The sequence below is a fragment of the Anomaloglossus baeobatrachus genome, chromosome 2 (genome assembly GCF_048569485.1).
Source record: "Anomaloglossus baeobatrachus isolate aAnoBae1 chromosome 2, aAnoBae1.hap1, whole genome shotgun sequence".
Lineage (NCBI taxonomy): Eukaryota > Metazoa > Chordata > Amphibia > Anura > Aromobatidae > Anomaloglossus > Anomaloglossus baeobatrachus.
Window position 1 is genome coordinate 476,595,686 of NC_134354.1, and position 127,861 is coordinate 476,723,546.

General features: G+C 47.2%; 4 protein-coding genes across 5 annotated transcripts in view; 3 read left to right on the top strand and 1 right to left on the bottom strand.

The window, feature by feature from the left end:
- Positions 1 to 17,548: 17,548 nt before the first annotated feature.
- On the bottom strand, positions 17,549 to 31,651 carry MIS12 (MIS12 kinetochore complex component). Its single transcript, XM_075336383.1, has 2 exons — positions 31,377 to 31,651; positions 17,549 to 19,098 (listed from the first exon to the last, which is right to left on the bottom strand). The coding sequence occupies exon 2, from the start codon at positions 19,080 to 19,082 to the stop codon at positions 18,444 to 18,446; it is 639 nt and encodes a 212-aa protein (XP_075192498.1). The 5' UTR covers positions 19,083 to 19,098; positions 31,377 to 31,651; the 3' UTR covers positions 17,549 to 18,443.
- Positions 31,652 to 31,820: 169 nt separating this feature from the next.
- Positions 31,821 to 48,323, top strand: DERL2 (derlin 2). Of its 2 annotated transcripts, XM_075336381.1 has the most exons (7): positions 31,832 to 31,996; positions 36,978 to 37,043; positions 39,823 to 39,896; positions 40,719 to 40,812; positions 44,941 to 45,136; positions 46,313 to 46,403; positions 47,544 to 48,323. In XM_075336381.1, the coding sequence occupies exons 1-7, from the start codon at positions 31,904 to 31,906 to the stop codon at positions 47,647 to 47,649; spliced, it is 720 nt and encodes a 239-aa protein (XP_075192496.1). In that variant the 5' UTR covers positions 31,832 to 31,903; the 3' UTR covers positions 47,650 to 48,323. The 2 variants fall into 2 exon arrangements, with proteins under 2 accessions (XP_075192497.1, XP_075192496.1); XM_075336382.1 differs by lacking the exons at positions 39,823 to 39,896; positions 40,719 to 40,812; positions 44,941 to 45,136; positions 47,544 to 48,323 and having other exon boundaries at positions 31,821 to 31,996; positions 46,313 to 46,402.
- A 21,171-nt stretch (positions 48,324 to 69,494) lies between these two features.
- Positions 69,495 to 113,437, top strand: DHX33 (DEAH-box helicase 33). The gene is made up of 12 exons (XM_075336384.1): positions 69,495 to 69,828; positions 83,135 to 83,295; positions 83,438 to 83,665; positions 84,565 to 84,735; positions 99,848 to 100,033; positions 100,177 to 100,288; positions 101,425 to 101,584; positions 107,875 to 107,963; positions 108,894 to 109,021; positions 110,135 to 110,338; positions 111,810 to 111,896; positions 112,998 to 113,437. The coding sequence occupies exons 1-12, from the start codon at positions 69,624 to 69,626 to the stop codon at positions 113,304 to 113,306; spliced, it is 2,040 nt and encodes a 679-aa protein (XP_075192499.1). The 5' UTR covers positions 69,495 to 69,623; the 3' UTR covers positions 113,307 to 113,437.
- A 13,751-nt stretch (positions 113,438 to 127,188) lies between these two features.
- Positions 127,189 to 127,861, top strand: part of C1QBP (complement C1q binding protein) — a 15,441-nt gene continuing 14,768 nt past the window's right edge. The window contains exon 1 of the mRNA XM_075333789.1: positions 127,189 to 127,485. Coding sequence (XP_075189904.1) covers positions 127,189 to 127,485 — 297 coding nt within the window. The remainder of the gene's footprint in view (positions 127,486 to 127,861) is intronic.

The window sequence follows — 127,861 nt, forward strand, 5'->3', positions numbered from 1 at the left end:
TATACTAGCAAACAGTCAGTGTACCTAGTGGCATCCTAAACGTGGCTATTGGACTTTAGTCTAGTCACACTAGTGGAAAGATATTTGCAGCACGTCTGCCTGCATTGCACACTCAAACTCTTTTTAACTAAGCCATTATACTAGCAAACAGTCAGTGTACCTAGTGGCATCCTAAACGTGGCTATTGGACTTTTGTGTAGTCACACTAGTGGAAAGATATTTGCAGCACGTCTGCCTGCATTGCACACTCAAACTTTTTTTAACTAAGCCATTATACTAGCAAACAGTCAGTGTACCTAGTGGCATCCTAAACGTGGCTATTGGACTTTTGTGTAGTCACACTAGTGGAAAGATATTTGCAGCACGTCTGCCTGCATTGCACACTCAAACTTTTTTTAACTAAGCCATTATACTAGCAAACAGTCAGTGTACCTAGTGGCATCCTAAATGTGGCTATTGGACGTTTGTCTAGTCACACTAGTGGAAAGATATTTGCAGCACGTCTGCCTGCATTGCACACTCAAACTCTTTTTAACTAAGCCATTATACTAGCAAACAGTCAGTGTACCTAGTGGCATCCTAAACGTGGCTATTGGACTTTAGTCTAGTCACACTAGTGGAAAGATATTTGCAGCACGTCTGCCTGCATTGCACACTCAAACTCTTTTTAACTAAGCCATTATACTAGCAAACAGTCAGTGTACCTAGTGGCATCCTAAACGTGGCTATTGTACTTTTGTGTAGTCACACTAGTGGAAAGATATTTGCAGCACGTCTGCCTGAATTGCACACTCAAACTCTTTTTAACTAAGCCATTATACTAGCAAACAGTCAGTGTACCTAGTGGCATCCTAAACGTGGCTATTGTACTTTTGTGTAGTCACACTAGTGGAAAGATATTTGCAGCACGTCTGCCTGCATTGCACACTCAAACTCTTTTTAACTAAGCCATTATACTAGCAAACAGTCAGTGTACCTAGTGGCATCCTAAATGTGGCTATTGGACGTTTGTCTAGTCACACTAGTGCAAAGATATTTGCAGCACGTCTGCCTGCATTGCACACTCAAACTCTTTTTAACTAAGCCATTATACTAGCAAACAGTCAGTGTACCTAGTGGCATCCTAAACTTGGCTATTGTACTTTTGTCTAGTCACACTAGTGGAAAGATATTTGCAGCACGTCTGCCTGCATTGCACACTCAAACTCTTTTTAACTAAGCCATTATACTAGCAAACAGTCAGTGTACCTAGTGGCATCCTAAACGTGGCTATTGTACTTTTGTGTAGTCACACTAGTGGAAAGATATTTGCAGCACGTCTGCCTGCATTGCACACTCAAACTCTTTTTAACTAAGCCATTATACTAGCAAACAGTCAGTGTACCTAGTGGCATCCTAAACGTGGCTATTGTACTTTTGTGTAGTCACACTAGTGGAAAGATATTTGCAGCATGTCTGCCTGCATTGCACACTCAAACTCTTTTTAACTAAGCCATTATACTAGCAAACAGTCAGTGTACCTAGTGGCATCCTAAACGTGGCTATTGGACTTTTGTCTAGTCACACTAGTGCAAAGATATTTGCAGCACCTCTGCCTGCATTGCACACTCAAACTCTTTTTAACTAAGCCATTATACTAGCAAACAGTCAGTGTACCTAGTGGCATCCTAAACGTGGCTATTGTACTTTTGTGTAGTCACACTAGTGGAAAGATATTTGCAGCACGTCTGCCTGCATTGCACACTCAAACTCTTTTTAACTAAGCCATTATACTAGCAAACAGTCAGTGTACCTAGTGGCATCCTAAACGTGGCTATTGTACTTTTGTGTAGTCACACTAGTGGAAAGACATTTGCAGCACGTCTGCCTGCATTGCACACTCAAACTCTTTTTAACTAAGCCATTATACTAGCAAACAGTCAGTGTACCTAGTGGCATCCTAAACGTGGCTATTGGACTTCTGTATAGTCCCACTAGTGCAAAGATATTTGCAGCACCTCTGCCTGCATTGCACACTCAAACTCATTGTTACTAAGCCATTATACTAGCAAACACTGAGTGAACTTAGTGTCATCCTAAACGTGGCTATTGGACTTCTGTATAGTCCCACTAGTGCACAGATATTTGCAGCACCTCTGCCTGCATTGCACACTCAAACTCATTGTTACTAAGCCATTATACTAGCAAACACTCAGTGTACCTAGTGGCATACAAGAAGTGGCTGTTGTACTCCATTAGTGCCCCACTGGTGCAAATCTATGTGCAGCACCTCTGCATGACACCCTCCTGCTCTGCTTTTAATGAGCTATAATGATAGCAAAAAATACTGCCATTTAGTGGCATCATAGAACTGGCTGTTGTATTCCATTAGTGCCCCACTGGTGCCAAGCTATTTCTAGCACCTCTGCATGACACCCTCCTGCTCTGTTTTTAATAAGCTATAATGATAGCAAAAAATACTGCCATTTAGTGGCATCATAGAACTGGCTGTTGTATTCCATTAGTGCCCCACTGGTGCCAAGCTATTTCTAGCACCTGTGCATGACACCCTCCTGCTCTGTTTTTAATAAGCTATAATGATAGCAAAAAATACAGCCATTTAGTGGCATCATAGAACTGGCTGTTGTATTCCATTAGTGCCCCACTGGTGCCAAGCTATTTCTAGCACCTGTGCATGACACCCTCCTGCTCTGTTTTTAATAAGCTATAATGATAGCAAAAAATACTGCCATTTAGTGGCATCATAGAACTGGCTGTTGTATTTCATTAGTGCCCCACTGGTGCCAAGCTATTTCTAGCACCTGTGCATGACACCCTCCTGCTCTGTTTTTAATAAGCTATAATGATAGCAAAAAATACTGCCATTTAGTGGCATCATAGAACTGGCTGTTGTATTTCATTAGTGCCCCACTGGTGCCAAGCTATTTCTAGCACCTGTGCATGACACCCTCCTGCTCTGTTTTTAATAAGCTATAATGATAGCAAAAAATACTGCCATTTAGTGGCATCATAGAACTGGCTGTTGTATTCCATTAGTGCCCCACTGGTGCCAAGCTATTTCTAGCACCTGTGCATGACACCCTCCTGCTCTGTTTTTAATAAGCTATAATGATAGCAAAAAATACTGCCATTTAGTGGCATCAAAGACATGGCTGTTGTATTCCATTAGTGCCCCACTGGTGCCAAGCTATTTCTAGCACCTGTGCATGACACCCTCCTGCTCTGTTTTTAATAAGCTATAATGATAGCAAAAAATACTGCCATTTAGTGGCATCATAGAACTGGCTGTTGTATTCCATTAGTGCCCCACTGGTGCCAAGCTATTTCTAGCACCTGTGCATGACACCCTCCTGCTCTGTTTTTAATAAGCTATAATGATAGCAAAAAATACTGCCATTTAGTGGCATCATAGAACTGGCTGTTGTATTCCATTAGTGCCCCACTGGTGCCAAGCTATTTCTAGCACCTGTGCATGACACCCTCCTGCTCTGTTTTTAATAAGCTATAATGATAGCAAAAAATACTGCCATTTAGTGGCATCATAGAACTGGCTGTTGTATTCCATTAGTGCCCCACTGGTGCCAAGCTATTTCTAGCACCTGTGCATGACACCCTCCTGCTCTGTTTTTAATAAGCTATAATGATAGCAAAAAATACTGCCATTTAGTGGCATCAAAGAACTGGCTGTTGTATTCCATTAGTGCCCCACTGGTGCCAAGCTATTTCTAGCACCTCTACATGACACCCTCCTGCTCTGTTTTTAATAAGCTATAATGATAGCAAAAAATACTGCCATTTAGTGGCATCATAGAACTGGCTGTTGTATTCCATTAGTGCCCCACTGGTGCCAAGCTATTTCTAGCACCTGTGCATGACACCCTCCTGCTCTGTTTTTAATAAGCTATAATGATAGCAAAAAATACTGCCATTTAGTGGCATCATAGAACTGGCTGTTGTATTCCATTAGTGCCCCACTGGTGCCAAGCTATTTCTAGCACCTGTGCATGACACCCTCCTGCTCTGTTTTTAATAAGCTATAATGATAGCAAAAAATACTGCCATTTAGTGGCATCATAGAACTGGCTGTTGTATTCCAGTAGTGCCCCACTGGTGCCAAGCTATTTCTAGCACCTGTGCATGACACCCTCCTGCTCTGTTTTTAATAAGCTATAATGATAGCAAAAAATACTGCCATTTAGTGGCATCAAAGAACTGGCTGTTGTATTCCATTAGTGCCCCACTGGTGCCAAGCTATTTCTAGCACCTCTACATGACACCCTCCTGCTCTGTTTTTAATAAGCTATAATGATAGCAAAAAATACTGCCATTTAGTGGCATCATAGAACTGGCTGTTGTATTCCATTAGTGCCCCACTGGTGCCAAGCTATTTCTAGCACCTGTGCATGACACCCTCCTGCTCTGTTTTTAATAAGCTATAATGATAGCAAAAAATACTGCCATTTAGTGGCATCATAGAACTGGCTGTTGTATTCCATTAGTGCCCCACTGGTGCCAAGCTATTTCTAGCACCTGTGCATGACACCCTCCTGCTCTGTTTTTAATAAGCTATAATGATAGCAAAAAATACTGCCATTTAGTGGCATCAAAGAACTGGCTGTTGTATTCCATTAGTGCCCCACTGGTGCCAAGCTATTTCTAGCACCTCTACATGACACCCTCCTGCTCTGTTTTTAATAATCTATAATGATAGCAAAAAATACTGCCATTTAGTGGCATCATAGAACTGGCTGTTGTATTCCATTAGTGCCCCACTGGTGCCAAGCTATTTCTAGCACCTGTGCATGACACCCTCCTGCTCTGTTTTTAATAAGCTATAATGATAGCAAAAAATACTGCCATTTAGTGGCATCATAGAACTGGCTGTTGTATTCCATTAGTGCCCCACTGGTGCCAAGCTATTTCTAGCACCTCTACATGACACCCTCATGCACATTTTGCTACGCTAATGTTATAGCAAACTCAGGGAATTCATTGCTGCATTTGATAATTCGGAGGGATAGAAAGTGAGGCTTCCTTTACCTTTTCCTTCTGTTCATAGACAGCATCTCCAAGTTCACACCCGAAGAGCAATTTCTCCTCCACGTCTAAGTGTGGAGAGGCAGCTAGTGCGCATGCGTGTGCCGATTTACCCTAGCTGCAGCCTAACTACAGTGTTTCGCCTAGTGAGTATGCGCAGCCTGACTGTGCCATTCCTGACGCTAAGTCTTCATTTCGGGATACAGCGCATGCTCCCACACTAAGTGTGAAAAGCCTCTTTGCACAGGTACTTGCATTCCGTGCCGGGTCTAAGTCCTGTTTTGTGCCTAGACACCATGCTAAAGCTGATAGTCTTTTTTCAGAGACTGTATTTCATGCTACTGAGCATGCTCAGGCACTTACTGCATCAGAGACTAGGTCCGGTAATGAACTCTTTGGCCCTGCCCCTGATGTGGGGGTCCCATATAGACCACAGGGCATCAGGTGTCCTCCCAAATGGCTTGCAGAGGCCCACCCCTATGACTTGTCACCGCATTATTGATGGTCAGACGATGACTGGTGAGGTGTTTGGGTCATGGCAGCCATGAGGTCATCATTGAAGTTGCGGTTCCAAATAGGACGCTAGTTATGCCACTCATGATGTGTCACTCTACTTTTGTCTCCAGGAGGTGCATTGTGGTTCACCCTGGTTTGGGGCGGACCCAGGTTATAAAAGGGGCTGGAGCCAACAAGGAGGTGCGCAGTCTTCTATTATGCTCCGAAAGAGCACACCTCCATGTGTTGAACCCATTGCGGCTTTAGGCCAGAGGTAGGCAGGGATAGGGTGTCGATGCAGGCCACCACCACAGTTGGTAACGCAGAACGGTTAAGACCAGCTCCTGTCCTACCAGTCCTGCTTGTGCAGCCCAGTGGCATTAAGTGGCATTAGGCCTGCTGCTGCTGATGCGCCTGCTGTCCACAGGTGTGGCCCCTACGCACACGGTCAGCGTACTCAATGGCCCCTGTGTTGTTAACAGGGAGTTCTTGGGCTGGGTGGGCATGTGGACCCTGTGACGCTAACAGGGCTCCCAGTTTCCAGATCCGAATGGCGTCTAACTCGGTTCAGGCTACTATTAGTTTCATAGCCACACAGCTCTGTATCCTCCACCAAACCTTCCAGTTGCCAACCTCTCCTTTTCCAACTGGGAGCACGGTGGACACTGACTGCTGATGGGGATATATACCTTTCTCTTTCTTTTCTTATTAATTTTCGTTATATAGCGGTAACATAGTATATACCACCTTATCCAAATCTGCCAGTCCCACTGTAACAGATGGTGTTTCTTCAGCAAATGTTACTGTTGCTTAACCATCATGTAGATGACCAGAATTGTCACGCTGAGAATGACATTGCCAGTGCTAAACATCTTCGTCGACATTTGTAAACTGTGTAGCAGGGTGCATAGGTCCTTGATCTGACACCACTCCAGCAGCGTGATCTGCACCACCTCTGGATCAAGTTATCCCAGGCTATATGTCATAACGTATTGCAGCAGGGTTCGGCGGTGCTGCCACAAACGCTGCAACATGTGCAGATTCAAATTCCTGCGTGTCGGCACATCGCATTTCAGGCGTTTAACCACCAGACCTAAAGACTTCTGTAGCGACGAAAGTTGTTGAGCTGCTGTGTGCGCACGATGGAAGTGAGCACATAGCGAGCGTGCCCGCTGCACAAGGCCATGTAGGCCGGGATGGTGTTTTAAAAATTGATGGAGAATTAGGTTCAAAACGTGAGCCATACAAGGCACGTGTGTCACATTGCCCTGACGATGGCCCGCAGCCAGGTTTGCATCATTGCCGCACATGGCTGTTAAGTCACCAACAGAGTACGCTCCGTCAATTTGTACTCCGGTCGCCAGGTGACAACGTGTTCCTTTCATGCATAGTGCTGATGATGGGAGAGGAGTCGATGCCAGCGGCGCAGGTGGACGCAGGTTATGCTCACCCACTGGGCTGCATTACCTTGACAGATGCAGAATCTCTGGCTGAATGTAGCTGGTGGGTATCTCACAGATGAAATACCATCATTCAGCTACAACCAATGGGAAGACACCACACCCTTTTTTATGCCCATCCTGTCTGCAGACCACTGCCAGACATAGCTATGAACCTCTGGTTAATTTTACCCCCAGTTCAGTTTTATGATTTTGTGTGCTTGTTACCTGACTACTTTTCCTGCTTGCTGTTTATGTACCTTGTTGGCCGATCCGCATTTCACCTCTGCTTGTTTTCTGATTAAGTCCTGGCCGTCCCATTCTGTTCCTGTTCCTCAATTAATGTTTTGACCCTGCCTGACTACTATTCTCTGGAACTGCAGCCTTTCACAGGTATTAATCACCTTGGGCCCTGTGTAATTCCTAATCCCTGTATAGGGGTTAAAGGGTTTCAGGGTTCTAGGGGTCCTGCTTGGTGAGTGGCTTCCCTCTAGCCTATCATTTACAGCCCATCTGAGTGTGGATCAAGGAAGGCGTTACACCGTGCTCTCTGCAGAAGGCCATGTGGGCCAGGATAGTGCTTTAAAAATTGCTGGACAACCAGGTTCAACACGTGAACCACACAAGGCACGTGTGTCACATTGTCACAGCGAAGGGCCGCACCCATGTTTGCATCATTGTCGCACCCGGCCTTCCCTGGCTGCTGGTTGAGTGGAGACAACCATTGATGAAACTCGGTCTCCAGAGCTAACCGTCCACAACTTCCCAGCGGTGTGACTCACATTTCCCATACATTTCAAAGTAAACCTTTGACCGCCTGATGGCATTGAGCTCTGCTGCCAGCATAGTAAGGAGGTGTGTGGTATTCCTTGTGCGCAGTTACAAGGAAGGGTGGCCGGACCACACAGGGTTTGCGCCAAGGTGGAGGACCCACACGAGGTTGAAGAGGCAGAAGCAGTGTATTAACTTCTACATACAGAAGAAGGATTGAAACAACTCGTGTGTATATGTGTATATATATTTTCATTTTTTTATCAGTTCATTAAGACAGAAAATGAGAGAGTGCAAAAGAAAGAGATCTGTGACTACACCATCCTCCTGGCTTCCTGCTTGCCTTATTATTATTATTATCTGATATTCCTGAAGATTGGCGGTTGCACAGTAGATCCAAACTATGCACTTCCCCTTTCCAGAATTGGAGAAGCACTGAAGCTAGTTAGCTCCAGCCATCTTCAAAGCAGCCCTTACAAGCTGAGCTAAACTAAAGAGCTTGCAAACACGCACTCCTTGCCCAGACTGGACACCACTAAAGAACTGCAGCGGTGGTCAGTAACCTAGGCAACGAGCAGTAAACTATAGCATTAAAAAGTCCTCTTTTTGAAAATGGAGAGTATTTATAATTAAAGGTAAATTGCAAAGATGCTTGTATTTACAAGCCCAACTCTTAAGCCCTTTTTAAAAGTTAATAATAAGGCACATTAACCAATTTTCATGTCCAAGTTTGTGTGATGTAAATCAAAATATCAAATATAAGGGATAAAACCCATCGCTATATATTGAGATATAGACAAGTCATTCCGTACCAAAAACGCATCTCTTGGCAGGAAAAACAATAAATAAAATATGAACATTTTTTGTGTGTGTTTTTTTTCCACTCCTCTCTGTGTAGGTGAATAACACTAAAAAACTGACATGCTGTGGATGTAAAACAGCTTGAAATCTGCAAGGAAAGAATAAGCAATGTGCGCAGGAGTCTTCAGAAATCTCTGTCTTTGGGGGACACGGCTTGAATTTGCTGCTCTTCCCTTATCTCCTGCTTGAGGTAGACTAAAAAGCCTTTTATAACCTAAGAGCCCAAACTGATTCCAAACCGTACCCATCATCTTGGATCACGCCAGAACCCAAAATGCCCAGACCAACAAGCAAGGAGATGGATTCTGCTCCTAAATTCCCTCTTCCTCAGAGAACTTCAGTAAGAGCCACCATCTTGGATCTATCTTCAAAGAAAACATCGCTGCCTATATCTCTTAAGGACCAGGCGATTTTTCTTTTTTTGCTACTTGTTTTTTTCCTCCACTTATTTCTAGAGCCATAACGTTTCTATTGTTCTATCGATATAGCCGTGTGAGGGCTAGTTTTTATTTTGCGGGATGAGTTGTACTTTTGAATGACACCATTCAATTCATCAAATGATGTAATGGGTGAGAAGAAAAAAAATTCCAAGTGTGGCAAGATAGCAAAAAAAAAAGTGAAATTTTGTAGAATTTTTTTTATTTACAACATTAATTTTATAATACAACTGACCTGGCATGATTCGATACCAAACATGTATAATTTTTGTTTTATTAAAGTGCGGCAAGATTGGGAAAAAAAAAATACATTTTTGCTCGTGTTACAACTTTCTGAGAGCTGCAACGTTTTCAATTTTTGGGATATGGAGCCTTTTGAGGGTTTGTTTTTTGCGCCCCTGACTGATGTTTTTATTGATATTATTTCGGGGAGCATACAATGTTTTGATCACTTGTTATTACATTTTTTTGTTGTTGCGGCGGCCGAAAAACTACAATTCTGGAGTTTTGCAGTTTTCTTGTTATGCTATTTTATTTTTTAATAAATCAGACTTGTATAAACGCAGCAATACCAAATATGTGTATTTATTATTTCTTAATTTTTAATGTGTTGTAAGGAAATATTTTAACCCAGTCACAAAAATCTTATGTGACAAAGGCAAAACGTACAGGTGGGGGTTTCCCACCAAGCTCCTTATTAAAGGGAACCAACCAGCAGGATTTTCCTATATAAAGTAAAGGCAGTGCTGTACCGGCGCTAGGATGCTGAATCTAATCATATTTTCAGTTTAGAGATTGGATATCAAAGGTCCAGAAATTAGTGCATTGGTTGAGTGGCATGTGCAGTGGGCAGGGCTATGTGGGTTGGGTCTCGTGTTACTAGTCCTCCCATTTGTGCGTTATTGGCCTCTATGTAAAATTTTTTCCCCCCCACGTTGCCAGCATTATACTTATGGCCGGTGCATGCGTAGTAGAGTCTAGAAGTATTTAATGAACTCTTCAATAAAATGGTGTCAAATCCAGCGCCTGTGCATACCATGATCTCCGGCGCCATCTTATTAAATACGCTCTCCTCCTCCTTCTGACTTGTCGGATGCTCGCGCCGAGGGCTTTTAATAACTTTTTTTTCTGCCTTCAAACATCCAATTTCTAACCTGAAGGTACGATTTAATTTATCATCCAAGCACCAGTATAGCATTGCTTTTACTTTATATGCGAAATTCTGCTGGTTGGTTCCGTTTAACTACAAAGAGAAAATCCACACCATGCCTACACCGGAAGGATTGAAGATACTCAGAGGCTGGAACCTTGACAATGCTCTCACCTTGGAACTAAGAAGACATCCCATTTAGAATGGAACAGTTTACACTTGGGTTATCCTATTGACTTGAAACACAAACTGATGATGGAATTACAAACAAAAGTTGACTTTAACCCCTTCAGCCCCCGGGCACTTTCCGTTTTTGCGTTTTTGTTTTTTGCTCCTTTTCTTCCGAGAGCCGTAACTTTTTTATTATTCCGTCAATCTTGCCATATGAGGGCTTGTTTTTTGCGGGACGAGTTGTACTTTTAAATGAAACCATAGGTTTTACCATATATTGTACTGGAAAACAGCAAACAAATTCCAAGTGTGGAAAAACTGCAAAAAAAAGTGTGATCGCACAATAGTTTTTGGGATGTTTTATTCACCGTGTTCACTATATGCTAAAACTGATGTATCTATGTGATGCCTCAGGTCGGTGCGAGTTTGTAGACACCAAACATGTATAGGTTTACATGTATCTAAGGGGTTAAAAAAATTCACAAGTTTGTCCAATAAAAGTGGCGCACGTTTTGCGCCATTTTCCGAAACACGTAGCGTTCTTATTTTTTGGGATCTATGGCTCAGTGATGGCTTATTTTTTGCGGCTCGAGCTGACGTTTATAATGGTACCATTTTTGCGCAGATGCTACGTTTTGATCGCCTGTTATTGCATTTTGCGTAAAACTTGCGGCGACCAAAAAACGTAATTTTGGCGTTTGGAATTTTTTTGCCACTACGCCATTTACCAACCAGATTAATTGATTTTATATTTTGATAGATCGGGCATTTCTGAACGCGGCGATACCAAATGTGTATATTTATTTTTTAACCCTTTAATTTTCAATGGGGGGAAAAGGGGGTGATTTCAACTTTTAGGTTTTTTTTTTTTATTTTTTAAAACTTTTTATTTTTTTATTTTACTAGTCGCCCTAGGGGGCTATAGCGATCAGCAATCCGATCGCTATTATCTATCTGCTGATCACAGCAATACAGCTGTAAACAGCAGATTCAGTCACTTTGTTTTTTCCTCTGCTCTCGGCCGAAGGAAAACGAAAGTGAAACTTCGCAGCTGCAGGCGTCATCACATGACCCTGTGCTACGATGGCAACCACCGATAGTCACGTGATAACACACGTGACTTCCGGTGGGGGTGGCGGTAAGTAAAAAAAACATGGCCGCGCGCATTTAGATCTTGCTGCCAGACTTTGGCAGCAAGATTTAAGGGGTTAATGGCCGCGGGTGGAAGCGATTCCACCCACGGCTAGCAGGCACACATGTCAGCTGTTGAAAATAGCTGATATGTGTGTTGATACACGCCGCCTGCCCGCGGCAGGGGGCGGGGCTTAACGGGACACGATCCTGGACGGATAGATCCGTCCAAGGTCGTGAAGGGGTTAAACTTTGTTTTCCTTTACAGAAGCATTCTCTTACAGCTGTGAAATTTTCCTGCACTAAGAGGACCAGCCACAAAGACTCTTGGATCCCTTTGAGAGACCTTTAACCCCTACATCCCTGGGCAATTTTCTATTTTTTCCTCCCCTTCTTCCAAGAGCCATAGCTTTTTTTTATTTTTCTGTTAATATAGCCATCATTCATTCTGCCACATATTATACTGGAAATGGAGTAAAAAATTCAAGAGTGGTGAAATTGCAAAAAAAAAAAATAAAAAAAATACAATTGCACATTTTTTTTTTTATATATACTGTGCTCACTATATGGTAAATTTGACCTGGCAGTATGAATCCCCAGGTCAGTATGAGTTTGTAGATACCAAACATGTATAGCTTTACTTTAATAAGTGGTGAGAAATAATTCTGAAGCAAAAAAGAATTACGCTTTTGTTGCCATTTTCCAAGACTGAGTGAGAGCTTATTTTTTTGTGGCTTGAGCTGACATTTGGAATTATACCATTTTTTTTATTGGTATTGCATTTTCATGTAATATGGCAACAACAAAAAAAACAAATCTTTCATTTTGATGTTTTTTTTTCTTGCAACACCCTATACCCATCAGCTAAATTCATTTTATATTTTGATAGATCAGGCATTTCTGAATGCGGCGATACTAAATATGTGCTTTTTTTTTTTTTTTAATCTTACTAGCTGTAGTACTCGGCGTTGCCCGGGATAGTTTCTCACCCTCTGTCTAAGATACACACAGACACAGTGTGTGCGTGTGTCTGTCTCTGCACTTGTCTGTCTCTATGCGTGTGTGCCTGTCTCTGTGTTGGTCTGTCTCTACCAATAACATATTACCTCACACATAAGCTTCTTAGCTAAGAATGTCATTTGTTGCCTATAGCAACTAATCAGAGCTCATATTAATGACTTGTAGCTCCCAGCTCCATTCACTTTAATGGAGGCAGGTTATTGGCAAATAACTGTAAAGCGTAGGGTTAAAAATTCCCCTCTAAACATAGTCTATGACGTTCCCGGAGTCAAATGAGGCAGCTGTGTACAATTTTGTGATTGTAAATGTGATGGTGCAGATTCCTTTAGCGGACACACGTACATACACTTAGCTTCATATATTAATTTTCAATGGGGCAAAATGGGGGTGATCTGAACTCTTATGTTCTTTATGACTGTACTGCTTATCACTTCTGCTGATCAGAGCAGTGCTTCAGCATTGCTATGATCAGCAAAAATGCTGTCCTCCTGTGAATGCCAGCATAGAAAGTGAGTCCTGACAGCGACAGGGGAAATCAGCTGACCAAGAGCTGTAATAACAACCCATTGGTGCTCCAGGATTGCATCACGGGGCCGCTAATGGTGGCGGGGAACAGTTCGATCCCCACTCGAGCGAATTAGAGTTTGACACCGCAATCTAAGTTATTAACAAGTGCGGGTGAATCTCCAATCCACCCCGCACCTGTTAGCTGCATGTCTGGTGATCAGATTAGCAGACACTTGTGGAGAATACGAGCCCCCATTAAAGGGCCATACATGACCAATGATGTATATTGTTAGTCAAGGGTTTAAAGCGTAACAATCGTTTAATTTTTATTTAATAAATCAATCGTGCTCATGAAAATAAGCAACTTTGTACTATATCATATCAGACAAATTTACATTCTCTGCGTGAATTGATCAGTCATTATAAAACTTCTCACTTCTGACTTTCCCATTACTGAGAGATGGCAGTTGTTATTAAAAACAGTTTCTGCTTTAATCTAATCTCTGACTCAGAGGGAAGATACCACATACTGATATGCCACATTGATAACATACAGTATATCATAGCCATCATTTATGTACCCAATAAAAGACAAATCTCTTTACTAAATAAATTAATCAAGAAAATCAATGAAATACATTAGGGTAATCTAATACTAGTGGAAAATTTCCATATTGTTCCAGATGGGACATTGGACTACACTGCTCCCTCCAGGCAATTAACCATTTATTCAATGTTTGGGTATTTGAACAAGATCTATACGATCTGTTTAAGGGACCACATCACATTTGAGGTGATTTTGAGAGGTCTACGTGACAGAAAATACCCAAACGTGACACCATTCTAAAAACTGCACCCCTCAAAGTGCTCAAAACCACATCCAAGAGGTTTATTAACCCTTAAGGTGCTTCACAGGAACGAAAGCAGAATGTGAAAGGGAAAATATGAAAAATTACTTTTTCACACAAAAATATTGCTGTAGCCTTAAATTTTGTATTTTCATAATGGCAACAAGAGAAATTGGACCATACAATTTGTTGAATAAAATTCTCCTGAGTACGCTGATAACCCATATGTGGTGGAAACCTATTTTTTGGAAGCACAGAAGGGCTCAGAAGCACCATTTGAATCCTGGAGCGCCATTTTAGCTGGAATAGATACATACCAAAACAGCAGAAACCCCCACAAGTTACCCCATTTTGGAGACTACACCTCTCAAGGAATTTATCTAGGGGTGTATTGAGCATTTTTCACCATTAGACGATTCACAAAATTGTATAACGTTGAGATAAGTAAATTAAAATTTTCCTTTTTTCCCAATACAATGCTGCTTTGGGCTCAAGTTTTTAATTTTCAAAAGGTAATAGGAGAAAATGAAAAGGTACAATTTGTTGTGCAATATTTCCAGACTTCACCAATACCCCATATGAGGTCAAAAATTACTTTTGAGGCACAGTGCAAAGTACAGAAGGGAAGGAGCGTCATATTGGAGTTCAGATTTAGCTGGAATAGTTTGCGGGTGCCATGTTACATTGGCAGAGTGCCTGACATGCCAGAGCAGCAGAAACCCCCCATAAGTAACCTCATTTTACAAACTGCACTGCTGAATAAATTCATGTAGAGGTGCAGTGAGCATATTGACAAAACATGTGCCTCTCAAAATTTGGTTAATAATAATAATAAAAAAAAAAAAAAAAAAAAGACAAAACAAAAAAAACTAGAACAGACCACACAGTTTCTTGTGCCATTTCTTGTGAGAGCACCAATACCCCCCCCCATGTAATCAGGAACCACTTTTCAGGCACTATGGAAAGCTCAGAAGGGAAGGAGCACCATAGTATACAGCAGATTTTGCTGTTATGGTTTGCGAGTGCCATGTCACATTGCAGAAATCCCCCATAAGTGACCCCATTTTACAAAATACACCTCCCAATGAATGCATATAGGGATCGAGTGATCATATTGACACCATACGGGTCACAGAATGGTATCCTATTGGACGGTGGAAAAAAAATTACATTTTTACCACATAAATTTTGTTTTTGCTACAGATTTTACATCTGCACATGGGAAAATGGGTAATGACACCAAAATGTGTCACACAATTTCTGCTGAGTATAGCAATACCCCATATGTGGCTGTATAGTGCTGCCTTACCACACAGCGAGACTTGCCAGAGAGGGCAGGAGTGTTATTTGACCCTTTCAGAATAGGATTTTCCTAGACTAGTTTGCAGGCCCCATATACAGCCCCTAAGTGCAAAAAGAGCAGAATGCCACCGCAAGTGTTTTGTAAATTTATTCACAGGTGTAGTGACAATCTGACTCCATGAGTATTTTCCAGAAACATGCAACAATGGAGGTTGCGGAGTGAAAATTGCAAATCCGCCATTGTAGTGCCCATAGATATGTGTCTAGAAGCACGAGCTAGGCACAAACTGATAAATTAAGCAGGCACTCCATTACAGTACTGCAAAACATGTGGCCACTAGCTGTGGTTTAGGCACATTGTGGGGCTCAGAAGGGAGGCCTACAAGGCTTATAGTGCTTTTCCAGTGTATTTATTACTAGTAACATGTAATCCCAATATAAATTCAGATGATAGACCTGAGTGGAGGCTTTTTTGCGTGGTTCGAGTTGAATCTTTTATTGGGAACATTTTAGATCACATATATCATGTACTCTATGCTGAGCACTTACTTTGAGATTTACATCTAAATCTCCAAAAGATGTGATTCAGATGACACCCCCGAGGGATCCATGCACATACTGAGGTAGCTGAGTTCAGTCTTTTTAGAAGTGCAAAAACTGTGGCCTACCACGCTTTTATGAATGCTTAAAAAGCCAGGACAGCGCTGGATTATATGCCAGCATAGAGCACAGGATAAATGTAATCCTTACTGTGATCTTTGGGAGGCAGAACAAACAAAAACAGCAGGTTAAGATATTTTTTTTTTTTCTTATGGCATTCCTCATGCAGTATAAGTGTTAAGACGGTTTTATTCTTCGGGTCAGTATGATTATAGCGATACCAGGTTTATATTGGGTTTCTCTATATTTTGCTACAATCACATACTAAAACAAGACTTTAGTTTAAAAGTTTTTACATTACCATATTTTGAACCCTATAATTTTTTTTTATTTCTCACATGCCTGCCATGTGAGGGCTTCTTTTTTGCGGAACGAGTTCACGTTTTTATTGGTATCATTGTCAGGCACATAACATTTTCCATATCATTATTGCATACAGAGTAAATTACATGCTAAACTAATACACCTCAGAGTTCTAAAATTTCTACCTCACTTAATCCATTCAGAACAAGTAGACATTATCACATTGTTACAATTATCTGATGGCACCAGAAATGTTCGCAACCTAATTTCACATACAGAAAAACTAAAAACTCCACCTATTTTTGTGGCATTAAATGCCAAAAAAACCCCTTTGACAGGGTCCACTGAGGTTATATACAATCCACTTTGGAAAAATGTGGTTTTAAAGACCAGATCATAAAAATGATTATGACCTTATATACTTCCCATATAAATAATTTTGTTTCCTAATTGACCTAAAGTGGGAAAAGTTTATTCTGATTTAATGTCCGATAGTGAGAAAAACATATTTGTTATAGAGAGCAGAGGGAAACTTCTGGTTAACTGTATTCTACAAGTTTGTGACAATTGTGAATCTTGTAACCAGTTTATGCATTTTATATCACAAACCTTTCCATACCCAATACTGCACATTTTTTTTTCTCCCTCCCTTTCCTCCTCCACACTTGACTTAGTTTTCTTAACATAAAAATTAACGTTTATTTGAAAGAAATCTCATTCATTTTGCTGATACTGAATACTGCAGAATTTTGGTGCCATGAGGGTATAGTCACACAGAGTTTTCCATGGACTTGCAAGAAAATAAGCATCAGGAATCAGAGGCTGACTCTCACACAGTAGCAGTCTTCTATCTCGCCAATACGCATGTGGCCACCCTCTATGGAATCTGTGTCAATTAGTGACCTGTAAATTCATTTTTATTCATGATGTGGATTTAAAATTTGCAACAGAAACATCCTTGCTGGATGTACTCCTTCAAAAGATTCCCACTAAAACTAATGGGGGACAGAATAAGCATCGAAATACACCGACAGTCCATAAGAGCTCCAGTATTGGGGCAGTAGTATGCATCTTCTACTTGGAGACAGCAGTCCTGATATTTGTATTGCACAGAGCCGTGGTCCTAAAAACTATCTAAATCTTAAAGAAACCCATCACCAGATTTGGTGACTATAAGCTGTGGCTACCAGCCGTAGGCTCTTTTATATACAGCATGTTAGAATGCTGTATACAAGAGCCCAGGCCGCTGTGTAGAACGTAAAAATCACTTTATAAATACTTACCTAACAGGCAGTGCGGTGCAGATCGGTCGGATGCGCGTCTCAGTGCTCCGGGTCCGATGCCTTCTCTTTCGACCATCTTTGTCCTCCTTTTCATGAAGCCTAGGTGCATGACGCATCCTACGTCATCCACACTATCTGGCATTGGAGGTCCTGCACAGGGCTACTCAGGGCAAATCAAAGTGCGCCTGCGCAGGACCTCAATGAAGGATAGTGTGCATGACGTAGGATGCATCATGCACACAGGTTTCAGAAGAAGGAGGACAAAGATGGCCAAAAGAGGAGGCGCCGGACACAGAACAGAGACACTCATCCAACCGGTCTGCACCGCCCGTTAAGTAATTATTATAAAGTTGTTTTTCTTTTACATTCTACACAGGGCCTAGGCTCTTATATACAGTATGTTATATACAGCATTCTAAGAACCCACTGGTGTTGGCCGCAGCTTATAGTCACCAAATCTGGTGACAGGTTACCTTTAAGAGCCACAGTCTGCTCTGCAAGCCAGAGCCCTCTTAGTAACATCCTGGCCCAGTCTCCCACAGTAGTGGCACCCATTTCCCACCCCCCATTACTAGTATAATGAGTAAAAGCTTCCCTGCAGAAATCAGACAGGCCATGCACCCTCCTGATTTAAAGGCGTTAGTCTTACATCTAGGGGGTCCCACCTTGCCCTCACGGAGTGTGCGGCAGGAGTGCTTTATGCAAGAATACTATGACATACAGCTTTACGCCACTTTCACTGGCATCCTTTCTCCAGCTTAAACTATTACCCCATTACCACCACACTCTTCATAGCTGTTTCCTAGACCTAATAAGCAATGCATCAAGCTGGCAGATGGCCACCAGCCACTGGTTAGGAATCCTTGGCACTTTGTGCAAACCGACTTATGCACCGGTTAAACAGTATAACTGCAGTACCACCACTTTGGGTTTTACTTTTAGCATTTTAGAGAAGACAGTAAAGGATTTAAGAAAATATTAAAAAGGTGAAGGAACCCAAAAGCATGTAATTTACACTAAACAAATGATCAAACAGCTTTCTTGCAAGTTACATCAAACTTCAGCTTCTGATATTTTTCATCTATTTCCCTCATTGTGCCCTGCAGGTTCTTTGACGTTTGGACCATAAATACAAAGCTTTCTGACAGGTCAGTGTTTCCATGCTCTCTGCAGATTTTGTCCATCCCATCGAACCAAGTGAGTATCTTTCCTAGCTCGGCTTGTACAACTTTCTGTTCCTCCAGTTCAGCTAAAAGAGCCTGGGTAGCACACACTTCAGCTTTGTATTGACCCTGTAGTGCATTGACTTCACTTTGCAGAGTATCAAACTTCTCTTTGCTGTACGAGTATTCGGCATGGATCTTGTCTTCCTTCAGCAGAACATTTCTGGGTACATTCAATATCACTTTCAAAAAGCAGGTCTCCATCTTCCGAAACAGATGTTCGAAGCGTTCTCTTATAAAAGTCCAGTATTTCTTAGTGCTTTCCCGAACATCCAATCTGCTTATTCTAGAGGAAGGACATTTCTCTAATTTCTTCAGGATCACGTTTTCCACAACCAGTAACAGATCAAATAAGTAGTCTTGAAATGAAACGTACAGACGGAAAATGCAAGTTTGGGGCGTAAACCCAAAAAATTGGGTTTCATAGCACATTGGAATAGACATGCTTGTCAGCGGAGACCTGTGAATGAAGAACAAAGCAGGAGCTTGTCAGGCTTACATGTAGAAAATGTAGGACATTAGCAGAAAATACATTTGGTCATTTTGTTTTCACCATGTTAAAAATAAACCAATTATGTTAGGCTATATTCACATCAGCGTTCTGGTTTATATTTTTGTGTACTGCCATAGAAGCAGATAATGGAATTCATAGCTGCACTAGATGTCATATGATGGACAACAATGTTGCCCAATTGACCCCATTAACTAAAACAGGATCTGTTGAGTTTCTACCTTACCAACTGTTATTTTATATGTTTCCAAGTTTTTTGGTTTTTTTTTTCTCTTTACAGTTCTTAGTGAAAACTGCAATACAATGAGAATAAAGCCCAAAAAAAAAAGAAGGATCAAACACAAAGCTGTCATACCAAGCAAGGCTGTCTATGGACCTGTACCGCCACCTAGTGTAACACCATGGAATAAAATATTTATTTAGTGTCCACACTTGTTTCATGGCTTCTGACTTTTTTTTCCTTCATTTCAAAGAACAAAAATAATCACTACGACGCTCTGAATACCATGTTGAACACAGCCATAGGCCCTCTTCCGGATAGCACACGGACAGTAAGAACATGCACACTTACCTGTCCCTGGCGCTGCTGTCGCACTTGCTTCCAGCTCCACAGTCAGTGCAGTGAATACTCATGAGCATAATGAGCGGGCCTGGAAGCAAGTGACAGCAGCACCAGAGACAGGCAGGTATAAAAATAAATAATTTCTGTGATCTGTGTTTCCTCTGATACGTGTCACACTGATGACAGAAGGATCACAATATCCATACGTGCTGCCGGCAGAAAACGGACATGTCGCCATGTGGAGCGCATGGATACACGGTCCATGTCAAAACATGGATGTGTGCGCAAGCCCATTAATTTTAATGGGTCTTAGCCTAACTGGAGGCACGGACACACTATGTGCCCACGGGAGATTAAACCTGCGGATTTATCTGCAGAAAATCTGCAGGTTTCAGCATGTACAGACACTCCCCATGTTATCCTATGGGACATGGGGAGTGTGTGTCCATGCTGCGGATACATGCAGCTGCGGAATATGCTGCGGATGTCCCGCAGCCGCACGTAATTGCATGTAAATTATTTCTGTGGAATTACCTGCGGAAACCCCGGCCCTCCACTATGGAGATAGAGGCCGGGACTTCAACAGGTAATCCGCAGGAATGCCCGCAGGTTTACCGCAGCTATTTCGCTGTACTACCGCAGCTAAAAATAGCTGCGGATTCCGGGGATCAGCTGCAGGAAACCTGCGGACGTACCTGCGGATATATCCGCAGGTACAAACTCCCGTGGGCACATAGCCTTAGTGTGAAACCGGTCATCACACATACTGGAGACACTGATGTGTGAAGGAGGTGTTATACAGTCTAATGGACAGGTTCCCTTGGTTTTGGAATTCTTTCACATTAACCCTTTGATGTTTTGGTGACTTTGCTTTCACCTCCACTTCAAAAGAAATTCTGGGTATGGTGATAAGATTAAAAAAAAAAGCGCATTTTCCACCATTTCTTTCTAATTTTTAATTATTTTTTTTAGTGGTGATTTTTTTTTTTTTAAACTTGTAAGCGGGCAACACATGCATTAACTTTTACAATACCTGTAAATTTTTATTTTTCCTTTGGTGGACCTGTGTGAAGACTTGTTTTTTGTGTACTGACCTGAAGGTTTAACGATACCATTTTAGTATCACGGTCTATTGCATTTACAGTACTTAGGAAAATGCAGCCAAAAACGGCAAGTGGTGTTTTGATGACCTTTATATAATACCTGTACTTGGCCTGGAAGAAGTTAACAAACTTGAATTTAAAGCAATAAACTGAGCCTGCTAGATAAAAGTAGTACAAACAGAATACATGCCTTTAGTAACTGTACAAACTACAGGGGGTTGGCCACTACTTGCTATTTTCCCCTTGTATAAAATTACAACCCATACTCCTCTCCGCTGCCGTTCCAGCAATGTTGACGTCTGGTTTCCTGTGATGTCACATGAGCCCTGCATCTAATCAGTGCATGCTTCACTTCGTTTCTTCATAACAAAAAAAAAAAACAAAAAAAAAAAAAAAACACCTGACACCCAGAAGAAATTGGAGCTGCTGCAGATCGCTAACTTCCACAAGATGACAGTTGCACAACAATTGTGCATCTTTCACACCACTTTGAATCAGTTCGGCCAAAGGGGATACGGTTCTTAATGAATTCAGCGACATGTACTCCAGCAAGACTGTTATAGCACGAGTGTGCACCAGCCATGATCAATCAGGCTTAGGCTAGGTTCACATTTCCGTCAATTTCTTATCAGTCACAATCCGCGCCTCTGGTAAACAACGGAATCCGTTTGGCGGATTCAGTTGTTCCCATAGACTTGTATGAGCGGAGAATTGTCACTGATGATGCTGCGTTGCATCCTCCGCCTGACTGATCAGTCGTGGAATGACTGACCGCTGGGCAGAAGGAACGCAGCCTGTAACGTTTTTTTGAGCAGCGCAATCCATTGGATTTTGCTGCGCATGCTCTCTCTGGCTCCCTGCACACGTAACCAACGTAAATATCGGGTAACCAAGCAAAGTGCTTTGCTTAGTTACCCGATATTTACCCTTCCCCGCTCGGCCACACTCACACACTTACACACACACGTCCTCAGCGCCATGGCCCCACTCTGCTCCACCCACCCCGCACTCCGCCCCCTGCACACATACTCGGCGGCCGAATGACCAGCTGATCACCCGGCGGCTGGCTCCTGTGAGCGATCACAGCTGATCACCCGGTGGCCGGCACCTGTGAGCCATCAGCTGATCACCCAGCACCTGTGAGCTATGAGCTGATCGCTCTCATTAGCCAGCCGCCTGGAGATCATCTGTTCGCTCTCAAAAGCCGGCCGGCTATTGTGAACGATCAGCTGATCGTTCTCTCTTTTACAACGGAGCCCGACAATGAATTCTAATTCTTGTCATCCGTTGTACAACGCATCAGTCACAAGCGTCAAGCAACACATGACTGATGCAAAACAACGAAAATGTGAACCTACCCTAAGAGTCATCCTTCAGTCGCATTCTTATAAAGCTTCACTCTAATGGTTTGCTTTTTTGCCACCTGTTCGCTATCAGTTATACATGCTCAGTGTGTGCATTAAAATACCAGCCGTTGTCTTCTGCCATTTCCATTGGTGCTGTGGTCTTCTGGATCACGTGAGCAGTCAGCTCACTACAGGGGGCACAGGTTGACACACATCACAACGGTTAGTAACCATCAGTACAAGGAATTTCCTTTTTGTGTTATAGATATAGCATATGTTATGGAAAGGTTTTTAGGGAGCCCTACCTATACGGGACACCTCTGGGTAGATGCACGCCGGGGAAGTTGTGAGATACCCTTAGGGTATATGCACACACTGCAGTTTTGGTGTCACAAAAACTACAACCAAAACTGCACCTTGTCCCAGAGTGCCTGGAAATGTTAAAAAAAAAAACAAAACACAACCCACTTATGATTGTGCTTATTTGTGTGTTTGTTAATTCAGATTTCATGTGTTTTTCAGTAGAAAGTGTGACAAAAAGGCAAGGGGATAGAGCATGTTGCATTTTTTTGTCAAAAGTTTGTAACAAACTGCAGACAAAAAAAAAAAAAAAAACTGCAACGTGCGCACAACATATCTGATTTCTCATAGACTTTGCTGGAAAGCCAAAAGCGAGAACTTTCTGACAACAAAACTGCACCAAAAACCGCAACAAGAACTGCAGCGTGCGCATATAGCCTTAGGGGCTCTGTATGTTGCACGATACCCACCCTTAATTTTGATACTCGCCCGACAATTGAGAGGTATATATTTTTCACCAAGTCTATATATAAATGTAAAAATAATTGTTTACTTTGAAGACTGATTCATAGCAATATTTTTTATACAGTTGGAGGTGGCCACCTAGTGGCGACTTGCTATACAATAGTATAATACATCCATTAAACAATAGGTACTTCTTTCTCTTCAGTATAAAAGATGAATGTACCAAATCAGCACAGGCACTTTATTACTGGCAGATAAGCATTCTCTCCTGGTTTACATTATTTATATTAGTAATCTAAACTAATGACCAAGCGGCTATCCACTCTCATTTGTTGGGGTTTTATTAGAAAGCAAAGAGTGTTGATTAAATCTTTACTTTGGGTATATCATGTAATTTTGGGGACTATTGAATAATTATATGAAATTGAACTTTGATGCTTGGCCTATTAGAGTAGGCTATATACCGTATTTTTCGGACTATAAGACGCACCGGACTATAAGACGCACCCTGGTTTTAGAGGAGGAAAATAGGAAAATAAAATTTTAAGCAAAAAATGTGGTCATGACACACTGTCATGGGGCGAGGATCTGCTGCTGACACTGTTATGGGGTAATGTCCCCAAATTCTCTACTAAGGTGCCGCATCCTGGTAATGATCCTCCCTGCCTGGTATATACAGTATGTCTCTCATCCGCTATACACCGTAATCCTGCCATATGGCCGCATCCTGCTAGATACTGGCATGTGGCCGCATCCTGCTATATAACCCATCATGGCATATGGCCCCATCCGGCTCATAATATGCCCCCATCCTGCTCATCATATGCCCCCATCCGGCTCATCATATGCCCCCATCCTGGTGTATGGCCGCATCCTGTGGCACATAAAAAAAAAATAAACTTTCATACTCACCTCACTTTACCTCACTCCCTGCAGCATCGCTCGTCCTTCCGTCTGTGTCAGCGGCAGCGCCGCTGATTGGAGCCGTCCCCATTACCCTGCTGGATCGCGATCATCTCCTGTGTCTGTGCCAGTGTCCCGGCCGCTGCGTGTGGACACGTGCGCACAGCGATGACGTCATCGCTGTGTGGCCGCTAGTCTCCACTCAGCTGCCGGCACAAACACAGGAGATGATCGCGATCCAGCAGGGTAATGGGGATGGCTCCAATCAGTGGCGCTGCCGCTGACAGACGGAAGGACGAGCGATGCTGCAGGGAACAGTGAGTACTGTACACTCACTGATTCACTGCTCCCCGCTCTGATGATGACGCGCGGGGAGCAGTGAATACAGCCGCACATGATCACCCCAGGCCGTAGTTGCCAGGGGTGATCATGCGAGCCGGCTGTTTATCCCCCGCCCATCATCCCGCCCACCTGTCAGCGCCGGCTTCAGCGCTGAGGGATGATGGGCGGAGGATGGGCGTGCATATTAAATGAGCGGGTCCACGTGGTCACGGCAGGCTGCTACAGCCTGCTCGTGCCCCCGATGACCCGCTCCACCGCAGCACCCACATTCCCCGCAGCCACATTCAGACCATAAGACGCACCCCCCACTTTCCCCCAACATTTGGGGGGAAAAAAAGTGCGTCTTATGGTCCGAAAAATACGGTAGTCTTCATAACAATACAAAGCACAAGGCACTTTATTTCAGCAGGAATCTCCCTCTCAGCACTGGCATTTGGAGAATTCTATTAATTGCCACTCAATGTTATGTTATATGTTCAGCTTATTAGTGTCATTTTTACAATACTTCTATAAAATACAGACCTGTAGCAACAGCAAAAATGACTATGTACATTTGTGTCAACAAGGTATTTTTCAATAAATTTTCAATAAAGGTACAGGATTATTCAATTTCTATAAGAGTCTGGTTTCTCTGATTGAGTTGTTTGTATAGGACTCGAATACAGTAACGGGCACTATTGGTTAGTGTACGCTGGAGTTCACTTTCTCAATGCAAGTCAGGCTCAGGACGAGGTTTTCATTGTCTTACATTGAAGGGGACATTTTTTTTGTACTATAGACTAAAGGCCACGTCTCGCTAGTAATATCGCTGCTGAGGCACGACTTTTGTGACGTAGCAGCGATGTTGCTAGTGATGTTGCTGTGTGTGACATCCAGCAACAACCTGGCCCCTGCTGTGAGGTCGCTGGTTGTTGCTGAATGTCCTGGACCACTTTTTAGTTGTTGCTCTCCCGCTGTGAAGCACAGATCGCTGTGTGTGACAGCGACAGAGCAACAACTGAATGTGCAGTGAGCAGGGAGCAGACTTCTGCGGACGCTGGTAACCAATGTAAATATCGGGTAATCAAGGAGCCCTTTCCTTAGATACCTGATATTTACCTTCGTTACCAGCGTCCGCCGCTCTCACGCTGTCAGTGCCGGCTGCCTGCTCTCTGCACACGTAGCTGGAGTACACATCGGGTAATTAACCCGACGTGTACTGTGGCTAGGAGTGCAGGGAGCCAGCGCTAAGCGGTGTGCGCTGGTAACCAAGGTAAATATCGGGTTGGTTACCCGATATTTATCTTAGTTACCAAGCGCAGTATCGCTTCCACACGTCGCTGCTGGCTGGGGGCTGGTCACTGGTGAGATCTGCCTGTTTGACAGCTCACCAGCAACCAGTGTAGCAACGCTCCAGCGATACCTGGCAAGTCAGGTTGCTGGTGGGATCGCTGAAGCGTCACTTAGTGTGTGACAGTACCTTAAGGGGTACTTCTCACATAACGAGATAGCTAGCGAGATCGCTGCTGAGTCACAGGTTTTGTGACGCCATAGGGGTCTCACCAGCGATCTCATTATGTGTGACACTAAGCAGCGGCCTGGCCCCTGCTGTGAAATCGCTGATCGTTATACACTGCTCTGGTTTATTTTCTTCAAAGGCGATGTCCTGCTGGGCAGGACGCATCGCTGTGTTTGACACCTACCAACGACCTCCTAACATAGTCCCAACGTCCGCCGAGATCGTTATACAGGTTGCGGTTCGTTACTGTGTCGTTGTTAAGATCTGACTGACATCTCACCAGCAACTTACCAGCTATCCTTATCAGGTCAGTTTTCGAGATCACTGGCAAGTCGTTAAATGTGACGGGGGCTTTAAAACCTAACAGGCAGATAGTGAGTAAAGGCCAACACACACACAAGAGATCGCTAACGACATCGTTGCTACATCACAGTTTCTGTGACGAAACGACTTCACCAGCGATCTCGTTATGTTTGACACGTACCAACGATCCGCCCCCTGCTGTGAGATCATTGGTCATTGCTGAATGTCCTGGGCCATTTTTTCCTCGTTGGAGTCCTGCTGGGCAGGATGGATCTGTATGTTTGACACCTACCAACGATCTCGTTAATGACCTAGATGAGAACTTAAAGTGTGACACGTAGGCGTGTAGTTGAGTCACTTTTTCTGCACCCCCTCTGCACCGATTGGTTGGCGCTGAGAACAGTAAGCAAACACTCGGGAACAAAGGAGGGATGAATCCGGGTGCAGATGTAGCTTCGATCCGAAAAGCAAGCAAGCAACCGGAAACAAAGTACGGATGAATCCAGGTGGAGTCGCAGGTTCTATCCTCAAAGCAAGGCTCAAAAAGGGACCAAGGATGAAGCGATACAAAGTTGCCTTCTAGGCCGGCCGCCTAATCAGAACGCAGTATTGGCCACCAATCGGACCAGAGGGGTGTGGAAAAGGCGACGTATATGTACGCCTACGTGGCTTACAGCGTCAAACACTACTCCCCTATTCATGGTCGGAATCGTTACATAGCTGCTGTGTGACAGGGTCCCAACGACCAACGAGATCGTTATACAGGTCGCTGCATCGTTACTAAAGTCGTTGGGAAAATGACTGACATCTTACCAACGATCTCACCAATGATTTAACAACGATCCGGAAGCTGTGACATAGTAACGATCTCGTTATGTGTGACTGGGCCTTAAGCCTGTTCTACATAATTTGTGTTAGAATGGGCACTGGCCGCTTTTGGCAGCAATTCACCTGCTCCATGTAAACAGAGCAACTCTTCCTCTTCCAGTCTGCCCTATCGACAGAGCATAACTGACATCATGCTGCTGATTGACAGCCGGCTGCAGGAGCATGATGTTGGCAGTCACATTACGGAAGGGAAGTGAATGTTCTAATGCACTCACTGAGCATACATTAATGAAAACTAGCAAATAGACAAAACAAACAAAAACAATGGCATGGTACTTTCATACCTTATCTTCCCCTATCATTCCAAAGTTACTTCATTAGACGATTTGGCTTCTTATTGTTCAAAGATACGATGAAAGTGGTGGCCTCCAAACCCTTAGCTTTTTATTATGCTTTACTTGTACAATGCCATTAATCCCGGTGGGTTAGGTCCACAATAACACCTACATATCAATCCGCATGTAGAGACCCTCCAGAACGGATTAGGGTTCACTCAACTAGAGCTCTGTCCACTTCATGGGCGGAAAAAGCAGGGGCTTCACTAGAACAAATTTGCAGAACAGCAACATGGTCAGGTCCTCAAACTTTCTGTAAACATTACAAACTGGACATCATAACCAATCAGCAAACTTCATTTGGTAGGAAGGATCTACAAGCTGTCACCCCCCCCCCAGTATGGATTACTTTGGCATTCTCCTACCATGCTGTCATGTGGCGTCCTTGAAAATAGGAATTACAACCTACCGGTAATGATATTTCCAGGAGCCATCATGACAGCACTCTTATTTCCTCCCTAAGGCCCTGGGCGCACTGGAAAACGGAATTCCGCATGGTCTGAAAGATTACCGCACCCGCGGTAAAAAAAAAAAAAAAACACGGCAAACCGCACCCGAAAACCGCATGCGGGTTGGTACATGTGCTTTAATGCATTGAAGAAAAAAAAAAAAAAAAAAAAAAAAAAAAAAAAAAGTAATTTCCTTCTGAGATAGGCCGGACAGATAGAGTCCCTGTGAGCACACGCTGCATTTCTCCCGAGCGGTAGTGTGTTCACATTACCGGCCGTGGGAAATGCCCTGTGGTTACCTCTGCTGGCTCGTTGCGAGGCTGCATTCAGCTGTGTCAGTCACGGCTGGATGCAAGCATCGCAGGACGTGGATTACGCCGGAGCTGTGTGTTTCGGGGGGGTGTTAATAGAAGGGGTGAATCAGGGGCTCTTTGGTGTTTTATTTAAAATAAAGGATTTTTCTGTGTGTGTTTTTTCACTTTACTTACGGGTTGATCATGTAAGCTGTCTCAGACGCTGCCATGATCAAGCCTGGACTTAAATAGCGGCGATCCGCTGTCATTTAACTCATCACTAGGGAGCAAGAGCATGTCCTCCCGCTTGCAGATGTTATCTGCACTATTACATACTGCCCGCCACCGCCATACTGCCTGTAAACCACACAGCCCGCCACCGCCATACTGCCTGTAAACCACACAGCCCGCCACCGCCATACTGCCTGTAAACCACACAGCCCGCCACCTCCATACTGCCTGTAAACCACACAGCCCGCCACCGCCATACTGCCTGTAAACCACACAGCCCGCCACCGCCATACTGCCTGTAAACCACACAGCCCGCCACCACGACCATACTGCCTGTAAACCACACAGCCCGCCCCCACGACCACACTGCCTGTAAACCACACTGCCCGCCCCCACGACCACACTGCCTGTAAACCACACTGCCCGCCCCCACGACCACACTGCCTGTAAAGCACACTGCCCGCCCCCACGACCACACTGCCTGTAAAGCACACTGCCCGCCCCCACGACCACACTGCCTGTAAAGCACACTGCCCGCCCCCACGACCACATTGCCTGTAAAGCACACTGCCCGCCCCCACGACCACACTGCCTGTAAAGCACACTGCCCGCCCCCACGACCACACTGCCTGTAAAGCACACTGCCCGCCCCCACGACCACACTGCCTGTAAAGCACACTGCCCGCCCCCACGACCACACTGCCTGTAAAGCACACTGCCCGCCCCCACGACCACACTGCCTGTAAAGCACACTGCCCGCCCCCACGACCACACTGCCTGTAAAGCACACTGCCCGCCCCCACGACCACATTGCCTGTAAAGCACACTGCCCGCCCCCACGACCACATTGCCTGTAAAGCACACTGCCCGCCCCCACGACCACATTGCCTGTAAAGCACACTGCCCGCCCCCACGACCACATTGCCTGTAAAGCACACTGCCCGCCCCCACGACCACATTGCCTGTAAAGCACACTGCCCGCCCCCACGACCACATTGCCTGTAAAGCACACTGCCCGCCCCCACGACCACATTGCCTGTAAAGCACACTGCCCGCCCCCACGACCACATTGCCTGTAAAGCACACTGCCCGCCCCCACGACCACATTGCCTGTAAAGCACACTGCCCGCCCCCACGACCACATTGCCTGTAAAGCACACTGCCCGCCCCCACGACCACATTGCCTGTAAAGCACACTGCCCGCCCCCACGACCACATTGCCTGTAAAGCACACTGCCCGCCCCCACGACCACATTGCCTGTAAAGCACACTGCCCGCCCCCACGACCACATTGCCTGTAAAGCACACTGCCCGCCCCCACATTGCCTGTAAAGCACACTGCCCGCCCCCACATTGCCTGTAAAGCACACTGCCCGCCCCCACATTGCCTGTAAAGCACACTGCCCGCCCCCACATTGCCTGTAAAGCACACTGCCCGCCCCCACATTGCCTGTAAAGCACACTGCCCGCCCCCACATTGCCTGTAAAGCACACTGCCCGCCCCCACATTGCCTGTAAAGCACACTGCCCGCCCCCACATTGCCTGTAAAGCACACTGCCCGCCCCCACATTGCCTGTAAAGCACACTGCCCGCCCCCACATTGCCTGTAAAGCACACTGCCCGCCCCCACATTGCCTGTAAAGCACACTGCCCGCCCCCACATTGCCTGTAAAGCACACTGCCCGCCCCCACATTGCCTGTAAAGCACACTGCCCGCCCCCACATTGCCTGTAAAGCACACTGCCCGCCCCCACATTGCCTGTAAAGCACACTGCCCGCCCCCACATTGCCTGTAAAGCACACTGCCCGCCCCCACATTGCCTGTAAAGCACACTGCCCGCCCCCACATTGCCTGTAAAGCACACTGCCCGCCCCCACATTGCCTGTAAAGCACACTGCCCGCCCCCACATTGCCTGTAAAGCACACTGCCCGCCCCCACATTGCCTGTAAAGCACACTGCCCGCCCCCACATTGCCTGTAAAGCACACTGCCCGCCCCCACATTGCCTGTAAAGCACACTGCCCGCCCCCACATTGCCTGTAAAGCACACTGCCCGCCCCCACATTGCCTGTAAAGCACACTGCCCGCCCCCACATTGCCTGTAAAGCACACTGCCCGCCCCCACATTGCCTGTAAAGCACACTGCCCGCCCCCACATTGCCTGTAAAGCACACTGCCCGCCCCCACATTGCCTGTAAAGCACACTGCCCGCCCCCACATTGCCTGTAAAGCACACTGCCCGCCCCCACATTGCCTGTAAAGCACACTGCCCGCCCCCACATTGCCTGTAAAGCACACTGCCCGCCCCCACATTGCCTGTAAAGCACACTGCCCGCCCCCACATTGCCTGTAAAGCACACTGCCCGCCCCCACATTGCCTGTAAAGCACACTGCCCGCCCCCACATTGCCTGTAAAGCACACTGCCCGCCCCCACATTGCCTGTAAAGCACACTGCCCGCCCCCACATTGCCTGTAAAGCACACTGCCCGCCCCCACATTGCCTGTAAAGCACACTGCCCGCCCCCACATTGCCTGTAAAGCACACTGCCCGCCCCCACATTGCCTGTAAAGCACACTGCCCGCCCCCACATTGCCTGTAAAGCACACTGCCCGCCCCCACGACCACATTGCCTGTAAAGCACACTGCCCGCCCCCACGACCACATTGAATGTAAAGCACACTGCCCGCCCCCACGACCACATTGCCTGTAAAGCACACTGCCCGCCACCACGACCACATTGCCTGTAAAGCACACTGCCCGCCACCACACCATTGCTGTAAACCACACTGCCCGCCACCACACCATTGCTGTAAACCACACTGCCCGCCACCACCACACCATTGCTGTAAACCACACTGCCCGCCACCACCACACCATTGCTGTAAACCACACTGCCCGCCACCACCACACCATTGCTGTAAAGCACACTGCCCACCACCACCACACCATTGCTGTAAAGCACACTGCCCACCACCACACCATTGCTGTAAAGCACACTGCCCGCCACCACCACATTGCTGTAAACCACACTGCCCGCCACCACACATGATGAAGTTCCATCCAGACTCCAGGTGGCACGGTCCCACACCCTGGGCAGGCTTCTGGAGGCCTGTCCCTATGGCCCAGGCAGGCAGTAATAGGAGCAGTGCACAGGTAACACCCGGGATACACCGGAAGGCATGGCTGGAAGTCTGGCGCCGCTCACCTGTCCTCATACTCTGCAGCACCTACAGACCTCTCCGGTCTCGTCTCAAGTCTTCCCGCCGACTGGAAAACACCTTCAAAGCCACACGCGTCACTCCAGCTAACCAATCAGCACAGCTCAGTACACGTCACCCGCGGCCATATTGGATTCTGGCAAAGAGAGTTTCCCTTCCACTGGGTATTTCCACATAGAAGCGTGTACATGCCGTGAAATCCTCGCAGCATTTGTAACGGCGTCTGATGTGAGTCTCATAGAGCCAGCTGCCAAGTAACGGAGCCTCACTTTCTCCACCAATCAGCTTCTACAAACATGTACAACGCGGACCAATGGCCTGCAGACGTGACATTACTACGCGCTGTGGGCGGGAGCGACAGAACAGATAGCCAATCAGAAGGAGTAAATGATCGTAGCCGTGCGGCAATTGGTTATCAGCTGTGCAGGCATTTGAATGTGTCTGTATGATGTGCTAGGTCTGGACGAGGCGGAGATGAGAGCGGAGGAGCGGAGGAGCGGTGGGAGGCAGCAAGATGGCGTACCAGACTTTCCGGCAGGAGTATATGCAGATCCCGCCTGTGACCAGAGCGTACACCACGGCCTGTGTGCTCACCACCGCTGTAGTGGTAAGTGGCGGATATAGCGCCTGCCCCGTGCTGCTGGCATTCCCATGGTGACCACGGCCAGCAGCACAGTGATGGCTTAGCTGTATGTCCTGGGACAGAATGACAGTGAGCGCAGGGACACGTCACTGGGAGATGTATGTGGCCAGTGCTCAGCAGAGGTGTGCAGGCAATAGACACTATTCCATAAAGGGCTGGTCCCACACTAGTATTACCTATTCACAGTGCAGGGAGTACCATACAGAGTCCTGGGGTCTGAGCATCCTGAGAATGGGGGTCCTAGATGACATGGCTCTGGACTGCAGCCTGCTTGACCTGAGCCCCTCATGGGACTGACACTGGCGCGTGCTATAGTCCACTATCCCCCATTACACCCTAAGGACCTAGGTAAAGTCAGGCGCTGTTCACACATACGGTGCTCGCCGCTATGGTGGAGTTAGTCGGAAACCCTGACGGAGCCATTAGTTTTAAAGGAGATAGTGGAGACACTTTGGAGGCTTTTTGGCCCCGTCCTTGATGTATTCGTGGTCTACCATGTTTTTGAATGGCTCTGTTGGCGTTTTTTTTTGGGGGGGGGTTCGATAGAAATCCCAACATAGTGCCCAGCATAGAATGTGTGTGACCCTATAATTAAAGGAACCTGTCACTCGATTCATGATGCCCGAACACCAGAGCATGAACCAGAGCCTAAATGCACAATTGTAGACCAGTATATATTTTTCTGAAACGTTCCAGTGTGACTAGTCCAGTGTTACCCCTGGCCGGCCTTAAGGGGGCTTTACACGCTGTGACATTGCTAGCGATAGCACCCGCATCGCTGTTTCGTCATGGGGGTGATCGCTGCCGTAGCGAGCAATATCGCTACGGCAGCATCACACGCACATACCTGCTTAGCGACGTCGCTGGAGACACCGAACAATCTCTCCTTTAAGGGGGCGGGTCGTTCAGCGTCACTAAGCGGCCGCCCAATAGCAGAGGAGGGGTGGAGATGAGCGGCCGGAACATGCCGCCCACCTCCTTCCTTCCTCATTGCCGGTGGACACAGGTAAGGAGATGTTCGTCGTTCCTGCGGTGTCACACACAGCAATGTGTGATGCCGCAGGAACTATGAAAAACCAGCGGCATGCACCACCAACAATATTATGAAAAGGAGCAAGGAATCAACGATTTTTGATGTTTTTCCGAGCATTGATCGTCGCTCCTTTTAGTCACACACAACGATATCGCTAATGACGCCAGATGTGCGTCACGAACACCGTGACCCTGACGATATATCGTTAATGATATCGTTGTGTGTAAAGTACCCTTTAGTCCTTAGCGGGGTCTTTAAAGGGGTTGTTTGCTCTAAGTCCACAAGTCTGCAGTCACTCTGTCACTCTGCAGACTTGTAAATCCACACACTGTGCACTGCGAGGATTTACAGGTTTCAGAGCTGGGACCAGTGGTCACATGGCCAAGACTTGCGTAGTCCTGGCCACGTTTAGACTGGATAAGTGCGGCATTGCTAAGTACACTTGCATATCACGTACTTGCAGCCACGTGACCACTGTTCCCGGCTCTGACACCGGAGAATCCTCAGGGCACAGTGCGTGCGATGTGAGGATACACAAGTCTGCAGTCACATAAAGTGACAGTGTGCAACAAGGCTCGGAGCAGTGCAGCTTATGATTTTGATAGCGTGAATAAGGTGACAGTACCCTTTAACCTGCCCGGTAGGTACAAATGTCTGAGCTTGTAAGCACTGCACTGAGGTTGGCCAGGATCTCTGGAGCGGGCTGATAGCTCCCGGACAGCTGCAATGCTATTGCGCTCCTCTGATCATACAAAATCAAATTGGCCTGTAATAGTAGATTCAGAGAGCACACAGTTTGGGCCAGAAAAGCAATGATGCGGCTGATCCGCGCTGTCAGGTCATGCAGGAGGAGCGCCCTGGTGCCAAAAAGTCAGGTGTGGCGCACTCTTCCAAGAAGACAGAATCTGAAAACTGGAGGGAGTGAAAGAGCTGTCCGGTCTCCTTCAACATACGCAAAAAAAACCCCAAAATTCACAATTGTTAATCTTTTATCTGTGCATTTCTAGTGGCTTTCTTATATTTGCAATAATTAAAACATATAATTTATTTTCTGTCATTTTCCAAATATTTTAAAGACCTTTATAGTGAAAACATACAATAACCCAGACATGCAATTTTGTCTTGGCCCAAAAAAGTGCATTAGGCTATGGTTACACATTGCTTTTTTATTGTTTGCTTTTTTGCAGCAAAAACCTTTTTCAAGATGCCAAAGTCAGCTTTGCTTCCACCGTGCAAGCATGAACAGCACAAGGTGTTAGGCCACCAATGCTATACATGTGACACCATAAAACCTTTTTGGTAAAAAGGCAACTACATCAAATTAGAGGAAAAAGTTTGTCTTAAAAATGGTGACTATTTTGAACAAAAAAAACTGGATGTTGGATTCATGTATGAAGCATAGTCATGAACTAAGGTTACATGAGTTCATGAAAGACAACAGGGGGAGTTTAATTGATAGGGCATTGTTTACTTTCACACACTGGTAGGGCATTGTTTACTTTCACACACTGGTAGGGCATTGTTTACTTTCACACACTCGTAGGGCATTGTGTAGTTTCACACATTGGTAGGGCATTGTTTACTTTCTTACATTGGTAGGCCATTCAGTTGGTAGGACATTGTGTACTTTCACACATTGGTAGGGCATTGTGTACTTTCACACATTGGTAGGGCATTGTGTACTTTTACATGCTGGTAGGCCATTGTGAAGTTGAACACCTATCACGTATTTAACACTAGAATTACTAGACTCGTGACACCTATATAGAAATACATGGTGCAAAGTAGTCAAAATGACTACCTCAGTAGTTCTAGTGTTAAACTGTAAAGAGTCAGGAAAAACATTCATGGTCATATGAGAATATCAAGACAATATGATTTATACTTGTGGAAAATTACAGAAATAAATGGGTTGTACATCCTGCTTCCCTGCATTTATTTCACCGAACGTTGAAAAACTGATAGCTAAGTGTTTGCACTTACTCTTTGCATTCTATGGTTGCAAAAAACGCTGAAATCATTAACATGCTGCTTTAACTAATGCAGCAGTTTTCCATTTTAATCAAGAAAAAAAAGCAGTTGTGTGCCCAAGATTTCTCATATCTCATAGCTTTTGCTGGTTCTTTAAAAAGCAGCTTTTAATTTGCATAAAACCCATGAAAAATGCTGCAAAAAAGGCAACATGTGAACATGGCCTATCGGGGGTTGTTTGTGACTTTTGATTATTTCCAATATTGTTAGGACACGTCATCAGTATAGGATCAATGGATATCGTGTCAGTTCTCCCAGAGCTCATCACCTGCATTGGCACTGAGAGGAGATCCGGTCAGATAAAGGAGATCTCCTGATCATTTCAGAGAAATATATCTTAGGCTGGTTTCAGACGTCCGTGTTTTAGGTACGTGTGACATCCGTATTTTACACGGATGTCACACGTACCAATGTTGCCCTATTGTGCACTCTCACACGGCTGTGTTTTCACACGGACCGTGTGGCCCCGCTATTTCACACGGAGACGCGCCCGTTTTTTCTCCAGCAGCACGGGTGTCACACGGAGCGCACACTGATGTGATCCGTGTGATATCAGTGTGACACGTACCGGAGAAAACACGGGTTTTTAATTAAAAAGATTTTCTATGTTTACCTGTATCCAGCGATTCTGTCTCCGGCTCTGCTGCCTCCCGCTCCTGACCCCCTGCTTATTATTTTCATTGATTATTCACCACGTTGAGTAGCTGAGAGCAGGGGCATCACGGTGACTGCGCTGGAGACAGCACCGCCGTGGACAGCATGGCTGGGGACATCGCTAGTGACAGGTGAGTATCCTGCCAGCAGTGTGTGTTCAGGGAGGTCCAGGAGGACATCGGATTTCCCAATGAACTCTGATGACCACCTGATGACACCCCTGCGACAACTGCATTACAGCGAGTGTCACGATGGTGACTTCCAGGGGTTCATGAGAGTTCATTGGGAACCCTGATGAGTCCCTGGATGTCACTGCACAAATTGCTGTATACTCACCTGTCACCGGCGATGTCCCCGGCGGTGCTGTCCCCGGCGGTGCTGTCCCCGGCGGTGCTGTCCCCGGCGGTGCTGTCCCCGCGATGCTCCGGCTTCCAGATCCTCAGCCAGTGAATAATCAATGAAAATAATGAGCAGGGGTCAGGAGCGGGAGGCAGCAGAGCCGGAGACAGCATCGCTGGGTACAGGTAAATATAGAACATCTTTTCATTACAGAGACACGTGTTTTACCCGGTACGTGACACATGTATGACACACGTATGACCATAACCATGCGTGTGACTGGTACCTGATTAAACACTGATGTCTGAAACCGGCCTTACAGCCGGGCTTTGAATCACGCTGACCGCAGCTTGCACAGCATGAATGTCCTGACAGGTTCCCTTTAGGATAGGTCAGGAATGCTATAATATTAAGAAACCCCTTTATAGATTTAAATGAAGTAAAAATACTGTTCTAATTATTGACATTAGTTGCCTTTTTTTTTTTAATGCAGTGTGCTTTGGGTAGCTGTGTTTATCACCTCGGCTTCTCATAATTAGGGTGTTAAACATTAATTATATATAGAAAATAAGTCACCAAAAATGAACTTAAAATGTGCTATTCAAGACAATTGGAGCGTGTGGTGTATGTGAAGACGCTCATAAGAAAGCCAAACAATACGCAAACCGTCCATGTTTGCTTTGTTGGCCAGCTTCACTAGTAATGTCGCTGAGCTGGAACAGATCTATACACCTTGAGGATTGCAGCGTCCCCGGTTAGTACAGCGAGTACCTTCAGCTTCACTGTGTATGAAGTGTATCTATAATAACACGGCAGGAATGGCTCCGGGTTAGGGAGCTACGTGTGACTGTGTACATTAACTTTACCTCCTGTTTTCTCTTTTACCAGCAATTAGAAATTATCACACCATTTCAGCTATATTTCAACCCTGAACTGATATTCAGACATTACCAGGTAAGTTTTCTAGGTTTTGGCCATGTCTTTATATGACTGTTTTGTGATGATGTGATGTGGCAGAATGCTGTAGGAGCGCTCAGTATCTTCTCCGGGAAGTTACCGTTTATGCTGCCAGGTGTTAATTTTTGCTTCAGATCTATTGAAAGTCCTTTTTTTTTTTTTTTTTTTTTTTCCAAAAATACACAGCTGTTGGCAGATATTTAATAGGTTTCTATTTGATACAAATGCTGTGCTCTGGTTTTCGAGATGTTCTTATTGACAGAATAAAATAGAAGCAGTGCAGGATTACCAATCGGGTATAGTAGACACCGGCCTATGGGCCATGGAAACCACATAAGGTGTGAAAACTAATATTGAAAGACATTCACAATCAGCGGGCCAGCGGAGTCCGGCTGTGAGCCAGCGGAGTCCGGCTGTGAGCCAGCGGAGTCCGGCTGTGAGCCAGCGGAGTCCGGCTGTGAGCCAGCGGAGTCCGGCTGTGAGCCAGCGGAGTCCGGCTGTGAGCCAGCGGAGTCCGGCTGTGAGCCAGCGGAGTCCGGCTGTGAGCCAGCGGAGTCCGGCTGTGAGCCAGCGAAATGTGATGATGTGAAATGATGTTTCGATTGCTGTCATATACAGTGGCATGAAAAGGTTTGGGCACCCCTAGTCAAAATTACTGTTATTGTGAACAGCTAAGCAAGTTGAAGATGAAATGATCTCTGAAAGGCATGAAGTTAATGATGACACCTTTCCTTTGTATTTTAGGGGAATATATATAATATATATATATATATATATATATATATATATATATATATATAATATATATATATATATATTATACACATATATTTTCATGTTTTGCATTTTTAAATTAACAAAAATGGAAAATGGGTCGATTCAAAAGTTTGGGCACCCTACACAGTTAGTACCTAGTAGCACCCCCTTTGGCACGTATCATAGCTTATAAACGCTTTTTGTAGCCAACCAAGAGTGTTTGAATTCTTATTTGAGAGATTTTCATCCATTCTTACTTGGAGAAGTCTTCCAGTTCTGTGAGATTCCTGAGTCGTCTTGCATGCATTGCTCTTTTGAGGTTTAGCCACAGATTTTCAATGATGTTCAGATCAGGGGCCATTGTAAAACCTTCAGGTTGCACCTTTTAAGGTCGTCTATTATGGATTTTCACATGTGTTTAGGATAATATCCATTTGTGGAAGCCATCCTCTTTTCAACTTCAGCTTTTTTACATATAGCGTTATGTTTGCATCATGAATTAGTTGACATTTCATTGAATCCATTATTTTTTCTACCCGTAAAATGTTCTCCATGCCATTGGCTGCAGCAGAACCCCACCACATGATTGATCCACCCCCATGGCTAATGGCTAATGGTTGATGAGATACTCTTTTCTTGAAATTCTGTGTCCTTTTTTCTCCACATCAATCATTGTGGCCAAAGAGTTCTTTTTTTTAACGCTCATCGCTTCACAAGACTTGTTTCCAAAATACATCATCTTCTTTAGATGTTCTTTTGCATACTTCTGACGCTGAATGTTATGGTAAAAATGCAGGAGAGGTTTTCTTCTGATGACTCTTCCATGAAGGCCATATTTGTGCAGATGTCTCTGAACAGTAGAACAATGTATCACAACTCCAGAGTCTGCTAAATCTTCCTGAAGGTCTTTTGCAGTCAATCATGGGTTCTGATTTGCCTCTAGCAATCCTACGAGCAGCTCTCACAGACATTTTGCTTAGTTTTCCAGACCTTATCTTGACCTCTACTCTTCCTCGTAACTGACATTTCTTAATTACATTTCATACTGAGGAAAGGGCAACTTGAAAACACTTTGCTATCTTCTTATAGCTTTCTCCTGCTTTGTGGGCCTCCACCATTTTCATTTTCAGAGTGCTAGGCAGCTGCTTAGAAGAAGGCATGGCTGCTGTTTTTTTGGCACAAGGTTAAAGGAGGCTTGGTTTTTATAAAGCTGTGAAATTTGCATCACCTGGCATTTCCTAATGATGATAGTGAACAAGCTATGCCCTAATAGGCTAAATAAGGTCTTAAATTTTGGATAGTTATCTAAGCACACAAATTTCCAAGGGTGCCCAAACTTTTGCATCTGCCCATTTTCCTTTTTGTAATTTTTAAAATGTAAAAGATGAAAATACATTTTTTTTTTTTTTTTTTTTTTGCTTAAAATGCAAAGGAAATGTTTGATCTTTAACTTTATGCCATTTAGAGATCATTTTATCTTCAACTTGCTTAACTGTTCACAATAACACTAATTTTGACCAGGGGTGCACAAACTTTTACATGCCACTGTATATATTTGAGAATCCATAAGTAGTAGAGTAAGGGCATCTATGTGATCGGGCATGACAGCCATGTGATTGGTCAGAACACGTACTGCGATTGGTAAGTGGTCGCATGTTGTTGCCAACTCTGGTCGACGTTAGACCATATCCTTTTCTGGGTTATAATGAAATTTGATTAACTTACATTTTATTAAACAGCACAAAAATGAATTGATGTATTTAGATTGTTGTTACTAAATGTATTAGGAAATAACTTGGTAGATGGCTGATTCTCTTGTTCTCTCTCTTGGTCGCTTGCTTGTGTCATCTGCATAAACCAACATTGGCAGAGTTTTCATTCCAGACTGGACAATCCTTTTAAATGGCACTGTACAGTTTCTCTATGATGCCTCGGAAACTGTTCCCATGTTTTATGCTTATATGTTAATAAATAATGTGTTTCTATGGTATTTTGATTATTTTTTTTTCTTTTTTCCTAGGTATGGCGATTAGTTACAAACTTCTTGTTTTTTGGACCAGTCGGATTCAATTTTTTATTTAATATGATTTTTCTGTATCCTTTATAATGTGGAGTTCCAGGCATGATGTTTAGCATGACAACAATTTCAACCATTTTAAGTTTAGATTTACAGGACATTAAGGCTACATTTTCATGGCGACAGGTTCCCTTTAAATGTTTTTGAGGAGGATTATATAATATATCCTCCCACTTTGCGAAAATTTAGATCCTTTTCAGATACAAAATTACAAGGACGCTGAACTCATGTCCATTGTTTTCTCCTACATCCTATATCGTTTTTCCATTTTTTTTTTTTTTTCTACGTTTCCTTTTTTCTTGAGTGCAAACAAAGCCAATCTTTGTGGCTTAGAAAGAGAACCTTTTATAAGGCAATTGTGTTCCTTGTCCTCTCCTGTGGCCCTCTGCGGTGGTCTTGCAGGTCCTTGAACATACGGTCATGTTCAGTACGTCAGTAGCTTAGGCCGTGCTCACTGACTGTACGTTTATGGACCAATTAATCAAAGCTTTCAAAAAATAGCAACATTTTTTTTAGACTTTTTTAATTTTTTTACACCAGTTTCACCCAGTTATTCCAAAATGGGTACGCCTAATTCATGATGAAGTGTACTATCCCAATATCCAAAATCTTACTCCAGTCCCTGACTGGAGTACAATTTGTAGACAAGTGCACAGTGATTTCCCCTTAATCAATCAGAGGCGTCTGACTCCCATCACGCCACTTCATCAAGATTGGCGTGACCATCACTGTGCTTGATGAATCGGGCCTTAGTTTTATGCAGGGTCAAGTGTTAATTCAGAGACTTGGTTTCTTCAATACATTATTTGAACTGTTTCTTAACAAAACATCTACTCCAGATATAGATACTGCCGTATGCTTGAAGAAGGATCGTTTCGTGGTCGTACTGCAGATTTTGTATTTATGTTTCTCTTTGGTGGCCTTTTAATGACTGTATCCTTTATAAGTAATCAGAAATATATATATATACTAGCTGTACTACCCGGCTTCGCCCGGGTTAATAACTGTTGTTAACAAAATAGAATGTATTAACAAAAATGTATTGTGCACACAAAAACCACAAAACAAATAGATAGTTTTTGCCTTTTAATTACATTTCTAAGCTAATAGAAGCATTTCACAACATATATTTCAACACCAGATATTCCACACAGATTTAACTAAATTGGCCAAGTAATGTGTTCCGCCTGCCTCTTTTTTCCCCCCGCCTGCCTCTTTCTTTTTTTCCCTCCGCCTGCCTCTTTTTTTCCCCCCGCCTGCCTCTTTTTTTCCCCCCGCCTGCCTCTTTTTTTCCCCCCGCCTGCCTCTTTTTTTCCCCCCGCCTGCCTCTTTTTTTCCCCCCGCCTGCCTCTTTTTTTCCCCCCGCCTGCCTCTTTTTTTCCCCCCGCCTGCCTCTTTTTTTCCCCCCGCCTGCCTCTTTTTTTCCCCCCGCCTGCCTCTTTTTTTCCCCCCGCCTGCCTCTTTTTTTCCCCCCGCCTGCCTCTTTTTTTCCCCCCGCCTGCCTCTTTTTTTCCCCCCGCCTGCCTCTTTTTTTCCCCCCGCCTGCCTCTTTTTTTCCCCCCGCCTGCCTCTTTTTTTCCCCCCGCCTGCCTCTTTTTTTCCCCCCGCCTGCCTCTTTTTTTCCCCCCGCCTGCCTCTTTTTTTCCCCCCGCCTGCCTCTTTTTTTCCCCCCGCCTGCCTCTTTTTTTCCCCCCGCCTGCCTCTTTTTTTCCCCCCGCCTGCCTCTTTTTTTCCCCCCGCCTGCCTCTTTTTTTCCCCCCGCCTGCCTCTTTTTTTCCCCCCGCCTGCCTCTTTTTTTCCCCCCGCCTGCCTCTTTTTTTCCCCCCGCCTGCCTTTTTTTCCCCCCGCCTGCCTCTTTTTTTCCCCCCGCCTGCCTCTTTTTTTCCCCCCGCCTGCCTCTTTTTTTTTTTTTCCCCCCGCCTGCCTCTTTTTTTTTTTTTCCCCCCGCCTGCCTCTTTTTTTTTTTTCCCCGCCTGCCTCTTTTTTTTTTTCCCCGCCTGCCTCTTTTTTTTTTTCCCCCCGCCTGCCTTTTTTTTTTCCCCCCGCCTGCCTCTTTTTTTTTTTTTTCCCCCCGCCTGCCTCTTTTTTTTTCCCCCCGCCTGCCTCTTTTTTTCCCCCCGCCTGCCTCTTTTTTTCCCCCCGCCTGCCTCTATCAAGGTCTGTCTTTCCCCATCAATCTTTGTCTGTCTCTCTGGCTGTCTCCTCCTTCCCTGTCTGGCTGTCTCTTTCCAGGTCTGTCTCTTTCCAGGTCTGTCTCTTTCCAGGTCTGTCTCTTTCCAGGTCTGTCTCTTTCCAGGTCTGTCTCTTTCCAGGTCTGTCTCTTTCCAGGTCTGTCTCTTTCCAGGTCTGTCTCTTTCCAGGTCTGTCTCTTTCCAGGTCTGTCTCTTTCCAGGTCTGTCTCTTTCCAGGTCTGTCTCTTTCCAGGTCTGTCTCTTTCCAGGTCTGTCTCCCCACCGACGTTTTATTACCTCACATATAAGCTTCTTATACTATGAATGTCTTTTGTTCCTATAGCAACCACTCACAGCTCCTACTAATAACCTGTAGTTCCAGGCTCCATTTACTTTAATGGAGCCATGTTTTTTGGAGAGTAACCGTAAAGGGCGGGGTTACATTTTCCTGTCAAAATATAGTTTACCACGTTCCCTGGGTCACATGAGGTGTCTGTGCAAAATTTCGTGATTGTAAATGCGACGTTGCGGATACACTTTTCGTTACACTTTTCCCCATTATGTAGATAGAGGCAAAATTGATTGGTAAATTGGAACGCTCTCGGGGTCCAGACGTGTGAGTGTGCAAAATTTTGTGACTGTAGCTGCGACGGTGCAGATGCCAATCCCGGACATACACACATACATACAAAAACACACACATTCAGCTTATATATATGTATGTATGTATGTATGTATGTATGTGTAATATATATATGTATGTATGTATGTATGTATGTATGTATGTATGTATGTATCTCATATTTTAGACCTGCAGCTCAGTGGTGTGTTAATGGTTGAACATGTGAGAGCATGATATAGTCTTCTAAAGAGACGTAGTGTATTGTTAAACCTTTCAATTACGGGGACCTTTTCACCATATTTTTCATGTTGAACTGGAAAAATGCAGAGATATTGGCAATCAAAGTATTTGGCACCTAATGAGTTAATTACCGTATTTTTCGGCTTCTAAGACACACTTTTCCTCCCAAACATTTGGGAGGAAAAATGAAGGGTGTGTCTTAAAATCTGAATATAGCTTACCGGTAGATGGTGAATTGTCTCTGTGCGGGCAGCCAGGGGGCTGTCTGTGCGGGCAGCCAGGGGGCTGTCTGTGCGGGCGGCCGCACCCGCGTTTTTTGCCGCAGATTTTCCGCAAATTGGTCCCCGCGGTTTTTACCATTATCTATGCCAAAAACCGCAGGTACCTGCAGAAAAGAAGTGACATGCTCATTAATTCCGCAACGGAAAATCCACGGGTATGAAAAACGCATAGAATTTGCTGGGGAATGACTGCAGCAATGTTAGACACATTTTCTGCAGCAAATCCGCGGTAAATTCGCAGCGTGGGCACATGGCCTTAAAACAGTGATACGATGAGCTTGCATATTTTTTGCCAGCAGGATTGTAGAGATTTTTGGAAATTCTATCTAACACTTAAAGCCCATAGTTTTCTGAAAGTGGACAGCCCCTTTAAGTATTATTTGCCCACCTTGATGCCAGCTGTGCACACTTTGCTTTTTGTTTTTGGTCTGGAGCAATCACTGTGCTTGGTGTCGCTTCCCGTGCTTCCAGCCAACTCCCGACACCCCTACCGATCAGCTGTTCAAGAGACGGATGTACAGTACCCAGCCACTATAGGAAAATGGAGCAGCTCCAGAACTGGGCATTTCGGCCTCCTGCTTCCGCCTGGACAGACAACAGCTGATTGTCGTTGGTGCGGGATTTCAGATGCCGGCTGATCAGAGATTGATGAGCTATCCTAAGGATAGGCCATAAATAGTATAGTAGTGGACAACATCTTTTATACAAATGCTGGGATTTGATCCATGAAAATTCCCAGGCTTGTAAATTCAGTTTTTAGTTTAGTATTTAGCTGCGTGTGTGTGTGTGTTTGTGTGTGTGTGTGTATGTATGTATATATATATATATATATATATATATATATATATATATATATATATATATATATATATATATATATATATATATATATATATATATATATAATTTGTGTTAAGTATGAAATTTGCCTTAAAATCAATTTGCAGTGAAAATATTAGAGTAGATCTGAATAAATATAACCCTTTGCACACCTAACTAACTTTAGAGGCAGTCTGTCACCCCCAAAGCTCAGATGGGATTATTATAGGGGACACTTATTTGACTAACTGTGCTATAGTGTCTTCTGATTTCTTTGGGCATAAAGCGATTTTTATTCCTTCTGCTAGTGAGGGTCATTGGTGCACCCCTCCCCCCCCCCCTTGGTGACTGACAGCATTTACATGCATTGCTCTTTCCTGTCTGCTGTGCCAGCTCCGCGCCTTCACTTTGCACACGTCATCATGTTTTCAGTTCAACCACCGCTTGTTCTGGGCAAGTAAGTCTGCCAATCTACAGAAGGGAAGCGGACGGTAATTGAGAGGTGGAATGGTGCCCTGGGAATATGGCCAAACTAAGGGTGCATGGATTTCACTCAATTGCATAATGAATAGCGATCATTTTCAACACAAAAAAACCCTACCTTACAGGCATGACTTTTAGGGTGCATTACGACCTTAACCTCATAGATCGTATATATAAACATTAGAATGGACCGCAATGCTCAGACTGGCCGTGGCTCCCCCAACCCGAGTGTGACATTTTCATGTGTTTTTATGTAGCTGTCACGCTCGGGTCAGGAGAGCCACCGCCATGCCGAGCAGTGCAGTCCAATCTTTGTCCGATTTATGCAATCATCTGAATGCACCCTTGTCGTCCCCTATGACTATTTGATTAGTTTAAAATGAGTTTGGGTGGTGACACCCCCTTTAACATGCATAGATTTGTCTTTTCCTTAATCTTTTTTTAGATTTTTGGACTTTTTGTCAATTTAGTTTTCCTAGGCCAAGCTTTTACAATAATGCTTGTGTATGTATGGAGCAGGAGAAATCCTTATGTTCGAATGAACTTTTTTGGGCTTCTGAATTTCCAGGCTCCATTCCTTCCATGGGTCCTCATGGGCTTTTCACTGTTGCTGGGGAATTCAATTATTGTGGATCTTTTGGGTAAGATCAGTACTTCCTGGTATGAAAGTTGTTGGAGTTAATGTTTATGTTTTCCCCCCTCCAGTTGTATTGTCCATATGTTCTCCCCTCCAGGAAAGATTAAAATTCACATTGGAACCCACCTCTATCACGTTTAAAGAGGAAAAAAATCTTATAAATGTAATTAGTTTTAGGGAAAAATAAGACTGCTTACGGTGTCTTAGCACTGCCCATTACGGGCAAGATTTTGTCCAGTTTCAATTTTTTTTTTGTAGTCTATGGAATTACAGACTGATAAAATACATTGAGCTTTTGCATTGTTCAGCGATGACTCTATACTAGGGCAATGTATTGTCAACTCCCCTCCCCCCATCAGCAGAGCTGCTGCAAACAGCGCAGTGTTTACGAGTGCTATAGACATAACGTCACATATAAAGCAAAGACCAGAGGATAAGTGGAAAGTGATGATCCTGCACTACCGTGCTGGATACTGGAAATGAACAGGTCGGTCGCTCAGTTGGGCTCTTGGCGAATACGGAGTGCAATGGAAGTCAATAGAAAACGCGAGGATTGTTCCGGATGAGCAGGTCGGAGACTTGGACGGGCTCGAGTCGAGTACTGAGTATGACGGAAGTGAATGGGAAACTCAAAGCATTTTTCCCGAAAGATCTTAAGGGAAAAATGGTCTTGTCCCTCATTGTATTCCATAATACTCGGTAAACGAGTCGAGTCCATCCAAGTGTCTGACCTGCTCATTTTGATTACCAAGCATTGTGGGTTCGCTCATCACTCTGCTCCACTTATGCTCCGGTCTGTGTTGATCAGCCTCATAGGTGACATTGAGACATTGTCTATAATGCTCATAGCCACTGCTCGATCGCATGGATCAGCACCTCTGCTAATGACGGGGAGGGGGGAGAACTGACAATACTGTGCAATGTAAAGTTGCCCAAAACTGGTGCTTCGCTGTGTTTACCCAATCCTTTATACCTTTGGCATTGCTTCTAGTAATCTGTCTGGCTCATTTATTTTCTGGAGGGCATGTTTACTCAAAGCATTAGAAAACTGGCAGCTCTGGTAATGCTGATATGGATACACATAGATGTAACCTTATGGGAACGTTTTTGTGTTAGTGGCCAAGTTCTGTTCATAGTTTGCACTTTGACTTTTTTCTTTTGCTGCTTTTATTCATTTTAGGTATTGCAGTTGGACACATCTATTTCTTCTTGGAGGATGTGTTTCCTAACCAGCCTGGAGGAGGAAGAATTTTGAAGACTCCATACATTTTGTAAGTGACCTGCAGATTCAGGGACAAATCTCTCTAACCTCTGCATGCTTACATCCACGACGGCCATTCTGAACTCCTTGTCCCTGCCCTATTTGGATCGCAGACTTTACTTATTTTGAGGCCTGCCAATGTGGGAGACTGGCTGGGAATCCCCGGTTCCGTCGACTTAAGGTGGTGTTACACGCTACAATTTATCTGACGATATGTCGTCGGGGTCACGGATTCCGTGACACACATCCGGCATAGTTAGCGACGTCGTTGCGTGTGACACCTACAACTCCAAACGATCGTAAATAGGTTGAAAATCGTTGATCGTTGACACGTCGTTCACTTTCAAAATATTGTCCATCGTTTGGAACGCAGCAGACATATTGGTACAATTGACACCCTGTAAACGACGAACAACATCCACACGGCCGCCTTGGTCAAACAATATATCGCTGAATGATTTTGCGTCGCTTGTGCGATCGTTACGTGTGACCGCTAATAAACGACCTATGAGCGATCTCGGCAAATCGTAACTACGATCTGGGCGTGTCACATCGCTAATGAGATCGTCAGATAAATCGTAGCGTGTAAAGCGGCCTTTAGTTGACAGCCATGCCGAACTCATTGTCCATGCTTACATACATCTAGTAAGAAAGCAAGTGTCGCTGGTGAGCAAGGGTAAAGGATAAATCCCCATATACCTACACGAGACTCTATTCAATAAGCATTCTGTCCCCGGTGTTCAGCCAGCATTTTGGCATTGTCTTGTCACATTAAATTTTGTCATACTTAAAGGGGTTTTACCAAGATTGAACATTAGTCGGGATCCATAGCATAGGGGATGTCGGATACTTCCGACATTCCAAGTGACAATGAATGGAGTGGAGTTTCACATGCATAACCTGCATTACTCAGATGGGGGGAAACCACTATTCGCTAGATCACTGAGGTCTCGGCAGTCAGTAAGTTATCTGCTATCCTATAAATAACTTTTAGTCTTGGTAAAACCCTAACCCTATTAAGGTGTCTACAGTGAGACTCTGCCTTTCTGCCCAGTTTGGGCTAGATCATTTTTATTGTGGACTATGTTTTAGTGAGCATAGGAAGTAACAAATGTGGTTATATAATGCTTTCACATCGTTTAATTTGCAGGAAAGCAATATTTGATACACAAGATGAAGACCCAAACTACAATCCACTCCCAGAAGATCGTCCTGGAGGATTTGCTTGGGGAGAAGGACAAAGACTTGGAGGTTAAAGAGAAAGTGTCCCACAGGAGCTGAACTCGTGTAATGTCGTCTTGAATGCACATTGCCCTGTTGTAGAGATAACCTACCGTTCTCCAGAACAGGAAGCACTTTATTCCATTGACTGACACAAGGAGACCTTTTTATTTTCCCACCAGTGCCTCCCTATAGAGGACTTGTTTGCAATGGTACTTGAAGCTCTTGGACCCTAAACTGGAAATATGGAAACTGATACTATTTAATCAGATTGTGCAGACTTCTTTATTGCTTTTTAACAGTTGTGTTATTTCTTTATTTTTGATAAAAAAAAAAAGAAAATCTTTAAGGACATGGATTGTCCAGGTTTTTGCAGAACACAGACTATACTATGTGTAGAGAAGACTGTGCAAATGCCAATGAACTGCACAATATAGGGGTCATACAACAACAGCCATTCCTCTTCTGTGCGACACAACGCAAGATGCTTATTTTCTATATATTACGACCCTAGACTGCACCGTGACAAACTTTGCTGTGCTGGCTGATTTCTTGGTTTGATTATCAGATGATAACTAATTGGTTGTTTTATTACTGCGTTTCGTTAGGGGGATGGAAACACAAGGAATCCTAGAAGAAAAAGAAGTTTGTGTATTATATAATATTTTATATGCACAATAAATCCACAGAAGTTGTGCTTTTAATCAAGGTTCCAAATTCCTGGCATCTTCCATGTGTGAGATAATGGGGGGAATTAACACTTGCACACTTAGTTGGTATTAACGGGGATTTCTCATCATTTTAAACTGGTAAAATTACTAAGTTCTTGCAAAAACAAATGTAGCATTTTACTCTTACCATACCTGTATAGCCATTGAGTTTCTCCTGCAGAAAACACTTAAGGAAGACGCCGACAGAGGGTGTTTTTGTTTCTTTTTTTGTTTTTTCCCTGAAATGGTTTTTTGGACATTGTTCTTGGGGTTTCGTTTTTGTTTTTCGCATCTTTTTTTTTCACTATATATATATATATATATATATATATATATATATATATATATATATATATATATATATATATATATATATATATATATATATATATATATATATATATATATATATATATATATATATATATATATATATATATATATATATATATATATATATATATATATATATATATATATATAATATATATAATATATATATATATATACGATGCATCAGCGTAAACGGAGCAGTGATACTTGTTTGAAATCCACAACATGTCATTTTCTCTTTCAGGTACGCTGAGTTTTATGTGCAGATTTTCCTCATAGCTTGTATTAGAAGCTGAAAATCCACAGGTTACAGGGGTAGTCTGAAGGCCAAAGTAATTCTCATTCTAAACCCTTAAGTGCTGTAATCTAAACTAATTTCCAGTATGCTTGCATTAATAATTCCCTCACTACACTAAATGCTTTTCTATTTTTCCCCCCTACTTTTTGATGACGCTTGGTTTGAGAATTCTGAATGCATGCTGATATACTCAAAAGAAGCATCATCAGCGGCAGAGGATGCGATCACTACCACAGCCTCTGCCCTCTCCCTAAAATGCTGTTTGAGAGGCTGGGCTAGTGCCTGTGCACTATGCAACTTGCACACTTAGGCGGGCTTTGCACGTTGCGACATCGGTAACAATGTGTTACCGATGCTGCAGCGATAGTCCCGCCCCCGTCGCACGTGCGATATCTAGTGAAAGCTGCCGTAGCGATTATTATCGCTACGGCAGCTTCACACGCACATACCTGCCGTGCGACGTCCCTCTGGCCGGCGACCCGCCTCCTTCCTTAGGGGGGCGGGTCGTGCGGCGTCACAGCGACGTCACACGGCAGGCGGCCAATTGAAGCGGAGGGGCGGAGATGAGCAGGATGTAAACATCCCGCCCACCTCCGTCCTTCTCATTGCAGCCGGCGGCAGGTAAGGTGATGTTCCTCGCTCCTACGGCTTCACACACAGCGATGTGTGCTGCCGCTGGAGCGAGGAACAACATCGTACTAGTCGCACCATCGGCATTATGGAAATGTCGGCGGCTGCAGCGATGATATGATAACGACGCTTTTGCGCTCGTTCATCGTATCAAAAAGGTTTTACACGTTGCGATATCGACTGCGACGCCGGATGTGCGTCACTTTCGATTTGACCCCATCGACATCGCACGTGCAATGTCGCAACGTGCAAAGCCGCCCTTTAAATGCCAGCTCAGATCAACAGTAACTAGCCAGCAACAGAGCAGAGCACACTGTCAGAGCGGTGTCCGTATACCCGACATGCAGAGACTAGTGACATTAATTCTGGGGGGCGGTGCTGGGCACTGCACAGTGGTTACTCTGACAATGCGCCCTGACTTGCTGCTCTTTTACCGACTCATTACTGCTGATCTGAGCTGGCACCACAGAGCACGCTGTCACTGTGCACATCGCACAGGGACTAGCCCAGCCCCTGAAACAAGAGTCACCAGTGATGCTTCATGAAAGGAAGCAAGCTGTGGCTATGTCCCTAGCCCCTGCCCCCAATGTCGCTTTGTAGATTTTTGGGAGAAAGGAAGAGTAAAGGGAACATTCAAAAAGCACATAGTAGTGAGTGCCCAGATGACTTCTTTAATAATAAAAACACCAACATGGTCTTAGATGGGTATATTTTCAGTCATTGCTGCCAGACCACACCGGGGCAGCACCCAGGCTAATGGTAGGGTATGTCCTACACATTAGTGAAATTGCAGCATGCATTATTGTTTGTTTTATGGCTGACATTGGCATACTTCATGATTTTGAAAGATAGGAAAGAAGGACAAGTAATGACTACAAAAACAGTACATTCTGTATTCTAACCACACTGTCACGGGTGACAGACAGTCATGTGATTTCTGGCCATAGAAGGTCACAGCGTTTGGCTGCACAGAATGCTTCCCGACTTTGCATTGTTCCTGCTCTCGGTATTCATTGGTATAGATAACTTTCCTGCTGGATTTATCTCTCCCTTTTGGACCCAGCAGGAGCTCAACTTCCACCCAGCTGTTGATTGTCAGTATTCCCTTAGTGTTTAAATACCTCTTCCTTCCTTTGGACTGTGCTGGTGATATTTTCAGTTCCTTCAAGTTGAGGTTGCAAGCAGGTGGTTTGTACTCCTCTGTGATGTCATTGCTGAGAACTCTGCTGAACTTCTACCTTAGTCATCTAATGCTAATTAGTTCGTACTTTTTTCCCCTGTGTGCCGCCCTTGTGTCTTCTGTAGTAGTTTAGTGGGGTTGATGAAGAGCTCATCCCATCCGTTCCCTATTTAGGGTCCAGCACTAGGGATACCGAGGGTCAAGTATCCGTCCCGGCGCATAGTTGCGGAACCTATCTAGGATGGTGAGGGATCCCAGGAACCAGCAGTAGATTCGGTCAGTGTTCACAATCTTTCCTCTCCCTAGACACAGGGTTTCCATCCCCTTTCGCCCTGCGCTTGGTACTTCCCCCGTAGTTAGCGTGAACCCACGCAGTTCATTTTCTGCACCCACACAGAAATATTGGCCCTTTTTGTTCCTACACAGTTTGTTTTTTCCAGCACCCATGACAGCACCACGAGAGAGGGGATCCGCCCTTCAAGGACAGGAAACCTCCAGGATAAAAAGGGGCGGGACCTCTCCCCGCATCAGTTGGTTTCCTGTCCTTGAACAGGGAGCCTCCAGAGATCCAGGATGGTCCTGATGGGCCGAAGATTCAAATCCGGCGCCCGGCTGGCCGGCTCTGGCAGCGGCATGGGTCCTGCTGCGGTTGGCCGAGGAGCTGCCGCAGCGGACCCGCGGGGGTCAGGCCTGCGTGCGGCACACCATCCTCCGGTGACGCCAGGACGGATTCCAGGCGCGAGGACCAGGTAAGGGCTGGTCGGATGCAAGTGCTCTCCCGCCGCAACAAACCCACGGGGGTTCCGTCTGCGCGTGGGCTCCCTCCCTCTACCCCCCCCCCCCCCCGCCCCCTCTCCTTACCACCGGCGCCAGGGGCTGGGATGGAGGTGGCTGCTTCTGCGCTTCCCTGCGGTGGCGTCCTCGTGGCTGCAGGCCCACGGGGGATGTACCTGTTTCTTTGGCCTCACCTGGGAGTGTCGGCGCCTACCAGCAGCAAGTCTGAGGAAGCACCACAGCAGCCCACGGGGGCTATGCCTGTGAATAACAGTGTCTCCCACGCTCCAATGCTACAGGAGCAGTGACGCTGTCTTGCCTGCCCAGAGATAAGTGGTGGTGTTTCCACAGTGTGCTTCGGGGCCTCACAAGTATCTGCCCGGCCACTCCGGGCGATTGGGCAGGAGCGACAATGGGGGACGCCAGCTTGAGGATGGCCGCTGCCGCGTTGTGTGTGTGTGTGCGCGTGCGTGCGCGCAGGCGCGGGATCTTCTCTGGGTTCTCGCATGACGCTCAGCTGACGTCACCTCCCGGAAGAGACACCGGCTGTGTGCTGAGACTCGGCTGAAGTGAGACGAACTGAAGGCTTCACCCCCTCCGGTGGAATACGGCAGTCCCCGTGCTGCTGGAAACAGCTTCCAGGGTTGCATGTGGCCTGCGGGCCTGGTGTTGGAGACCCTTGGTGTGGGTCGGCCTCCGCGTTTAGCGACATGGCTCCTATAACGTTATGGGTTTGAGTCCGTACTTGCAGACTGCTATGTACACGGTAACAGCTCTGTGTTGACAGCTGGGGGTCAGAGGGAGCTGGTTGCTCGCTGTTGCTCTCATATGGCTCTTGTCGGTCGCGCTAAAATGACTGATAACCCTTTAGATGTGAGCATTCATGTCATTCAAAGAAAAAAAAAAAAACAAAACAAAAAGGGGCTCACTGAGGCAACCTCCAGTTCTGCTCCTACCACACAGCGCAGGCTGGCACGCAGTTGGGGCAGTGTGATTGCAAGCCTCAACGCGGACGGGTATACTAGCTCATGTGATACTCTGGGAGGATCGGCACCTGGTCCAATTAGTGGAGTCTAAAATCCAGCAGGACCGATGCCCAGAGCCTGCAGGGGAGATTGATCAGATGCCATCATTCCTCCTTCTGCCCCAGTTCCGCCTCTGCATCAGAGTGGTAAGTGACCTTCATGAAAGTTCACTTTGTTCAGAGCCACTCTTGCCTGTTTTTGGGGCGGACTCAATGGAGACACTTCAATAACTGGACCACGCTCCCTTTAATCGGGAGATGTCTGTTACCTGGTCTCGGAAGTGGTGCCAGAAGGGTATTAAGCATAACCTCTCAGGTGAGGTCTTGGATTAGGGCTGTCAAGCCCGGTGTTGGCTTGACAGTTTTGCGGCGTCATGGCCTTCGGAAATTCAGGCCTGCCTTCCCTGCTTATGGGGACTCTGACAGGTCCGAGGGTGAGTGGAATTCTTCAGCTTCCACATCACTGTCCGACAGTATCTCGGGTTGTTCAGACTTCTCGATGGAGAACAATGTGACACTAGTGACTGTGGTCGGGCCCGCTATGGGCATCCCTGAAGGGGCACCCAAGAAATGTCTTGATTTCGTATCTTTGTGGCCTAGAAGAGGGAACCCGCGATGCCTCCCGGTTGTTGATAATGTATAGTCCCTCATTGCTATAAAGGGACACAGGCGGATAGGCAAAGTTCAACCCAGACTGCCCTTTGAGGAAGCAGCTTGTTCCTTCTGTCGCAGGGCCCCTTAAGCTGACTGTCACTGCTATCAGGATTTCAAATAGTCATCGGCCAATCTAGGCTGCTTGTGCCTGCCCTTGTTAGCTCACAGCGGCTCTACAGTTTGAGACTGGACAAGTAACGGCTGAAGAGATTGGGGGGCATTTCCCGATTCTGTGAAAAAGAGGGAGGTAAGGACTTACAGCGTTCTGGGATGGAAATAACGCCACTTCCTCAAATACCTGGGAATTTTCAGCTGGGGCTTGCAACAGCTAATGTAGCTGCTTACACAACGGAGTCCCTGGCAGTATGAGGTGACCATATCAAGGATCGGCTATGCCAGAGAGCCCTTAGACGGATCATGTCCCCACTCCTCTTCTCACAAGGAGCGGCAGCGTTCCTTTTAGACTCATCTGCGGCCTCACCCAGACTGGCGACCAGTTCTCTCGTCGTAAACCTGTTTCGGAATAGTGTCCAGGAGGTCCAGTGTGAAACATTTATTCCAGGCGGTCACATACCAGTAGTGAATCTGACAGATGCATACTATCATGTCCAGTTTGACGTAGTTCAGAGTTCCTCAGAGTAGCCTGTTTATGGAAGGAAACGTTCGACGTTTCCGGTATGCAACCCTTTCAAGGGATGACGATGGGCTGGGAGTCTTCGCAAGATTTTCAGAAGTTACAGTGCAGAGAAGTGCTTATCATCCCTTGCCTCGGCAACTTCTTGTTTGATGGCAGGCCTGCCTGTCATCGTGCCGCCTTTCTGCGGGAGGATGTTCTTCCTGCTCACACGGGAAAGGCTCCTACACTAGGAGAATCAGGATTATGTCGAGGACAGTACTAATTTTTTTTAGGGCTCACTTCGATTCAGAAGTTCAGGTATTTCGTCTTCCGGAATCCAGGCTGGAGAATCTTCCGGTCCTCATAGATCCGGCACCAGAGGCACCAAGGTTGTCCCTCAAAGGTGCTATGTCCCTACAGAGTTCCCTTACATCCGCCATTGCGACAGTTCGGTGGGACCGGGCGCACAATGTAGTAACCTTCAGTGGGACATATTGGAGACTCAAGCAATTGTTGGGGATCATTGACCAAATGCTTGCACTCCAGCACATGCGAATCCCTACATTGCTGGTTGAACCAGTGAAGTAATGAAACATGCTTCATATGACCTGAGGTCCTAAGGTGCTTGCTTTTGCCACGCGTCTTCAAAGAGGAGCCCGCCTTCAGGGTCACCTGATCTGCGGTGTGTGGTCTGGAAGCGAATCCCATGGTTTGTTTTCTTTTCTTTTCTTAAAAATTGCCAGGATATGGCTAGTTGTAGACTGAGCGGTGGGCTGGTCCCTACCCTCCCTGTCTGGTCGTCAGTTCCTATATGGAGAAGAGTAATCGGTTTGGACTGTTTTCGGCAGCAGCCAGTTGAGACGGGGGATGGGTCCTCCGTCAGTCCATCGTCACTTCGATATACGTTGCCTGTGTTCCGATAATAGACCTCTTTGTGACCTGAAATAAGGTTCACTGGTTCTGTTCTCTAAATCCTCGGGATCAGCCTCATGTGGTGGACGCCCTGCTGTTCGAATGGAGATGTGACCTTGTTGTACCTCTCTACTCATAGCCTGTTTCCAGCCGTGTTGAAGAAAATCCTGGAGAACAGGGCAGTGATGATCCTGATAGCGCCATTTTTTGCCAGATTTACCATGATTCTAGTCCCTGGTAACTTGTCGTTCTCCAGGCCGGGGGTCCTACTGGTCCTCCTCACTTAGGTTCCAGATCTTCACCCCGTCAGGCATATTGCATCTTACCGTGTGGTCTTTTTTGAAAGGTCACCTTACGAATCAGGGTTTTCTCTTGTTCTTGTACCTACTCTTCTTCGGAGTAGTAAGCCGGTTAAAAAAAAAAAAAAAAAAAGGGGACCTGGACAATATTCTTGTCTTCCAAGGGTGAGCCCTGATGGACCGACGACTGTTGCGGTAATCTTGGAGTTTTTCCGGAAGGGGTTGACACTGGGTCTGTCGTTATGTTCACTAAGAGTTCTAATATGGGCCCTTGCAACCTGGTACCATTGTGTCCTGTCTGGAGTCCGCTGGACTCCCGGTTCGTTCGGGTATGGTCTAGCCCTCTGCGCAATGTATCTTGCCCCCTTGGCGCCGTATTCTCGTCCTATCTGCCCTGACAAAGCCCCATTGATCCCTTGGAGTTCATGTCATTAACTACTGTCTCTGAAACAGACTTCCTGACACCTTCACATCAGCTTGTAGGGTTAGTGACTTCCAGGCCCTATCTTAGTTCCACCGTTACTCCGCTTTCAAGGATAAGGTGTCCTGAAACCTGCCCTTCCTTGCCTCCTGATAGTACGTCATGTTTTCTTAATTCGAAAGGGAATTGTTCTTCCATCCTTTGGGATAGTCTGCAAGATCAGGAAGGGGAGGGGGGGCATTGCCTGGACATTAGCAGTTCCTTATGGAATATCTGTCTGCAGCAGAGGCAGGTCTGGTTTGGTTTCTTTCAGGGTGATAGCTAGACGCTCAAGGCTTCTAAATCCACTTGGTGGGTGGATCTGCGAAGCCACTTCTTCGTCTGCTCGGCTTGTGGTAGGTATGTGCCTGTAGGTCTGAAAGTTCACTGCACAAGGGCGATGACATCTCCTGGGCTGCAAGATCGTATGTCACCATTGAGCAGCTTGTCAGGGGCCACGTGATCTTCCCCTTTCACTCGCTATAGGCTCTATAAGTTGGCCTTATCCTTACTGGATTCACCTGGGGAGCTCGGTTCTGTGATTTTTTTTCCCCCCCTTGGCTTATTCCTCTATCTATGTAATTCTCTCGTGGTGCTGTCATGGGTGCTGGAAAAATACGTAATTACTTACCGGTAATGTGTTTTTTCTGAACCCATGACAGCACCCTTACATTCCCTCCCTGCATGTGGATAATTGGCTGTTTTTTAGCTGCACGTGGTTCATGTTGGTGCTGGTTATGTTATAATGTTGTTTCCTCCGGAGGTCCTTTCATGCTCTGTAAACCAACTGATGCGGGGAGAGGTCCCGCCCCTTTTTATCCTGGAGGTTTCCTGTCCTTGAAGGGCAGATCCCCTCTCTCATGGTGCTGTCATGGGTTCAGAAAAAAACACATTACCGGTAAGTAATTACGTATTTCCCATGCAGAATGACACCACCATCATGACCCTCTACCAGTATAATCACTTCTGTGTCCCTTAACAAACAAGCGACTTTAGTGCCACCTCCCCTCCCTACACGCGCGCACACACACGCACCAACAGTCCCTTACAAAACACACAATATGATGACCCACAAAGACTGCCTAAAACATACATACTCTGATGCCTCACGGTTCTCTGCCGAACACACACATTTTTTAAGGCATCCACCATTCTATTCAACTGTGTCAGTGCCTTAGCCAGCGCAGATTCAACTGGGGTTGTTGCTCTGGATCCAGGAGGGTTGGGAATCAAGGAATAGTGGAAACAATGGCAGGCAGCTGCCCAGATTGTGGGCGTGATCGACCCACTTATGTTACAGGCAGAGACCCCCATATATATATTTTTCCTTCTATAGAAGCCCTTAGTGTCCTCATTCATTGCCCCCATAAAGTGTGATTCTAAAAAAATGACCCCCAAACACTGATACCCCAACAGTGAATTTCTCCACAGTATCTATTAGGCTGGTTTCACACTACGTCTTTTTAACATCCGTTGAAAACGTTATTTTAACGGAAGTACGGATCCTGTGCAAATCCATTTTTACTTCAATGCATTTTCAATGGAATCGCGTCCACCTGCGTTCGCATGCGTTTGCGTCCGTTAGACGCAGGATCCGTCCTTTTGCGTTATTTTAACATGTTTCAAAAACGCAACATGTAGCGTTTTTGAGCTCTGTCCAAGGACTGCAAATTGCTGGATCCTGACTATAACGCACGCAAACGCAGGTTCCTCCTCCTCCTCCTTCCTCCTTCCTCCTTCCTCCTCCTTCCTCCTCCTTCCTCCTCCTTCCTCCTTCCTCCTCCTTCCTCCTCCTTCCTCCTCCTTCCTCCTCCTTCCTCCTCCTTCCTCCTCCTTCCTCCTCCTTCCTCCTCCTTCCTCCTCCTTCCTCCTCCTTCCTCCTCCTTCCTCCTCCTTCCTCCTCCTTCCTCCTCCTTCCTCCTTCTTCCTCCTCCTTCCTCCTCCTTCCTCCTCCTTCCTCCTCCTTCCTCCTCCTTCCTCCTCCTCCCCCCTCCCCCAGGTCGTTGCTGGATGTCACACACAGCGACAGCGACGGGACGTCGCTGCAACGTCACAGAAAATGGTGACGTAGCAGCGACGTCGTTGTCGCTGTGTGTGACACCAGCTTTATGCTAGAGAAATCCACGGTTTTCTTAATATGTAAGTCGTCTGTTAAGATCTATGGGCCGGACACTGATCTGCATGAGAATCTGTCTCCAGAGCTTATTATAAATGAAGTGGGAATTTATTAGGGTACGCTCATACTAGAGCATAAAAAAAAATAATCCGTCCGATTATTTTTTTTTTTTTTCATCCAGAAAGGTAGGATGATTTATTTTTTTTGTCCTCAACAGCTATTATTCATTTGTAGGACCATTTATAATGTTTTATAGTACAGAGTGGTAATGTATCTGTAAAAAACGGATACCACTAGAATGGTCCAAGTGGCATCCAATATTTATTTATTTATTTTTTTTTACACTCGCACACATACAGTTGGATTGGCGAAACTAGTCTGATTTACGTGTCCACTCGCAGCAAGCTGCAATTTTTTCCTTAGGCTGAATACAGCTGAGAAAAAAAAATCTATTCAGTATTTTGCAGATCTGCACAGAGTCCTATTATATGCTAGTGTGAGTGAACCCTTAAGGGGGCTTTACACGCTGCGACATCGCTAATGCGGAGTCGTTTGGGTCACGGATTTTGTGACGCACATCCGGCCGCATTAGCGATGCCGTTGCGTGTGACACCGATAAGCGATTTTGCATCGTTGCAAAAACGTGCAAAATCGCTAATCGGCGACATGAGGGTCCATTCTTAAAAATCGTTACTGCAGCAGTAACGAAGTTGTTCCTCGTTCCTGCGGCAGCACACATCGCTGCGTGTGACGCCGCAGGAACGAGGAAGCTCTCCTTACCTGCCTCCCGGCCACTATGAGGAAGGAAGGAGGTGGGCGGGATGTTACGTCCTGCTCATCTCCGCCCCTCCGCTGCTATTGGGCGGCGGTTCAGTGACGCTTCAGTGACGTCGCTGTAACGCCGCACGGACCGCCCCCTTAGAAAGGAGGCGGTTCGCCCGTCACAGCGACGTCGCCGGACAGGTAAGTATGTGTGACGGCTGTTGTGCGGCACGGGCAGCGATTTGCTCGTGTCGCGCAACAGATGGGGGCGGGTACCCACACTAGCGATATCGGGACCGATATCGCAGTGTGTAAAGTAGCCTTTACTCTGAGACATGTAGATCAGGAAAGCAGACTCCGTCATTAAATGTCTCATACTCAATGTCCCCTTTCATTTAAAAGGAGTTCTTGAGAGAAATCTACAGAATATCAAAGTAAGTACACCGCTCACATTTTTGTAAATATTTTATACCTTTTTATGGGACCACACTGAAGATATGACACTTTGATACAATGTTAAGTAGTCAGTCTACAGCTTGCATAGCAGTGTAAATTTAGTGTGCCATCTAAATAACTCAATATACAGCCATTAATGTCTAAACCACTGGCAACAAAAGTGAGTACACCCTAAGTGAAAATGGCCTAATTGTGCCCAAAGTGTGAATATTTCGCGTGGCCACCATTATTTTCAAGCACTGCCTTAACTCTCTTGGGCATGGAGTTCACTAGAACTTCACAGGAGCTACTGAAATTCTCTTTCATTCCTCCATGATGACATCACTGAGCTGGTGGATGTTAGAGACCTTGCACTTCTCCACCTTTTGTTTGAGGATGCCTTACAGATGCTCAATAGGATTTGGGTGTGGAGACATGCTTGGCCAATCCAGCAATGTTACCCTTAGTTTCTTTAGCAAGGCAGTGGTTGTCTTGGAGGTGTGTTTGGGGTCGTTATGCTGGAGTAGTGCCCTGTAGCCCTGTTTCTGAAGGAAGGGGATCATGCTCCACTTTAGTATGTCACAGTGCATGTTGGCATTCATGGTTGCCTCAATGAATTGTAGCTCCCCACAGCAGGCAGTACTCGAGCAGTCTCAAACCATGACAATTCCTCCACCATGTTTGACTGTAGGTAATACACACTTGTCTTTGTACTCAACAACTGATTGCCACTACATAGACTTATGTGGTTCAGATGGTGTAAAGTGTATCTTGGTCTCATCAGACCACAAAACATGGTTCCAGTAAACCATGTCCTAAAGCAGGCTTTACACAGAGCGCCATCGCTAGCGATGTCGCTGGTGAAAGCACCCGCCCCCGTCGGTTGTACGTCATGGGCCAATCACTGCCTGTGGCACACAACATCGCTTACACCCGTCACACGGACTTACCTGCCTAGCGACGTCACTGTTGCTGGCGAACCGCCTCCTTTCTAAGGGGGTGGTTCGTGCGGCGTCACTAAGCGGCCGCCCAATAGAAGCGAAGGGGCGGAGATGAGCGGCTGTAACATCCCGCCCACCTCATTCCTTCCTCATTGCCGGCGGCCGCAGGTAAGCTGTAGTTTGTTGTTCCCGAAGTGTCACACATAGCGATGTGTGCTGCCTCGGGAACGACAAACAACCTGCGCCCTCAACAATCAACGATTTTTGAAAATGAACGTGTCAACGATGGACGGTTGAGTATTTTACATTGTTAATGGCCACTCGTTTGTGTCACACGCAATGACGCCGCTAACGATGCCGGATGTGCGTCACGGAATCCGTGACCCCAGCGATAAATCGTTAGATACGTCGTGGCGTGTAACGGGGCCTTTAGTCCGCTTGTCTTCAGCAAACTGGGTTTTCTTGAGCATCATCCTTAGAAGAGGCTTTCTTCTGGGAAGACAGACATTCAGACCAATTTGATGCAATGGATGGTCTGAACACTAACTCCCACCCCTTTAACCTCTGCAGCAATGCTGGCAGCACTCATTATCTTTTGAAAAGAAAGATAATCTTTGGATATGACGCTGAGTATGGGCACTAAACTTCCTTGGGTGACCATGGTGAGGCCTGCTTCGAGTGAAACCTGTCTTTTTAAACCACTGGATAGTCTTGGCCAAAGTGTTGTAGCTCAGTTTCAGGGTGCTGGCAATCTTCTTATAGCCTATGCCATTTTTATGTAAAGCAACAATTCTTTTTTTTTCTTCCAGATCCTCAGAGAATTCTTTGCCATGAGGTGCCATGTTGAACTTGCAGTGATCAGTATGAAAGAGTGCGTGAAAGATAACAAATACAACACTCCTGCTCCCATTCACACCGAGACCTTGTAACACAAACGAGTCACATGACACCGGAGAGGAAAAATGGTTAATTGGGTACAATTGGGACATTTTCACTTACTTGTGTACTCACACTTGTTGCCAGCAGTTTTGATATTAAAGGTCCAGTCACACTAAGCAACTTACCAGCGATCCCAACAACGATAGGGATCGCTGGTAAGTTGCTAGGAGGTTGCTGGTGAGATGTCACACTGCGACGCTCCAGCGATCCCACCAGCAACCTGACCTGGCAGGGATCGCTGGAGCGTCGCTACACGAGTTGCTGGTGAGCTCACCAGCAACCAGTGACCAGCCCCCAGTGCCGCGTGGAAGATGCTGCGCTTGGTAACTAAGGTAAATATCGGGTAACCAACCCGATATTTACCTTGGTTACCAGTGCACGGAACTACACGTGCAGAGAACAGGGAGCAGCGCACACTGAGCGCTGGCTCCCTGCTCTCCTAGTTACAGCACACATCGGGTTAATTACCCGATGTGTGCTGCAGCTAAATGTGCACAGAGCAGGGAGCAGCGCACACCGCTTAGCGCTGGCTCCCTGCTCTCCTAGTTACAGCACACATCGGGTTAATTACCCGATGTGTGCTGCAGCTACATGTGCACAGAGCAGGGAGCAGCGCACACCGCTTAGCGCTGGCTCCCTGCTCTCCTAGCTACAGCACACATCGGGTTAATTAACCCGATGTGTCCTGCAGCTACATGTGCACAGAGCAGGAGCCGGCACTGACAGTGAGAGCAGCAGAGGCTGGTAACAAAGGTAAATATCGGGTAACCAAGGACAGGGCTTCTTGGTTACCCGATGTTTACATTGGTTACCAGCCTCCGCAGAAGCCGGCTCCTGCTGCCTGCACATTTAGTTGTTGCTGTCTCGCTGTCACACACAGTGATCTGTGCTTCACAGCGGGACAGCAACAACTAAAAAATGGCCCAGGACATTCAGCAACAACCAACGACCTCACAGCAGGGGCCAGGTTGTTGCTGGATGTCACACACAGCAACATCGCTAGCAACGTCACAAAAGTTGTTCGTTAGCAGCGATGTTGCTAGCGATGTTGCTTAGTGTGACGGGGCCTTAACCCCTTCACAACCAAGGCTGTACTGATAACTCCTTGGGCGTATTTGTCCAGTTACTGCGGGCTGGCCGCGCGAGTTCGTGATAATCCCCGCACATGTCTGCTGATGTGAGCAAAAGACATGTGAGGCTAACAAAGCGAATAGATCTCTGAATCCAAATGCAACTTTTAAACCCTTAGATCATGCTCTCACAGTGCAATCTAAAATGTCGAATCACCCATTTGGTCCCACTGAAAATAAAACCATAATAATAGAAAAATACACATATTTGGTATTTCCACATTCAGAAATGCCCGATTTATCAAAATATAAAATCAATTGCTCTGATCAGTACACGGCATAGTGAGAAAAAAAAATTCCAAACACCAAAATTAAGTTTTTTGGTCACCACAATATTGCAATAAAAAACAGTAACAGGTGATCAAAGCATCGTATCTACACAAATATGGAATAATTCAAAACGTCAGCTCAAGACGCAAAAAATAATCTACCATTAAGCCCCAGATCCCGAAAAATAAGAACACTATGGGTCTCAGAAAATGGCGACAAAAGCGCTATTCTTTTTTTGGACAAACTTCTGCATTTTGTTCACCACTATACATGATTTACTAAACTCAGGGTTATATCATAAACCTAACACAGACATGTTGAGTGACACTGAAGTTTATTTACCCCTTAGTTTCAATCCTACCCAACAATTTAAAGACTCTTTGAGGAATTTGTTACGGGAGAGAGTGGAAATGTGTGTCATAACACAGAAGATGTCTGCTGATTTGTTGTTTCCAGTTATTCCCATTTTCCACTCTCCCTAAAATACATAAAAATAATTTTCCACCCTTACTAAGACCCATAGTAGTGGGGATTGGGAGCTTGAGTGAAAAACTGAGTGAGTGTGTCGATCTACCCTTACAACCATTAGTGAGGTCTTTACCGGGTTTTGTCAAAGATACACAACGTGATTTTATCTCTTGATTCAGTTAAATTTCCCATGTCATGTTCTTGGTTAACCTGTGATGTGATTGGTGTGCATCCTGCCATTCTGCATGACGAGGCCACATTAGCGTTAAAGTTACATCTACAGCGTTATAGCAATTACATGTTATACAAGATTTTTTATGTATGGCGGTAGATTTTCTTCTTAAATTCAATTATTTTCCGTTTAATGGAGAATATTTTTTACAATGCAGAGGCACTGCAATGGGGGTGGGTTTTTCCCCCACCATTGCAAATATTGTTATGGCGCATTGGGAAGAAACATTTATTTTCGGATAATAATCCTTGTTTCTTCCATATAAGGTGGTATGGTCATTTTAAAGACCACCTGTTACTTACCCTATTTTTTGGATTATAAGACACACTTTTCCTCCCAAATTTTTGGCAGGAACATGAGGGGTGCGTCTTATAATCCGAACGTAGCTTTCCTGGGAGGTGGATAATGGGTGCTGTGCTGACTGTGTGGAGTAGAGTGAAGCGATGCCAGCAGGTGTCCCAGATGCTCCGTCGGCGGTGCGGGTTTCGAATAATGGCGCTCGGAGTTGGCACGTTCGTAGATGGAGCTCTCAGCTCAAGATCTTATCTTCGCACGCACTGCCTCCGGCCCATTGATCTCCCAACAGCGGACTTTAGGAAAATGGTGCCCTGGAGGTGCAAGTGCACTGATGACATCTCGGGTTGTAATTGAGCTGATAGCTAAATGTGCGCACGCAACGACTCTGGGTGCCATTTTTGTGAAGCCCGCACCGCCGACAAAGCATCTGGGACACCCGTTGCACCGCCTGCCGGATCGCCCTACTACACCAGCGCCCCTGCCTCCTGCGACCCCGCACTGCTGCTCACACTCCCCCCCCCCCCCCCCCTCCCTCCCGGTAAGACAACACTGGATTGTAAGACAGACCCCTTTTTTAACTTTTTTTTTTCTCTAAATTTGGGATGCGTCTTATAATCCGGTGCATCTTATAAAACAAAAAATATGGTAGATGGGACGGATCTATACAGGATAAAGATGCTTTTGTCTCGTATATTAATTCTAACAATATGAATCTGAAATTATTTATGTCTTAGATATTTCTCTAGCGTTTGATAATGCTGGTCAAGTACTTGTTTCTCCGTATAGGAAAGAATTAGCCATGAATACCACACTATTGGCATCATAATGTCTTGCAGATCATGTGATTAAAAATATCCCGAAGGGAGAGTTTGTCTATATTAAGAGGAACACATCTGATGAAAATTGATTACGAAAGAAGCAATTAGAGAAAATTGATTGTAGATTAAAACAGAGAGGATACCCCTCTTGGATGAGAAAAAGAGTTCTGGAGCCTCTAGACTGCAGGAAAAGCAAAACTTCCATGTCTATTTAAATACGATCTATCTTTTATTTCTACTTATAGTCCCCAGTTTTAAGAACGTAGTAAAAACTCATCTACTCATTGTATTTCAGGAAAAAAGGTTGAAACAGGTATTATCTAATCCAATTAATTTTATTTCTAAAAAGGCCCTTTCTTTGGGTGATGTGTTATCTCCCAGTTTGTTTCTATGGAATAATGGAAGCTCAGAAACGTGGTTACATACAAAAGGCTTTTTTCAGTGTGGCCATCATATTTGGCCCTCTTGTAACCACGTTGTTCCGGGTAATACTTTTTCCTCCAGTAAGACTAATAACGTTTATAACAAAAACTATATAAACTGCAATTCTACCTTTGTAGTTTATTTGATCACGTGTGTATTGTAATCTGCAGTATGTTGGCTGCACATCGGGTCCTCTGAAGAACGGAATCTGCAGACACTTATCGTTAAAATGTTCTTTGGCGTCCTGACATTTCTCTGTCACCCACAATGGAAATACCGATACATGCAGGGAAGTGGGCATAGAGAAAGTTCACATGCTTCCTAGGGGAGGAGATAGTAGGGTGGGCCGGCTTTTTCAAATAGAGTATCCTGGTGGATTTTTATTTTGCAAACTAGAATACCAACAGGGTCAAACTCAAGGCATGATCTTATTTATCACTATGAGTAAGTTGTTTATATACTGTATTGTCATTTTGATATATGATGATTGGTCATTCCCGTAAGGGGAGTGACAGGATATGGTGTTGAAATTTAAACACCATATTCCTGCACCAAATCTGCATCTCCTGGCAGAAAAATCACATCACTACTGCATCAAAACAGCATTGTGTTGGGGTTTTTTTTGGTTTTTTTTTTTGTTTTTTTTGCCAGAACATGCAGATTTGGTGCAGGAACATGGTGTATAAATTTTAGCACCAAATCTGCATATCTGGGCAAAAAAAAAGTGGTTTTCTGCTAGGAAATGTAGGTCTGTGAACTCAGTTCACCAGAAGTGAGATCACTGAGTTAATGAAGTCACCTGAGGTCAGTTTACCTGTGGTCACAGGTGGGGTACTGTGTTAAACTACAGCTAAAGATAAACTGAGTGATATCACAGCTACGGCTCAGTCAGTCTCTGCCTGAACCCCACAGCGTGCGGATATGTTCTGTGTCTGTGCATTGTGACTTCAGTATGTAGCAGAGCCTAAATCGTGGAACCTCATGTGGATTATGTCGGAATCGGGTGTTTGGGGTTAATAAAGGAGTGAAAGAGGTTGGGGTTTTTTTGTATTTTGTTTCAAATGAAAGATTTTTTGGTGTTTGTGTTTTTCTTTTCACTTAAGATTAGTTATGGGGATGTCTCCTAAACACCTCCCATTAGTACTCTAGGGCTTAGTGGCGGCTGAGAGCTGTCTTTAACTCCTCATATTACACCAATTGCCACTGAAACAGGGCAATTGGGATGAGCTGGGTAAAGTACCAGGATTGTCACATGTAATGGATGTGGCATCCTGGGAGGCTGCAGACTGCTATTTTTACGCTGGGGGTTCAATTACCATGGTCCTCCCCAGCCTGAGAATACCAACCTTCAGCTGTCAACTTTACCATGACTGGGTATAAAAATTGGGGGGAGGGGGCGACTGCACACCATTTTTTAAAATTATTTAAATATGTTTAAAAAAAGCCACATTGGGTCCCTCTTATTTTGATACACAGCAAAGATAAGCACATGGCTGGGGGCTGCAGCCTGTAGCCGTATGCTCTATCTGTGTTGGGTATCATAATATGGGGGGGACCCTACGTCAATTTATGTATTTTTACACCACTATACATACGCAGACAGCATGTGCGATTCCACGCAGTTAGACACGCTGTCACACAGGGTGGGGGTACGATCTGACTGCAATCAGAGACGCTGGGATTGCTGGTGGGTGAGGGAAGCAGTGCCTATGCACTGAGGGTTATGAGTGGCCCTGGAATTGGTGTTTTTGCCGCATCGGAGACTCAGTAAGTATAACGATCCTGCTTATCTTTATTTTTGTTCTTTAATTTTTCGCGTGGCCAGATCTGGATAGGCAGCTGGAGTTCCTCAAGAACTGGGGTCGATGCATGGATACTAGGTATCCTGCGCGGATCTGGACTTTTACAGTCTAGGTTTGCCGATCACTAATCAAGGTATCATTTTATTGAGCTTTCTATGGCCTACATGCCCATATAAACGGACATATATTCCTACTAACAAATTCCATGAACCCGGTCTGTAAAGTGTAAGTAGTGATTGACGGTGGCGTGTATAATGATGGGTTTGTAGCTACCGTATATATTAGCCTTAGGCTACATTCACACGAACATCCCGTTTTTGCGATCCGCAAAAAACGGTCCTGTTTTTTCACGGATGCATCTGTGTGGCACACGTGTGACATCCGTTCCGGTCCGTATACGGGCCGTGTATCGTCTGTTTTTTTGAGAACCGCAAAACACGGAAGCAGCTAGATAGACAAATAGATAGGGATAGCTAGATGGATAGATAGATGGATAGAGGGATGAATGAATGAATGAATGAAGGAAGGAAGAAATGGATAGAGGGATAGACAGATAGATAATAGATGAGAAAGACATATAATGTCCCACTCCCCAGCATTTTGTAATCTTGCACCCTTTAGTGCCTTTCATGTGGCACTAAAGGGTGCTTAGCCTTGTATTTAGCCAAAAAATAAATAAATTAAAAAAACGACGTGGGGTCCCCCCTATTTTTTGTAGCCAGCTCGGGTAAAGCAGACGACTTCAGCCTGCAGACCACAGCTGGCAGCTTCACCTTGGCTGGAAATCCAAAACTGAGAGCACCCCACGCTGTTATTTTAAATTTAATAAATAATTTAAAACAAAAACGTGACTTCCCTCCCAAATTGGATCACCAGCCAAGGTAAAGCGGAAAGCTGCGGTCTGGTATTCTCAGACTAGGAAGGTCCGCGGTTCTTGGACCCTCCCCAGCCTAAGAATAGCAGGCCGCAGCCACCCCAGAAGTGGCGCATCCATTAGATCTGCCAATCCTGGTGCTTTGCCCTAGCTCATCCCATTGTCCTGGTGTGATGGCAAACGGGGTAATATATGGGGTTGATATCAGATGTGTAATGTCACCTGGCATCAAGCCCTGGGCTTAGTGATGTCACGGCATCTATCAGATACCCGATATCACTAACCCAGTCAGTAATAAAAAAAAATAGACGTCAATCAAATTTTTATTTGAAAAACACTCCCCAACACATTTTCTCTTTCACCAATTTATTGAAAAGAAAAAACAAATCCGGGTCCGGCGTAATCCAATAAGGGGGTCCCACGACGCGCCATACTCACTGTCCCAGTCAATAAAGAACAGAACGTTCCCCATTGGCTGGAAGAGCAATGCAGTGACCTGAGCTAACATCATGAGGTCAGCGCAGGTCACTGCAGGGCATGACCAGTGCTGACTTCTGGAGGTTAGCAAGGTACATTACTCCTGACGTCAGCGCTGGTCACCTCTCGCGAGTGGCCTCTGACGTCACCGCTATTCACAGTCTCAGGCCGCCCGCGAGAGGTGATGTGAGAACGCGGCTGTCAGTGACAAGCGCTGACGTCAGGAGTGCAGGACTTCATCACCGCAGATAATGAACTTTACTAACCTCCTGACGGCAGCGCTCATCATCCCCGCGGCTGCCTGCACTGCTGTGTGGGCAGCTGCTGACACACTGCAGTGCGGGCATATGCACACAGACTGCAGTGCGGGCATATGGGGATACACTGCAGTGCGAGCAGCCGCAGGGCTGGCGGGGGAGCAGGACACAGACTGCAGGGGCACCTGACGGACGTCACACGGAAGTGCTTCTGTGTGGCTTCTGGGAATTTTACGGGCCCATTGACTTGTATTGAGTCACGGTCCGTTATTGCGGATCAGAATAGGACATGTTCCATAATAATGGAACGGACATACGGCATGCGATGTGCTTTTTTGTAGGGTCGGATGCACATGGAAGTGCTACCATGTGCCATCCGATCCTACACAAAAGGCATTGAAAAGATGGTTATGTCTGTGGGTCCGCAAAGAAACAGGAACTGACCAGGACAGACGGATCAGTCATGTGAATGAGTCCTTATACACAGGACTGGACGCGAGTGCATACAGGACTAATCGGGCCTCTGCCCACGGGCCATCATTCATTTCCCTTTCGGACTCTTTTTCATACAATCACATATGTATGTCTTGGTAAGGCTACTTTCACACATCCGGTTTGTGCCTGATTCAACGGATCCGTCGCAGATTGTGTAAAAACTGATGCAACGAATCCAGCAAAAAACTGATTTGTTTTTTTTTCTTTTTGAGAGAGAGGGAGAGAGACCCAGTCATCACCGCACACACACTGGCACTACGGCCCCCATCACCACACACGCGCAACAACTACCGCCCCCATCATGACAGCACACACACCAGCACTACCTGAGTGATGTCACCGCTGACAGCATGACTCACTTCAGTTGCTCCATGGAGATCACAGTGAGCGGCGGTATTCTACGGCCGCTCCTGTCAGCTTCAGATGTAGCAGAGCTGGAAGCATCGTGGGACCTCGTGTGGATTATGATGGATCTGGAGGGGTATTTGGGGATTAATAAAGTGGTGAAAGAGGGTGTTTTGTTGTCTTTTATTTCAGATAAAGGATTTTTCGGTGTCTTTATTTACTTTCACTACAATTTAGTGAAGGGGGTGTCTCATAGACACCTGCCATCACTAAGCTAGGACTTAGTGGCAGCTATGGGTTGCCATTAACTCCTTATTACCCCCAATTGCCACCGCACCAGGGCAGTTCGGGATGAGCCGGGTAGAGTCCTGGGACTGTCTCATCTAATGGATGTGGCAATTCCGGGCAGCTGCAAAAAAAAAACCCGGATCCATCGTTGGTTTCCGGCTTGTGCCGGATGATGCCGGATCCGGTGCCCATAGGCTTCCATTATACAACATGCTGGATCTGGCGTGGTCCGTTTTTTTTGCCGGTCAAAAAACGTTCCATGCTGCGTCCTTAAGGCCACATTCACATGTTCAGTATTTGACATCAGTATTTAGAAGCCAACACAAGGAGGGGAACAATCAGAGTAGTATAATAGCTACACGTCACCACTCCTGTATTTATCTTGGTATTGTCTTACAAATGCTGATGTGAACTGCTGACCATGTGACCGTGGCCTAACAGTGAAAACATGCACAAGTGGTTCACATAGGCTCCTAGCACAGTCCTGCACACCTGCCATACTCCGGGTGCAATGTTCTTACAGTGGTCCCTGTTTAGCCCCTGGACTCGCGGCTTCCCTGGCGAGTACGATCCAGTCTGACGAGCTGCGCCCTCTGGCGGCCTCACCTGGTAGTGCATGGCTTGTCAGCGGAAGCACGTGTGCTGGTGAGCGGAGGCTCGGTATGGTCTCCCCGGGCTGCCGCTGCATCTTCCGGCGGGCACTCCTGGTGTCGCACCGACTAAGCAGCGGCTATACCCGTATATGATACTATGTCTCAGGACTTTTATCACCCGCCGGCCAAGAGGTTCAAGCCGGGCTTCATTCACACCAATCACAACTGGAAAGGAGCCATGCAGCCCGGGCCCAGGAAGCAGCCGGTGCCAATAGAGCAGCAGCGACGTAATCTGCCCATATACCAGGCCCGGGCACAGCTCATAGGGCAGCTCCGGCAGCTGGAGAGCGCGGTCATCATCGGTGAGTGGCTGCAGCCGCGGGCTGGGCCTTGTGCTCCTGCTGTGTGTATGTGCCGCCTTCAATATGTATTTGCTGCCTGCAGTGTGTGTGTGTGTGTGTATATATATGTATGTATGAGTGAGCGCTGCCTGCACATGGTGTATGTGCTGCCTTCAATATGTATTTGCTGCCTGCAGTGTGTGTGTGTGTGTGTGTATATGATATATATATATGTATGCATGCATGCATGCGCGCTGCCTGCAAAGGGTATGTATGTATGTATGTATATATGTGCTGCTTGCTTGCAGTATGTATGTATGTGTATTTGTGTGTGCACGCGCACTGCCTGCCTGCATTGGGTATGTATGTGTTGCCTGCAGTATGTATGTGTGTGCATGCGCCCTGCCTGTATTGGGTATGTATGTATGTGTTGCCTGCAGTATGTATGTATGTGTGTGCACGCGCCCTGCCTGCATTGTGTATGTATGTATGTATGAATGTGTGTGTGCGCCCTGCTTGCAATGTGTATGTATGAGAGAGCTGCCTGCCTGCAGTGTGTGTATGTGTGCGCGTGCGCATAGCCTGCCTGTAGTGTGCATGTGCTGCCTGTAATGTATACTGTATTTTAGGCTAGTTTCACACTTGCGTTCAGCGCATTCCGTCACTATGGAGAATAGCGCAGTCCGTTAACGGACCGCGCTATTCTCCATAGAGTTGTATGGACGACGCACTGTAACGCAAGTGTCTGCGTTGCATCCGCTGGACGACGCAGCGGCGTTATTTTGACGCTGCGTCTAGCGGATTGAACGCAGCATGTAACGTTTTTCTGCGCTTGGCGGAGTGTCAAAAAAACGCAATCTGCAGGAATCCGTTAGGCGTCCGTTGTTTTTATAATGGACGCCTATGGTGGCGGATTCCGTTAGAATGCGTCATTTGACGGATTCCGTTAACGCAGCTGACTTTACACAACTGCGCATGCTCAGATGTGTAAAGTCAAGGAAAAAAAACTACAACGGACTGCGTTATTTTGTACGATCTGTAGCATGCGTTGTGCCACTATATGCAACGCATCCGTTACATGCATCACACAACGCAATGCTACGGATCCTGTCCAACGCAAGTGTGAAACTAGCCTTACTGATATGTAATATGTGTACTGACATCTTGTAATCAGGGTTACGGAGTCGGAGTTCATTTTGGTGGAGTCGGTATAAAATGCTCCGACTCCTAAAATATATATAATAAATTGGGGACAGCAGTGCAATGCAGAATGTGCTCAATATTTTTTCATATGAATTTGAGAAAGTTATGAATGTCCTATAAATGGTTGTTCTATTACTGATCTAAGGCTACATTCACACACGGAGTTTTTGCTGCGTTCTTTGAGGATACGTTTTTCAGCTGCAAAATCAGATCAGCTTTTTAAAAAACCGCATCACCTGAAAGGTTTTTGAGCTCATAAATAATGTTTTCGATAGCAAAAGCAGATTAGAAAACACCACAAACTGACATGCTCATTCTCTGTGAGGCACCTCACAAAACGTCTGAATGTCCTATCTTTTCACCCATTGCCTTTGCTGGATGCCAGAGTCACTGCATTTCACTGAACTATTTTGCCATCAATGTTCGATATGTTTGTGCTAATCCTAAAGTATCATTTTGCTGTTCTTCTGTTGTAATATCTGTTTGTTCCTCAGTTACATGAACAGCACTGTGGCTCCATCTCACACATATTCTTTTCTTCTAGGTGTTGTTCATTACTCTCATTCATCAGTTTAATTGTACTTATGTTTGAAGCAGTGTCCGTTACAATGGCAAGAACCTGTTCTTTTTTGAGTTTGTAATCTTGCAGAAGGTTATCCACTAAAGGCCACGTCTCACTAAGCAACATCGCTGCTGAGGCACAACTTTTGTGACGTTGCTAGCGATGTTGCTGTGTGTGACATCCAGCAACAACCTGGCCCCTGCTGTGAGGTCGCTGGTTGTTGCTGAATGTCCTGGGCCATTTTTTAGTTGTTGCTCTCCCGCTGTGAAGCACAGATCGCTGTGTGTGACAGCGAGACAGCAACAACTAAATGTGCAGTGAGCAGGAGCCGGCTTCTGCGGATGCTGGTAACCAATGTAAATATCGGGTAACCAAGAAGCCCTTTTTTTGGTTACCCGATATTTACCTTCATTACCAGCATCCGCCGTTCTCACGCTGTCAGTGCCGGCTCCCTGCACACGTAGCTGGAGAACACATCGAGTAATTAACCCGATGTGTACTCTGACTAGGAGTGCAGGGAGCCAGCGCTAAGCGGTGTGCGCTGGTAACCAAGGTAAATATCGGGTTGGTTACCTGATATTTACCTTAGTTACCAAGCACAGCATCGCTTCCACGCGTCGCTGGAAGCTGGTCGCTGGTGAGATCTGCCTGTGTGACAGCTCACCAGCAACTCGTGTAGCAACGCTCCAGCGATCCCTGCCAGGTCAGGTTGCTGGTGGGATCGCTGGAGCGTCGCTTAGTGTGACGGTACCTAAAGCGACGCTCCAGCAATCCCACCAGCAACCTGACTTAGCAGGGATCGCTTTAGCATCGCTACACGGGTTGCTGGTGAGCTGTCAAACAGGCAGATCTCACCAGCAACCAGTGACCAGCCCCCAGCCAGCAGCGACGCGTGGAAGCGATGCTGCGCTTGGTAACTAAGGTAAATATCGGGTAACCAACCCGATATTTACCTTGGTTACCAGCGCACACTGCTTAGCGCTGGCTCCCTGCACTCCTAGCCAGAGTACACATCGGGTTAATTACCCGATGTGTAGTCTGGCTATGTGTGCAGGGAGCAGGGACTGATAGCGTGAGAGCGGCGGACGCTGGTAACGAAGGTAAATATCAGGTAACCAAGGAAAGGGCTTCTTGGTTACCCAATGTTTACCGTGGTTACCAGCGTCCGCAGAAGCCGGCTCCCTGCTCACTGCACATTTAGTTGTTGCTCTGTCGCTGTCACACACAGTGATGTGCGCTTCACAGCGGGACAGCAACAACTAAAAAATGGCCCAGGACATTCAGCAACAACCAACGACCTCACAGCAGGGGCCAGGTTGTTGCTGGATGTCACACACAGCAACATCACTAGCAACATCGCTGCTACGTCACAAAAGTCGTGCCTCAGCAGCGATGTTGCTTAGTGAGACGTGGCCTTAAGGCCTGGAGAAACTGGCTGGTGTGATGAGCTTTAGTATCTTTTACTGCTAGTGTCTTGCTAACAATTTCTTTGTCACAAACCTATCAAACATTGATGCAGAATAGTTCACTCTGTGACGTGTGCAGGCATCCATTTTAAGAAACATCTTTTGAGAGTCTTTTTAAGTCTTTTGTTTAAAGGCCCCTTTACACACTGAGACTTTCTAGCGATCCCACCAGCAATCCCAACCTGGCCGGGATCGCTACAAAGTCTCTGGTGAGTCTCTGGTGAGCTGTCAAACAGGCAGACCTGGCCAACGACGCAACAGCGATCCGGACCTGCAGAACGACCTAGCTAGTCATTGGGGACGTTGTAAAGCAGCTTTTTGAAAGGGAAGTCGCTAACGAAGTCGCTGTAAAGGCCCCTTTACACACTGAGACTTTCTAGCGATCATGCTGCACAGCGGGAAACAAAGGACCAAAGAATGGTCCTGAGAGATGTGTAGTGATCAGCAACCTCCCAGCAGGGGCCAGGTCGCTGATGTGTTTCACACACTGCAATGTCGCTGGGGAGGTCGCTATAACGTCACAAAATCGGTGTCGTTACAGCGATGTCGTTTGCAATGTTGCAGTGTGTAAAGGGGCCTTAAGGGCTTCTTCAATCACTAATTTTCTAATGCTTTCTCTTTCCGGAGAAACACCAAATTTGCGGGCCATTTTTCCACTAAGAGCTGTAAAAGCTGGTTGTGCAAATAATGATAATGGTACACCGTCCTTCACAACAAGCTGTATGAGATGGCTTTTAAACATATCTGCTGTCATTGTTACAGTAACTTTCTTTATCGTTCCTATGGGAGACCCAGACATTGGGGTGTATAGCTTCTGCCTCCGGAGGACACACAAAGTACTACACTAAAAAGTGTAGCTCCTCCCTCTGAGCTTATACACCCCCTGGATAACCAAATCTAGCCAGTTCATTGCTTTGTGTTCAGGAGGCATACATCCACACATGCATTCTCATCTGATTTTTCATTTTGGAAAGTTTTTGAAGAAAAGCGGGTCCAAGCCTGGACTCCCGGCATGTCCCTTCTCACCCCACTGTGTCGGCGGTGTTGTTAAGGTTGATTCCAGGGCTGGAGCCTTACATGTTGCGCTCCTTCACCATCCCTCGGGCTCTGGCTTGAAGTGGGAGCCAGCACGGTTCTCCCTGCTTTGCAGGAGGCCGGTCTCCATCCGCAGCCCTTCAGGATCCTGCTGGACGGAGCACTCATCCCCAGGGACTTGAAACCCTGCGTCTCACAAGCTAAGTATCTGAGACGTTTATATTCGGGGGGTCCCTTGTACTTTATTGTTGGGGAGAGTGTGCTGTGTAACTGTTCTGACATTTCCGGCCGGTTCTCTGGTTGTCACCTGAGAACCGCGCCGATGGGGCCTGCGCGCCGGCCGCATCGCTTAAATTTAGGCCCCGGCTTCGCCTGAGGCCTAGTTTCGATTTCACTGCCCTTGCATGTCAATCATGCAGAGGGACAGTGTGGCTCCGCCCAGCGGCCGTTCGGCACAGGGGAGGGACACTCCTCTCTGAGTAAATGTCCCCTCCCCTGTAAATCTCCTTGGCCCTCCAGATCCCGCTCTCAGAGTAGGTCCCGCCCCCTCTCCTCGCTCCGGCGTCATTTTATCAGCGTTCTCTCAGCGGTCGGCGCTGGCTGCAGCATCCCTGCTAATCTGTCTGGGGGTCCGGGCTGTGGGATCTGGAGGGCACACAAACGGTCTGGTAAGCCACAACCTCCGGTTGTGGACCTGCTTATATACTCTCTGGGGGTCATTCTGGCTCAGAGCCCCCACTTCAGCAGCATGTCTCACACGAGGAGCAAGGCTGCAAGGCTGTAGTCAATATGCACTGCATGTAAGCTCGTGCTGCCTGAACCGAGCACATATCCACATTGTGATGCCTGCTCTAACCTGACAATGCCTCAGCCTGGAATCGCACCCACAGTGGTCCCTCCGGCTGCTCCGGCTCCGGTGGCTGAACCCCCGGCTTGGGTAGAATCCTTCTCTAGGTCAATCTCCCAGTCTTTTGCCGACTCCATGGGACAGCTGTCCCGGACTTTGCTGAACATGCATCAGCCCCCTTCTCAGGGCGCCTCTGCTGCTAGGGCTCTCTCAGCGGAGCTCACAGAGGATTCTTCATCTGGTCCCAGACCCCGTCCTCCTAAGAGGAGACGCAGGGCTCCCTCTCTTTCCTCGTCCCGCGGCTCTGATTCAAGAGCTGACTCGCAGGACGAGGAGGATGCCGTTACTGGGGGCTCGGAGGCTACCTCCATGTGCCCCATTGATCTGTCCGAAAGTGACTCAGATGTTAGTGATTTGATTGCGTCCATTAATTCTGTACTGGACCTTAATCCGCCAGTATCAGAGGAGCAACCCTCTCTGGCAGAAAAGCACCAGTTTACCTTGCCTAAGAGGACAAGGAGTGTGTTCTTTAACCACTCCAGTTTTCAGGCCACTGTGACCAAGCCTAGGGCCTGTCCTGACAAACGCTTCCCAAAGCGTGATTCTGATGACAGTTTTCCCTTTCCACCTGAGGTGGTCAAGGAGTGGGCTCATTCACCAAAGGTAGACCCTCCGGTGTCTAGACTCTCAGCCCGGACAGTTGTATCAGTGGCTGATGGCACCTCTCTCAAAGATTCCACTGACCGTTAGATTGACCTTCTGGCCAAATCTGTATATGAGGCGGCAGGGGCCTCGTTCTCCCCATCTTTTGCAGCAGTGTGGGCTCTCAAAGCCATCTCTGCTTCTCTAGAGGAGATGCATTCCCTCACCAGGGAATCTATGCCCGAAATGGTTGCCTTAACTTCCCAAGCTTCAGTTTTTTCATCCTATGCCATGTCTGCCATGCTGGAGGCTTCTCACCGCACTGCGGTGGCTTCGGCTAATTCCCTCGCTATCCGCAGGATCTTGTGGCTTCGAGAATGGAAGGCAGATGCTTCTTCAAAGAAGTACCTTGCTTGGCTCCCTTTTGCTGGATGAAGGCTATTCGGCGAACAACTGGATGAAATTATTAAGGAAGCTACTGGCGGGAAGAGTACTTCCATGCCACAAACTAAAACCAGGAAACCTGCCCAGGGTAGGAACCAGTCGAGGTTTCGTTCCTTTCGTTCCTCCCAACTGGTCATCCTCTAAGCCCTCGGCCTCGTCCACTAACTCAGCCAAGGACCAAAGACCCAACTGGCGCACGAAGCCGCGTCCTCAGAAGACCGCAGGAGCTGCTGCCACTAAGGCAGCCTCCTCTTGACTATCTGGCCTCGCCACCAACGTCCTTGGTCAGTGGCAGGCTCTCCCACTTTGGCGACGTGTGGTTTCAACACGTCTCCGATCAGTGGGTGCGGGATATCATCTCCCACGGCTACAGGATAGAATTCTCTTCCAGCCCGCCAAACAGATTTTTTCTGTCAACTCCCCCCTGCTCCAAGGCCGCCGCCTTCTCTCAGGCCGTGGCATCCTTGCAGGCCAACGGAGTAATTGTACCGGTTCCCGCCCGGGAACGGTTCAGAGGTTTCTACTCAAATCTCTTCCTAGTCCCCAAAAAGGACGGTTCCTTCCGGCCCATCCTGGATCTCAAGCTTCTCAACAAGCATGTTCAGGTGCGGCATTTTCGCATGGAGTCTCTGCGGTCAGTCATTGCCTCTATGACCCAAGGAGATTTCCTGGCATCCATCGACATCAGAGATGGCTATCTGCATGTGCCAATTGCAGTTTCACACCAGCGTTGGCTACGTTTTGCAATCGGAGAGGAACATTTCCAATTCGTGGCTCTCCCCTTCGGGTTAGCCACGGCCCCTCGAGTATTCACCAAGGTCATGGCAGCAGTGGTTGCGATTCTGCACCTCCAGGGGTTGGCAGTGATTCCTTACCTGGACGACCTTCTAGTCAAGGCTTCATCCAGCGCAGACTGTCAGCGGAGTGTCTCGCTCACTCTCGCCACGCTTGTTCAATTCGGGTGGCTTGTCAATCTGCCCAAATCCACTCTGACTCCGACCCAGAAGCTCACGTACCTAGGGATGCAATTCGAGACTCTGCCGGCACTTGTGAAGCTGCCCTTAGTCAAACAGCAGTCCCTCCATCTGGCGGTGCGCTCTTTGCTGAGGCCCCGCCGTCATTCCATCAAGCACCTAATGCAGGTGCTGGGTCAGATGGTGGCGTCAATGGAGGCGGTTCCCTTTGCCCAGTTCCATCTGCGTCCTCTGCAGCTGGACATTCTCCGCTGTTGGGACAAGCGGACTTCCTCCTTGCACAGGTTAGTGGCTCTGTCGCCACAGACCAGGGGCTCCGTTCAGTGGTGGCTTCGGCCTCTCTCTCTGTCTCAGGGACGCTCCTTCCTGGCCCCGTCCTGGGTGATCCTCACCACGGATGCCAGTCTATTCGGCTGGGGAGCGGTATATCTCCACCACAGAGCGCAGGGCACTTGGACTCCGTCCGAATCAGCCCTCTCGGTCAATGTGCTGGAAACCAGAGCTGTGCTTCTAGCTCTCTTAGCCTTTCACCACCTGTTGGCGGGCAAGCACATCCGAGTCCAGTCAGACAACGCGACAGCGGTTGCCTACATCAATCACCAAGGCGGGACACGCAGCCGCCTGGCATTTTGGAGGTACAACGCATCCTTCAATGGACGGAGGACTCCAAGTCCACCATATCCGCAGTCCACATCCCAGGCGTAGAAAACTGGGAAGCAGATTATCTCAGCCGTCAAACCGTGGACAGTGGCGAGTGGTCCCTGCATCCGGCAGTGTTTCGGTCAATCTGCCGCAAGTGGGGCACTCCGGAAGTGGATCTAATGGCATCCCGGCTCAACAACAAGGTTCCGGTTCACGTGGCTCGCTCCCACGATCCTCAGGCCTTTGCAGCGGACGCTCTGGTTCAAGATTGGTCCCAGTTTCGTCTGTCCTACGTGTTTCCCCCTCTAGCTCTCTTGCCCAGAGTCCTGCGCAAGATCAGAATGGAGGGCCGTCGGGTCATCCTCATTGCTCCGGACTGGCCCAGGCGAGCTTGGTACCCAGACCTGCTCCATCTGTCCGTAGAGGTGCCGTGGCATCTCCCGGACCGTCCAGACCTTCTCTCACAAGGTCCGTTTTTCCGCCAGAATTCTGCGGCTCTCAGATTGACGGCGTGGCTCTTGAGTCCTGGATCTTGACGACTTCTGGTATTCCTCCTGAAGTCATCTCCACTATGACTCGGGCTCGGAAGTCTTCCTCGGCCAAAATCTATCACAGGACCTGGAGAATTTTTCCTGTCCTGGTGTCGCTCTTCCGGCCTTGCTCCTTGGCCTTTTTCCTTGCCGACCCTCCTGTCCTTTCTACAGTCCGGTCTGCAGCTAGGACTATCCCTCAATTCCCTCAAGGGACAAGTCTCGGCTCTGTCAGTGTTGTTCCAGCGGCGTATCGCCCGGCTGGCTCAGGTGCGCACCTTCATGCAGGGCGCGTCTCACATCATTCCGCCTTACCGGCGGCCCTTGGATCCCTGGGACCTCAATCTGGTCCTCACGGCCTTGCAGAAACCCCCCTTTGAGCCTCTTAGGGAGGTTTCTTTGTCTCGTCTTTCACAGAAAGTGGTCTTTCTAGTGGCCATAACTTCCCTCAGGAGAGTCTCTGATTTGGCTGCGCTCTCTTCGGAGTCACCTTTTTTGGTTTTTCATCAAGACAAGGTGGTTCTCCGTCCAACTCCAGACTTTCTCCCTAAGGTGGTTTCTCCTTTCCACCTTAACCAGGACATTTCCCTGCCTACCTTTTGTCCGGCTCCTGTTCATCGCTTTGAAAAAGCGTTGCATACTCTGGATCTGGTGCGGGCGCTCCGGATCTATGTGTCTCGCACCGCTGTTCTTAGGCGGTGCACCTCTCTTTTTGTGCTAACCACAGGTCAGCGTAAGGGCCTCTCTGCTTCTAAGCCGACCTTAGCTCGTTGGATTAGGTCGGCCATTTCCGATGCCTACCAGTGTACTCAGGTGCTTCCCCCGCCGGGGATCAAGGCACACTCGACCAGAGCTGTCGGTGCCTCTTGGGCTTTCAGGCACCAGGCTACGGCTCAGCAGGTCTGTCAGGCTGCCAATTGGACTAGTCTGCATACCTTTTCAAAGCACTACCAAGTGCATGCTCATGCTTCGGCAGATGCGAGCTTTGGCAGACGCATCCTTCAGGCGGCTGTCGCCCATTTGTGAAGTTAGGCTCCGCCTACTTCTCAGTTTTTCTGTTTATTCCCACCCATGGACTGCTTTGAGACATCCCAATGTCTGGGTCTCCCATAGGAACGTTAAAGAATAAGAGAATTTTGTTTACTTACCGTAAATTCTTTTTCTTATAGTTCCGTATTGGGAGACCCTGCACCCTCCCTGTTGCCTGTTGGCAGTTTCTTGTTCCGTGTGTTATCACCGGCTGTTGTTGTAGACAGAGGCTCCGGTTGTTCCGGTTCTTGCTCTATCTCTACTTGTGGGTGGCTATTCTCCTTCAGCTTTTGCACTAAACTGGCTAGATTTGGTTATCCAGGGGGTGTATATGCTCAGAGGGAGGAGCTACACTTTTTAGTGTAGTACTTTTTGTGTCCTCCGGAGGCAGAAGCTAAACACCCCAATGTCTGGGTCTCCCAATACGGAACTATAAGAAAAAGAATTTACGGTAAGTAAACAAAATTCTCTTTTTGTCACTTACAAAATATCTTGTTAATGATGTTTGAGATGCTCTTTCCTCCACCTTTGTCTGGCAGGATGTGCTAGGCACTGGTTTCTTGGTGCTGCTGTTATCTTTCTCAAAGAATGAGCAGTCAGTTTGTGGTGGTTTTCTAATCTACTTTTTCTATTGAAAACATTCTCTATGAGCTCAAACCTTTCGGGTGATGCGGTTTTTTAAAAAGCTGATCTGCTTTTTTGTAGCTGAAAAACGTATCCTCAAAAACCGCAGCAAAAACGCTGTGTGTGAATGTAGCCTTAGATCAGGAATAGAACAGCCATTTATAGGACATTTCATAACTTTCCCAAATTCCTATGAAAAAATATTCAGCACATTCTGCATTGCACTACTGTCCCCAATTTATTATACGAGGGGCGATCCAAAAGTAATGATAATCAATAATAAACACCATGAATATATTAAAAAAAATATATATTTTTCTACATAGTCTCCTAACAAGTCTATACATTTACTCCATCTCTTTTCTAAAGTTAGAATTCCCTTCGAAAAAAATTCTTGATCTTGACCCTCAAAAAAATCCCCAACAGCGGTTATCACGTCGCTATTGTCGTCAAATTTCTTGCCCCGGAGGTGTTCCTTGGTGGGAGGAAAGAGAAAGAAGTCACTGGGGGCTAGATCTGGCGAATAGGGGGGTGTTCCACCAGTTTAAAGCCCGCTTCTTGAATGGTTGCCATGGCAACTGCAGCTTTGTGAGCCGGCGCGTTATCTTGGTGAAACATCACTCCAGCCCGCAGTTTGCCACACCTTTTCTCCTTGATAGCCTCCCGCAATCTTCTTATTTGTTCTGCGTAGTAGGAGCCCGTAATAGTGGCTCCCTTCCCAAATAGTCCACCATAATAATTCCTTCAGCGTCCCAAAAAACGGACGCCATAACCTTCCCTGCTGAGCTTGACACTTTGAATTTTTTCGGCGTCGGCTCGTTTCCATGTCATCGATTGTTTAGTGTCGGGATCAAAGAGGTGGATCCAGGTCTCGTCCATGGTCAAAAAAAAAATTCTCCTTGTCTGCTTGGAACTTTTCGAGATTTGCTATTGAAATGTCAACTCGTTTCTTCTTTTGCTCGTCGGCTAACATTTTTGGCACCCAACGCGCGGAGATCTTTCTCATATGCAATTCTTTTGCAAGGATTCTTTGAATTTTGCCATATGAGATCCCTGTGACCTCAGCTACATGCCTGATAGTCACTCTTCGATCTGCCAATACAACTTCTTCAACTTTTTCACGTTTTATTCATTGAGGGACGTGGATGGGCGTCGATGTTCTTCCCAGCTTAAATTCCTTGGCCCAGCGTGCAACTGTGGGATATGGAGGAGAAGAGTCCCCCAATGTTTCCACCAAGTCACTGTGTATGTCTTTGGTAGTCATTTTTTTCAAGCACAGGTATTTGATGATAGCTCTGAGCTCGTTTTTTCCATTTTGATGTTCACTTCTCGGCAGTTCATATTCAAATGAATGTAGCTCCCGGGAATCGTGGCCTATTTAAGTGATTTTTTTTTTTTCCTGGACTTAGTGGGTACCTAAGAGAGAAGAAAACATTTTATTTTAATTTCTGTGTGCAATAGAAATAACCGATTATCATTACTTTTGGATCGCCCCTCGTATATTTTAGGAGTTGGAGTCGGTCCATTTTATACCGACTCCACCAAAATGACCTCCGACTCCACAGCCCTGCCTCCCTGCACAATGTGTTATCATGTAGAGATCAAGGAGTATGCCTGTAATAGTTTATCATTATAGTCACAGCGTTAGAGAGATTTTCTATGACTGGTGTCTCGTATGCGAGTCTTAAAATTTGTTAGCGACACATGTACCTTTTGAACTTGTCGCATCTTGAGCAGTTCTTATAGCAAAAAGCAGATGTAATTTACATTAATTTCTGTTGCAAGTTTTAATATATCTGTCAGATTGATGGTTTGAAACAGTACAAAAAATATATACCATATATACTCGAGTATAAGCCGAGGCCCCTAATTCTACCACAAAAAAACTGGGAAACCGTAATGACTCCAGTATAAGACTAGGGAGGGAAATGCAGCAGCTACTGGGAAGTTTCAAAAATAAAAATCCCAATAAAATGTACTGTGCCCATCCTTGTCCCCCCTTGTAGTAATGTGCCCCGTCCTTGTGTCCCCTCCCCTTATTGTAATGTGCCCATCCTTGTGCCTCTTTTTTTGGGCCCTACAGTAATGACCTCCTACCGGTCCTCTTCTTGTCCTCTATTATGAAATAAAAATTATTCTCACCTGTCCTCCGTTTCTGTTGTGACCTCAGCTCCTTCTTGTAGACCCCTCCGTGATCGTGTCCACTGCACAGGGCTGTAGACTGCCATCGTGGCTTTACTGCAGTTGAATGCTTTACTGCAACGCTGCTGCCGTAAAGCATTCAACTGCAGTAAAGCGCTGACAGCAGCAGCGGCGGCGGCCCCGTGTACAGGACGCGATCATGGAGGGGTCTATGTGCCTGCGGTCTGCAAAAGGCACCCCTTGATGATCACGTCCCGTGCACGGAGCCGCCGCTGCAGGATGTCATCGTGGCTTTACAGCAGTTGAATGCTTTACGGCGGCAGCAGTGTGCACGGAGCCACCACTGCTGTCAGCGCTTTATAGCAGTTGAATGCTTTGCTGCACCGCTGCCACTGTAAAGCATTCAACTGCAGTAAAGACATGACTGCATCCTGCAGCCCCGTGCATCAGCCGCTATCACAGAGGGGTCTACGTGCCTTGCGATCTACAAGAAGCAGCTGAGGTCACCGCGGGAGCGGAGGACAGGTGAGAATATGAGAATATTTTTTTTGTGGGACCCTGACTCGAGTATAAGCTGGGGGGGCATTTTCAGCTTAAAATGGGCTGAAAAACTCGGCTTATACTCGAGTATATACGGTAAGTGATACAAAACAGAGTTTATTTCCAGCATAAAAAATTAAACCTACCCATACTGGGCATTTCAGAGCCTGTTTCTGTGCATTGTTATGGTTCCAGCAGTCCAACACCCCCCCGATCATATAGTTATCACTTGTCCTGTGGATTGCCGATAACTTTCCGGGCCTGATTCGGCAAGACCTGCGTTGTTCACTCCGCTCTTGAAGAGATGTACTGGAGCCTCAAGTTGCTCCAAAATTGTGAATTTTCAAAGCTTTTTACAGAAAATCTTTAAATCAGTTTGTCAGTGATGGCGAAAAATCCTTTAGTTCTTCATGTGATGTCTGTCATATCACAGATGAGAGCAGATGCCATAAGTGGCAGACCTTTTTGGAGTGAGTGTAGGCCTTCATGCGCCAATTCGGTCATATTGGTTGCTACGTCTGTGCCGTACTTTGCTTTATTACAGCTGAACATTATTTATATATCTGTCGCTCTTCAACTTTTTAAGTTTTAATGACTGTGTCCATATGGATATTACTATGTACATGAAACTTTCTTTATATTTACAGGTGAAACTGGTTCTGGCAAGACAACGCAGATTCCACAGTACCTGTATGAAGCCAGCATAGGGCGCCAGGGCATGATTGGTGTGACCCAACCTCGCAGAGTAGCTGCTATATCTCTGGCAACAAGAGTGTCGGAAGAGCGAAAGACCGAGCTCAGTAAACTGGTAAGTAACCTCATTCACGGTACGACCAGTTGGGTATTATCAGAAGCAGACGTCTTCTTTTTCCATCAAGTGTTGAGTTTCATGCTCTTTTAAGAAGGTTTGTAGATGGACTCTTCTTAACCTTGTGTGTCTGCATTGACAGGTGGGGTACACTGTACGTTTTGAAGATGTGACCTCAGAAGAGACTAAAATAAAGTTCCTCACTGATGGTATGCTTCTCCGTGAGGCGATTGGAGATCCACTTCTGCGCAGGTACAGTGTGGTCATCCTGGATGAGGCTCATGAGAGGACCGTTCACACTGATGTCCTTTTTGGAGTTGTCAAAACAGCACAAAAAAAGAGAAAAGAGCTTGGAAAGCTACCGTTAAAGGTAATCCCACACACTCAGTTGTTTCTCTTATCTGTATATTGCTGTAAGATATTTTATTATACCTATTTTTATCACCTAGTAGTATAAAATCTGCTTCAGATACCAAGGTTCTACTGGAGGAAATAAAGGCCACGTCTCACTAAGCGACATCGCTGCTGAGTCACGGTTTTTGTGATGCAACAGCGATTTTGCTAGCGATGTCGCTGTGTGTGACATCCAGCAACAACCTGGCCCCTGCTGTGAGGTCGCCAATCGTTGCTGAATGTCCTGGACCATTTTTTGGTTGTTGCTCTCCCGCTGTGAAGCACACATTGCTGTGTTTGACAGCGAGAGAGCAACGATCTGAATGTGCAGGGAGCCGGCTTCTGTGGACGCTGGTAACCAAGGTACACATCGGGTAACCAAGCAAAGGCTTTGCTTGGTTACCCGATATTTACCTTGGTTACCGGCGTCCGCAGCTTCTAGAAGCCGGCTCCCTGCACTCGTAGCCAAGGTACACATCGGGTAACTATAAGTAAAGCGCTTTGCTTAGTAACTCGATGTGTACCATGGTTACAAAGCACAGCGTCGTTACACGGGTCGCTGGTGGCTGATCTGATTGCTGTGGAGATCTGCCTGTTTGACAGCTCACCAGCGTCGCTTAGTGTGACTGTACCTTAATGTCCAACTACGCTATAAAATTTAACAGTACAAAACTAAGGCTGGCCACACACTTATGATTACAACAAAGCAGCCATAGATGAAGATTGCTATTTGCTCTGACTCTTCCATAAATAATACGGTCCAAATGGACATCACATGCTGCAGATAAACCAGTACATATATTGAACAGGTTTATTCCAGCGTAAAGTAATAGTCCTGGATATCCTAACACTATACATTTCCCTATCTCCTGACAGGTCATTATAATGTCGGCTACAATGGACGTGGACCTCTTCTCTCAATATTTCAATGGAGCCCCAGTTCTTTACTTGGAAGGCCGACAGCATCCCATCCAGGTTTTCTATACCAAGCAGTCTCAGAGTGATTATCTTCAAGCTGCGCTGGTTACAGTTTTTCAAATCCATCAGGTAACGTAAAAGGTTCTCCAAGTGGGAAAGTGATCATCTTATCAGAATGGGAGGAATTTGGACAATATGTGACAATGCCGTATCTAAACTTGATTTGTAGAATAGCAAGATAGGCAGTAAAATGGCAATAATGCTGAATAATTAGGGTTATCAAACTAAAGAATATGCTGTATTTTAACCATTTTTCGTTTTTATACTTTCATCATCATTTTCGTTATTCTTGGGCTAAAATAGAGACATGATGTAATAAATGGACCACAGACAGGATAACCGATCCCTAATGCACAGCAGGACTATAGGATTCCTGGTACATTGACATAGTCTACCTGTGGTGTACCTGATTCTGTCCTACTGGGGTCTCTATATTGGGGAAACTGGACAGAATCTGAAAGAGAAGACGAGGTCTCATTCTCACACGATTACAGACAGACATATCTACCTGTGGCTAAACATGTCTGTGCTCCAGGACCCATCATAAACAGTATGAAAGTTGTAATTTTAGAAGACCACTACAAATCATAGAGAGAGAAGGGTCTAAGAATATAAATGTATGACTGTCTTTGACATACTCCACATAGGATTAAATCTGGAAACAAGGATTTAAAGTACAATAAGGCCATGTGCGCACTAGAAATTGACTTTTTATTAAGGAAAAACCAGACCCTCTGAAAGAATCCCGCACCTGCGGTAAAAAACCGCAACGAAATCCGCATGCGGTTTTGCCACGGTTTTTCCGCAGGTTGGTCCCTGCAGGTTTTTACCATTTATCTATGGCAAAAACCACAGGGACCTGCGGAAAACAAGTGACATGCACATTAATTCCGCAGCAAAAATTCTACGGGTAACTCCGCGGGTATAAAGTGTGCGCACAGCATTTTTTATACCCATAGGTTTTGCTGGGGAATGACTGCATTTTAGAAACATGTTCTGCAGCAAATCCGGGGTTAAATCCACAGCGTGCGCAGATAGCCTTAGACGCACTTTTTGAACAAGAAACACCACTTCTGCTAAAATGTGTGTGCGTATTATAGATCGGAGGCAGGCTCCTGTGATGGCGGAGAATGCTGACACCAAGTCCTCCATGATCACAGAGCTATCCTCTCCTCCTGCTCCACACTGATCTACGTGATTGGTGCAGAGCAAGAGAGGAAGCTGAATGGGACCCTGCAGGAGCGGAGCAGCTGAAGGACCTTTCACAAGTAATTCCAGGACCTTTGATCATGTGACTGGGAGCAGTGTATGCAAATGTGAATGTAGCATAGCTGTGTGGAATACACACACTGTAGAGAAATACTAACAGTAGATTTATTACTTTCCTATTCTCCAACATTTCATTAAATTTGTTCTATTGATCCCTCAACCTCACGCCACAGGGGAAGTTTTAAAAAAAAAAAAAGGTTAAATATTTCTCCCATTTTCTGCTGTCTAAATCTAGGCTGTATCCTATGGCAAGGAGGATCTCATAGTCTGAAAAATACGGTATCTGCTCCAGAGATGGCGAGGGAATCTGGTCTTTGGTCTTACATCAGTTTCGGGACAATGAAGGCCGCTTTACACGCAACGACATCGCTAACGAGATGTCGTTTGCCATGGAATTTGTGACGCACATCCGGCCTAGTTAGCGACGTCGTTGCGTGTGACACGTATGAGCGACTGCTAACGATCAAAAATACTCACCTAATCGTTGATTGTTGACACGTCGTTCAAATCCCAAATATCGTTGATGCTGCTGGACGCAGGTTGTTCGTCTTTCCTGAGGCAGCACACATCGCTACATGTGACACCCCAGGAACGACGAACACCGTACCTGCGTCCTCTGGCAACAAGGTGGGCGTGACTTTCATGCGGCTGCTCTCCGCCCCTCCGCTTCTATTGGACGCCTGCCGTGTGACGTCGCTGTGACGCTGCATGAACCGCCCCCTTAGAAAAGAGGCTGTTCGCTGGCCACAGCGACGTCGTTAGGCAAGTAAGTATGTGTGACTGGTACTAGCGATTTTGTCCGCCACGGGCAGCGATTTGCCCGTGACGCACAAACGACGGGGGAGGGTGCGAACGCTATCGGCATCGCTAGCGATGTCGCAGCGTGTAAAGCCCCCTTAAGGCCATGTGCACACATTGAGTATTTGTTGAGTTGTTGTTTTTTGTTTTTTTTTTATCTCACTGTTTGTAAGCCAAAACCAAGAGTGGGTGATAAACACAGTGGTGACGTGTTTCTATTATACCTTTTCTCTGATTGTTCCACTCCTGGTTTTGGCTACAGATACTGAGATAAACTACTGACCAAATACTCAGTGTGCACGTGGCCTCACACTTTCACACTGCTTATTTTAACTAATTAAAAGGTGTCATTAATCACTTTGCTTATTTCTTTGTCGCTCCTTATTGGGAGACCCAGACAATTGGGTGTATAGCTATGCCTCCGGAGGCCACACAAAGTATTACACTAAAAGTGTAAAGCCCCTCCCCTTCAGCCTATACACCCCCCGTGCTGCCACGGGCTCATCAGTTTTTATGCTTTGTGCGAAGGAGGTCAGACATGCACGCATAGCTCCACAGCTTAGTCAGCAGCAGCTGCTGACTATGTCGGATGGAAGAAAAGAGGGCCCATAACAGGGCCCCCAGCATGCTCCCTTCTCACCCCACTCTTGTCGTCGGTGTTGTTAAGGTTGAGGTATCCATTGCGGGTACGGAGGCTGGAGCCCACATGCTGTTTTCCTTCCCCATCCCCCTTAGGGCTCTGGGTGAAGTGGGATCCTATCGGTCTCCAGGCACAGGAGACCGTGCTCCATCCACAGCTCCTGAGGACCCTGCTGGATAGGAGCCGAGTATCGTTCAGGGACATGGCCCTGCTACTTTGAGGTACTCTGTGTCCCCGTGGGGACCGCGCACAGCAACACTCCAGCATTGCTGGGTGTGCTAGTGCACCGGGGACCGCAGCGCTGACTGCGTTTGTGCCATTACACACTTCAGCGTCGCTGAGTGTGTTTGTGTAGGGGGACTGCCGCGCTGACCGCCGCTGCCAGGGTTATCACTGCGGCGCGGCTGGGACTGTTAGTGCGCCGGGGACTTCCGCGCCGACCGCGCTTATACGGCGGCCGCGCTTATAACTCGAGTCCTCGGCTTTTGCGGCCTAGTCTCTTTTTCTTCCCGCCCCCAGCCCTGCCAGTCAGGGGAAGGGCGGGACGCTGTACAGCACGGCAACACTGAGGGCTGGAGCATGCTTTGCATACTCCACCCCCCTCACTCTGCACAGTGGGGCACCAGTTCCCGCACTTTTCTGGGTCACGCCCACGGCTCCCTCCTCTCCTCAGGACGCCGGCAGCCATTCCTCTCAGCTCTGCTAACGCTGGAGAGGACAGACAAGCTCAGGGACACCCAGGCAGGAATTCTGGTGCCCACACAACCGCTTTGCGCAGGCGGTAATCAGCACCTGTGGTGCTGGCCCCACTAGTGCAGAAGTGTACTTATAGATTATATGATTATAGACTATACTTTACACTGTTGATTTTTGGCTATATACCCTCCTGTATTGCTCAGAGGAGACAACAGCATGTCGTCCACAAATAGCAAGGGTGCCAAAGCACAGGCTTACTATGCTGCCTGTGCAGCATGTACGGCTATACTGCCGGCAGGTTCCACTGACCCTCATTGTGTGCAATGCCCGGCCCCTGTGGCACTTTCTCAGCCGGAGCCTCTGCTAAGGGTGGCCCAGGGAGAACCACCTGTTAACACTGTCCAGGTGACAGGGACGGAGTTTGCAGTTTTTACTGAAAGACTTTCTGAGACTATGGCTAAGATATTAGAAGCCTTGCAGTCCAGGCCGGCATCTCAAGCCATGGGCACTGTGCAATCATTGCACCCTGGTCCCCCTCAGTTGGAACAGCAATGTCCTCCCGGGGTGTCTCATGGATCCCAGGGTGAGGTCTCTGACACGGACCGCAGCCCCAGACCGACTAAGCGAGCTCGCTATGAAATCCCCTCGACATCATAACAATGTTCAGGGTCTCAGCGAGAGGACTCTCTGTATGATAAAGCGGAGGTAGCTGATCAGGATTCTGATCCTGAAGCCGCTCTCAACCTTGATACTCCTGATGGGGACGCCATAGTGAATGATCTTATTGCGTCCATCAATGAAATGTTGGATATTTCTCCCTCAGCTCCTCCAGTGGAGGAGTCAGCTTCTCAGCAGGAGAAATTCCGTTTCAGGTTTCCCAAGCGTACAAAGAGTATGTTTCTGGACCACTCTGACTTCAGAGAGGCAGTCCAGAAACACCGAGCTTGTCCAGATAAGCGTTTTTCCAAGCGCCTTAAGGATACACGTTACCTTTCCCCCCTGACGTGGTCAAGGGCTGGACTCAGTGTCCCAAGGTGGATCCTCCAATCTCCAGACTGGCGGCTAGATCCATAGTTGCAGTGGAAGATGGAGCTTCTCTCAAGGATGCCACTGACAGACAGATGGAGCTCTGGTTGAAATCCATCTATGAAGCTATCGGCGCGTCGTTTGCTCCAGCATTCGCAGCCGTATGGGCACTCCAAGCTATCTCAGCTGGTCAGGCGCAAATTGACGCACTCACACGTACGTCTGCGCCGCAGGTGGCGTCCATAACCTCTCAAACGTCGGCATTTGCGTCCTACGCTATTAATGCTGTCCTGGACTCTGCGAGCCGTACGGCGGTTGCAGCCGCCAATTCGGTGGCAATACGCAGGGCCTTGTGGCTGCGGGAATGGAAGGCAGATTCGGCTTCCAAAAAAGTGCTTAACTGGATTGCCATTTTCTGGTGACCGTTTGTTTGGTGAGAGATTGGATGAAATCATCAAACAATCCAAGGGAAGGGAAACATCCTTACCCCAGGCCAAACCAAAAACACCCCAACAGAGGAGGGGACAGTCGAGGTTTCGGTCCTTTCGGGGTGCGGGCAGGTCCCAATTCTCCTCGTCCAAAAGGCCTCAGAAGGATCAGAGGAACTCCGACGCATGGCGGTCTAAATCACGCCCTAAAAAGAACGCCGGAGGTGCCGCTACCAAGGCGGCTTCTTCATGACTTACGGCCTCCTCACACCGCATCCTCGGTCGGTGGCAGGCTCTCCCGCTTTTGCGACACCTGGCTGCCACAAGTAAAAGACCGTTGGGTGAGAGACATTTTGTCTCACGGTTACAGGATAGAGTTCAGCTCTCGTCCTCCGACTCGATTCTTCAGAACATCTCCGCCTCCCGAGCGAGCCGAGGCTCTTCTGCAGGCGGTGGGCATTCTGAAGGCAGAAGGAGTGGTGGTCCCGGTTCCTCTTCAGTAACAGGGTCACGGTTTCTACTCCAACCTGTTTGTGGTTCCAAAAAAGGACGGGTCCTTCCGTCCTGTTTTGGACCTAAAACTGCTCAACAAACACGTAAGGACCAGGCGGTTCCGGATGGAATCCCTCCGCTCCGTCATCGCCTCAATGTCCCAAGGAGATTTCCTAGCATCGATCGATATCAAGGATGCTTATCTCCACGTACCGATTGCTCCAGAGCATCAGCGCTTCTTGCGCTCCGCCATAGGAGACGAACATCTTCAGTTCGCGGCACTGCCGTTCGGCCTGGCGACAGCCCCAAGGGTTTTCACCAAGGTCATGGCTACAGTAGTTGCGGTCCTCCACTCTCAGGGTCACTCAGTGATACCGTACTTAGACGATCTGCTGGTCAAGGCACCCTCTCAAGAGGCATGCCAACACAGCCTCAACGTTACTCTGGAGATTCTCCAGAGTTTTGGGTGGATCATCAATTTTCCAAAGTCAAATCTGACACCGGTCCAATCGCTGACATATCTTGGCATGGAGTTTCATACTCTTCCAGCGATAGTGAAGCTTCCGCTGGACAAACAGCGTTCACTACAGACAGGGGTGCAATCTCTCCTTCAAGGTCGGTCACTCCCCTTGAGGCGCCTCATGCACTTCCTGGGGAAGATGGGGCAGCAATGGAAGCAGTCCCTTTCGCGCAGTTTCACCTGCGTCCTCTTCAATGGGACATCCTACGCAAGTGGGACAGGACAGGAACGTCTCCCTCTCTCAGGCAACCAAAGCTTCCCTTCGGTGGTGGCTTCTTCCCACCTCATTATCGAAGAGGAAATCCTTCCTACCCCCATCTGGGGCGGTGGTCACGAAGGACGCGAGTCTGTCAGGGTGGGGAGCAGTTTTTCTCCACCACAGGGCTCAGGGTATGTGGACTCAGCAAGAGTCCTCACTTCAGATCAATGTTCTGGAGATCAGGGCAGTGTATCTTGCCCTAAAAGCGTTCCAGCAGTGGCTGGAAGGCAAGCAGATCCGAATTCAGTCGGACAACTCCACAGCGGTGGCTTACATCAACCACCAAGGTGGGACACGCAGTCGGCAAGCCTTCCCGGAAGTCCGGCGGATTCTGCTGTGGGTGGAAGCCACAGCATCCACCATATCCGCAGTTCACATCCCGGGCGTAGAAAACTGGGAAGCAGACTTTCTCAGTCGCCAGGGCATGGACGCAGGGGAATGGTCCCTTTACCCGGATCTGTGGCATCTCACGGTCGGCCAACCGTGGGCACTGCCAGACCGACCAGATTTGCTGTCTCAAGGGCCGTTTTTTCCATCTGAATTCTGCGGCCCTCAACCTGACTGTGTGGCCATTGAGTCCTGGATCCTAGCGTCTTCAGGATTATCTCAAGAGGTCATTGCCACTATGAGACAGGCTAGGAAACCAACGTCCGCCAAGATCTACCACAGGACGTGGAAAATATTCCTGTCGTGGTGCTCTGCTCAGGGGTTTTCTCCCTGGCCATTTGCCTTGCCCACTTTTCTGTCCTTTCTTCAATCCGGATTGGAAAAGGGTTTGTCGCTAGGCTCCCTTAAGGGACAAGTCTCTGCGCTCTCTGTGTTTTTTCAGAAGCGCCTGGCCAGACTCCCACAGGTACGCACGTTCCTGCAAGGGGTTTGTCACATCGTCCCTCCTTACAAGCGTCCGTTAGAACCCTGGGATCTGAACAGGGTGCTGATGGTTCTTCAGAAACCACCGTTCGAGCCAATGAGGGATATTTCGCTCGCACGCCTTTTGCAGAAAGTGGTTTTTCTAGTAGCAGTCACCTCACTTCGGAGAGTGTCTGAGTTGGCAGCATTATCATGCAAAGCTCCTTTCCTGGTGTTTCACCAGGACAAGGTGGTTCTGCGTCCGGTTCCGGAATTCCTCCCTAAGGTGGTATCACCTTTTCATCTCAATCAGGACATCTCCTTACCCTCGTTTTGTCCTCATCCAGTTCACCAATGTGAAAAGGATTTGCACTTGTTAGATCTGGTGAGAGCACTCAGAGTCTACATTTCTCGTACGGCGCCCCTGCGCCGCTCGGATGCACTCTTTGTCCTTGTCGCTGGCCAGCGTAAAGGGACACAAGCTTCCAAATCCACCCTGGCTCGGTGGATCAAGGAACCAATTCTCGAAGCTTACCGTTCCTCGGGGCTTCCGGTTCCCTCAGGACTGAAGGCCCATTCTACCAGGGCCGTGGGAGCGTCCTGGGCCTTGTGACACCAGGCTACGGCTCAGCAGGTGTGTCAGGCAGCTACCTGGTCGAGCCTGCACACTTTCACGAAACACTATCAGGTGCATACCTATGCTTCGGCAGATGCCAGCCTAGGTAGGCAAGTCCTTCAGGCGGCGGTTGCCCACCTGTAGGACGGAGCCGTTACGGCTCTATTATGAGGTATTATTTACCCACCCAGGGACTGCTTTTGGACGTCCCAATTGTCTGGGTCTCCCAATAAGGAGCGACAAAGAAGAAGGGAATTTTGTTTACTTACCGTAAATTCCTTTTCTTCTAGCTCCAATTGGGAGACCCAGCACCCGCCCCTTTTTTTGTATACACATGTTGTTCATGTTAAATGGTTTCAGTTCTCCGATATTCCTTCGGATTGAATTTACTTTAAACCAGTTTATAATTTTTTCCTCCTTCTGGCTTTTGCACCAAAACTGATGAGCCCGTGGCAGCACGGGGGGTGTATAGGCTGAAGGGGAGGGGCTTTACACTTTTAGTGTAATACTTTGTGTGGCCTCCGGAGGCATAGCTATACACCCAATTGTCTGGGTCTCCCAATTGGAGCTAGAAGTAAAGGAATTTACGGTAAGTAAACAAAATTCCCTTCTTTTTTTTTATGTGTGGGGCTAAGAACTTACCGGCAGGTAGTTGCAAACTACCTGCCTCTTCTGTCCGGTGAGGATCTCTGCCAGCTCAGAGCGGTGATTGACCTGCTAGTAATTTTCCTGCTTGTGTTGTCACATCAACAGAGCAGCTTCTTCTCTTCCGCTGAGCTCTGTCTGTCAATGACGCTACACTGATGTCCTGGGGATAGACAGCCGGGTTACCACTGCCTAACTGTGGGGGCAGGCTGTCAATGAACATTTCAGCAGTGACGCACCATCGACAAAGGAGACTGTCAGAGCGAGCGCTGCACTGTTCACATGGAGAGCCTCCACCTGATGCTGCGGAGGTCCTTGTTGGGTAGAACAGGCACATCTAGCAACTCTCTTGGCTGGTAATTTCTGAGCCACATAGGAAAGAATAACCAAAGTCCTAGATAACCTGTTTTGTTTTTTATTTATTCTCCAAGCACATTCCTCAATTTTTTTTTCTCTAAATGTCCATTTATTTTGTTGTTTTTGTATGTGTGTGATTCCATGCCTGATGAATAGATCTAAATGCTCTTGAAAGCTTGCTCTGTAACATAATGTATTTCATTTTCTTCATCGTTCCTTATGGGAGACCCAGACCATGGGTGTATAGCTTCTGCCTCCGGAGGACACACAAAGTACTACACTAAAAAGTGTAGCTCCTCCCTCCGAGCATATACACCCCCTGGATGAACACATCTAGCCAGTTCAATGCTTTGTGTTCAGGAGGTCACACACACATGCATTCTCATCTGATTTTTGATTTCAAAGACTTGGAAGAAAAGCGGGTCCAACCTGGACTCCCGGCATGTCCCTTCTCACCCCACTGTGTCGGCGGTGCTGTTAAGGTTGATTTACAAGGCTGGAACCTTACATGCCGCGCTCCTTCACCATCCCTCGGGGTCTGGCTTAAAGTGGGAGCCATCACGGTTCTCTCTGCTTTGCAGGAGACCGGTCTCCATCCACAGCCCTTTCAGGACCCTGCCGGACGGAGCGCTCACCCCTGAGGGACCTGGCCCTGCGTCTCATAAGCTAAGTATTGAGACGTTATTGAAGGGTCCCTTGTGCATTTATTGTGGGGAGAGTGTGTTATGTCACTGTGCTGTGATTTCCGGCCGGTTCTCTGAGAACCGCGCCGAGTGTGCCTGCTCGTCGGCCGCATGAGAAAATTTAGGCCCTGGCTTCGGCTGCGGCCTAGTTTCGTTTTCACTGCCCCTGCATGTCAGTCATGCAGGGGGACAGTGCGGCGCCGCCCACCGGCCGTTCAGCTCAGGGGAGGACACTCCTCTCTGAGGAGATGTTTCCCTCCCCTGTATTTCTCCTTGGCCCTCCGGTTCCCGCTCTTGGACTAAACTCCGCCCCCCCCTCCTCACTCCGGCGCCATTTTATCAGTGTTTACACACTGATCGGCGCTGGCTGCTGCAGCTTTGTATCTGTCTGGGGGTCCAAGCTGTGGAATCCGGAGGGCACACAAAACGGTCTGGTAAGCCACAACCTCTGGTTGTGGACTTTATTATACACTCTCTGGGGGTCATTCTGAAGGAGTGTGTTCTTTACTGCAGAGCCTCCACCTCAGCAGCATGTCTCTCACTAGGAGCAAGGCTTTACTCTATATGCACTGCATGTCAGCTCATACTGCCTGAACCGAGCACATATCCACATTGTGATGCCTGCTCTAACATGGTGGTGCCTCAGCCTGGAGTCTCCCCAGGGGTCCCTCCGGCTGCTCCGGCCCCGGTGGCTGAACCCCCGGCTTGGGTAGCATCGTTTTCTAAAGCTATCTCCCAGTCCTTTGCCGACTCCATGGGACAGCTGTCCCGGACTCTGCTGACCATGCATCAGCCCCCTTCTCAGGGCGCCTCTGCTGCTCCGACTCGCTCTGCAGAGCTCACAGAGGATTTTTCATCTGTTCCCGGACCCCGTCCTCCTAAACGGAGACGCAGGGACTCTTCTCCTTCCTCGTCCCACGGCTCTGATTCACGAGCTGAATTGCAGGGCGAGGAGGATGCCTTTACTGTGGGCTCGGACGCTACCTCTATGTACCCCATTGATTTATCTGAAGGGGATGCGGATGTTAGTGACTTGATTGCATCCATTAATTCCGTACTGGACCTCAATCCACCAGTGTCAGAGGAACAAGCCTCTCTGGTAGAAAAACACCAGTTTACCTCACCTAAGAGAGCAAGGAGTATGTTTTTTAACCACTCCAGTTTTCAGGCCACTGTGACCAAGCCCAGGGCCTGTCCTGACAAACGCTTCCCAAAGCGTAGCTCTGATGAACGTTTTCCCTTTCCACCAGAGGTGGTCAAGGAGTGGGCTCATTCACCAAAGGTAGATCCTCCAGTGTCTAGAATCTCAGCCCGGACAGTTGTATCTGTGGCCGATGGCACCTCACTTAAGGATCCCACTGACCGCCAGGTTGACCTTCTGGCCAAATCTGTATATGAGGCGGCAGGGGCCTCGTTCTCCCCGTCTTTTGCAGCGGTGTGGGCTCTTAAGGCCGCCTCTGCTTCTCTGGAGGAGATGCATTCCCTCACCAGGGACTCTATGCCCGAAATGGTTGCCTTAACTTCCCAGGCTTCGGCTTTTTCATCCTATGCCATGTCTGCCATTCTGGAGGCTTCTCACCGCACGGCGGTGGCTTCCGCTAATTCCCTCGCGATCCGCAGGATCTTGTGGCTTCGAGAGTGGAAAGCAGACGCTTCTTCTAAGAAGTACCTTGCTGGGCTCCCCTTTGCTGGGTCCCGGCTGTTCGGTGAACAACTGGATGAAATTATTAAGGAAGCTACTGGTGGGAAGAGTACTTCCTTGCCACAAACTAAAACCAGGAAACCTGTCCAGGGCAGGAACCAGTCGAGGTTTCGTTCCTTTCGTTCCTCTAACTGGTCATCCTCTAAGCCCTCAGCCTCGTCCACTAACTCAGCCAAGGATCGAAAACCAAGCTGGCGCACGAAGCCGCGTCCTCAGAAGAGCGGAGGAGCCGCTGCCACTAAGGCAGCCTCCTCTTGACTATCTGGCTGCGCCAGCAACGTCCTTGGTCGGTGGCAGGCTCTCCCACTTTGGCGACGTGTGATTCCAACACGTCTCCGATCAGTGGGTGCGGGATATCATCTCCCACGGCTACAGGAAAGAATTTTCTTCCAGCCCGCCAAACAGATTTTTTCTGTCCACTCCCCCCTGCTCCAAAGCCGCTGCCTTCTCTCAGGCCGTGGCTTCCTTGCAGGCCAACGGAGTAATTGTACCGGTTCCCGCCCGGGAACGGTTCAGAGGTTTCTACTCAAACCTCTTCCTAGTGCCCAAGAAGGACGGTTCCTTCCGGCCCATCCTGGATCTCAAGCTTCTCAACAAGCATGTTCAGGTGCGGCACTTTCGCATGGAATCTCTGCGATCAGTCATTGCCTCAATGACCCAAGGAGATTTTCTAGCATCCATCGACATCAGAGATGCCTATCTGCATGTGCCAATTGCAGTTTCACACCAGCGTTGGCTACGTTTTGCAATCGGAGAGGAACATTTCCAATTCGTGGCTCTCCCCTTCGGGTTAGCCACGGCCCCTCGTGTATTCACCAAGGTCATGGCAGCAGTGGTTGCGGTTCTGCACCTCCAGGGGTTGGCAGTGATTCCTTACCTGGACGACCTTCTAGTCAAGGCTTCATCCAGTGCAGACTGTCAGCGGAGTGTCTCGCTCACTCTCGCCACGCTTGTTCAATTCGGGTGGCTTGTCAATCTGCCCATGTCCACTCTGACCCCGACCCAGGAACTTACGTACCTAGGGATGCAATTCGAGACTCTGCCGGCACTTGTGAAGCTGCCCTTAGTCAAACAGCAGTCCCTTCATCTGGCGGTACGCTCTCTGCTGAGGCCCCGCCGTCATTCCATCAGGCACCTCATGCAGGTGCTGGGTCAGATGGTGGCATCAATGGAAGCGGTTCCCTTTGCTCAGTTCCATCTGCGTCCCCTGCAGCTGGACATTCTCCGCTGCTGGGACAAGCGGACCTCTTCCTTGCACAGGCTAGTGGCTCTGTCGTCACAGACCAGGAGCTCTCTTCAGTGGTGGCTTCGGCCCCTCTCTCTGTCCCAGGGACGCTCCTTTCGGGCCCCGTCCTGGGTGATTCTCACCACGGATGCCAGTCTATCCGGCTGGGGAGCGGTGTTTCTCCACCACCGAGCACAGGGCACTTGGACTCCGTCCGAATCAGCCCTCTCGATCAATGTGCTGGAAATCAGAGCTTTGCTCCTAGCTCTCGTAGCCTTTCACCACCTGTTGGCGGGCAAGCACATTCGAGTCCAATCAGACAACGCGACAGCAGTTGCCTACATCAATCACCAGGGCGGGACTCGCAGCCGCCTAGCAATGTTGGAAGTTCAACGCATCCTTCAGTGGACGAAGGACTCCAAGTCCACCATATCCGCAGTCCACATCCCAGGCGTAGAAAACTGGGAGGCAGATTATCTCAGCCGTCAAACCGTGGACAGCGGCGAGTGGGCCCTGCATCCGGCAGTGTTCCGGTCAATCTGCCGCAAGTGGGGCACTCCGGAAGTGGATCTAATGGCATCCCGGCGAAGCCTAATCACAGGCGAAACGGCCGTCGTCCGCAGTGAGGGGCCGCATCCAGGTCTCCTCCACCCGCCTACTACTACACACCTTTTAACTTTGTGTATGGAATAAAGATTCTCCGGAAAAAGATTTCAGCATTGGTGCGGTCTTATTCTTCTTCTTTATTGGATGATTGGAACCTACTGCTTCTGTTTGGACCTGCACGCTGATCCGGTTTTTACCAAGGACGACCAGTGCTGTATTCCTTCCCCTCCAGTGAGCCCAGGTGTAACGAGCATATACGGGTAGTGCAGGACTGTGTTCTTCCTTGGATCCGTAGAAAACTGGGAGGCAGATTATCTCAGCCGTCAAACCGTGGACAGCGGCGAGTGGGCCCTGCATCCGGCAGTGTTCCGGTCAATCTGCCGCAAGTGGGGCACTCCGGAAGTGGATCTAATGGCATCCCGGCACAACAACAAGGTCCCGGTTTACGTGGCTCGCTCCCACGATCCTCAGGCCTTGGCGGCGGACGCGCTGGTTCAGGATTGGTCCCAGTTCCGTCTGGCCTACGTGTTTCCCCCTCTAGCTCTCTTGCCCAGAGTCCTGCGCAAGATCAGGATGGAGGGCCGTCGGGTCATAATCATTGCTCCAGACTGGCCCAGGCGAGCTTGGTACCCAGACCTGCTCCGTCTGTCCGTAGAGGTGCCGTGGCATCTCCCGGACCGCCCAGACCTTCTCTCACAAGGTCCGTTTTTCCGCCAGAATTCTGCGGCTCTCAGATTGACGGCGTGGCTCTTGAGTCCTGGATCCTGACGGCTTCAGGCATTCCTTCCGAGGTCATCTCCACTATGACTCAGGCTCGGAAGTCTTCCTCGGCCAGGATTTACCACAGGACTTGGAGAATTTTCCTGTCCTGGTGTCGCTCTTCCGGCCATGCTCCTTGGCCGTTTTCCTTGCCGACCATCCTGTCCTTTCTACAGTCCGGTCTGCAGCTGGGACTGTCCCTCAATTCCCTCAAGGGACAGGTCTCGGCTCTGTCAGTGTTGTTCCAGCGGCGTATCGCCCGACTGGCCCAGGTGCGCACCTTCATGCAGGGCGCATCTCACATCATTCCGCCTTACCGGCGGCCTCTGGATCCCTGGGACCTCAATCTGGTCCTCACGGCCTTACAGAAACCCCCCTTTGAGCCTCTTAGGGAGGTTTCTTTGTTTCGTCTTTCACAGAAAGTGGTCTTTCTGGTGGCCATAACTTCTCTCAGGAGAGTCTCTGATTTGGCTGCGCTCTCTTCGGAGTCACCCTTTTTGGTTTTTCACCAAGACAAGGTGGTTCTCCGTCCGACTCCGGACTTTCTCCCTAAGGTGGTGTCTCCTTTCCACTTTAACCAGGACATTTCATTGCCTTCCCTTTGTCCGGCCCCTGTGCATCGCTTTGAGAAAGCGTTGCATACTTTAGATTTGGTGCGGGCGCTCCGGATCTATGTGTCACGCACCGCTGTCCTTAGGCGGTGCACCTCTCTTTTTGTGCTGACCACAGGTCAGCGCAAGGTTCTCTCTGCTTCTAAACCGACCCTAGCTCGTTGGATTAGGTCGGCCACATCCGATGCCTACCAATGTTCTCAGGTGCCCCCTCCCGCCGGGGATTAGGGCGCACTCGACCAGAGCTGTCGGTGCCTCTTGGGCTTTCAGGCACCAGGCTACGGCTCAGCAGGTCTGTCAGGCTGCCACTTGGTCTAGTCTGCACACCTTTTCGAAGCACTACCAAGTGCATGCTCATGCTTCGGCAGATGCGAGCTTGGGCAGACGCATCCTTCTGGCGGCTGTCGCCCATTTGTGAAGTTAGGTTTTGCCTACTTCTCAGTTTCTGTTTATTTCCCACCCATGGACTGCTTTGAGACGTCCCATGGTCTGGGTCTCCCATAAGGAACGATGAAGAAAAAGAGAATTTTGTTTACTTACCGTAAATTCTTTTTCTTATAGTTCCGTATTGGGAGACCCAGCACCCTCCCTGTTGCCTGTTGGCAGTTCTTGTTCCGTGTGTTTTCACCAGCTGTTGTTGTAGACAGAGGTTCCGGTTATTCCGGGTTTTACTCTATCTTTACTTGTGGGTGGATGTCCTCCTTCAGCTTTTGCACTAAACTGGCTAGATGTGTTCATCCAGGGGGTGTATATGCTCGGAGGGAGGAGCTACACTTTTTAGTGTAGTACTTTGTGTGTCCTCCGGAGGCAGAAGCTATACACCCATGGTGTGGGTCTCCCATGTCGGAACTATAAGAAAAAGAATTTACGGTAAGTAAACAAAATTCTCTTTTTTGTTAGCCATTAAAATATATCATGTTTACAAGGTCACTTTTTTTTGTTTTTATACTAAGAGTAATCCCTCTAGGTTAGATGCTGATGCATACCCTTTTCCCTTTAGGAGGCGCCAGCATCTCATGACATACTAGTGTTTCTGACTGGTCAGGAAGAAATTGAAGCAATGACGAAAACCTGCAGAGACATAGCCAAGCACCTCCCCGATGGCTGTCCTCAGATGACTGTGATGCCTCTTTATGCCTCTCTACCACATTCCCAACAGCTCCGTGTTTTCCAAAACGCCCCAAAGGTAAGTGTCACAGAGGGGTCTTTCGTGTCTCCAAAATGTGTGGTGACCAAGGTGTTCTAGAAGACAAAGTGTGAACACATACAGGGAAACAAACTTGATCCACATCAGAAAATAGCGCCTTTTTTTTTTTTCTTTCCCCCCAGGATCATCGTAAGGTCATTCTTTCCACCAACATTGCTGAGACCTCAATTACCATAACAGGAATCAAATATGTTGTAGATACCGGCATGGTGAAAGCAAAGAAGTATAACCCCGGTAGGTGTGTGCTGATGTCTCATATACCCTTTTACCTGTTTCTGTTATCTGGACAACAAATATCTGCAGTTGTTTTAGTGAAAGGGTCATGTTCACACGGATGGTTTCTATATCTGTAGGTTCTAAAAGGTGTGTTCTTTATTATCTATATTAACTGCATAGGCATCCTCTGTGTAAAAATAAGAAATTCTCGCCAGTGACTGAGCTTAGCGGTGATGCCAACGTATATGAGAAACGACAATAGTAAGGACGGCACCACCATAGGGTTAATAGGAAACGTGCCACCACCCATAAGCACAGAAGCAAAAAACAGGATTTATAATGGGTATGTGGGGCACAGCTTCACTAAATGTACCAATTTAGAAAAACCACAGTCCAAGTAATCATATGCAAAACATGAAAAAGTTTATTTGTACACACTTTAAAACACAATTAAAAAGACTGCAGCATTGTTTATAGTTTTATGATAGTTTAAGATTAGAATCAGATAGCAAAATGTCCCAATTTGTCTTTAATATTTGACGACTCTCCGACCATTGACCATTAAAAGTGGTGATCAATCTTGGAAAGGTGGATACTGAATCTCTTTATTTAGGTTTCAAAAGGGTACTCCGATCTGTATGTGATGCTTCCTGGAGGGCCCGATTGACCACTTTGCGTGGATACTTTCTATCTCTGAAGCGCAGGGTTAGATCTTGTGCCTGTATAAGGAAATTAGAATTTTCATTACCCTCATGGTGGCGTAACGCTTGGGGCGTGTTTACACCACCTCTGATTCATGCTACTCTGGTAATTATCAGCAGGCTTTCTTTATTTTGCACCAAATATGACTATTTTTGACTATGTATAGTGCAAACCAATGGTTTTTGTTAGCCTGTTCATGCTTTATATACTAATATCTGAGGTCCCATGGTGTATACATGCTGCATTATGGAGGGACTTTATGTCTTGGGTTTATGTCTTGGAGGAGCACTATCCCTTTGCCCAAACTGTACTTTTAGTCTGCAGTGCATGATCTTAGGCCCGCTTAGAAATATTGAGAAACAGGTTCAGGGACTAACCTTTCATAATATATATATTGTATGAATGTGTTATATACATTTTCTGATGTCAACGCATTACATTTGTCACCATAGAAAGTGGCCTTGAGGTTCTAGCCGTGCAGCGGGTATCAAAGGCCCAGGCCTGGCAAAGAACTGGAAGAGCAGGTAGAGAAGATAGTGGCATATGTTATAGACTCTACACAGAGGATGAGTTTGAGAAACTTGAGAAAATGACAGTACCAGAGATACAGAGGTAAGTTGTAGAGGTTTGGAAGACTTGAGTATAAAAACTATTGATGTATTGATGTAAATTATGCTTAATACTAAAGTAAAGCTTTACTAGGTAGCTTTATAGCATATTTAAAGGAACCTGAGATTTTGGGGGGGTGGCAATAAATGTGAGTTTCTTTATCGTTCCTATGGGAGACCCAGACCATGGGTGTTTAGCTTCTACCTCTGGAGGACACACAAAGTACTACACTTAAAAGTGTAGCTCCTCCCCCTGAGCTTATACACCCCCTGGTGAGCAAACCCAGCCAGTTTATCGCTTTGTGTTCAGGAGGCATACATCCACACATGCATTCTCATATGATTTTTTCCCTTTTGGAACGAGATGAAGAAGTGCGGGTCCACGTCTGGACCCCCGGCATGTCCCTTCTCACCCCACTGTGTCGGCGGTGTTGTAAGGTTGATTCTTAGGCTGGAGCCTTACATGCCGTGCTCCTTCACCATCCCTCCTGGGCTCTGGCTTGAAGTGGGAGCCAGCACGGTCTCCATCCGCAGCCCTTCAGGACCCTGCTGGAACGGAGCGCTCATCCCCAGGGACCTGGCCCTGCGTCTCAGAAGCTAAGTACCTGAGACTTTTATATTTCGGGGTGCCTGTACTTTATTGTTGGGGGAGAGTGTGCTTATTATGTTTACTGACATTTCCGGCGGGTGCTCTAGCTGTCGCCTGAGAACCGCGCCGATGGTGCCTGCGCGTCGGCCGCGCTGCTCAAATTTAGGCCCCGGCTTCGCCGGAGGCCTAGTTTCTGTTTTCACTGCCCTCGCATGTCACTCATGCAGGGGGACAGGCTCGGCTCCTCCCGGCGGCCGTTCTGTACAGGGGAGGGACACTCCCCACTGCAGTGTGTGTCCCCTCCCCTGTAGGTCTCAATGGCCCTCCAGATCCCGCTCTCAAGCAAGTCCCGCCCCCTCTCTTCGCTCCGGCGGCCATTTTTTCAGCGTTCTCTCTGCGATCAGTCATTGCAGCGCTGGTCTGCAGCATCCCTGCTGAGGTGCTATGCTTGGGGGTCCGGGCTTCGGGATCTGGAGGGCACACAACACCGCTCCAGCGGTTTGGTAAGCCACAACCGGCCTCCGGTTGTGGACCTCTGTATATACTCTCTGGGGGTCATTCTCTGGCAGAGCCCCCACTCCAGCAGCATGTTTCACACGAGGAGCAAGGCCCCAAAACTTTATGCTGTATGCGCTGCATGTAAGCTCCTGCTGCCTGAACCGAGCACCTTCCCACATTGTGATGCCTGCTCTAACTTGGCGGTTCCACAGCCAGGAGTCTCACCCCCAGTGGTTTCTCAGGCTGCTCCTGCTCCTGTGGCTGAACCCCCGGCTTGGGTAGAATCCTTTTCTAGGTCTATCTCCTAGTCCTTTGCTGAGTCCATGGGACTTCTGTCCAGGACTCTGATGAATATGCATCAGCCCCCTTCACAGGGTGCCTCTGCTGCTAGGGGTCTCTCAGGACCGGAGCTCACAGAGGATTCATCATTAGGGCCCAGACCCCGTCCTCCTGAGAAGAGACACAGGGTTTCCTCTCCCTCCTCCTCCCGTGGCTCTGATTCCAGAGCTGACTCGCAGGATGAGGAGGATGCCTTTACAGGGGGTTCGGAGGCTAACTCCATGTACCCCATTGATCTGTCCGAAAGTGACTCAGATCTTAGTGACTTGATTGCTTCTATTAATTCTGTACTGGATCTCAATCCGCCAGTATCAGAGGAGCAACCCTCTCTGGCAGAAAAGCACCAGTTTACCTTGCCTAAGAAAGCAAAGAGTGTGTTCTTTAACCGCTCCAGTTTTCAGGCAGCTGTGACCAAACCCAGGGCCTGTCCTGACAAACGCTTCCCAAAGCGTGGTTCTGATGACCGTTTTCCCTTTCCACCTGAGGTGGTCAAGGAGTGGGCTCACTCCCCAAAGGTAGACCCTCCGGTGTCTAGGCTCGCAGCCCGGACCGTTGTGTCGGTGGCTGATGGCACCTCCCTTAAGGATTCCACTGACCGTCAGATTGACCTTCTGGCCAAATCCGTGTATGAAGTGGTGGGGGCCTCGTTTTCCCCGACTTTTGCAGCAGTGTGGGCTCTCAAAGCCATCTCTGCTTCTCTAGAGGAGATGCATTCCCTCACCAGGGAATCTATGCCCGAAATGGATGCCTTAACTTCCCAAGCTTCGGCTTTTTCATCATATGCCATGTCAGCCATGCTGGAGGCTTCTCTCCGCACTGCGGTGGCTTCGGCTAATTCCCTCGCTATCCGCAGAATCTTGTAGCTTCGAGAGTGGAAGGCGGATGCTTCTTCACAGAAGTACCTTGCTGGGCTCCCTTTTGCTGGGTCCCGGCTGTTCGGAGAACAGCTGGATGAGATTATTAAGGAAGCAACTGGCGGGAAGAGTACTTCCATGCCACAAACCAAAGCCAGGAAACCTGCCCAGGGTAGGAATCAGTCGAGGTTTCGCTCCTTTCGTTCCTCCAACTGGTCGTCCTCTAAGCCCTCGGCCTCGTCCGCCAACTCAGCCAAGGACCAGAAATCCAACTGGCGCCCAAAAGCGCGTCCACAGAAGACCGCAGGAGCTGCTGGCACTAAGGCAGCCTCCTCGTGACTATCTGCCCGCTCCAGCAACGTCCTTAGTCGGTGGCAGGCTCTCCCACTTTGGCGACGCTTGGTTTCAACACGTCTCCGATCAGTGGGTGAAGGGAGATCATCTCCCACGGCTACAGGATAGAATTCTCTTCCAGTCCGCCAAACAGATTTTTTCTCTCAACTCCTCCCTGCTCCAAGGCCGCCGCCTTCTCACAGGCCGTGGCAGCCTTGCAGGCCAATGGAGTAATTGTACCGGTTCCCGCTCGGGAACGGTTCAGAGGTTTCTACTCAAATCTCTTCCTAGTTCCCAAAAAGGACGGTACCTTCCGGCCCATCCTGGATCTCAAGCTTCTCAACAAGCATGTTCAGGTGCGGCACTTTCGCATGGAGTCTCTGAGATCAGTCATTGCCTCAATGACCCAAGGGCATTTCCTGGCGTCCATCGACATCAGAGATGCCTATCTGCATGTGCCAATTGCAGTTTCACACCAGCGTTGGCTACGTTTTGCAATCGGAGAGGAACATTTCCAATTCGTGGCTCTCCCCTTCGGGTTGGCCACAGCCCCTCGGGTATTCACCAAGGTCATGGCCGCAGTGATTGCGGTTCTGCACCTACAGGAGTTGGCAGTGATTCCTTACCTGGACGACCTTCTAATCAAGGCTTCATGCAGCGCAGACTGTCAGCGGAGTGTCTCGCTCACTCTCGCCACTCTAGCCCAATTCGGCTGGCTGGTCAATCTGCCCAAATCCACTCTGACTCCGACCCAGAGTCTCACGTACCTAGGGATGCAGTTCGAGACTTTGCCGGCACTTGTGAAGTTGCCCTTAGTCAAACAGCAGTCCCTCCAACTGGCGGTGCGCTCTCTGCTGAGGCCCCGCCGTTATACCCTCAGGCGTCTGATGCAGGTGCTGGGTCAAATGGTGGCGTCAATGGAGGCTGTTCCCTTTGCCCAGTTCCATCTGCGCTCCCTGCAGCTGGACATTCTCCGCTGTTGGGACAAGCGGCCTTCCTCCTTACACAGGTTAGTGGCTCTGTCGCAACAAACCAGGAGCTCTCTTCAGTGGTGGCTTCGGCCTCTCTCCCTGTCCCAGGGACGCTCCTTCCTGGCCCCGTCCTGGGTGATTCTCACCACGGATGCCAGTCTATCCGGCTGGGGAGCGGTATATCTCCACCACAGAGCGCAGGGCACTTGGACTCCGTCCGAGTCAGCCCTTCCAATCAATGTGCTGGAAACCAGAGCTGTGCTTCTAGCTCTCCTAGCTTTTCACCACCTGTTGGCGGGCAGGCACATTCGAGTCCAGTCAGACAACGCGACAGCGGTTGCCTACATCAATCACCAAGGAGGGACATGCAGCCGCCTAGCAATGTTGGAGGTACAACGCATCCTTCAATGGGCGGAGGACTCCAAGTCCACCATATCCGCAGTCCACATCCCAGGCGTGGAAAACTGGGAGGCAGATTATCTCAGCCGTCAAACCGTGGACGGTGGCGAGTGGTCCCTGCACCCGGCAGTGTTTCAGTCAATCTGCCGCAAGTGGGGCACCCCGGACGTGGACCTAATGGCATCCCGTCACAACAACAAGGTTCCCGTTTACGTGGCTCGCTCCCACGATCCTCAGGCATTCGCCGCGGACGCACTGCTTCAAGACTGGTCCCAGTTTCGTCTGTCCTACGTGTTTCCCCCTCTAGCTCTCTTGCCCAGAGTTCTGCGCAAGATCAGAATGGAGGGCTGTCGAGTCATCCTCATTGCACCGGACTGGCCCAGGCGAGCTTGGTATCCAGACCTGCTCTATCTGTCCGTAGAGATGCCGTGGCATCTCCCGGACCGTCCAGACCTTCTCTCACAAGGTCCGTTTTTCCGCCTGAATTCTGTGGCTCTCGAATTGACGGCGTGGCTCTTGAGTCCTGGCTCTTGACGGCTTCTGGTATTCCTCCTGAAGTCATGTCCACTATGACTCGGGCCCGTAAGTCTTCCTCCGCTAGGATCTATCACAGGACTTGGAAAATTTTCCTGTCATGGTGTCGCTCTACCGACCATCCTCCTTGGCCATTCTCCTTGCCGACCCTTCTGTCTTTTCTACAGTCCGGTCTGCAGCTAGGACTGTTCCTCAACTCTCTCAAGGGACAAGTCTCAGCTCTGTCAGTTCTGTTCCAGCGGCGTCTCGCTCGGCTGGCTCAGGTCCGCACCTTCATGCAAGTCGCGTCTCACATCATTCCGCCTTACCGGCGGCCCTTGGATCCCTGGGACCTTAATTTGGTTCTCACGGTTTTGCAGAAACCCCCCTTTGAGCCTCTTAGGGAGGTCTCTTTGCATCGTCTTTCTCAGAAAGTGGCTTTTCTGGTGGCCATAACTTCCCTCAGGAGAGTCTCTGATTTGGCCGCGCTCTCTTCGGAGTCACCTTTTTTAGTGTTTCATCAAGACAAGGTGGTTCTCCGTCCGACTCCGGACTTTCTTCCTAAAGTGGTCTCCCCTTTCCACCTTAACCAGGACATTACCCTACCTTCCTTTTGTCCGGCTCCTGTTCATCGCTTTGAAAAAGCGCTACATACTCTGGATCTGGTGCGGGCGCTCCGGATCTATGTGTCTCGCACCGCTTCTATTAGGCGGTGCACTTCTCTTTTTGTGCTAACCGCAGGTCGGCGTAAGGGTCTCTCTGCTTCTAAGCCGACCTTAGCCCGTTGGATCAGATCGACCATTTCGGACGCCTACCAGAGTTCTCAGGTGCCTCCCCCGCCGGGGATCAAGGCACATTCGACCAGAGCTGTTGGTGCCTCTTGGGCTTTCAGGCACCAGGCTACGGCTCAACAAGTCTGTCAGGCTGCCACTTGGACTAGCCTGCATACCTTTTCGAAGCACTACCAAGTGCATGCTCATGCTTCAGCAGATGCGAGCTTGGGCAGACGCATCCTTCAGGCGGCTGTCGCCCATTTGTGTAGTTAGGTTTTGCCTACTTCTTACTTTGTTCGGTTTATTTCCCACCCAGGGACTGCTTTGGAACGTCCCATGGTCTGGGTCTCCCATAGGAACGATAAAGAAAAAGAGAATTTTGTTTACTTACCGTAAATTCTTTTTCTTATAGTTCCGTAATGGGAGACCCAGCACCCTCCCTGTTGCCTGTTGGCACTTTCTTGTTCCGCGTGTTATCACCGGCTGTTGTCGTGGACAGAGTTTCCGGTTGTTCCGGCTATTGCTCTGTTCTATTTGTGGGTGGCTATTCTCCTTCAGCTTTTGCACTAAACTGGCTGGGTCTGCTCACCAGGGGGTGTATAAGCTCAGGGGGAGGAGCTACACTTTTAAGTGTAGTACTTTGTGTGTCCTCCACAGGTAGAAGCTAAACACCCATGGTCTGGGTCTCCCATTACGGAACTATAAGAAAAAGAATTTACGGTAAGTAAACAAAATTCTCTTTGTTATCCGTTGGATCTCCATTCTAACTTTATAGTAATAAAGAGCACGTACTCCTTATTCACAAGTAATGCACCAATCTTGTTTGAAGAAATCCTCGCCTCAAAGGCGTTGGTGGCTTTGTTAAAATAACCCCATCGAGCAATAATTGTATGGTCAGGTTGTCTGATAATAAATCATTCTACTGTATTCATGTAAGCAATTGAACTTTATATGCAAATATCTGTTTTTAAAAGATTTTAGAGGGATAGAAAAATTGAAAAACGCTTTTTAATGTTTTTATGCAGATGTAATCTGGCCAGTGTGGTGCTGCAGCTTCTTGTCTTGAGAGTCCCCAACATCCTTACCTTTGATTTTGTGTCAAAACCCTCACCAGGTATGGGCTGATACTAAGAAGTTTTATTCCAAGACATAATCTAACCAGAGTATGCTTTGGTTCTTAAGGAACTCGTACACATTAGACGATATTGAAGGTGTGTGGCTGATGGTCGGGGAGATGTCATTTACACACTTCGAATTGCCAATCTCATTGTTCTCTCAGAGATAAGTCATCGGCTTTCTCATACAGAACACAGGAGCGCTGCTGTGTATGGCAAGGTTGACTAAGATGGCTGTCGGCTGGACGATCTGCAGAAGCATTGTTTGGTTCACATCCATCTGATATGTGTGGCCAGGCTGATAGTTGACTGAAAAGATTTTCAGAACCCTAGTCCAATGGACACTTGGTTAGTCTTTGGCCATCGGACCAGAGCCATGAAAACCTTCTTCTACTTTCCGGCATCCTCAGAGTTCTTGCTGATTAGTAGACTTGGCATAATTTCATTAATACAATGCGATGTCAAAATGATGTTGTACTTGGCCTATTAATCAGAAGGGGCCTCGAGGGTTCTGGCACATGGGAGGAGGGTGCACAGAACGTTTCTCGGGTGGTCACTGTATCGGGATCCTGTGAATCCTTTTGCTCATTTCTATTGGTTCTTAGTTTGTGACTATGTAATGCTTGACAGAAGCTCTTTTAAAGGGGTTCAAGGCCTTTTAGTATTAATGGTATATTCTTGAGATTTCCAGTACACCCGCAAATCATCAGACTCTGTGCTTCTATAGTTGTGCAGGGCGCCTTATTGTTTTTTTTAAAGAGGTATTTTCTACAAATCGAGCCATGAAAATCATTGCTCCATCATACAGTATGCCTTATTATGGAAGATATACTCCTATGGGAAAATATTTCTTTGCGGTAACTATGTATACATTTTATGAGCTGGTTATGTATTAAAATATTAGTTACGATGAAACCTTATTTCTTCAGATTCTATTCGGTCGGCCATTGAGCAGTTAGATCTGCTTGGTGCAGTGGACAGAAAGGAGGATCAAATAATTCTTACACCATTAGGAAAGAAAATGGCTTCTTTTCCTTTGGAGCCTAAGTTTTCAAAGGTAACTATTTGCATATTGATAATAGATGTGTAAGGCTACTTTCACACATCCGGCTGTAGCAGTGCGGCACAATCCGGCGCTCTGCTGAAAAAACGAAACAGTTGTTTTTTTTGCCGCCGGTTTCGTTTTTTCAGCATTGACTTGCATTGGCGCTGCATTGTGCCGCATGGGCTTGCGTTCCGTCCGTTTTTGCCGCATGCGGCAGATTTAGCCGATGCGGCGGCCGGATGGAACGTTCCTTGGCACGTTTTTTCCTCCGGCAAAAAAAACGCATCGCGCCGCATCCGGCCGCTGCGGTGCATTTTTTCAATGCATGCCTATGGACGCCGGCGGCGCGATGCGGCAAAATATGCATCTGGCCGCCGCATGCGGTTTCTTCCACTGCGCATGCTCAGTAGAGTGCCGCAACCGGAAAAAACGGACGGGCCGCATGTAAAAACTTATGCAAAGGATGCGGTGTTTTTGCCGCATCCGTTGCATAGGTTTCACAGCCGGATTGAGCCGCAGTGCTCAAACCGGATGTGTGAAAGTAGCCTAAGGGCTCGCACTCAATATAAGGAGTTTTCTGTGCTCAGAAGGAATATAGTAAAGTTCAGTAGATTTGTGATCCTTCAGCGCTGAAGAGATGACACTTCACGAAGATGCAATCGGTGTATTTTAATGATTCACGACAAGGTAAGTGACAGACCATATCCTAATGTTTCGACTGACTGCCTTTTTCAAGGAAAAAGCCACATTTTTAGATAATGTCTAGTCTGCCACTTACCCTGTCGGTGAATCAGTAAAATACACTTTGAATCTACTTCAAGTGTCATCTCTTCAGTGCCGAAGGTTCACATGCTTATTTGCATACTGATTTTATGAAATATGTCAGGTCATCTGCAAAATAGCTGAAATTGATGTCTTTATATACCCAAAATAGTAGCTTGGGCTAGCCATGGTTTCTGCTGTGAGCTGCCTATATACTGGTATATATGCACTAGGAGATAGTAAGGAAGCCAGCACTGTAGAATCGCACCACAGACTAGATCACTGGATCTTTTACTAGTTACTAAGAACAGGTCAGAAATTTCACCAGGCATTAGCTGTATATTTTTCTTTTTTTCCTTGCAGACTATTCTCATTTCCCCAAAATTTCACTGCACAGAGGAGATCCTGACCATTGTGGCATTGCTGTCCGTGGACAGTGTCCTTCATAATCCTCCTGCCAAGCGGGATGAAGTGCAAGCTGTACGCAGGAAGTTCATTTCTAGTGAAGGCGATCAGATCACTTTACTCAACATCTACCGAGCATTCAAAAACCTGGGCAAAAATAAGGCAAGTTTTACGATTTGCTTTTATACATTTGTTTGGAAAATATTGTCATATCCTTAATCTAAAAGAGAGGTAAAGGCTTTTAAGTCTGCTTTATGTAATTACAGTGTTATTCCCAGCTTTATCATTTATCGTTTAATCACTGCATATCTCTAAATAATTACCTCCTGGACATTCGCCTAATAAGTAGTGATGAGCGAGCGTTACCATGCTCAGTACTCATAATGACTAGTGATGAGCGAGCACTACCATGTTCAGGTGCTCAGTACTCGTAATGACTGGTGATGAGTGAGCACTACTATGCTCAGGTGGTCGGTACTCATAAGTCGTAACGAAGAGTGATGAGCGAGCACTACCATGCTCAGGTCCTCAGTAGTCGAATGCTCAGGGCGCAACTTACACCTGAGTATAATAGAAGTCAGTGGGGGACTCATGCATTTTTCTGGGAGATCTTCCAGAAAAATTTTAATTTTCCACTGATTTCCTTTTATACTCAATACTCGAGTGTAGCCAGTCCGAGAGTCTGACCGACTCATTTCAAGTAACAAGCACATGAGCATGGTGGTGCTCGCTCATTACTAATAGCAAGGAGTTCCATGAACTGTGCATGCTGATTCTACCAGACGCTTTCCCACAGAAATGAATAGAGAGGACTCCTAGCGGGGCTTCTTAAAGGGTTGCCAAAGTGCAGTGCTTAGTCTGTCGACCGTTTTTACTCTTAGGCCATGTGCCCACGGGAGAAAATACCTGCGGATTTTGCAGCGGAAAACATGCAGATTTTCGGGATTTTCCAGACAAATCCGCAGGTTTACGCAAATGCAGACACTCCCCATGTTATCCTATGGGATTTGGGGAGTGCTGTATCAATGCTGCGGTATGTGCGGCTGCGGAAAATGCTGCGTATTTCCCACAGCCGCACGTAACTGCATGTCAGTTATTCGTGAGGATTGTTCCACGCGGATCTCTAGACTTACCTGCCTTGATTGAAGACACCGGAGACTCTCTTCCTTCGGTGTAGAAGAGCGGGACGGAGCCAGGAGTGGGCTGCAAGAGGTGGGCGGGGTCTGCACAAGCTGCAATCATGTGACGGCCCGAGCTCCGGTCATCTGACAGCCGGAGCTCGTCCTGGCCCCGCCATCTTCTCCAGGAGCCGGCTGGAAACCAGGTTGCTGTGCGATACAGGTAAGTATGAACTCACCGATCACTCCAGCACTTGTTCTGCATTGAGGATGCAGTGCCCAAGCCATGGTACTATATCCTCAATGCAGAATGCCCGCACCATAGCCGCAGGACCTCCGCACCCAGCTTATGTGGGATTAGAATATAATAGCACATAGTAATAGATTTGTAATGACTCTTTTTAGATAGTGACTGCCCTTTGATATTAATAAGTTTGCCGCGATATGTACCCTATTCTACGACCTACCGTAATGGATATTAACACAATCTCTAATATTGCTTTGTTCTCTTGCAGGAGTGGTGCAGAGAGAATTTCGTTAACGGCAGAAATATGATGCTGGTTTCAGAGGTTCGTGCTCAACTCAGAGACATTTGTATAAAGGTATCAATCCACTTTCTAATATATTTGACAACTTCTTTTAAATCACCTGTTATGAGACAAAAGCACTGTAAACATGTGCAACTCCCAAATAATTAAACTAGCGTTCGTTTGCCCAGATAAAATATATAGATAGATGATGCCACACAGTATGGAGAATACCTTACCTTGACAGTTTTCACCTATTTATTGGTTGCTTATATCTTAGTTATCTCTGAAAGAGATTTTCCACTACTAACGTGACCACCCTTTAATTTGTCCTAATTCTTCCTAACACTTTCCTAATATACTCCTGCTACCTACCCTGTTCCTATACGCTGATCTCTCTGCAGCGCATATATTCCTTTGTTGATGTTTTAGCTCTGATCCTTCTGGTTTGGAGACCAGAATCGGACCAACGGAGCAGAGCACGTCACTAGTGAGGTATGGCCCCTCTCTGTGAGTGACAGCAGTCTGGGCACAGATGCCCAGATCACACTTCCCTTTCCTCAGCCTGTTTTACAGTGCTGTGCTTTCATGTGACAAGCGCTCTGATGTACCGATCACCAGGTGATATACTATCTAATGATCGGCACATCGCAGAACAAACGTCTTTACAGTGCTTCTTTACAGACTTCTTCTTGCAGACTGCTTTACAGTTAAGTGCTTTGATGTGACAAGCACTGCGTTGTGCAGATCATTAGATAGTATATTACATCGCACGATCTGCAATGCTTGTCACATCAAAGCACCGAACTGTTGAACGGGCTGAGAGGAGTGTTAAGTTAAGGGCATATGTGCGCAGACTATCACTCACAGAGAGGCAGCCCCACCAGTGACGTGTGCTGCTCAGTTGATCCGATTCTAGTCTCCTGACCGGAAGCATCAAAGCTAAAACATCAACATAGCAATATAGGAGCCGCAGAGAGATCAGCTTACAGGAGCAGGGTACGTAGTAGAAGTATATTAGGAAAGTGTTAGTTAGGAAGAGTTAGGACAAATGAAAGAGGGTCACATTAGTTGTGGAAAACCTCTTTAAGCCCTTCTTAAAGGGGCTCCAATGATGATGTGAACAATTTGCATTGTTGCTGTTTTAATCTAACTTGAAATCTATTTCTATAACAGATGTCAATGCCAATAGAGTCATCAAGAACAGATACGCGCAATATCCGACAGTGCTTAGCCCATGGCCTATTTATGAATGCTGCAGAGCTGCAACCAGATGGGACGTACACCACTGTTGAGACACACCAACCTGTGTCTATACACCCCTCGTCCGTCCTTTTCCACTGCAAGCCAGCCTGTGTAATTTACAATGAACTTCTCCATACTTCTAAGTGCTACATGAGAGACTTGTGTGTTGTGGATGCTGACTGGCTGTTCGAGGCCGCACCAGAATATTTTAGAAGGAAATTAAAATCGGGCAAGAACTGAGATGCAACTTGGAAATATTTTATAGTGTTCTACATAGGATTTTACTACAGTGGTCGATCACTGCTCTAAGTGGTACCTATTCCTATAGGAACTGAACTCCTTTATGTGTAAAAATATATTTTATATTCAAATTCTAAAGAGTTAACATTGAATTATTATGTTAGTGTTCTGAACATACTTGCTGGACAGACCTTCCTTACATAGAAATGCTACTATGTCTGTTTCCATATACTCAAGCCTTTGAACAGGTTATAGCTGCTGGACATAAAGTGGAAGCCAAGAAGTCAGCCGGATAGTGAGTGGGTCTGGATGAGAAATCGGCATGGAACATGATGGAACCAGCGGTCCACATGTAAAGCAGAGTGACATGAACACTGTAAAGTAATTTATCAGTGGAGCTGTACTTAAAGGTTGTCTCAATAAAAGCATGGGTGGCATATCGCTGGCGTAAGCCCACAATGCCCTGTCAGATGTGACTAACTATCGGCAGCAGTAGAAATGTTCTGTGCCACTTCTTCTGGCCAGATGTATTTTAAGATTACCTCAAGGAAGTTACATGTACCCTTTCTTCATCTTTACCATGAAATGGGCTCTATGGTGGCAATAACACACTAGTAGAGATTACACTTTCAAAGGATTAACATTGCCGTAGTTATTATTCATCTTTTAATATTTTTCATGTTTTTTATATTGTCCTTCTTAGACCAAAAGGATCAGCCTTGTGGTAATCATCCCTTTTATTTCTATGAAGATGTATTTATTAAAGCGGATCTGTCACCAGATTGCACTGCACAAACTGCATACATTATTAAATATCTCTTAAGGGGGCTTTACACGCAACGACATCGCTAACAAGATGTCGTTGGGGTCACGGAATTTGTGACGCACATCCGGCCTCGTTAGCGACGTCATTGCGTATGACACATACGAGCGACCGCTAACAATAAAAAAAATACTCACTTGATCGTTGAGACGTCGTTCAAATCCCAAATATCGTTGGTGGTGCAGGACACAGGTTGTTCGTGTGACGGGTCCTAGCGATGTTGTGCGCCACGGGCAGCGATTTGCCCGTAACGCACAAACGACGGGGCGGGTGCTTTCATGAGCAGCCTTTAGACCTAATGAGGCTGATGGACTCGCTGTGAAAATCCCCGTCAGTATGATTGTATAATCCTTTGTGACCGTTTTCCTGCCTAACAAGAACACATGAACATTAATATAATACAATCCTTCTCTCTGGATTATTTAGCCATTCTGAAATGGATAATTCAAAGTAAATACACCTGTCACATCAGGTTTAAGAACTCTACTAATGTAATCATTATGTATTGTGAATTCTGGTGATTGATCCACTGTAATATGTGCGGCATACATTCATAGGAAGCAGTTTTGCCAGTCTTATCCCAAAAATGTGATCTAATCCCACTCTTTACATCCATCTCACACCGAACCACAGTCCAAAGGTAGGCTAAACAACGTACATTATTGTCTGTAGATATTTTAATGTTACCATTTTTCAGTATAGGACACGTCCCCATGCTTTTGGGTGTACCACTCAGTTTGAGGAAGAAATTGGCTATCCTTGTGCTATCCTTGTAAAACAGCATTTGTACAAGAAAAACTGAGCCTGAATCTAAAGGGGAACTCTAGGAAAAGCTCAGAAGGGACTGACCACTTTAGTGGTCTCTTCATCTTAATGTCATGCACTTAAAGGTATTTTCCAAAGAAGGCAGAATGAGATGGAGGACTGCATGAAACGGTCCCCTATAACTAGTCTCTACTATAGGCTTTGATCATGGCCGTGCTATTTATCCATGAAGCTGCTAGATAAGCAGGCATTACTGTTGATGCCAATAGCCTATACCTGCTGCAAATTCTTGTATAGTCCGTGCTGCATGGCATGCTGCGGTAGAAGACATAGTGAAGATATCTTTAGGCAATACTCCACAGCATGTATTTAAAATCATATATATAGAGATAATTTCCTTTCCACATTTGTGAGTATACACCAGGACTAAAGAGCTGCCTGCAAGTGTCTAAAGCCCACACTGTGGAGCAGGTATACTGCCACCCTTTTCAGTCTGCTCATACTTTTACTATGGGGGGTGGGGGGGATCGTAGACTATTTTTAAGAAGTTTGTAAAGTGAGAATGTGTGCCTTTTTAATGACTAAGGATGCTCAGGGATGTGTACCACAAACCTCTCGGGGGTCTTAAACTGAACCTGTCACCAGATTTGGTGACTATAAGCTACGGCCACCACCAGTGAGCTCTTATATATAGCATGTTAGAATACTGTATATAAGAGTCCAGGCCGCTGTGTAGAACATGAAAATGATTTTATAATACTTACCTAAACGGTTGGTACAGTGCAGACTGGTCGGATGGGTGGCTCCGTTCTCTAGCACTGGTGCTTCCCCTTTCGGCCAGCTTTGTCCTCCTTCTTCTGAAGCTGACTTGAATTACGCGTTCTACGTCATGCACACGTGCTGGCATTGGATTCCTGCACAGGCGCACTACAATACTTTGATCTGCCCTACTCAGGGCAGATCATAGTGTGCCTGTGCAGGACCTCAATATCAGCGTGTGTGGATGACGTAGGACGCGTAATTCACGCCAGCTTCAGACGGAGGACAAAGCTGGCCGAAAGGGGAGGCGCCGCAACCGGAGAATGAAGACACCCATCCGACCAGTCTGCACTGTACCAACCGTTTAGGTGAGTATTATAAAATCATTTTCACGTTCTACACAGCGGCCTGGACTCTTATATACAGTATTCTAACATGCTTTATATAAGAGCCCACTGGTGGTGGCCGCAGCTTATAGTCACCAAACCTGGTGACAAGTTCCCTTTAATGAACATGGGGTTCTCGTGTAGGTTTCCATTAATGTCAGATCTCAACATTAGCTGCTGGACCCTCACTGACATGACTTGGGCTGAATCCCCTTTAATACTATGTGGTATGTTAATGGTTAGAGTTTGGGTTAACCCTTGTTTCTAAGTTGGGCACTGATGTTTTTGTAGCATTATGTATGGCTGTATTTTTTGTAGACTGACGCTGCAAGGGGAGGGGGGATTGTTTCTGTTGTTTTCACTAGGTTCTATCTAAAACCTATCTAAGAATAACAACTGCAGTATAAAGATTATGTCCAATTATTTAAAACTAAATGCTGGAGAAATATATAATATATATTAAATTTCTCAAGTGTCACAGAAAGGTTGACACTTGTTATGTAACCCTGTAATATATTAGATGCTATGTACTATATCTACCAAACATATCAGCTCTGTACCTTGTGTTCAAGACTATAAAAGCACAATATTTTGGATTTACTTTGTTGTAATATGTTTGGGGGGAAAAAAACCATTCGTATCTGTGAAAATGTGTTTTTTATGGGAAATACTTCCTAATTTAAACACCACTAAATAGTTCTTCACATAGTCAATTGTTTTCCACCACTACCCTAACAGAACACTAAGGCGGGCTTTACACGTTGCGACATCACTACCGATATATCGTCGGGGTCACGTCGTTAGTGATGCACATCCGGCGTCGGTAGCGACGTTGCAACGTGTGAATCCTAGGTGCGACGATGAACGAGCGCAGAAGCGTACAATATCGCTGATCTGCGTAAAGTCGTTCATTTCCATAATGTCGGTTCGGCCGCAGGTACGATGTTGTTTGTCGTTCCTGCAGCTCCACACATCACTGTGTGTAAACCCGCAGGAACGACAAACATCTTACCTACGTCCACCGGCAATGCGGAAGGGAGAAGGTGGGCGGGATGTTATGTCCCGCTCATCTCCGCCCCTCTGCTTCTATTGGTCGGGCGCATAGTGATGTCGCGGTGACGCCGAATGCACCTCCCCTTTGAAGGAGGGATTGTTCGGCGGTCACCGCGACGTCGCCAACAAGGTATGTGCATGTGACGCTGCCGTAGCGATAATGTTGGCTACGGCAGCGATCACCAGATATCGCATGTTTGACAGGGGCGGTTACTATCGCGCTTGACATCGCTAGCCGATGCTAGCGATGTCGCAACGTGTTGAGTGAGTACCCCTTAGAGCCACTATTCATCAATAGTGGCATTTTGCCAGTATTGAGGAAGAGAATGCTGGTGTAAGACGTGCAAAACATAAGAGGTATGTGCATCTTAATGGGAGGAATCTGTCAGTAGGTTTTTGCTATATGAACTCGGAGCAGCATGATGTAGGGGCAGAGACCCTGATTCCAGCGATGTATCACTTTCTGGGCTAATTAGTGAGGTTTTGATAGGATCTGTTTTGTCTGCTGGATATGTAGCAGTGGTCAGATTGATGAGCTCTGTATAACCTGCCCACACCACTGATTGACAGGTTGCTGACAATGCAATCAGTGGTGGGTGGTGTCTCACACATTAACCTGACTGACTAGTCCTAAGTATAACAACCTGCTGTTAAAACATTGATTCTGTTGAAACTACAGCACACAGTCCAATTAGTGACACATCCCTGCAATCAGTCTCTGCCCATGCTGCTCTCAGATTGAATAGCAAAAATCTGTTGACAGATTCCCTTTAAATGGAATCTGTCAGGTGATTTTGTAGTAGAATACTAATGTTCTCTTTAAATAGGGCTTACATAGTTCTAACAGGATCAGTAAGTTTTATTGCTGTACCTTCTCCTGTTATGTTGTTGCAAGCTTTGGATAATTCAGTGTAACTAGTCAAGACTATGTAAATAGAAATTGCATATTCACTGCTCCCCTCTCCCATCTCTGTGCTGGCATCAGTGATAGTATATCTGAACTGAATTTGCACTGCTGTCCCCACCTCTACTCCTTCCTACCTCTCAGCAGTGATAGTAAATGATGGGAGCATTGAATATGTAAATTGTATTTACAGACACTTGACTGCACAAGACACTGACTACTATGAGGATTTGGCTGGAGTCACACTTGTGAGTGACTCGGCAAGTCTCGCATAGGCATCACCCGGTATGGTCGCACACTCTCTGGACAGGAGCGTTTCAGCTGCATAGAAATACATGTAGCCGACCCGCTCCAGTCAGGAGAGTGTGCGGCCATGCTGGGTGATGCCATTGCGAGACCTGCGCGAGTCACTTACAAGTGTGAAGTCGGCCTTACAAGAAGATAACAGGATAAGGTAGAGGTATAAAACTAAGGGGTACTTTTCACATAGCGAGATCGCTGCTGAGTCACGGTTTTTGTGACGCACCAGTGACCTCATTAGCGATCTCGTTATGTGTGACACTGAGCAGCGATCTGGCCCCTGCTGTGAAATCGCTGCTCGTTACACACTGCTCTGGTTCATTTTTTGGACGTTGCTCTCTCGCTGTCAAACACAGCGATGTGTGCTTCACAGCGGGAAAGCAACGATCTGAATGTGCAGGGAGCCGGCGTCTGGCAGCCTGCGGTAAGCTGTAACCAAGGTAAATATCGGGTAACCAAGCGAAGTGCTTTGCTTAGTTACCTGATATTTTACCTTGGTTACTAGCGTCCACCGCTCTCACGCTGCCAGTGCTGGCTCCCTGCACACGTAGCCGGAGTACACATCTGGTAAATAAGCAAAGCGGTTTGCTTATTAACCCGATGTGTACTCTGGCTACGAGTGCAGGGAGCCAGCGCTAAGCGGTATGCGCTGGTAACCAAGATAAATATCGGGTAACCAAGCGCTTGGTTATCCGATATTTACCTTAGAAACTATTTTAGAGGGTACCACTTCCAGGATTAAATAATCCAACAATAAAAGGATAAGGGATCACCCCAACACACCAAGAAATGCATAAAGAAAAAGGCAAGGTGGTGTGCAAATTGAGGGATACACCTTTAAGTACAAATATTGGTCTTTATAATAAGCAAAGTGGACAAACACATTATCACTTAAAAAGGCATAAAAAGCCTCCAATTTCCTTGTTTGATCCCTGTAAGGGACAAACACCCCCCTAACTGTATACAGAGGTCACAATATACAGGTAAATTTAAACAGGGCTATGTTAATATGTATACAAACAGGAGTCACTCAATAATAACTGGATCATAGGCATGAGTATAAACTTTACATCAAACATGGATACATAGAGAAATAACAATTACCACATACCCATAGATTATTAGCAGCACATATAAATAACAATCATATGAAAAAGTTTGGGCACCCCTATTAATGTTAACCTTTTTTCTTTATAACAATTTGGGTTTTTGAAACAGCTATTTCAGTTTCCTATATCTAATAACTGATGGACTCAGTAATATTTCTGGATTGAAATATGGTTTATTGTACTAACAGAAAATGTGCAATCTGTATTGAAACAAAATTTGACAGGTGCAAAAGTACGGGCACCCTTACCAATTTCTTCATTTGAACACTCCTAACTACTTGTTACTGACTTACTGAAGCACTAAATTGGTTTTGTAACCTCATTGAGCTTTCAACTTCATAGGCAGGTGTATCCAATCATGAGAAAAGGTATTTAAGGTGGCCACTTGCAAGTTGTTCTCCTATTTGAATCTCCTATGAAGAGTGGCATCATGGGCTTCTCAAAACAACTCTCAAATGATCTGAAAACAAAGATTATTAAACATAGTTGTTCAGGGGAAGGATACAAAAAGTTGTCTCAAAGATTTAAACTGTCAGTATCCACTGTAAGGAAATGGAAGAACACAGGTACAGTTCTTGTTAAGTTGTTAAGCCCAGAAGTGGCAGGCCAAGAAAAATATCAGAAAGGCAGAGAAGAAGAATGGTGAGAACAGTCAAGGACAATCCACAGACCACCTCCAAAGACCTGCAACATCATCTTGCTGCAGATGGTGTCAATGTGCATCGGTCAACAATACCCCGCACTTTGCACAAGGAGAAGCTGTATGGGGAGAGTGATGCAAAAGAAGCAGTTTCTGCAAGCACGCCACAAACAGTCGCTGAGGTATGGAAAAGCACATTTGGACAAGCCAGTTACATTTTGGAAGAAGGTCCTGTGGACTGATGAAACAAAGATTGAGTTGTTTGGTCATACAAAAAGGCGTTATGCATGGAGGCAAAAAAACACGGCTTTCCAAGAAAAGCACTTGCTACTCACAGTAAAATTTGGTGGAGGTTCCATCATGCTTTGGGGCTGTGTGGCCAATGCCGGCATCGGGAATCTTGTTAAAGTTGAGGGTCGCATGGATTCAACTCAGTATCAGCAGATTCTTGACAATAATATGCAAGAATCAGTGACGAAGTTGAAGTTACGCAGGGGATGGATATTTCAGCAAGACAATGATCCAAAACACCGCTACAAATCTACTCAGGCATTCATGCAGAGGAACAATTACAATGTTCTGGAATGGCCATCCCAGTCCCCAGACCTGAATATCATTGAAAATCTGTGGGATGATTTGAAGCGTGCTGTCCATGCTCGGCGACCATCAAACTTAACTGAACTGGAATTGTTTTGTAAACAGGAATGGTCAAATATACCTTCATCCACGATCCAGGAACTCATTAAAAGCTACAGGAAGCGACTAGAGGCTGTTATTTTTGCAAAAGGAGGATCTAAAAAATATTAATGTCACTTTTATGCTGAGGTGCCCATACTTTTGCACCTGTCAAATTTTGTTTCAATGCAGATTGCACATTTTCTGTTAGTACAATAAACCTCATTTCAATGCAGAAATATTACTGAGTCCATCAGTTATTAGATATATGAAACTGAAATAGCTGTTCCAAAAACCCAAATTGTTATAAAGGAAAAAGGTTAACATTAATAGGGGTGCCCAAACTTTTTCATATGACTGTATGCAGTCCAGATAATAGAGAGATCCCTGAAAACAAAGCCCAGATACTACCAGCCTTAGCTGGATTTACCAGATAGTGGGATCCATAGCAACAAATAGCCAGGGTGGGATTACAGGTTCCCCACGTGTATCGCTGTCACATGGGAGGCTTTTTTATGCCTTTTTAAGTGATTTTAATGTGTTTGTCCACTTTGTTTATAATAAAGACCAATATTTGTACCTAAAGGAGTATCCCTCAATTTGCACACCACCTTGCCTTTTTCTTTATTCCGATATTTACCTTAGTTACCAAGCGCAGCATCGCTTCCACGCGTCGCTAGGGGCTGGGCACTAGTCGCTGGTGAGATCTGCCTGTGTGACAGCTCACCAGTGACCATGTAGCGACGCACCAGCGATCCTGACCAGGTCAGATCGCTGGAGCATCGCTAAAGTGTGACGGTACCCTTACTGATCCTGAAAGGTCTCCTTAAGCCCTATTTAAAGATAACAGTAGTATTGTACTATAAAATCACCTGACAGATTCCCTTTAAAGGGAACCTGTCAGCAGAAATTTTGCCCAAAACCTAAAAGATTCCCCCTCTGCAGCTCCTGGGCTGCATTCTAGAAAGGTCCCCGTTATTATTGTGCCCCCTTTCTGACCAAAATAAAGACTTTATAAAGTGGTCACCGCTGGTGACGTGCGCGCAGGCTTTAGATTATGGGCGGTGCTGTGATGTTTATTACCAAGCAACCGCCCATAATAGCGGGACCGCGCTTTCCCCCTCGGCTGCTGACCCCACGTCACCTCCTTCCTATCTTGCCGTGAGGCAGGAAATAGATGGGAAGGAGGTGACGTGGGGTCAGCAGCACCGCGCTTGCGCAGAACGAAGGACACCGAGGGGGAAAGCGCCGTCCCGCGATTATGGGCGGTTGCTTGGTAATAAACATCACAGCACCACCCATAATCTAAAGCCTGCGCACACGTCACCAGCGGTGACACTGGGCACAGTGCTCATCCACGAGAGATGAGCACTGGGCATGCGCGGGGACCTGTGGAGCACTGGGCGGCGTCCACAGCTATGGAAATCAGCGATGGGGGACGGCCTAAAGCGGCAGGAGGCAGACTAACGGCCATCAGGCAGCCCGCCCCCGTGTCACATTTACAGAATCTGAATACAAAAAGGTACCACTTTATAAAATCTTTATTTTGGTCAGAAAGGGGGCACAATAATAACGGGGACCTTTCTAGAATGCAGCCCAGGAGCTGCAGAGGGGGAATCTTTTAGGTTTTGGGCGAAATTTCTGCTGACAGGTTCCCTTTAATGAATTTCGGTTGCTTTGTGTCACCACAAGAAATGTAGTCAGTCGTAATTCACAATTCTATTGTGTAAATTATGAATTTTATATGCTTGATAATGCCCGTTTCTGGCTCAGATTCACCAGTTTTTCACACATTTGTGTAGTGACATTTCAAACATTTGCCTCTTGGTGACATTTAATCCACATTGTGTAGAAATGTTTTGATCAAAACTGGTAGATTTTATGAATGAACATTTATTTTAGGTCCTGCCACAGGATCTAAAGTAGGTTAACAGATTGAGATGTAGATGTTTTGATCTTTGCCTTTTTCATAATGCAAATACTCGCTAGGTTCTGGACACATGACTGGACATTCTTCCAGATCTACCAGTGAAAAGTCCAACTGTGGCCCCATTTTATTAGCATGGAGGATGTGGGCATAGTTGACAATGGGATGGAGGCATGTAATGTGGAGGTGCTCTGTATTGAGAAATTCTTCCCTAAAAGCATTCCATTAAATAGCTCTGTCTGCTGATGAAAGATGAAGAAGAGTTATAGTTTAGACCCTATTATAGCAATTTAGAGGGTTATATGGCATAATCTGAAGAAAAAAAAAGTCAAACCAATTTTCAACTCAAAAAAGTGGCACAGTCCCAATATATTCTGTAATAAAATATGTAAAGCTGCAGTTTTCTGTAGCCTAATAATAAAATACTGTTTGCCATGCTGTGGTGTGCAGTTTACTATTTTCAGCATGATGGTCTCCCCGGCTGCTCTTGGTCATGATGCCATGGTTTTTCCAGCTATTCTCGGTCATGATGCGATGGTCTTCCCGGCTGCTCTTGGTCGTTATTCCATGATTTCCCCAGCTGCTCTTGGTCATGATGCCATGGTCTCCCTGGCTGCTCTTGATCATGATGCCATGGTCTCCCTGGCTGCTCTTGGTCATGATGCCATGGTCTCCCCGGCTGCCCTTGGTCATGATGCCATGGTCTTCCTGGCTGCTCTTGGTCATGATGCCATGGTCTCCCTGGCTGCTCTTGGTCATGATGCCATGGTCTCCCTGGCTGCTCTTGGTCATGATGCCATGGTCTCCCCAGCTGCTCTTGGTCATGATGCCATGGTTTCCCCGGCTGCTCTTGGTCATGATGCCATGGTTTCCCCGGCTGCTCTTGGTCATGATGCCATGGTCTCCCCGGCTGCTCTTGGTCATGATGCCATGGTCTCCCCGGCTGCTCTTGGTCATGATGCCATGGTTTCCCCGGCTGCCCTTGGTCATGATGCCATGGTCTCCCCGGCTGCTCTTGGTCATGATGCCATGGTCTCCCCGGCTGCTCTTGGTCATGATGCCATGGTTTCCCCGGCTGCTCTTGGTTATGATGCCATGGTTTCCCCGGCTGCCCTTGGTCATGATGCCATGGTCTCCCTGGCTGCTCTTGGTCATGATGCCATGGTCTCCCTGGCTGCTCTTGGTCATGATGCCATGGTCTCCCCGGCTGCCCTTGGTCATGATGCCATGGTCTTCCTGGCTGCTCTTGGTCATGATGCCATGGTCTCCCCAGCTGCTCTTGGTCATGATGCCATGGTTTCCCCGGCTGCTCTTGGTCATGATGCCATGGTCTCCCCGGCTGCTCTTGGTCATGATGCCATGGTCTCCCCGGCTGCTCTTGGTCATGATGCCATGGTTTCCCCGGCTGCTCTTGGTTATGATGCCATGGTTTCCCCGGCTGCCCTTGGTCATGATGCCATGGTCTCCCCGGCTGCTCTTGGTCATGATGCCATGGTCTCCCCGGCTGCTCTTGGTCATGATGCCATGGTCTCCCTGGCTGCTCTTGGTCATGATGCCATGGTCTCCCCGGCTGCTCTTGGTCATGATGCCATGGTCTCCCCAGCTGCTCTTGGTCATGATGCCATGGTTTCCCCGGCTGCGATGCCATGGTTTCCCCGGCTGCCCTTGGTCATGATGCCATGGTCTCCCCGGCTGCTCTTGGTCATGATGCCATGGTCTCCCTGGCTGCTCTTGGTCATGATGCCATGGTCTCCCTGGCTGCTCTTGGTCATGATGCCATGGTCTCCCTGGCTGCTCTTGGTCATGATGCCATGGTCTTCCTGGCTGCTCTTGGTCATGATGCCATGGTTTTTCCAGCTGCTCTTCGTCATGATGCCGTGGTTTTTCCAGCTATTCTCGGTCATGATGCGATGGTCTTCCCGGCTGCTCTTGGTCGTTATTCCATGATTTCCCCAGCTGCTCTTGGTCATGATGCCATGGTCTTCCTTGCTGCTCTTGGTCATGATGCCATGGTCTCCCTGGCTGCTCTTGGTCATGATGCCATGGTCTCCCCGGCTGCCCTTGGTCATGATGCCATGGTCTCCCCGGCTGCCCTTGGTCATGATGCCATGGTCTTCCTGGCTGCTCTTGGTCATGATGCCATGGTCTCCCTGGCTGCTCTTGGTCATGATGCCATGGTCTCCCCGGCTGCTCTTGGTCATGATGCCATGGTCTCCCCAGCTGCTCTTGGTCATGATGCCATGGTTTCCCCGGCTGCTCTTGGTCATGATGCCATGGTTTCCCCGGCTGCTCTTGGTCATGATGCCATGGTCTCCCCGGCTGCTCTTGGTCATGATGCCATGGTTTCCCCGGCTGCTCTTGGTCATGATGCCATGGTTTCCCCGGCTGCCCTTGGTCATGATGCCATGGTTTCCCCGGCTGCCCTTGGTCATGATGCCATGGTCTCCCCGGCTGCTCTTGGTCATGATGCCATGGTCTCCCCGGCTGCTCTTGGTCATGATGCCATGGTTTCCCCGGCTGCTCTTGGTTATGATGCCATGGTCTCCCCGGCTGCTCTTGGTTATGATGCCATGGTCTCCCCGGCTGCCCTTGGTCATGATGCCATGGTCTCCCCGGCTGCTCTTGGTCATGATGCCATGGTCTCCCTGGCTGCTCTTGGTCATGATGCCATGGTCTCCCTGGCTGCTCTTGGTCATGATGCCATGGTCTCCCCGGCTGCTCTTGGTCATGATTTCATGGTCTCCCAGGCTGCTCTTGGTCATGATGCCATGGTCTCCCCGGCTGCCCTTGGTCATGATGCCATGGTCTCCCCGGCTGCCCTTGGTCATGATGCCATGGTCTCCCCGGCTGCTCTTGATGCCATGGTCTCCCTGGCTGCTCTTGGTCATGATGCCATGGCCTCCCTGGCTGCTCTTGGTCATGATGCCATGGTCTCCCCGGCTGCTCTTGGTCATGATTTCATGGTCTCCCTGGCTGCTCTTGGTCATGATGCCATGGTCTCCCCGGCTGCCCTTGGTCATGATGCCATGGTTTCCCCGGCTGCTCTTGGTTATGATGCCATGGTCTCCCCGGCTGCTCTTGGTCATGATGCCATGGTTTCCCCGGCTGCCCTTGGTCATGATGCCATGGTCTCCCCGGCTGCTCTTGGTCATGATGCCATGGTCTCCCTGGCTGCTCTTGGTCATGATGCCATGGTCTCCCTGGCTGCTCTTGGTCATGATGCCATGGTCTTCCTGGCTGCTCTTGGTCATGATGCCATGGTTTTTCCAGCTGCTCTTCGTCATGATGCCGTGGTTTTTCCAGCTATTCTCGGTCATGATGCGATGGTCTTCCCGGCTGCTCTTGGTCGTTATTCCATGATTTCCCCAGTTGCTCTTGGTCATGATGCCATGGTCTTCCTGGCTGCTCTTGGTCATGATGCCATGGTCTCCCTGGCTGCTCTTGGTCATGATGCCATGGTCTCCCCGGCTGCCCTTGGTCATGATGCCATGGTCTCCCCGGCTGCCCTTGGTCATGATGCCATGGTCTCCCCGGCTGCCCTTGGTCATGATGCCATGGTCTCCCTGGCTGCTCTTGGGCATGATGCCATGGTCTCCCCGGCTGCTCTTGGTCATGATGCCATGGTCTCCCCAGCTGCTCTTGGTCATGATGCCATGGTTTCCCCGGCTGCTCTTGGTCATGATGCCATGGTTTCCCCGGCTGCTCTTGGTCATGATGCCATGGTTTCCCCGGCTGCTCTTGGTCATGATGCCATGGTTTCCCCGGCTGCCCTTGGTCATGATGCCATGGTCTCCGCGGCTGCTCTTGGTCATGATGCCATGGTCTCCCTGGCTGCTCTTGGTCATGATGCCATGGTCTCCCCGGCTGCTCTTGGTCATGATTTCATGGTCTCCCTGGCTGCTCTTGGTCATGATGCCATGGTCTCCCCGGCTGCCCTTGGTCATGATGCCATGGTCTCCCCGGCTGCCCTTGGTCATGATACCATGGTCTCCCCGGCTGCTCTTGGTCATGATGCCATGGTCTCCCTGGCTGCTCTTGGTCACGATGCCATGGTCTCCCTGGCTGCTCTTGGTCATGATGCCATGGTCTCCCCGGCTGCTCTTGGTCATGATTTCATGGTCTCCCTGGCTGCTCTTGGTCATGATGCCAAGGTCTCCCGGCTGCCCTTGGTCATGATGCCATGGTTTCCCCGGCTGCTCTTGGTCATGATGCCATGGTCTCCCCGGCTGCTCTTGGTCATGATGCCATGGTTTCCCCGGCTGCCCTTGGTCATGATGCCATGGTCTCCCCGGCTGCTCTTGGTCATGATGCCATGGTCTCCCCGGCTGCCCTTGGTCATGATGCCATGGTCTTCCTGGCTGCTCTTGGTCATGATGCCATGGTTTCCCCGGCTGCTCTTTGGTCATGATGCCATGGTTTCCCCGGCTGCTCTTGGTCATGATGCCATGGTTTCCCCGGCTGCCCTTGGTCATGATGCCATGGCTCCTCCCCGGCTGCTCTTGGTCATGATGCCATGGTCTCCCCGGCTGCCCTTGGTCATGATGCCAATGGTCTTCCTGGCTGCTCTTGGTCATGATGCTATGGTTTCCCCGGCTGCTCTTGGTCATGATGCCATGGTTTCCCCGGCTGCTCTTGGTCATGATGCCATGGTTTCCCCGGCTGCTCTTGGTCATGATGCCATGGTTTCCCCGGCTGCTCTTGGTCATGATGCCATGGTTTCCCCGGCTGCTCTTGGTCATGATGCCATGGTTTCCCCGGCTGCTCTTGGTCATGATGCCATGGTCTCCCCAGCTGCTCTTGGTCTCCATTTTATCCCGGCAGCAGAGCTATCAGTGCAGGTGCCAGACAGCTTCAGAACACTATTAACCTGCATATTAACAGCAGTTTGTTTGTTTTTTTTATATGGCAGGTTCACTTTAATTTACGGAAAGAACATGCCCTCTTCAGGCTCCAGTTGCAATTTTCAATTCTTTCTGAGCTAGTGGATGGAAGATGGCTGCTATATGTACTACACACAGTATTTCTTTTTCGCTCCTAATTGGGAGACCCAGACAATTGGGTGTATAGCTATTGCCTCTGGAGGCCACACAAGTATTACACTTAAAAGTGTAAGGCCCCTCCCCTTCTGGCTATACACCCCCAGTGGGATCACTGGCTCACCAGTTTTTGTGCTTTGTGCGAAGGAGGCAACACATCCACGCATAGCTCCACTTT

What these genes read in the sequence shown, in the direction of transcription:
- DHX33 (XM_075336384.1), top strand. Translation starts at nt 69,624, where the DNA reads ATGTCTCAGGACTTTTATCACCCGCCGGCCAAGAGGTTCAAGCCGGGC. An exon ending in AGACCGAGCTCAGTAAACTG is followed by an intron (nt 83,296 to 83,437) that starts GTAAGTAACCTC and finishes CTGCATTGACAG; the next exon opens with GTGGGGTACACTGTACGTTT. An exon ending in TCAGAGACATTTGTATAAAG is followed by an intron (nt 111,897 to 112,997) that starts GTATCAATCCAC and finishes TTTCTATAACAG; the next exon opens with ATGTCAATGCCAATAGAGTC.
- MIS12 (XM_075336383.1), bottom strand. Translation starts at nt 19,082, where the DNA reads ATGTCTATTCCAATGTGCTATGAAACCCAATTTTTTGGGTTTACGCCC.
- DERL2 (XM_075336381.1), top strand. Translation starts at nt 31,904, where the DNA reads ATGGCGTACCAGACTTTCCGGCAGGAGTATATGCAGATCCCGCCTGTG. An exon ending in TTGGTGGCCTTTTAATGACT is followed by an intron (nt 40,813 to 44,940) that starts GTATCCTTTATA and finishes ATCTTTTTTTAG; the next exon opens with ATTTTTGGACTTTTTGTCAA. An exon ending in AATTATTGTGGATCTTTTGG is followed by an intron (nt 45,137 to 46,312) that starts GTAAGATCAGTA and finishes TATTCATTTTAG; the next exon opens with GTATTGCAGTTGGACACATC.